The 144179-nt window shown below is 40.6% G+C and overlaps 4 protein-coding genes across 7 annotated transcripts in view; 2 read left to right on the top strand and 2 right to left on the bottom strand.

Moving 5' to 3' along the window:
* LOC144498817 (lysosomal membrane ascorbate-dependent ferrireductase CYB561A3-like) overlaps positions 1-4191 on the top strand; it is a 19472-nt gene extending 15281 nt beyond the window's left edge. For all 3 annotated transcript variants that reach the window (XM_078220525.1, XM_078220523.1, XM_078220524.1), the window contains 2 exons: positions 404-575; positions 3203-4191. In XM_078220525.1, the coding sequence (XP_078076651.1) occupies positions 404-575; positions 3203-3223 (193 nt within the window). In that variant the 3' untranslated portion in view covers positions 3224-4191. The remainder of the gene's footprint in view (positions 1-403; positions 576-3202) is intronic.
* Positions 4192-24516: 20325 nt separating this feature from the next.
* Positions 24517-97660, top strand: ddb1 (damage-specific DNA binding protein 1). Its single transcript, XM_078220521.1, has 27 exons — positions 24517-24660; positions 28006-28154; positions 28920-29036; positions 31268-31489; positions 35573-35687; positions 36831-36928; positions 48555-48713; positions 49252-49335; positions 50264-50380; positions 51342-51444; positions 52627-52702; positions 53915-54023; positions 55103-55281; positions 57804-57967; positions 58942-59049; positions 60488-60695; positions 60932-61027; positions 64488-64599; positions 69750-69873; positions 72158-72322; positions 73082-73176; positions 73592-73762; positions 76574-76683; positions 78286-78455; positions 87652-87754; positions 89945-90068; positions 95211-97660. The coding sequence occupies exons 1-27, from the start codon at positions 24600-24602 to the stop codon at positions 95292-95294; spliced, it is 3423 nt and encodes a 1140-aa protein (XP_078076647.1). The 5' UTR covers positions 24517-24599; the 3' UTR covers positions 95295-97660.
* Positions 97661-107409: 9749 nt separating this feature from the next.
* LOC144499262 (cytochrome c oxidase subunit 6A1, mitochondrial-like) lies at positions 107410-122823 on the bottom strand. Its single transcript, XM_078221376.1, has 3 exons — positions 122742-122823; positions 114381-114514; positions 107410-107490 (listed from the first exon to the last, which is right to left on the bottom strand). The coding sequence occupies exons 1-3, from the start codon at positions 122821-122823 to the stop codon at positions 107410-107412; spliced, it is 297 nt and encodes a 98-aa protein (XP_078077502.1).
* An 8497-nt stretch (positions 122824-131320) lies between these two features.
* gal (galanin/GMAP prepropeptide) lies at positions 131321-138136 on the bottom strand. Of its 2 annotated transcripts, none has more exons than XM_078221254.1 (6): positions 138009-138136; positions 137806-137886; positions 135963-136020; positions 134185-134271; positions 133617-133694; positions 131321-131492 (listed from the first exon to the last, which is right to left on the bottom strand). In XM_078221254.1, exons 2-6 carry the CDS (start codon positions 137884-137886, stop codon positions 131434-131436), a joined length of 363 nt encoding a protein of 120 aa, XP_078077380.1. In that variant the 5' UTR covers positions 138009-138136; the 3' UTR covers positions 131321-131433. The 2 variants fall into 2 exon arrangements, with proteins under 2 accessions (XP_078077380.1, XP_078077381.1); XM_078221255.1 differs by having other exon boundaries at positions 135963-136017.
* Positions 138137-144179: the final 6043 nt, after the last annotated feature.

Here is a 144179-nt window from a genome sequence, read left to right as displayed (position 1 = left end):
GTTACTTGATCAAATTGCATTTGACCAGAACTTGTTTTAGTCATGATAAATAGAGCATATTCTATTATGCTCATCAGGTGAGAGATCCAAATCTTGGAATACTGGTGCTGAGCAACTTTTTTAAGTTTTGCATTATGTATCTTTTATTTGTAGAACTCTTGTACAGTGTTATAGGTCTGAATTTTTATGAAAAGTTGTGTATCCCTTGAGGGGGGGAAAACATTGAATCCCTATTTTTTGAACATAAAACAAACACTTATTTTTGTACAGTCTACCTCAAGAGCATCATTACCTGAGAATTGACTAATCATTGGTAGGGGGGGGGCAAACAAAGTAAAAATTAAAAATAGAATTTTGAACTGCAGGTAAAACAGTGTCGTCTTGTACTCCTGTTTTCCTTTAGTGGTGGTCCAAATTCAACAGCTTCCTATAAGAATCTTCCACCTGAGGCATATTTGGCCAACACTTTGGGAGTGTTGCTGTTGTGTTTTTCATTGACCGTAGCCTGGATGCTCCTTAAACGTGAATGGCAGCGACCAAATACACGTGCATTTTCACTCAGTGATGCCACAGAGGTAACTTTTAAACAGATTCCATACATTGCAGTTTGTCTTTATTCAATTTGTTTATTGTGCAATGATTGGTAGATTTTTAAGAACCAATTCTAATGTTTCCTTCCTTCTCCACACCTACTGTCCTATGTACTCATCCTTTACTGGATGCAAATCTATTTATATTTCTGCCAATGCTCACCTTGACCACTAGGTACATGAGCTATTGTACAGCGAGTGGGGCTGACTGCTTTTGATGACCTACCTGGGAAAATGACAAAGCTCTGCCCCTCTACTTGTTTGTTTTCCTGTAAGAAGTTTAACAACACCAGGTTAAAGTCCAACAGGTTTATTTGGTAGCAAATGCCATTAGCTTTCAGAGCGCTGCTCCTTCGTCAGATGGAATGGATATCTGCTCTCAAACAGGGCATACAGAGACACAAAATCAAGTTACAGAATACTGATTAGAATGCAAATCTTTACAGCTAATCAGGTCTTAAAGATACAGACAATGTGAGTGGAGGGAGCATTAGGCACAGGTTAAAGAGCTGTGTATTGTCTCCAGACAGGACAGCCAGTGAGATTCTGCAAGTCCAGGAGGCAAGCTGTGGGGGTTACAGATAGTGTGACATGAACCCAAGATCCCGGTTTAGACTGTCCTTGTGTGCAGAACTTGGCTATCAGTTTCTGTTCAGCGACTCTGTGCTGTCATGTGTCATGAAGGCTGTTGAGCAGAAACTGATAGCCAAGTTCCACACACATGAGGGCGGCCTAAACCGGGATCTTGGGTTTATGTCACACTATCTGTAACCCCCACAGCTTGCCTCCTGGACTTGCAGAATCTCACTGGCTGTCCTGTCTGGAGACAATACACATCTCTTTTAACCTGTGCTTAATGCTCTCTCCACTCTCATTGTTTGTACCTTTAAGACTTGATGATCTGTAAAGATTGCATTCCAATCATTATTCTGTAAATTGAGTTTGTCTCTGTATGCCCTGTTTGTGAGCAGATCTCCACTCCACCTGACAAAGGGGCAGTGCTCAAAGCTAGTGGCATTTGCTACCAAATAAACCTGTTGGACTTTAACCTGGTGTTGTTAAAACTTACTGTATTTACCCCAGTCTAACACTGGCATCTCCATGTTTATTTCCTGACAGATTATATGGGCACAGTAGTGTGGTTGGTTTGGTCCATTTCCCTAACTTTTTGAAGATTTCCATGATGGGAATAGATAATACATAGCAACATTCTCAACCATATGGAAATGCATAGAAGTGATTTCTGTACTAATAGTTCTATTTTCACTGCATGTCATTCTTGAACATACAAATGTTGTTCTGGAACATTTACCTGTAAATTCACCTAGCATATTTTCATGTTAAACTAGTGGAACAAAGCAAGCATGCATAAAAATAAAACTCTCAACTGGGAGTCTGTTTGTTTTGCCCCAATAGTCAGACATATGTTTTTGTAAAATCCATTCTGTGATCTGTCCCCACTGACATCTCACATCATTGACAACACATTCTGCCCCTGGGGTCACATTCTAAATGAAGAGCCTTAGTCACTCAGTTAAAGAAGTGCAGGTGAAATCTGCTAATAGCTTTTCAGGCTGTATGTCAGAACCCACACTTATTTAGTATTTAACAACATTGACTCTTATTCTATTGGTATTTATCTAGTTCCAAATGTTTTAACCTTGTATGATACAGAAATGTGACAAACTTGTACATTACTGTTCCTCATAATATACTGCTGCTGTGTCTGGGATCTACAGTATAGATGTAGCAGCTTAAACTATACTGATTTTTTTTTTTAATGGGGTGCTGATGAGTCTGCTGGTTCTTTCAAAAGAATAATATTTAAGCCAAAGGCACTATATCCAAACATTCTTGATAAAATCATTTCCTGATGGTTTAGTGGGGGAGACATGCCCTGCAGTACCAGAAGGTACAGTAACCTGGTGTTGAGACTACTTAAAGTCCAACAGGTTAATTTGGTAGCAAATACCATAAGCTTTCGGAGCACAGCTCCTTTGTCAGATGGAGTCGAGGGTGACAGGTTTGATCCATTTGTGCCTGTTGTTAATCTGGATTATGCATGCACATATCCTGCTGGCATTCATTATAGTTTGAGTGCCTAACTGGGTGAGTCTCAAAGACTGCCAGCTTCTGTGGAACAAAACAAAATTTTAAGCAGAAGTTCTGTTTTTTTTTAAAATGGAGGATAAAAGCAAAATACATTTATGCTTTTATGTTTGTTAGATTCCAGCTGGAATCTAACAAACAAAATGCTGGCAAATCTCAGCAGGTCTGTGGAGAGAATAGTGAGCCAATGTTTTGAATCTGGGTGACCCTGTCAACAGAGCCCCACAAAGCATTGATTTCAAAGATTGAGGATAAATTGTTTCATTCCAACACTAAACTGGGTTTTGGCCATTAAATCAAGGGTTTTTAGTGTTTGGGATGAAGAACAATTAATTTTCGGAACATTGACTGACTGTCACTAGATGTCTTCAGTGAATTTAATAAATGGTACACTAAGTATTTGTGACCATGCATTTTGCAGCAATTGGGTTAATACCACCTAATTATGTAGAGCAATTGCACTAACTCATTTGACATTCATGTATATTGTAATTTTTTTTTAGCCACTTCTGACTGAAAGCTAAATGAGGAAATCGGTGATGCTTGTGGATACAGTTGAAGAAGCCAGTAGATTTGCATTGCTGAATTACCAACAACTCGTTGTGATGATCTTGTCCCCAAAGCACTGATTTTTCAAAGTAGCTTTGGTGCTAACCACATCTGGCAGGATAAAGATTTGATTGAGCCAAGTTGATATTTTCTCTGCAAAATGAATTTAAACTCCACAAATCTCAAGAAGGAAGAGGAGTAGAATGGCTTTCTATCTACATTGCAGTTTAGATTTCTGATCTGCTTGTTCCAAAAACTGGGCTTTACAAGTAACCAACTTAATTAAACTGAGCTACACTTTGCATTTGAAGGCAGCAACTCTAATTCAAGCATGAAAGTAAGAAACTTGAACCCTTAGCTCCTGTTTGCTGGAAAAATTGAATCAAGTCTTAACTGGTCACCACTTGAAGCAGCTGCACTGATGTACTTTTCAAGTCTGCACTTCATTTGTGGAAAGAGTTGTGATGGATGTGGCTGGTGGAATAGAATAACACAAGATTGTAACCTTGAGCTTTTTAAAGTTCTGCACCACAATACAGTGAATTATTTAGCATGCCTTTTGGACTAGGCTGGAGTCATGCTTGTGCATTTGTAGTCTCTACTGTCTAATGTTGTGGTATGACCACAGTTCAAAAGTTTTAATGATCAATATTCTGCTAAAGCTCAGTTAGCTGCACAATAACGGCCGCAACACTTGCACTTTGCCTAACTTCTTTCAATCTCAGCCTTTTAATGTGCACATGGAAGCTAACTTTGAGAACCAAAAATTAATTAATGTTTTTCTGATTGGTTTTAAATATAAGCACTTAATTGTAAGAATCACTCATTGTATACAACCATAAAGGGTTCCTGATTTATCACTTGTGTATATTTACTGTTAATGAGCAACATTATGTAAGTCTAATAAATAGGTTCAATCTTTTTGCCTTGGGCACCAACATCAAAAAATTTGCATCCTGTCTTATTTAAGTGGACTAAGATGTTAAGACTTGTGGTACCAGATTCAAGTAAAGTGCTCCATTTTGGAAAAGGGCGTCTTGCAGAAATTAACAAACTGACTTGGATTGAGTTGAAACTGCCAAGGATTGATAGAAAACTATAGCCATTTTTAATTAACAATGTTCAGGACTGGGACATTTCAAATGCTTTACTCAAATTCAAATTTGTAAAATGTATACAAAATAGCAAGGTCTGAATTTTGTTTGAGGGTTAACCATTGAGCAGAGAACTCCTCTTCACAATATTACTCGGGCAGATTGGTGTTTACATTGGGTCATGGTCAGCAGCAGGAGCAATGAGCTCTGCTTATTTTTTTGATTTTATTATTGTCACAAGTACTAGAATACAGTGAAAAGTATTGCTTCTTGCATGCTATACAGACAGCATATTGTACATGGGAAAGGAGTGTGCAGGATGTGTCAGTCATAGCTAGGGTGTAGAGAATAATCAACTTGACAAGGTAGGTCCATTCAAAAATCTGATGGCAGCAGGGAAGAAGCTGTTTTTGGGTGGTTTGGTACATGATCTCAGACTTTTGTATCTTTTTCCCAACGGAAGAAGGGACCATATTTAGGGTGCATAGGGTCCTTGATTCTGCTGGCTGCTTTTCCAAGGTAACGAAGTGTAGACAGTCAATGAATGGGAAACTGGCTTGTGTGATGGACAGGGCTTTGTCCATTACCCTTTTGTCGTTGTCCATTACCCTTTTGTCATTTCTTGCAGTCTTGGGCAGAGCAGGAGCCATACAAAGTTGTGATACAACCAGAAAGAAAGCTTTCTATGGGGCATCTGTAGAAGTTGAGTCATAGCAGACATGCCAAATTTCCTTTGCCTCCTGAGAAAGTAGAGGCATTGTGGGCTTTCTTAACTATAGCATTGGCAGAGGGACCAGGACAGGTTTTTGTGATCTGGACACTGAGAAACTTGAAGCACTCAACCATTTCCACTTCATCCTTGTTGATATAGATGGGGGCATATTCTCCACTATGCTTCCTGAAGTTGACTATCTGTCATTTTGCTGACACTGAACAGTCATAAGTGTATAAAGGAGTATAGTAAGGGGCTGAGGGCATAGCTTCATGGGGCACTGGTGTTGATTGTAGATGGTGTTGCCTATCCTTACTGATTGTGGACTGTGGGTTAGGAAATCTAGGATCCAGTCAGAGGGAGGAGCTGAGCCCCAGGCCAGAGTTTGGAGCTGTTTTGTAGGAATAATAGTGTTGAAGGCTGAGCTGAATCAATGCAAAATGTTTAACATTTTATATTGGCAAAGGAACACAAACCATGGTCTGGATGAAGACCTTGGATGTCTGGGTTAATCAAGCAGAGGGGTGAGCAGCAGCCAGAAGGATGTCAGAAAATTAGATGTAATTGCCTGTTAGTGGCAGTGATGGAAACCCCTTTATTTGGGTTTATGTGTAGTATGATTACTGGAGATTAATTTAATTCTGAAAGTGAGTCATCACTAGCTGGTCCAGTTAAATGTGGGCACTGTTGGATCCCTTTTGAAGTAACTTTTTAAAGTAAACATTTTGCTGCTTCTCAGACAATTTGTTGACATCCCAAGTGCAAACAGGAAAGTCAGGAGCATGCAACAAAACACAAATTGCAGAAGACCAATTTGTGGAGGAGATTAAAGTAGAGAACCACATGAATAGTGAAGTAATATTTGGAACTTGTGGTTGAGTATAAATGTACAATTGCCATTCCCAAAAAAATTTTGTTTGGAATTCTAATAGCAACTTATCAACTGTCATGTTGCTGTTAAACAGAACCAATGGCAAAGAACAGTTGGGTTAATAAATTAGAGCATCTAATCATTCCAGAACACTCGAAAGTGGAGCTAAAGCTACAATCAGATCAGTCATGGGCCAGGATTCTCTAATCCTGTACACCCTGCCACTGCTGCCAGTGAGAATGGAGAATTTGTTGCTCAGTCAAAACTCCATTCATTGCAACAGGATTGGAGAATCCCAGCAGTGGGCAAGGTCAGAATCCCAGCCACAATCTTGGAGCAGCTTCAAAGCTACTATTTCTTGTATTCTCATATTTCACAGGAGAAAATATGCTTGACTTTGTGATATTTCCCTGAATATGCATCCTTCAAAATCTGGATGAACTAGCAATATTGGATTTTTTAAAGTTTGTTCTTGGAATGTGAGCAATGGTGGTAAGGTTAGTATATATTGACATTCCTAATTGCCCTTGTGATGGCCGAGCAAGCCGGTCAGATAAAGAAGCTCACCATTTCAGAAGGCAATTAAGACCACATTTGTGTTGTCTGGCAGGCTAGGCAGATTTCTTCTTGAAGGAAATTAGTGAACTAGATGGGTTTTATGACCATCCAATAGTTTAAAATTTCTGAAACCTGCTTATTCCAAATTTAAATTCCCCCAGCTGCTCTGGTGAAATATGAACTCCCTTTCAGAGCATTAGTCCAAGGCTCTGGAATACTAGTCCAATAATGTTACCATTATGCTATTTACCTCCATTAAGTAAATATTCTTTTACTACCAATAGCTTGTCTATGTAGTGTCTTTAATGACAAACCCACTAAATTGGAGCAGCAGTAGACCATTCACCCCTTCAAGCCTGCTCCACCATCAAATGTGATTATGGCTGATTTTCAATTTCGGCACCGTATCCATTTTTTAAGTTTCTGGTCTGAGTTTTAAGTCTTTTGTGAAGTTAGTCTTGGCCCTAAGTTTTGCATTTGATTTTGGCATTGGTGAGCATAAGGTGTTTTCTCGCCTGGTATGATTCAAATGACTCACTAAGAAGCTTTTATCAAACTGGTTTAAATTTAAGAACACTAGAATATAACAAAAGAATTAGCATAACTTTTACCAATTACAAGACTTAAACATGACAGTATAACTCCAAACAGCCAGCTATTTCTGTTCCAAGTTAAAGCAACATCCCACAGACATACTTCCTCCAGACTGAGTTAGCAGTGTTCAGCTTTGTAACACCTATGGACAGAAACCCAAGCCAGCAGTTTTCAGACGGATATATCCTTTAACCTGCCAACATCAGAGGTAAACTTTATCTCTGGCAGCTTTCAACACAGATGCATTCCAGAAAGTATAGGGTCCCTATCTCAAATATATGAAACGTTGTGCACCACTTTGCCATGTTTCCATTGTTTTATCCTCTTCCATTCTGTTACAAACAAAGCAAAAAATGAATGTGGAACCACTGGGTATACTGAACCAACTGCATTGATTTCCTCCTGACTTTATGTATGGAGAAATAACCAAGCCGTTTGAGGCTGTGTTGCATTATTTGTAAGAATGGGAAAAACTAAAATGACTCTATCCCAATTTCGTGCATTTGGCCCATAAAACCCCAATTTTCCATCGTTTGCCCATAGCTGTAGAGGTTGTAACAGCACAAGTGAATATGTAAAAACTACCAATGTTAAAAGCATCTCTGACTCGACCACCCTTTCAGGCAATGGGCTCCAGACTCCCACATTGTTTCTTCTCAACATCTCCTGCTTTCTACTTCATCTTGAAATCTATGCTCCCTGGTTTTGTATTAATAGAAAAAGTTCCTATCCACCCTATTGATGCCCTTATCTATAATCTTGTCCACCTTGCAAGCCCCCCCCCCAAAAATAGCCTTTGCTGCTCAAACAGCCCCAGCCTATCCAATCGTAGCTCATAGTTCAGACCTTCCAACTGAGCCAGCACCCTAGGAAATCTCTTGCACCCTCCAGTGCAATCACATCCTTCCTATAATGTGGTGACCAGAACTGTGTGCAGTACTCTAGTTGTGGTCTAATTAGTGTTTTATGCAGTTCCAATTTTTCACTCTGCTAATAAAGGCAAGTGTGCAGTTCTGGGTCCCTATGATCCTTCAGCACTTCCCACCATTCATAGTGCACCCCTTTTCCTTGATAGACCTCCAGGGGAATTTCACAGTAACTTCATTGCAATGTTAATGTAAGCCATACTTGTGACAAACTAAGTGCATGCATAACTTCACACTTTTTTCCAGGTTGAATTCCATTTGCCATTGCTCTGCCCAAACTGTTATCCTCCTGCAACTAAGGCTGTCCTTGTATTCAGCACCCTCCCAATTTTTGTCATCTGCAAATTTCTTGATCATGCCCCCTACATTGAGTCCAAATCATGTATGTACACCACAAATAGCAAGGGCCCCATCACTGGGCCCTGCAGACTTTGTCATGGAAACATCCCTCTGCTTCTTGCCTCTCAGCCAATTTTCGATTCCGTGGGCCCTTACTTTCTTGACTAGTCCATAAGATGTAGGCCGAGTGGTCTAATTCTGCCCCTATCAAATCTGCTCCACCATTCAATCATGCTGATACTTTTCTTGTCCCCCATTCCCCACAACCCCTGATCCCCTTATTAATCCAGAACCTCTATCTCTGTCTTAAAGATACTCAATGACTTGGCCTCTACAGCCTTTTGCATAGGGAGAGTCTGCCTTGGGGGACTTTTCAGAAGCCCTGCTAAATTCCATAGACCACATGAAATGCAGTACTGTCATCACTCCAGTTATCTCAATGTGATTAAATTTGTCAAACAAAACCTTCACACAACAAATCCATGCTGACTATCCCTGATTAAACCATGTCTGTCCAAGTGCAGATATATTCTATCCCTCAGAATTATTTTTAGTAACTTCCCAACCATCAAGGTTAGACTGCCTTATAACTTGTTTTTAATAATGGGACAACATTAGCAGTCCTCCAGACCTCATCTGTGACCAGAGGATTTGGAAAATTACTGCTGGTGCCCCCGATATCTCCTACCTTGCCTCCCTCAACAGCCTGGCATAAATCTTATCTGGGCCTACTGATTTAACCAATTTAAGACTGCTAAACCTGTTGCACCTCCTCTCTGTTCATTTCCTCTAATTTCAGTTCTCCATCTGTCATCCTTTTTGCATTATGAAGATAAGTATTCATTGAGGACTGTACCCTTGTTTCTGGGTCTACACAGATTACATATATGGTCCCTACTTGGCTGTACTTCCATAGTTATTCTCTTGCTTTATATACATTTAAAAAGCCCCTTTGGATCTTTTTATTCTACCCACCAAAGCCTTTTCATGCATTCTTAGACTTCCCTAATTTCCCTTTAGTTTCCCCCTCCACGTTTTCTACTCCTCTGGACTGCCATTTTGAGCACTCCGTATCTGCTGTAGGCTTTTTTTCTTAATTCTGACGTTTGGCTTTTGATATCCAAGGTTCTGTGGTCTTGGTCCCACCCTTCATCTTTACAGGAGGAACACATTTGCTCTGTTCTTTTGCTACCACCTCCTTGAAAGCCTGTCATGAAAACAAAGGTCGTGGGTGTTTTGTTTTCAATTCAAACTGCTTTTATTGTACTTAGAGGTTACAGCATGTGGAGTGAATGAAAGCTGGCAGAAGAACATTGTTGCTTAGCAACAGGTGCCCTTTTAAGGTAGGTAGGCCTTTCGTTCTTTTAACTGCAAACCACAGCAGTTGGAGTTGGGGCAACAGGGAGTGAACATCTTTCAGCTCTGCCAGAAGAAAAGCTGGTTAGGACAAGGAAGCTGCAATAAAAAAAAGGCAGACTTCCCAAAGAACCAGGGAATTGGGACAGAATGAAGTTGAGGGTGCTGAGACCAAGAAATTGAGCAAGGTACTGTTCAGAAGAATTCAAGGGAAAAGCAGATAGTGTTCTGAATTGAACAGGCAGCTCAATAACCAGATTTAAAATGGGGAAAGAAGACTTGGAGGTAAATCAGATGTTTGGCACCATCTTAAATGGTCTGGGAATTGTATTAAAGTAGTGGTGAAGAGTTTGTGCAATGGTCAAGACAAAAATCCTAATGGAACCTGGCTGCTCAATTCCTGGTTAAAAGTGGATTGGCAGTGTCATTTGAAAAAATAGTTTGGAAAATCTGGAGTGAATTTTTATACAGACTGAGGGAAAGCGCTGTCCAAAAGAAGATTTGGAAGCCAGAGTTCAGTGAGTCAAAGTGGCTTACAGTACAACATCAACAGAGATTCAATTGGATTCCGTGAAGGGTGGTCTTGCCACAGCTAGCTTGTGTTCAGCAGGATTGGGTGTTGAGATCACTACACCTTAAGATATACTTTGTAACCCATGTTAACCTTGTTTGTGAAATGAAGCTGAGGGGATAGTAGAGGAGTACAGTATCATAATCAAACTTCTCATTTTTTGTTCTTAAAACTACTTGTCCTGTGACTCTTAAGATTTATGGTCTTTTGAGCCAGGATTCTATCCTGGGATCCTTGAGTTAGAACTCCCACTCGCCTGATGAAGGAGCAGTGCTCTGAAAATGTGTGGCTTGTGCTACCAAATAAACCTGTTGAACTTTAATCTGGTGTTGAGACTTCTGAATTATAACATCACAGGCCTTCCACTCTGACACCATTTTATCTGCAAGTAACTATTCCCAAATCACTTGCGCCAAATCCTATCTTGGTAAAATTTGCCTTTCCCGTTACAACTGACTGCTAATAGCAAGGTCATTGAGAAACTTGTGCTATTAGAGCAACAAATCAGTGCTCATGCTATTGAACTACTGCAGAATACTGGTAAAAGGCTTGACTAAGCTGAGGAGAGAACTTTTGCTGAGGGAAATGCAACTTCCTTAGTAGAAACCCACTTGCAATCCATGGAAAAGCAACTGTTCAATTCCAACAGAGTACCATCAGTGGAAAATCATGTCAAAAGGAGCTCCCAGTAAATTTGTTTTGCAAGCTGGCTACTATGCTTTCTCAACATATTGTATTTAAGAATGGAAAGGACTCGTACATGTCTTTAATGTTCTTCAGTGTGTTCTTTCTAGTTAAAGAATACACTTTGCCAGTTGTATGATCCTTATCTTTAAATGCTCCCATTTCTAAAGGAAGTATTATCTGCATTGAGGGATCTTCAGTCTTTTCAGGCTCTGGGAACTGATGGTTTTGGAAGTGGCTTTTTGAGGAATTCCAAGACTGTCTGGTAAGTGTATATCCACTTGTTTGAAGCAGGACAGTTGCCTCAGTTATAATTAGTGATATTTGCTTTTCTTTGAAGACTGACAAGACTCCTGAAGAATGGTCTATATGTACAGTCTCACTTTTAGATAACTTAATTTGCATTTAAAACACTGGCATTGCATCTAGTAAAAGAAATTCCCTTGATTATCCAAGATGATCTGGTTTATAAGATGTCAAAATTCATGCAACAATGTCAGATGATTAAATATCATTCCGTTTTCTCAAAAACAAGTGATAGCTTCAGATTTCACTGGATGAAGAGTTCCATTCCATCCAATCAAATTCTATTGATATGACGCAGAAGTTTAAGAGAATACAAATGCTTTATTTTAATTTTAAAAACACTTGCCGTTCTCACCAATTATAGATAGGACCAGGCAGTGTTGCCTGCTATCCCTGTTTGCAATAGCTATTGAACCCTTAGTATTTTGCTTGTCTAGTGGTGGAAAGCAGCATAAGATTACTTACACTGTTACTATTTTTGTCTAGACCAAAAATCTCTTCCTGACATGGGTTGGTTTGGCTCCTTTTTTTAGTGATAAAATTTTTGCAAAGTCTGAGGCCATGTTGGGAAGGTTTAGAGGGTAGTCCCCTTCAGGGTTTAATTATTAGGGTACTTCAATTACCCCTTCATTCTGTCAGTTATACAAGGCAAACTATACTCATCTATACAGCATGATCTGTAGTACTGGTCCTCTCTACCTAACATCATGGTTGGGCAGGAGATGAAAGTACTTAAGATGAAGTATTACCGCTGCTTTCTGCTGAGGTCCTGAAGGGAATTATGGGGGAGTGGCATTAAGCTCCTTGATACAGAACAAAAAGAGACCTTACTTAAAACTGGCCAAATTACACCTCCCAAGTTCAAAAGAGGACCTTGGCGTGACGAAATTGTATTTGTTAGTTTCTTTATACAAAATTTGTTAGTTTCTTTATACAAAATTTGTTAGTTTCTTTATACAAAATTTGTTAGTTTCTTTATACAAAATTTGTTAGTTTCTTTATACAAAATTTGTTAGTTTCTTTATACAAAATTTGTTAGTTTCTTTATACAAAATTTGTTAGTTTCTTTATACAAAATTTGTTAGTTTCTTTATACAAAATTTGTTAGTTTCTTTATACAAAATAAGAAAGAGGGGATTCCATTCCATTTGGCTCAATATTGAAGCTGATCAATCTGAATACTCCTTGCAAACTCCAGACAAATGTGAGAATCCAATAATCTCTAATTCTGAGTGTAGAAGCTGGTCTGTGATCTGATTTCTCTCTCCCATAAAGGGTAACACAGACTTTTCCTCCAGGTCTCATGATCATGGTTCTGACACTTGGAGGAATGGGAAACTCAAGAATGAGGAGAGTCCTTGTTATCTTTTATCCAACTGTCAACACAGTTGTCACATCAATATGATATCCCAAGACAACTTTTTTCTTGAAACATCCCTGCCTCTCAATGCCAGTGTTCTCCCAATGGAAAACGCCTTACTGTCCATAGAACCCAAAGTGATTGTGCTGTAGATCCAATACGAATATGCAAGTAGTTCTGTGGATTTGGGGAAAGGACCTTGCAGTGAATATTGATGAAGGGATCTAGGAGAAAATTTTGGTCTGCAAAAGAACAGGAGAATCCACTTAAATTCCACACCATCTGCATATCACACCAAACTTGAGATTTGTGGTAACATGACCGCTTTAAGAGGCAGTCCTTTTGCAGGCCATGTGATTGGGCTGCACCCTTTGGAGCAACCACCTGGGAAACCAGGCCAATCAGGAGTGAGGGCATCTTGCAAAGGGGAGGACTGTCAGTTGGAGCCAAGGAGAAGAGTAGACTGGTGCTTATGTTCTGTCAGAGGGTAATCTTGTATGTACAACATTAATTAAGAATCCATATATTGTTGGAGCCACATCAAGTCGCCTCCTGGTGATGAGGGAAAAACTACAATTATCAGGGCCTCAGTGTGCAGTTAGAAAGGGAGGAAAGTGATTGTCGAAGCTAAGAAGGAACAGGCATGGACAGCCTTAAGATGCCTTTAATGGAGAAAATGGAGCCATTTGACCCAGAAGTTGAGAGCTGGCATCAATATATTCAAAAAGTAGAATCCTACAGTGCAGAAGGAAGCTATTTGGCCCATCAAGTCTGTACCGACCACAATTCCATGCAGGCCCCATCCCCAGAACCTCATGCATTTACCTTAGCTAGTCCCTCTGACACTAAGGGGCAATTTAGCATAGCCAATCCACCTAACTCGCACATCTTTGGACTGTGGGAGGAAACCAGAGCACCCAGAGGAATCCCACAGACACAGGGAGAACATGCTAACTCCACACAGACAGTGACCCAAGCCAGGAATCGCACCCAGGTCCTTGGCGCTGTGAGGCAGCAGTACAGGCCACTGTGCGGCAGGTATGTTATTTCTTCACGGCTAATGAGATCACTGGAGGAAAAACCAAAAGGTGATGGTAACCAGTGGCACAAAATATTAAACAGCCTAGGGAGGAGCCTAACAACTGCTTCTCCAGATACAAAGGCTTTTGAACAGATTGTGGGATTCGTTTTTTAGCCCCTAACCATCAATCATGTTTTGGTATAAGTCTCATTCTGCCGTGAGGGAACCAATGGAAATGGTCGCTGGATTTAGTCTAGCTTTAGAGGGGATGTTAGCATCCATTTGGCCTGTTGGATCAATAGTCTCGCAATATGCAGCACTGTGGGTTGAGACTAAAATCTCTGGAAAAAGCTGCAGAGGTGGCCCAGGTGATTGAATATGGTAAGCAGGGTGTAAGTGAATTAGAAGGCATGCTCAACAAGGTGTGGTGGGAAACAGCTGCTGTGAGGAACAACCCAAGTGATGGTGCAACAGAGCCCAGGAGGGGTCATACAGCACAAGGGATAGAAGTGTGTTTTTGGTGTGGGGAGAGCAGTCCCAGGACATGTGCTGGTGAAAACTTTATACATGTTTTCTTTGCAAGAAGAGTCATTTGCAGGCTTGGGGTAGAGGAAAGCAGGCAGGACAGAACACACACCCAAAAAAATGATGGTTAAGGCAACACTGTTAAAGCAACTGGCTGAGGGACGCTTCAAGCAAGGTCCAGTTCAACAAGGTGCCACCTATTGAGATAGTCCTGATGGTCAATGGCAGATCTCTAAAGATGGAGGTCAACACTAGAACCACAGCTACAGTCAAGTATTTGGATACCTCCATAAAGGTTTGCAACCCTTAAGGTTGAGTCATTCAAAAGCTATTTTATCATCCTATACCAGAGAGATGTTAAGGACCGTTGTAGAAACAATATCTTAAAGGAGCAAAATAGCACAGTTAACAGTTTTGCTGTTTGAGAGTCACAGACCTTGTTTTGTGGTTTGAGGCTGGTTGGAACAGAAAATTGGACTGGCTGGAGATATTGAACATTCTGGAATGGAGGTTTTCAAGAGTTCCTCTGCAAAAGGAGCTGGGTGCCTTATACACTTCATCATAAAGTAGAGTTAAAAAGATTGGAAAACTTGGTGTCATAAAATCAGTAGCTTTTTGAATAGGCTGCATCCATAGTCCCTGTTTTGAAGTCAGATTGCACTGAGAATCTGTGGAGACTAAGTTAACTGTAAACCAAGGAGCCCAGATAGATTGATACTTCATTCCAAGGATCGAGGACCTCTATGCTAAATTAGCAGGGGTCTTATCCTAGTCATGCATACCAGCAGCTGGAACTGGATGAGGTCTCCCAAAAGTTGTTCATCTTTAACACTCAATGTTATATCAGTACACTCTCCTGCTATTGGGGTTTCTTCAGCATCCTGCCATCTTCCAGCATACAATGGAAAACTTGTTGCAAGGCATCCCCAAAGTGGAGTACTTGGGTGATGTCCTAATTACTGGAGTATCCCCAAAGGAACACGGGGCAAACCTAGAAGAGGTATTAAAAAGATTTTAAGTAGTGTGCACCCACTTAAGACGAGAAATGCACTTTCCAGGCAGACGAGTTTACATATCTTGACTTCAAGGTAAGATATGTAAAGAGCAGCACTCTTCAAACTTTTTTTTTTCTGGTGCCCCACTTTTACCAAATGACTGACCCTCGCGACCCACATCACATGGGATGTGTAATGATATGTGATCTTTCCTCTTTTTTTTATTGGGGAGTCAATTCCAGTTCCATTTTCCAAATTATTCAGGTCAAATTCCAGCAGAAAAGAAATTGGAAATTTACCACGTTCAAAATGTCTGAAATTAGACAATACGCTTACTGTGCATCAGCCTTCCACAGAAAATTGACTACCATTTATTTGTGACAGATTTCTCGATGCACCTTTGGAATGCAGAGCTCACCTGATCAATGTCCTGCTTTGAGGTGGAAACTTTATAGGGCAGTCGTTACTTGTCTCTGTCTGTTCCCACCCCATCAATTAACTTCTTTGGTAGGTGGGATATCTCCCATCAATAGCTACATTTTGCTGCATCAATAACTACATTTTCCATTGAAATCTGTGGCTCATGTATTGATTATCCTTTGTCACATAGAGCTGTAATTTTAAAAAAATAAACACCTCAATGGTTTTCCTGTTTTTCCATATTTTTATGCATATGAGATAGAGTTGGATTGTGAGATAATCATATTCTGAACTCCTAGCTGGTGTTCATGACAGGAAATTTGAGACTCGGGCAGAGGCCACTGATCAGGCAAGCTGCAGTACTGCTGCTACAGTTGCAATCTAAATAGGATTTCCTGTACATTTTAAAAATACACCTCCTAATTACTGTTTTCCTTTCATAAAGTGCATGTGATTTGAATTGTATCATACAACACTAAGCTTTTCCTCCATCAAAAGTCTTCATTGCTGGCTATATCATTGTCTGAGAGGATTGTTATTTACCTACCATTGTCATACTGCCTTCTACAAAATGTGCACTATAAACAGAACATCCTTTTTTTTTTTGACCAGGATCACAGAAAATCCCACGTATTTCTTTTAACAGGATCACAGAATATCTGTCAATCTCGACTTCTGAGTTTGACTTTAACACAAACACACGTTAACATAAGATACTTGACCAACAGATTGTCTTTATTTTACTTTATCGCAAGGGGGTAGGGTTTTGACACAATGGGTCAGAGATACCACTCCACCGGACAAAAAATCATTCTGGTTTATACAATTCTGCAGCTCAGTCAGTTGGATACAATACAATCAGAAGTGTTACAAATCACATACTTTGCATATTGATCCAATAGAAAAAATACTGAACAACCTGATCTGAGATCATACCTCGTGCGATACCCCAATAGATCATCCCTAAACCTGTCCTCTAGTCTTATTTAGACATCATGTCTCTATTTTGATAGCAGCCTCACAAAGCATCTTCACTAAAACAGTCTCACATGGGCATCCTTTAATTGATAAAGGGGGTCTACAAAAGCCATTAGTATTTTATGGCCTTGTCAGTGAAGTTAACTGAATCTCTAAGGGATGTGGTCAACTCATCATGTCTTCAGGATATTCCCTGGTAAGTTTGTTTATTGCCAACATAATGAAACGCATGGATATTGCTTTTTTTTTATCACTACCTACAATTTCAAGGGGTATCATGTTACCATTAATTCTTGTCAGTTTCCACTAAGTCCCTACCATAACTCTTTTATTAGCTGAGACACTAATGTCTTTCTGTTTTGATTAGAAACTGTGAACACGACTTCATTAAAACTCTCTCTTGTATCAGTTGTTTCTGATAAGGTGTCTGAGGCAATTAAGCCTCCTTTATGGCCTTGTGGTTGGGTGCTTTAAAGGACTGTATCTAGCATATGTTTAGTATCAAAGGGCACTCTATGCATTTAAGTTTCTTTGTTTAACTTCTAAAAATGTATAGAAATATTTATATTTGTGGACTAATTAAAGGTATTACATGTACCTTTAAAACTACAAAGTATTTAAAACACCTAATTACAATTACTAACAAACTTGCTCCCCATTGATAGTGAATTCTACATCTAACTTGATTAAACAAAAACCCTAGCAGAGTCTAGCAATTTAATAGTAGCTCTTTTCTATCTTTCTGCACATCCCACATTTTGTTAACAGGATCTGTTGATCCTGTGTTTTCATAGAAACTAGAAGCCGGAGTAGGCCATTTGGCCCTTCAAGCCTACTCTGCCATTCATTTTGCTCATGGCTGGTCATCGAATTCGATATCCTGATCTCCTCTTTCCTTGTCCTCCATATTCCTTTAGCCCCAAGAGTTGTATCTAATTTCTTCTTGAAATCAGACAATATTTTGGCCTCAACTACATTCTGTGGTAGTGAATTCCACACATTCACCACCACCGCCTGGCTGAAGAAATTTCTCCACCTTTCTAAAGGGTTTACCCCTTATCCTCAAACTATGGCCCCCTAGTTCTGGACTCCCCCAGCATTGGGAACATTCTTTCTGAATCTAACCCTGTTAGAATTTTAAATTTCTATGAGATCCACCTCTTCCCCCTCCCCACTTAACTCTAGTCCTAACTCCTAACTGACTTAGTCTGTCCCCATATGACAAACCTGCCACCTTGGAATCAGCCTGGTAAACCTTTGTTGCACTCCCTCTATAGCAAGGACGTTCTTCCTCAGATCAGGACACTAAAACTGTATGCAATACTCTAGGTGTGGCCTCACCAATGCCCTACACAATTGCAGCAAAACATCCCTATACTCAAATCCTCTTGCTATGAAGGCCAACATACCATTTACCACCTTAACTGCGTGCTTAGTTGTAGCGACTGATGCATGAGAGCTCCAAGATCTTGAGTATCCACCTCTCTCAATTTGCACCCATTTAAGTAATTCTATTATTGCTACCAAAGTGGATAACCACATTTATCCACATCATACTGCATCTGCCATGCACATGTCCACTGCATCTGCCATGCACATGCCCACACACTCAGCTTGTCAAAATCACACTGAAGCATCTCTGCATCCTCCTCACAGCTCACCCTCCCACCCAACTTTGTATCATCTGCAAATTTGGGGGTAATACACTCAGTTTCCTCTTCCAAATCATTAATATGTAATGTGAACAGTTGGGGTCCTCACACAGATCCCTGTGGAATGCCACTAGTCACTGACTGCCCATCAGAAAAATACCCATTTATGCCAACTTTTTGCTTCCTATCTGCTAATCAGCTTTTTGTCCAATTCAATACATTATTGCAATTCCATGTGTTTTAACTTTACATAGTCTGTTATGTGAGACCTTGTCCAAAGCCTTCTGAAAGTCTAAATAAACCACATCCACTGGTTCTTCTCAGTCAATTCTACTAGTTACATCCTCAAAAAATTCCAGTAGATGTGTCAAGCACATTTCACTTTTGTAAATCCATGCTGACATTGTCTGATCATACCACTGCCTTCCAAATGCTGAATTATGAAATCCTTGATCTTGGACTCTAGCAACTTCCCCAGTACCGACGTTAGGCTCACTGGTCCATTGTACCCTGTTTTCTCTCTGCCTCCCTTTTTGAATAGCAGGCTTACATTAGCTACTCTAATCTATAGGGACTATTTCAGAGTCCAAAGAATTTTGGAAAATAACCACCAATGGATCTATTATTTCCAAGGTCACTTCCTTAAGTACTCTAGGATGAAGATTATCAGGACCTGAAGATTTATCCACCTTCAATCCCATCAATTTGCCCAAAACCATTTCTCCACTAATGCTGATTTCCTTCAGCTCCTCACTAAAACATGTTTCTGTCAGTACTTCTGGTACATTGGTTCAGTCTTCACAAAGGAAGACATGAATAAAGTATGAATTTAATTCCTCAGCCATTTCTTTATTCCCTTTTAGGAAATCTCCCATTTCTGATTGTAAGAATTCTACATTCAATTTTGTCAATCTTTTTTTCTTTACATACCTATAGAAACTTTTAAAGTCAGTTTTTATGTTCCCCGATAGCTTACTTTCCTACTCTATTTTCCCCTTCTTAATCAATCCATTGGTCCTCCTTTGCTGAATTTTAAACTGCTCCCAATCCTCAAGCCTATTGCTTTTTCTTGCCAATTGAATATTTCTTCCTTGAATCTGATACTATCTCTAATTTCCCTTGTAATCCATGGTTTGGCCACAATTCCTTTACCACTCTTGTACTAAACAGGAATAAACAATTTCTGGAGTTCACCTATTTGTTCTTTAAATGCCTGCCATTGCCTGTCCACTGTCTTTCCTTTCAGTAATATGGCCAATTCATGCCTCATACCATCTGTAGTAGGGCTCCCAGGGAGCTTGGGCTGCAGCAAGATAGGAAAGGGTTAACCAGGCAGCCTGGCTGTAGTATCAAAACTCTGCTGGTAGACAATTGACACGTTACAAAAAACCATCTCCCAGACTGCCTAGACAGTCACACCCCAGGTGATACTCCTTGGAGATTATAGCAACAATAAAGAATCAATACCGGTTATGACTCCACAACGTCTCGAGAAGATGTGTAAGTTCCATTGTGCCTCTGGAAAACTAATCCAGTATCGGGGAGATGGTGACAATTGACGTACACAGTTGAAATTTGCATTCTAGAAGGAAACTGCAGGGCTTTGCTGGTCATAGAATCCTATAGTGCAGAAGGAGGCCATTCGGCCCATCAAGTCTACAACCACAATCCCACCAGGCCCTATCCCCATAACCCCATGCATTTATCCTAGATTGTCCCCTGACACTAAGGGACAATTTAGCATTGCCAATCCACCTAACCTGCACATCTTTGGACTGTTGGAGGAAATCCACATAGACACAGGGAGACTGTGCAAACTCCACACAGACAGTGACTCAAGCTGGGAATTGAACCTGGTACCTGGCGTTGTGAGGGAGCAATGCTAACCACTGTGCCACCATACTACCCCAACTAGGCATTACAACCAGGTAGACAGGATATGTGCAAAATAATGATTAAAGATAAAAGCACACAGATCAATGGAGCAACAATGTGACAAGTTTAAAGTAGCTAGATGATGACCTAATCGAAATCTCGCATGTAACATGAAAAAGTATAAGAATATGTAAGAACCTATGATTAGCAGAGTAGTTCGGAAACAAGTTGGAATTACAGCTCCGGTGCTGCTCTCCCTCATGCATGTTGAATAAAGCCATTTTTGTTGAACCTTTAAACTGTCTCGTGGACTGTTCGTTCAATTCCTCCAACACCATCATAGTTACCTTTATTGAGATTCAGGATCCTGAACAGGATCAGTTTATTGGGCAGCGAGAATTTACCCGGTGACCCCATTTTCAACATCCTGTGACTTCCCCCACTTTAATAAACACTGCTCTAGAGGACAAAGCTAAAACCATCAGTACCATAGCCTAAGAATGTGATGGACTTAAAATAATTTCTAGGAATGTTAAATTATTATGGAAGGTTCCTGCAGAATGTGTCCACGACTTTGGCCCCATTACACCAGCTGCTGAAGAAACATCAACAATGGAAATGGGGAGAGATGCAAAAATAGGCATTTGCTGAAGTAAAGCAAGCCTCACAGTCATCAACACGACTTGTACATTTTGATCCAACTAGACTGTTTGGTAGTTACCTGTGCTGCATCACCAAATGAAATGGGAGCTGTCCTTTCCCACAAAATTTCAGATGGAATAGAGAGGCCAATTGTATTTGCATCAAGAACCTTATCAGATGCTGAGGAAAGATATTCTCAATTGACAAAGAGAGTCTTGCTGTAATCTATGTGGTGAAGTTTCAGCAAAATATATGAAGGCACTTCACCATTGTGCCAGATCTTAAGTCCTTGGTAGGATTATTTCAAGAGGATAAACCGGTGCCACCAATTACCTCTGGGAGGGTACAGAGATGGACCTTGTTGTGAGCTGCATACAGCTACTCTTTCCAGCATAGACCAGGGTCACAAATATTGAACACATTCATTCAGATGCCTCCCTCTTCCACAGATAGTACCATCACTACTTGTGCCACAAGAAGTAGTGTTGGCTTTGCACCTGTTGGAGACATTGCCTGTTTCAGCTGCCCATATAAAGTCCTCGACCTAGAGGGATCCATTTCTCACCAAAGTTAAGAAGATGGTGCTTCAAGACTGGCACTATGAGAAGTCAGAGCAGATCAGAGCCTATCTATAGTGTCGGATGGAGATACCGTGGGCTTGGCATGTTACTGTGGCAGGGCTCATGTTATAGTGCCACTCCAGGGGTGACGGCTTTTACTACAGGGGCTGCATGATGCGCTCCCTGGACAGAGCAGGATGAAGGCACTGGCCCGAAGCTATGTTTGGTGACCTGGCATCAACAAAGGGATTGAAAGAATGGTCAGCCAGTGCCTGAGTTGTCAAACCCATCAGTTATTACCGCCATCAGCAAATATGCATCTGTGGAGTGGCCGGGCCAGCCATGGTCACGATTGCACATAGACTTCACTGGACCATTTGTGGGACATATGTGCCTCATCCTGGTTGATGCACATTCAAAATGGTTCGATGTCCAGTTAATGAAGTCTACAACGGACATAGCCATCTTGACCATTTCCTCATCCCCATTGCTGTAGACAGGGGCATGTCCTCCACTATGCTTCCTGAAGTCGATGACTGTCCCCTTTGTTTTGTTGACATAGAGAGAGAAATTATTGCTGTTGCACCAGTTCACCAGATTCTCTATCTCTTTCCTGTATTGTGTCTTGTCATTGTTTGAGATCCGACCAACAGAGTGGTGTCATCAGCAAACTTGAAAATCGAGTTGGAGGGGAATCTCTAAAATGCTCACCTACTGATATGCCTTTCACCTGCCTGGGCTCATTTCTTAATATTGGGTTCAGAATTGCCCCCTCCCTTGTTGGGTTTTCTACATAATGACTAAAAAAGTTCTTCTGGGTGCAATTTAAGAATTGCTCACTCCCTACCTTGCAGATTGAAACTATCCCAGTTAATGTTTGGATAGTTAAAATCCCCTAATATTACTGCCTTATAAATACTTCTGAAATGTATTTACATATTTGATCCTCCATCTTTCCCTAACTGTTTGGGGGCCTATAGTACACACTCAACAAACAGCGTGTTTGTTCCTGTCGTGTTTTTTAACTTCTACCCATCTGGTCTCATTTGATGATCCTTCCACAATATCATCCCTCCTCACTGCTATAATTGATTTCTTGATCAATATGGTTATCCCCCTCTCTATCTCATCTGAATACCCTCTAACCAGGAATGTTGAGCTGCCAATTTTGTCCATCTTTCAGCCAAGTCTCGGTCATAGCTATAATATTGTATTCCCATATGCCTATCTGTGCCTTCAGCTCATCTGTCTTATTCCTTAGGCTCCTTGCTTAAAATACATTTTATTTAGCCTTGCTAGACTGATTTCTTTCTTATTAAACCTATGTTTCCTCTATCTTTCTGACTCACTGAGTCACAGAGCCATAGAGGTTTACAGCATGGGAACAGGCCCTTTGGCCCAACTTGTCCGTTCCACCCAGTTTTTACATTAAGCTAGTCCCAATTTCCTGCATTTGGCCCATATTCTTCTATACCAATCTTACCCATGTAACTGTCTAAATGCTTTTTAAAAGACAAAATTGTATCCGCCTCTACTACTATCTCTGGCAACTCGTTCCAGATACTCACCACCTTCTGCGTGAAAAAATTTCCCCTCTGGATCCTTTTGTATCTCTCTCCTTTCACCTTAAATCTATGTCCTCTAGTTTTAGACTCCCCTACCATTGGGAAAAGATGTTTACTATCTACCTTATCTATGCCCTTCATTATTTTATGGACCTGTATAAGATCACCCCTAAGCCTCCTACACTCCAGGGAAAAACGTCCCAGTCTATTCAGCCTCTCCTTATAACTAAAACCATCATGCAAATGTTGCCCATTTCCTTCTAGGTGGTAGTGGTCGTGGATTTGGAAGCTGCTGTCAAGGAGTTTTGATAAGTTGTGGCCTTATTTTGTAGCCTTGGTTCATCCATGCTGCAACTTGGGACGTCCTGTTAAAGTTGTACAAGACATTGGTAAGGCCACACTTGGAATACTGTGTGCAATTCTGGTCACCCTATTATAGAAAGGATATTATTAAACTAGAAAGAGTGCAGTAAAGATTTACTAGGATGCTACCGGGACTTGATGGATTGAGTTATAAGGAGAGACTGAATAGACTGGGACTTTTTTCTCTGGAGTGTTGGAGGCTGAGACCTTATAGAGGTCTATAAAATAATGAGGGGCATAGACAAGGTAGATAGTCAATATCTTTTCCCAAAGGTAGGGGAGTCTAAATCTAGAGGGCATAGGTTTAAGGTGAGAGGGGAGAGATACAAAAGTGTCCAGAGGGGCAATTTTTTCACTCAGAGGGTGGTGAGTGTCTGGAACAAGCTGCCAGAGGTAGTAGTAGAGGCGGGTACAATTTTATCTTTTATAAAACATTTAGATAGTTACATGGGTACGATGGGTATAGAGGGATATGGGCCAAATGCGGGCAATTGGGATTAGTTTAAGGGTTTTTAAAAAAAGGGTGGCATGGACAAGTTGGGCCGAAGGGCCTGTTTCCATGCTGTAAACCTCTATGACCCTAACTCACAAATCCTGGACTCCTGCTCATTGCTGAGCCCTTGCTCCCCCCCATCAGCCTCAGACTCTGACCCTGAGCCTGCCAATTATTATTATTATACCTGGGTCCATCAATTCTCCTGCTTGGGTGCTCTCCCCCACCATCATCGCCTGATGGCCGAGGTCCCATTGCAAAAAGGTGATAAAGTTGAGGTTGTGGAGGACTGGAAATTAATGTAGTGTATTGAAGAGGGGTGTCATGGTACATGCAGGATACTGGCTGCTGAGTATTGGATGTATGCCAACTGTAAGTTGATAGGTTGGCCAGGAATGTCATTGGGATCAGCAGTGAGGGTGGCATGAATGGGAAATGGATATATTGAGCAATTTGTGCAGTCTTTCCTGAGATGCTGAGTTACTCTTTAACAGTCATGATGTGGAGATGCCGGCGTTGGACTGGGGTGAACACAGTAAGAGTTTTAACAACACCAGGTTAAAGTCCAACAGGTTTATTTGGTAGCAAATACCATTAGCTTTCCGATTCGTCAGATGGAGTGGAAATGTCACATTTCCACTCCATCTGACGAAGGAGCAGCGCTCCGAAAGCTAATGGTATTTGCTACCAAATAAACCTGTTGGACTTTAACCTGGTGTTGTTAAAACTCTTACTGTATTTACTCTTTAACATAGGAGAGGTTGCCCCGATCAAAGATGGCCGCCGGCAGCGACTGTTGATGAGGCTGTGATCACGTGACAGGGACGGCGGGAGCGCGAGGCTGGCGAGCGAGCGAAGAGCTGGTGTCGCCGGAGAGCGCGGGCCGCCACCATGTCTTACAATTATGTGGTGACAGCGCAGAAACCGACCGCCGTGAATGCCTGCGTTACCGGTAAATATCGTTAGTGCGGAAAGAAGCGCCAGCTCCTCTTGTGCTTACTTTCCCCTGCCCGGCAAAGAAGCTTGGGTTTTGGGGAAGGAAGAGCGGTGGGTTCGGGCTGGTAAGGTCAGGCTTTGAGTAAGGCCTAGTCACAACATTCAACACAGTGAGTGAGTGAGCAGCAGGTAGACGCTGCAGTGATCTTTGGAGCAGTTAGGGAATGCACAATTGCTTCAGCTCTTGATATTTATACAGCCTAATGGTTAAAGTAGGACGTTAATGTTAAAGGGACATTCACTACGTTGAAAAGTGTGTGTCAAGCCTTTGTGTTTTACTTATTAATATCTTCTAAATAACTGAAAATCTTGGCACGGAGAACAGCTTTGAGAAAACCCCTCCCCAAGACAAAAGGTGAAAAGGGCCAAACAGTTTCTTCTTGAAAGATATTGCTTCCTTAAATTTTCCTTGCCTGTAAAATTGAATAAATGTATTTGTATAGATAGGCAGCTTCCTGTTATTTATTAGACACTTTTTCAGATGTAGGTCAAAATAGTGTGTACAGTTCAGCGGTTAATTGTACCAATAGGGCAGTGAAGGGCTGAATTCAGACAATTTAGATCACACACTTCTTCCCTGCTAAATGTACTGAGGTGGATGGATGCTGTCCTTTGGATGCCAATGCTTGTTTATGGCTTATATTTAAAGGCACCCTGTCTGAGCCTGTACAGTAAATGTTGGAGGGTGTTGCACTGTGTTTTATCACAACCAGATTCAATTCTCTACACACTTAATATCTGCACATGTGTGCTTCTAAACGGGACACTGTATACTGGTGGAACATAAGAACAGACGTTTGTCTTACTATTGGGTGCTGACTATATTTATTCCTGCATTGCACCATTTTCACCTCTGAGGTACTTTGGGACATGAAGGTGCTGGTTGTAGGGTCAATAACATATCATTTATCTACAGAGTAAGCAGAAATTTATTTTTAATACTTGAATTTTATTAATGTGAGCTTCACTATATTTGTTTGGCAACTCGAGCCATATCTTTATGATGCTCATCTCTCAAAAACATTCATGGTTTTCTGTGCCTTTTGCCATTTCTCCAAATTAAATGGGTTTGCTGAAAATTTTCGTGAGGATGTTGCCCTTCTGCTGAACTAGTTTAGCATACTGCTCACATTAATTTTTATAATTCCTGTTGAGATGCTCAACAGGATAGCATTTTTAGAATGCAGTCTGCACACCTGCTGTATCTTTCAGCTCCCATTTTAATCCCTCATTTCATCCAATACATTCCTTTTACCTCAAAAGAAAAAGCACAGTCTCAAACACTCTTCATTGAATTCCTCAAGAACTTGGCACTTTGGAAACTGCAGCTGGAACCAAATACAATAAAATACACAATATACATTCATTCTCCAGTGCTGACTTCCTGCACCTTGGTATGGTTTGAAGAAGGATGCTACTAACTGAAGAGAGAGCGTGTTATCATGGAAAATAACAATATTAATGAAACATGTGCCAAACTGATTCTTCCAAAAAGCAATATCATCCTTTAACCGGCCAGTTTTAGGTTGGATGAATGGCATTCACACGATTATTGCTGGGTCAAAATTGTAGGAGTTAAGTTCACCACATGCACTCAAGAAGACCTGCCATCCCCTGGAGAGCAAGTAGGAATGAGCAATAAATGTTGATGTTGCCAGTAATACCCATTTCCTGACAATGAATTAAAAAAAACAAAGCAGTCATATATTGTTTTTGAAGTTTTTTTAAAGTTTAAAGGGGCGGCATTGTGGCACAGTGGTTAGTTAACACTGCTGCCTCACAGTACCAGGGACTTGGGTTCAATTCCGGCCTCGGACGATTGTGTGGCATTTGCACGTTCTCCCTGTGTCTGCGTAGGTTTCCTCTGGGTGCTCTGGTTTTCTCCCACCGTCCAAAGATGTTTAGGTTCGGTGGATTGGCTAAATGCTAATCGGTGTCAGGGGGATTAGCAGTGTAAATAAGCGGGGTTATGGGGATAAGGCCTGGGTGGGATTGTTGTTGGTGCAGACTCCTTGGGCTGAACGGCCTACTTCTGCACTCTAGGGATTCTATGATATGATTCTATGAAATGCAGAAGGAGACATGAAATAAAATAACTGCTGAGTTTTTCGAGCACTTTATGATAGCATCTGTGCAGAGAGAAATATAATTGAATGTTTCAAGTCCAATACCATTCCTCATCTGAAGTGGGGAGTGGGCCAGTGGTATGGTTACCCAGAAGTTAGAGCTGGTTTTAATCCTGTAACTTTTTCCTGGGTAACTATTTTGTATGTCAGATTCAATCAAAAGTTTTGGAGGGTTCCAGACGTAGGGTAATTGACCAATGGAAGTTGAAACTTACTGTGCAATTCTTATGCAGTCCTTGTTCGGGGATGCTCCTATATGGGGACCTCTCAGAGTTTGCCCAGCACATCATCTGGGGTACCTCTGGGGTATGACACCCAGTCGCCAATCTGAAACTGTCTACCACAAGCAGTGGTTGAGGTAGATAACAGCAAGATTTAATGGTAAACTGGATAACCACACAAGGGAGAAAGGACTAAAAGGGTCTGGTGATAGTGTCAGATGATGAAGGGTGGGATGGGGCTCACACAAAGCATGAATGCTATCAGGCTGAAGATCCTGTTTATGTGCTTCAGATTCAATGTTAAATCTGGTCATCACCTCAACAACTACAGGTGGCAGCGAATTCTACTCTGAGTAAATACATTTCTTTTTAATTTTTCTAAATTGGATTTATTAGTGAATACTTTATTTTGGTGCCTTGTTTTGGACTTCCTCACAGGTGGAAGATATTTTCTATGTCTACTCATTCAAATCCCTTCATAATCTTGGAAATCTCTTATCAGGTCATCCCTCAGTCTTGCCTTTTCCAGAGAAAATGTCTAGACGGTGCACTTGTTCATTAAGACAGCAAAGCTCCTAAAACTTGTGATACTCAGCATTTTTGTTGCGGATATTCCTCTATTGGGGTTCTGAAAACTGATTTCTTGGTTGTTCCTTATCTTCTCCAGTGCTTTTTAGTTGTTTAGGTTCCATGAATCAACTCTTGTCTTCTCTTTCTTCTGAGTTCAGATTATGCTTCAAGTTTCGATTATGCTTCATCTAATAAATGGGATGTGAAGGAAGTAATGCATATTTGTTTATAACATTTTCATTTTATTTGTTTGGACTATAAATGAGGAAGATTTAAAAAAAAAGTATGGATGGTTATTTGATACCTGTTGTGACTTTCTCATCAGGTTTACATGGTGTGATTTCATGTCTGAAAACATTGATTTAAATTTGTGTTTTGTTTTAGGTCACTTCACCTCGGCAGATGATCTGAATTTACTGATTGCCAAGAACACAAGGTTGGAGATCTATGTGGTTACACCAGAGGGTTTGCGCCCTGTCAAGGAAGTGGGCATGTACGGCAAGATTGCTGTAATGGAGCTCTTCCGACCAAAAGTAAGATATGCAAATATGTGTTAGACTTTGGCAGTAAGTTGGTCAGATGCAATTTCTATATATTCTGCCAATTCTCTCCTTTTCTTGAGGCACGCCCTTTGGTATTATAAATTAGCATTTTACATGAGATTCCAGACAGTGAATGTTTTGTTATTCAATGGTTGGTTTGGTTTACGTTACGACTAGAGTCCTATCTTGTGTTCACCGCTGTCCCAATGCCCAAGTTTAGCCTGGAATCACCAAATAGTGACCAAGAAAGGGATCACCAGCTGATATTTCTTCATTCCTCCCTACTAGCTCCTGGTGCTGCAACTACTTGCATTGCTCCATTAAAATTTCCATAGAAGTCGACTAATTCAGCACATGAAGGGAAGTAACTTTGGGGAGCCCAAATTGTTCTTTTAAGTAGGATATTTATTTGAACTGAGGGTGGAGGAACCCCCCCCACCCTTTCATTTCTCCTGAATAGTTCAATGGTAGCACAGAACTTGAATGTCTCTTTACAGAAATATTCAAGTTCTGTGCTACCATACAATAGTTTAAATAGCATCTTGGCTTTGTTTATAAAATTTTGTTTTCACCCTTTATGGCACACTGTGAAAGGAAATCCATTGTGTCCAATATATCTTCCTGTGCTGTGAATCATTGGTAGATAATTTCAAATGTACTATTAATGGAGAGTTTTTTTGGGATGGATTTGAAGAATGCTTGATGGGAAATCTATCCATGAAAAGACTGATAAGTGTTGCACCTGTTTTGAAACAGGGAGAAGGCAAGGACCTGCTTTTCATTCTGACTGCAAAATACAATGCCTGCATTCTGGAATATAAACAGAACGGAGAAAACATTGATATCATCACACGAGCCCACGGAAACGTACAGGTAAAATTAAGTTATGCTTCTGCATCCTGATCTCCATGAATTTGGTATTGGAGTATTTAAAAAAAACTTAAATGCCTCTTGGTGGGATTAGAATTTGTTTGAGCATTTAGAGTTAATGCAGGATGAGCACTATAGCTGCAGTGGATAAAATCTGAAATGTTTGGATGAGAGTTCATGCCTGTAGTTCTTAAAGCAGAACAAATTTAGCACTCCACCTTAAGTCCCCTTTATGCACCATCTATATGTTGCCCTTCTGTACCATCATCTGCAAGTGCATTTCAGCTTCTATGTGTACAGTAATGACACCCAACTGATTCTCTTGAGTGCCAACCTCAAGTTCAGGGCTGTAATCATACTATTGAACTATCTGCTTGAGTTGAATTTTATAACAGCCGAATACCAGCTAAACTGAGACCATGTTGATTGGATTTGCTGATACCCAAAGGCGCCTGATTTTGAGTGGATTGACATCCCTGCCTAACTATTCAGACTGAATCAGTGGCACATCATCTTGGGGTTTTATTCTGGTATTCTAACCCTGAACTGATTTTCCTAATCCGAATTTAAACGTGCTTTGTTGAAAAATTTGCTTTGTAAAATTAGGTACTCCGTTTGAAGCTTTTGAAGAGAAATAGGTAATCAACAAAATGAACTACCATGCAAGGCTATTTATGTTCGCAGCTCGGCCATGATTATTTTCTAACAGCTCAAGGAGAGTTAAAAATAATACTGTAAAATCCAAGGTGTGTCTCTGCTGTTCACTTATTGTTTAATAAATCTGTTTGGCAGTTACAACCTTATCCGCAACCAAGTGAAGTGTATATTCCACTGCTTTTATAAATAAAGATCACGTGAGTATAGGGAGGGAAGTGATGGCCTAGTGGTATTATCGCTGAACTGTTAATCTAGAAACTCAGCTAATGTTCTGGGAACCTGAGTTCAAACAGAGGATATGATGGCAGATGGTGGAATTTGAATTTAATTTAAAAAAAATCTGGAGTTAATCTACTGATGATTATGAAACCATTGTTGATTGTCGGAAAAACCCACCTGGTTCACTAATGTCCTTTAGGGAAGGAAATTTGTCGTCCTTGCCTGGTCTGGCCTACATGTGACTCCAGAGCCACAGCAATGTGGTTGACTCTCAACTGCCCTTGGGCAACTAGGGGTGGGCAATAAATGCTGGCCAGCCAGCAATGCCCATGTCCCATGAATGCTTAAAAAAAAACATTGTGTAACCAATAAGTTGAAATGCATTCAGAAGTGCTTTCTGTTTAATCTTGGAAAGCCTACAAACAACCTAGATATTGGGAAGGCCAGACCATGTGCACTTATTGTTCATATGTTGAATCCAATTTTAAAAATAAAAATATAGACGAGAGATCCAAAAAATGAGCATTTTTATGTCTCACTCTAAACTCTCGAACACGTCCTGATTCTGCTTTGATGCTTATATCATATCTGTTCAGCCACCAAAGTTGATCTTTTAGCCATTCTGCACCCACACTCAAGAATGCCTTCCAAAACAATTTTTCCTTGAAGTTCAATTCTCGACTTGAAAAGTCACCTAAAAGCCTATCTTAGGGTGGCACAGTGGTTAGAACCGCTGCCTCACACTGCCAGGGACCCGGGTTCGATTCTGGCCTCGGGTGACTGTCTGTGTGGAGTTTGCATGTTCTCCCCATGGGTTTTCTCCGGGTGCTCCGGTTTCCTCCCACAGTCCAAAGATGTGCAGGTTAGGTAGATTGGTCATACTAAATTGCCTGTTATGGTCCAAAGATGAGTAGCTTAGAGGGATTAGTGGGTAAATGTGTGGGGTTATGGGGTTAGGGCCTGGGTGGGATGCTCTGTTGGAGAGTCGGTGCAGACTCGATGGGCCGAATGGCCTCCTGCACTGTAAGGATGCTGAGATTCTTATTTAACCTTGCTTCTGCTCAGTAGCCCTCTCCTGCTGGGCTTTCACCTCTGTAACGAGTTGTTTTATGTAATATTATTTATGTAATATTTATCTAACACACAAGTATTCAATGAAAACCAAAAATGTTGAAGATCACTTAGCAGGCCAGAAAGCATACATGGAAATAGAAAGTTAAATTTTCAGGTTGATGACGTTTCATCAGAACATTGACAAACATTTAATAATATTCATCCTCTTCAGCTTCACGTAGGCACCTGAACACCTGGTTGTCATTCTGTAAACAATGCTAATATCTCTTTGATGTTTTTTTCAGGATCGTATTGGCCGCCCCTCTGAGACTGGAATCATAGGTATTGTGGACCCTGAGTGTCGCATGATAGGCCTCAGGCTGTATGATGGGCTCTTTAAAGTGATTCCACTGGACAGAGACAACAAAGAGCTGAAGGCATTTAACATCCGTCTGGAAGAGCTGCATGTAATTGATGTGAAGTTTCTGTATGGCTGTCAGGTTCCAACTATTTGCTTTGTCTATCAGGTAAGAAGTCAGATTTTGTGGGTGGGGGGTGGGGTGGGTGGGGGGGGGGGGGGGGGGGGGGGGGGTGGGGTGGGTGGGGGGGGGGGGGGGGGGGGGGGGTGGGGTGGGTGGGGGGGGGGGGGGGGGGTGGGTGGGGGGGTGGGTGGGGGGTGTGACTGAGAGATGCAGTGGGTAAGACACTAACCATTTCTCGCTATCCCAGAGCATTAAGTGTAACACAAAAGGGATACATGCAGATGTGAAAATATTTAGATGCAAGACAAAAGAAAGCTACAAAACAAGAATACTTGAGCAAAATGGGAATGATTGCTTAATGGTAATATTACTGGATTAATAATGCTGCAGAGACAGGAGTTCAAATCATACCATGACAACTGTAGAGAATAAAATGTTAGCCTCATTAATATGAATGATGAAACTTCCGATTGTCATAAACTAATGCCTTGCAATTCTTACCTGGTCTGTCTTGCATGTGACTTCAGACTCATGCCATTGCGTTTGGCTCTTAGTTGTCTTCTGAAATGGCCGAGTGAACCTGTCAATTGTAGACAGCTGACTAATACCTATTCAGGGGCAACTTGGGGATGGGCAATAAATGCTGATCTTGCCATTGACACTTCCCAAGAACAAAAAAATAACAAACGGGATACACAGCGCAAACCATTCAGTCCAACCAGTTCATGGCAGCTTCTATGTTCCACTCGAACCTCTTCCCACTATTCCTAATCAAACTATCAACAATACCTGAATAGGTATTAGTCAGCTGTCTACAATTAACAGGTTCACTTGGCCATTTCAGAAGGCAATTAAGAGCCAAACGCAATGGCATGAGTCTGAAGTCACATGCAAGACAGTCCGGGTAAGAATTGCAGGGCATTAGTTTATGACAATCGGAAGTTTCATCATCCATATTAATGAGGATAACATTTTATTCTCAATTCCCTTCTCCCTTGTGTGCTTACATTGCCTCAAATACATCTGTATTATTTGTTTCAACACTCCCTCTAATGTGGGTTCCAGGTATTCACCACCCTCCTGGGTTAAAAAAGTTTCTAACTTCCCTATTTAATTTAGAATCATAGAATCCCTATTGTGCAGAAGGAAGTCATTTGTCCCACCAAGTCTGCACTGAACCTCTGACAGTGCCCACTGTCCTATCCCCATAACCCCACGTATTTACCCCACTAATCCCCCTAACCTACACATCTAGAAATACTAAGAGACAATTTAACATGGCCAATCCACCTACCTTGCACATCTTTCCGCTGTGGGGAGGAAACTGAGCCACCTGCAGAAAACTCATGCCGATACGGGGAGAACGTGCAAATTCCCCACGGGCAATCACTCAAGGTTGGAATTGAACCCGGGTCCCTGGTGCTCTGAGGCAATAGTGCTAACTCCTGTGCCACCGTGCTGCCCATTTGTTAGTGATTATTTTATATTGATGGCCTTTAGGTTTTGCTCTCCCCTATGCCTACTCTATGTCAAAACCTTTAAGATCTTGATTGCTCCTTGGCCTTATCTTGTCAAGAAGGAAATAGATACAGCATTCATTCCTTCCTGCTAGGCATACCGCCACGTTACTGGTATCATCCTTAAATCTTGTACTATCTAGTACTTCTATTTACACCAAGTTTTAACATGACTTTTTCAATTGTATTCCGTCAGAAATGAAGTCTAGCATTTGATTTGCTTTTTTGTGGCTTTGTTAACCTGTGTGTTGCTACTTTTAGTGGGTTGTGCACTTGTGCTCCAAGATCCTTTGTTCCTTTACTACATATAGAAAATAAGAAATTAAGTAATATGCAACCTGATTGTTTTTCTTGCCAAAATGTAATATCTCACTTTTATCTATGTTGAAATCATTTGTCAATTATGTATAAGTTTTACAAGTTTATTAATATTGTCTTGTACTTTGCTGCAGTCTTCCTCAGTACCAAGTTTCCCCTTCCCACCCCAAAATTTGGTGTCATCTGAAAATTCAGAAATTGTTTTTGATTCTAAAATCCTAACCATTAATAAAAATGTTGATTAACAGTGATCCCAACACTGATCTTTGTGAAAAATCACTTCCCATTTTCTGCCAGTCTAAATAACTTTTCATTGCCCCTGCTCTGTTTTCTGTCTTGAACAGTAAGAAGTCTCACCACACCAGGTTGTGAAACTTCTTATTGTGCTTACCCGAGTCCAACACCGGCATCTCCACATTCTGTCTTGAAGCCAGCTACCTATCCATTCTGCTGCTTTCCTTAACTTTGCATTCTGGGACCTAATTCATTAGTATATTATTGAAGCCCTTTTGAAAGTCTTGATAAATTACTGCCTGCTCTGTTACTACTTCAAAAAAATGTAATGAGGTTGGCAAAGCAAGACCTTCCCTTTTGAAATTCATGTTGACGACTCGTTATATTTTGGTTTCTAGATGTTCCTTTAAGGATTCCATTATTTTTTCTACTGCCAATAATAAGCTGACAGCTTTGTGGTTACCTGAGCATGTTCTGTCTCCTTAAATATAGGTATAATGTTAGCTATTCGCCAATCTTCTTGGACTATACCTTTCTTTAATGAATTGTTAAATTGTGATAATGCCCCTGCTATCTCTTCCCTAGATTCTTCTAAAATGTTATCCATCTGGACAATGGTTTTATTCACTTTGATTAGTTTATTTGTTTCAGCTCTTGCTTTAAATGCAGTTGTTCATTTCTAATCTCATCATCCAATGTCATGTCAACCTTTTCATTCTCTATGGTAAATACTGAAGCAAAGTAACTATTTAATACTTGCTATTTCCCTACCATTACCTGTGATATTATACTGTTCATCATTGATTGGCCTTATTCTGATCACAACTTTCCTTTTATTAGTTTATGCGTCTGCAATATATTTTCACTATTTTGTTTTATGTTCCTTTGTTATGGTTTACCTGCCTGATTATTTTTTCACTTTCTCCTTTATCATGCTCTCCCCTGCTGTCCAGGTACTCAAAACAAAGGGTGATTAAAAACATACCCATATTAAGCGGATAGTCAGATAGTGGCAAAGTACAGATTTGCACTTAACATTTGATGGCGGTCTTATTCAGAGATTACATACATACAGTGCAGAAGGAGGCCATTCAGCACATCAAGCCTGCACCGACGACAATCCCACCCAGGCCCTATCCCTGTATTTACCCTGTGAGTCCCCCTGACATCAAGGGGCAATTTAGCATGGCCAATCAACCTAACCTGGGACGCAATCTGAGCACCTGGAAGAAACCCATGCAGACACGGGAGGACATGCAAACTACACACAGTGACCTGAGGCTGGAATTGAGCCCGGGTCCCTAGTGCTGTGAGGCAGCAATGCTAACCACTGTGCCACCCTTCTTCCCCAGAGAACAGTGGAAGCCAGGGTCACTGAATGCATTCAAGGCTGAGTTACTTCACAGATTCTTGATCTGTGAAGTACTTGTACTTCATTGTAGTGATGTACTGGATGGGAAATGAAAAAACCGTCTTTGTAGTTGGAGCTGCTGTGTTGAGCTTGAGGTGAAGGCACATTAATACCACAGAATATATAGACCTTTGCTTTTCATCAAACCTGTGCTGTACATGACATTGAATACTTGGAAAAGCTAGATATCTAGTACCTAGAGCATAAAATTTACTAAAAGCAAAGTTATAAAGTGTTGAAGTTTGCAATGACTTGTTTTCACAATTTGTAGTTTTCTTCATTTCACTGATACAGTAATTTGGTTTTTTGTCAGCATTCTAAGTTGGAGGGGGCACACAACATTCTCATCCTTTCCATGGATCTCAGCCCTGCAGGTTCAGTTTTATTTGCTGAGCTTCCCTGTTTCACTGTATACATTTTTTATGGATGTCATGCATTTTTAGCAAGTAGGCGAAATCATCCTGAGGCATGTGGTTCTCCATAACTCACTGCGGTAATGGGTGGAAAAGCAGTTTTATGTTCTTTTTTCCCCCCTTGTTTTTAGAGCTGGATAGGTTATGACCAAGATCAGGAACTTGCCTCACATGGAATTGCCAACTTATTGATATATTTTTAAGATTCCTTTTGAAATTTTTTATGCTCTTTTAGGATCCCCAGGGACGTCATGTAAAGACTTATGAAGTATCTTTGCGAGAGAAAGAATTTAACAAGGGACCCTGGAAACAGGAAAATATGGAAGCTGAGGCATCAATGGTCATTGCAGGTTGGCATCTTACCTTTTATAAATAAAAATCCTTGGAACTATTCTACTTTATCAATTTATGCTCGGAGGGTTTGTTGAGTGAAGGCACTGAAGCTGAGATAGCAGTCATTTTCCTCAAGTTACAATAAGAAGAGTACACAAAGATGCACTATCCAAATTAACTGCACTAAAACAGCTTTTGATTTAAGATACCTGTGCAGCTACACAGTAAAGTTTAAAGTACCACACATCAAAATATTCAGGCTGCTCATGACAGAAAAATTTAGAGGAATCATTGATTGTGAGGTTAGTCAGCATGAATAGCAGACAACAAAGCCTGATTATATTCTGAACTGCTTTTCTTCATTCATTCAAGGGATGTGGGCTTCGGTGACAAGGCCTGCATTCATTGCCCATCCCTAATTGCCCTTTTGAAGGTGGTGTGAGCTGCCTTGTTGAACCATTGTAGTTGATATAGTGTAAGTACACCCACACTGGGAGTTCGATTCAATGACAGTGAAGGAATGGCAATATATTTCCAAGTCAGTATGGTGAGTGGCTTGCAGGGGAACTGCTAAATGGGGTGTTCCCCTGTAGCTGATGCTCTTGTACTCCGAAATGGTAGTGGTTGTTGGTCTGGAAGGTGCTGTCTCAGAGTCTTGGTGATTTCCTGCACTTTCTAGCAGAGGTCACTAAATAGAAATCAGGATTAGCAATCCTGATTAATTTTCATTTACCCTTTGTTAGTCAATTGCAACATCCCTGTTATTGTCAGGCTGAGATCAGTTAACTCACTGGAGACTAGGAATTGAACATGAGACCCTGTTGATCAGTATACTTTGGTATCAAATCAGACAGTGAATTTAGCCACTATTGTTGACACTTTTAACGATCTGTTTAAGTAGAGTACTTATAAAGTTTTATTCCACCCTGATCCTAGAGCTTCTCTGTATTTCAGTGGTTGGTAGCTAATGCTTTATTTTATAGTCGTTGTGTTGCCATACAAAATATCACCCATATGCTGCTTAATTTTCTTTTAAAAGTTGATTAGCCTTGCTCCCTGACATATCTAAGTATCAAATTAAATCAGATTGTCTTGATTAAAAGTTGAATGCAAAGAATAGTTGCATTGTAGTAATGATTGATGTACATGTGTTTTGTCAGTTCCAGAGCCATTTGGAGGAGCACTGATCATAGGACAAGAGTCCATTACATATCACAATGGAGACAAGTACCTCGCAATTGCGCCACCAGCTATCAAGGTATGAAATATCAGCAGAACTCAACAATAATTCTGAGCAAAATAATGGAAAACCTTTGAAACTTTAATTTGTAATGTGTGCAGATTCCTTGGTCACTTGAGCATGACATGAGCTAACTTGTCTCTTGTTTCTAATCTTATGCAGTATAGTCCTTTGCTGTTCTTTCAGGTTTTTGCATATAAAGTCATTGTTGGCAGGAAACAGGACAGTGTTTCTGGCTGATATTTTATTGTGGCAATGTAAACAATGAACTACCCAGTACTTGAAAAGTATGGCAGAATTTTTTTTTGCTACCTTTTAGAACGCATCCTCGCAAGTCTCAACAGATCTGCGATGTTGGGTCTTCATTATGTTCTGTCCTTTCAAGACTGACATTATGAAGAAAGACCAGATGCTTCCAGAACTTGCACTGATGTAGAAGGTTATATAGAGATACCAGACTTCTCTTATGCATAGTTTAGTCTCATTCTCCTGCTCCCCATCCCCCCAACCCCTGCAAAATAAGATCCTGGCTGCGTGATATTGCATACCCTGCTAATAGGGAGTTTTCCAATGCTTTATCATTCTGGATTGCTTCTTAGTTTTATACTCTCTATGGTAGTAGTGTTGCTACTGAGTCAGATGGTTATGGGTTCAACCCTCATAAATAAAAGTTGAACATGTAAACTAGGCTGATATTTCTGAGAGCTATTAAGTGTGTGCTGCATTGTTCAAGATGCTGTTTTCCAGATAAAATTTTAAGCTGAGACTTTATTCAAGGGATGTAGAAGAACCCATGATGTGTCCTGATCATGATTTATGCTTCACCAAGACCACTGAAACTGATTGACTGGTCATTATCTCATAGTGTTTATGTGCACAGATTCGCTGCCGCATAATAATAACAGTGCTGAGTTATTCATTGACTAAGACATTTTGGGACTTTCTGAGCATGAGAAAGGTGCTATATTAAATATACGTTCTGTTTTTTCTATATGTGGATTAGGAGATTTGGGGTAGAAGGTTTTATTGCTTAAAGGGTAATGCAGTTAATAGCAAAGGACATCAAAAACATTGAAATACTTCAGAGAATTGTGCTGTCAAGGAACCTTGCACAACTGCCATACTTCACCTTCAGCTGTGCTGGAGACAGGTGTTTTGAGCATAATTGCGTCATTGGCCTAGATTTTGCAGTCAGCAGTGAAATAAGGGCCCTCACCATTGACTTTAAAGCAAGGTTTGCTGATTAATTTAACAATCTCTGTGGTGAGAGCTTGAGCTGTCTTGACACAGTTAGTTGTAGCTTTGTTTAGTGAGGATTCTCTCAAACGGCAGTGATGCCATCAAGCTGTGCAAATAGCCAATCACATCAGAGTTCTCGAGGATGGCTAACCGGGAAATGAAAAGCACTAATAATCCAATCACTTTTTAACAACTTTACAGGGAGCAAAATAAAGATTGGAGCATCATACTCATGGGGTTCAGGTAAAAGCTAAATATGAATAATGTTAAAGTTACTTAATTCTAATGGAGGGATTTAAAAACATTCCACAGGTATAATTTTTCAGGGTCAGATTGGTTGTTCAGCAATAGTTATTACTCAAGTGGGCATTAAAAACCACATTGTATTTTGACAGCGGGGAGGTTTTTGCCAAATATTTGGATTTCACTGATTGCAGACGTTGTGGGAGGTCCACAGTGCAGTTTGTGGCAGTGCAATGAGGTAACAGACTGTAATTTCAGGACATCCATATTAATTTTTATAGTGTTCTTCGTGCCCACTGGGCATCTCAAAGGGCTTTAAAACCAATGATATACTTTCAAGTATAGTTGTAATCTGTTGTAATCTAGGAAATGCAACAGCCAAATTGCACACAGCAAACACCTACAAACAGCAATGTGATAATGAGCAGATCATCTATTTTTCTGATATTGATTAAACGATAAACATTGGTCAGGGCACCAGGGATAATTTCCATGCTCTCCTTCAAAAATGGGGCCATGTGATTTTTTTGACATTGGGCTTGGGCAAACATTTAGCCTGAGGAACACCTTTGGATATGGAAGTTGTATTGGAAGGGTGGTGGTTGTGGCCATCAACACTGAATAAATGAAGAATTATAATAAAGGTACATTTTGGTACAAATAAACATAAAAGCTTAATTATTAAGATAAGGTGGCTCACCACAGCCTTTTTAAGGCCAATTAGGGATAGGCACGTTTGTTGGCCTAGACACCCTGGCCCACACCCTGTGAAAGAGTAAAAAAAAGTCATTGTAATAATGTATTACATACAATAACAAACCAGACATACCCACTTGTTCACTCATTCTTGGCTTAATCCAGTTAGGAACCATTGAAATTTAAAAGTAAATCCGAATACTTTATTTTACCACAATTATACCACAAGATTTCACTTTTAAACAAAACAAACTTTATTACATATTTGGAACAAATTCAACAAAGCAAATATGATTAACCTAACAATATGGTTTCTAATTTCACATGTTTCTTCTTCTTCTTCCAAGAATTGTCTTATAAGACACATGAATCTTAAAAGTTATTTACTTCTGTAGGGACCATCCATAAGAATGTTACAGTCTTCCGGAGAATTCTCCTTGGCTCTAGTTATTCTTAGAGATAAAATTTTATTTTACCATCTCTTGAAAAGATCCCCCAGTCCCTTACTCTTGGTTACTCTTCAATACTTTCAAGCTAATTCAGCTGAGTATTTTCTTTTGCAAAATACACTGTGAGGCCTAGATTCTCCCACTAGCTTCAAAATGAGCAATCTTCTCGCTTCTGTTCCCTCAAACTGAGGTTAAGCTTGACCTGCATTCTACATGGCCAGTGATGACTTAGTTCTTTATTCTGCTTATGGTGCAGGTCTATCCAATAATTGTCATTTACTTTGGCTAACCTCTCAGTCAGCTGCAAATTGCTTCAGTTCCAAATTAAACCAAACTCAGTAAACACCCAGACAGGCGGACTTGCAATGAAACGCACCATGTCTAGGCACAGGGTCCTGACCATTGGGGGGTTGTGTGTGTCCTGTGATAGCTGCTGTCTGTGGCAGTTCTTGGACACTAATCGGAGCCTGATGTCACTCTGCATTGCCCGTTGATAGGCTCATTTGTATTTGTTGTGCCTATTGACAGGCAATGGAGAGCGACATCAAGCTCTGATTGATCTCCCCATAGAGCTGGAAAACATTGATCCAATGTCCCTGAGGTGACTAGGAGGTAGCGAGGCCACAGTCAAGGTGAAAATATCTTGTGTTTTTGCAAAAAAAAGCATCTGGTTTCTCGATCTTGATCCAGGGTTGAGGAGGGCAGGCAGCCAGCAGTGAGGCAAGGTTGAGTTGAAATGCGAGGCACAGTCATTGATGGGAGCAGGGGCAACTCGAGGAGTACTGGCAGGCCACAGCCAGCAGCCAGGCAAGCTGGTCGTCGTGAAGATAAGGTGTGAGATGTCAGTAATCGAGAGCCCAGACCAGGGCTAAGGAGGGTTGGGCAGGCCATAGCCAGGCAGCCAGCAGCAAGGGCAATGTTGTCGATCAAGGTGAGGTGTGGGTCATTGAGTGGAGCACCCCCAGGCCAGGGCTGAAGAGGGCTGGACAGGCAAGGCCGCAGCTAGGCAGCCAGTAGCAAGGCAGGGTCATCAAGTGGGATGAGGTGCAAGGTGCCGGTCGTCGAGGGGAACTACAGGACAACCTGACCCCCAGGCTGAGAAGGTCAAAAAAAGCCTGCTCTTCGAGGAAATTCATTTTCTTTAAAATCAAGATCAATATGAATTGACTACCAATCTGGCAGTCAAAAATGCAGAAAATTGAAGGCGAGGCAAGAGAACGAAGCTAGGCGAAAAGACAATTGTCATTTTACTTCAAAAAGTTTGAAGTATTGAACAGTGCACAAACTGCATATTCATCCTCATCTGCCAAAAGTATGGGTGAATTATCTTATGATCTAGACTTGCCGGTTTCCAGAGAAGCCACATTGCCTGAAAAAGTTGAACAAGAAGTGGAATTTGAAATGGCAATGGAATGACAAGCTATTTCTTCTGTTGAAGTGAGGGAAGAAATCTACCATGAAGATGTTGCCTTCGGGCCAAAATCTGTTCCACTGGGCATGTTAAATATTTTGTACTCGCAAATTTGAGAAAAAAGATTGATATTGGAGGCTGAAAGCAGTTTAGAAGTCTTCATATGTCCCATTTTCTGGGGGTGAAGTCGACTATATGTTTGCAAATTATTCCCTTACTTGAGTAAAAGGAAACAAACCTTCGTTGACGTGTTGGAAGAGATATTGCTGATTATGAAACTTCCAAAGCTTGTATTAAAGCTATGTGTGCGTTCGTTCAAAGATGCAAATTATCTGGAAGAATATGCGTTATGGGCTCAGTTTGAAAAGGAGTGCTCTTACTAGAGGAAAACACTGAATGTGGTATTGTCATAGTCAAACTGCTGTCTTCTTTGTGACTCTTAAGAAGACATGATGAGTCGTCATTATCAACTTGAAGAGGTAATATTTTGGCCTGCTTTGAACATCTCAGTGAATTTCATGAGCTTCGATAAGAGCATTTGAAAAGTTATATTGTGGCTTCGGGAAGACCCAACTTTTTAACGCACAGAACCTACAATGACTTTATCACTATAAAGGTAGAGTGGCTCAATAATTCAGTAATGATATAAAAGATGCCAAATACTATTCCATAACAGTTGATTCAACACCAGATGTGAGTCATATGGACCAATTAATATTAACATATGTGACTAGCGACAAAGTTGTAGAGTGATTTATTTGGTTTGTCCAGTTACAATCCCACTCTTCTGAGCATCTGGAGACAACTGTTTTGGAAATCATTACAAATTTAGGTTTAGACATCAAAAAATATTGTTGATAATGCCAGAAATATGGCAGCAAAATATTCAGGTCTATAAGCAAGACTGAATAATGCAAATGTGCATTATTCATCCCATGTTCCAGTCACTCCTTGAATTTAATCTGCAATTTTGCAGCTGAATCCTGTGAGGGGGCTGTACACTTTCTTGACTTTGTTCAAAACTTGTTTTTTTTTTGTTTCCACATATCAGTGGGATACGTTGCAATTACAGTTGAAGCAGGCATATGGAAAAAATATGACGGTCAAATTTGACATCAGGTGGTCCACTTGTGCAGATGCTGTTTGGGCTTTGAAAATGAACTTTGTTGATGCAAAGGAAACCTTATCAGACACAGCCCCATCAAATTCAGAAAACCATGTTTGAAAGTTGGAGCAAAATCCTTAGAGAAGTTTGAGAAGTGTGATATTGTTGTTTTTACTGTTTTGTGGCACCGTCTACATCAAATGCAGTCAACAAATTTCTGCAAACTGTTGATACAGCTTAATTAAATGCTGCACAGTTGTTAGCCTCAGTTAAAAGGTTTGTCATGGAAATTCGAAATGACTATAGCTCGGTGGAAGTAGAACACTAACATTAACAACAAATACATGTCCCTTTGAGATGTGTACAAAACAGGAAGTTATTTTTCAATGAAACTAGAGACAATGAAATCACTTTAAAAGGAAAGAGAAGGTAATCGTTGAGACTGTTGATGTTATTTATGACAATGATGGTAAAATTGCAGAGTAAAAGGGAATCTCTGAAGAAATCTTTATTTTATCTGCTTTTCGACAGAACATAGAACATAGAACAGTACAGCACAGAACAGGCCCTTCGGCCCATGATGTTGTGCCGAGCTTTATCTGAAACCAAGATCAAGCTATCCCACTCCCTATCATCCTGGTGTGCCCCATGTGTCTATCCAATAACCGCTTAAATGTTCCTAAAGTGTCTGACTCTACTATCACTGCAGGCAGTCCATTCCACACCCCAACCACTCTCTGCGTAAAGAACCTACCTCTGATATCCTTCCTATATCTCCCACCATGAACCCTATAGTTATGTCCCCTTGTAATAGCTCCATCCACCCGAGGAAATAGTCTTTGAACGCTCACTCTATCCCCTTCATCATTTTATAAACCTCTATTAAGTCTCCCCTCCGCCTCCTCCGCTCCAGAGAGAACAGCCCTAGCTCCCTCAACCTTTCCTCATAAGACCTACCCTCCAAACCAGGCAGCATCCTGGTAAATCTCCTCTGCACTCTTTCCAGCGCTTCCACATCCTTCTTATAGTGAGGTGACCAGAACTGCACACAGTATTCCAAATGTGGTCTCACCAAGGTCCTGTACAGTTGCAGCATAACCCCACGGCTCTTAAACTCCAACCCCCTGTTAATAAAAGCTAACACACTATAGGCCTTCTTCACAGCTCTATCCACTTGAGTGGCAACCTTTAGAGATCTGTGGATATGGACCCCAAGATCTCTCTGTTCCTCCACAGTCTTCAGAACCCTACCTTTGACCCTGTAATCCACATTTAAATTTGTCCTACCAAAATGAATCACCTCACATTTATCAGGGTTAAACTCCATTTGCCATTTTTCAGCCCAGCTTTGCATCCTATCTATGTCTCTTTGCAGCCTACAACAGCCCTCCACCTCATCCACTACTCCACCAATCTTGGTGTCATCAGCAAATTTACTGATCCGCCCTTCAGCCCCCTCCTCTAAGTCATTAATAAAAATCACAAAGAGCAGAGGACTAAGCACTGATCCCTGTGGCACTCCGCTAGCAGCCTGCCTCCAGTCCGAAAATTTTCCATCCACCACCACCCTCTGTCTTCGATCAGATAGCCAGTTACCTATCCAATCGGCCAACTTTCCCTCTATCCCACACCTCCTTACTTTTATCATAAGCCGACCATGGGGGACCTTATCAAACGCCTTACTAAAATCCATGTATATGACATCAACTGCCCTACCTTCATCAACACACTTAGTTACCTCCTCAAAAAATTCAATCAAATTTGTGAGGCACGACTTGCCCTTCACGAATCCGTGCTGACTATCCCAGATTAATCCGCATCTTTCTAAATGTCCGTAAATCCCATCCCTAAGGACCTTTTCCATCAATTTCCCAACCACCGAAGTAAGACTAACCGGTCTATAATTACCAGGGTCATTTCTATTCCCTTTCTTAAACAGAAGAACAACATTCGCCACTCTCCAGTCCTCTGGCACATTCCCCGTGAAGTTTGGATGAGAATGTTAAAGTCACTAATAAGAAATTAAGTGAATTCTACTGGGAGGACATAGACACAAAAACAATTCATTCATTTCATTGGTAGTAGAATCCCTACAGTGCAGAAGGAGGCTATTTGGCCCATCGAGTCAGCACTGACTCTCTGACTGTGTCTTACCCAGACCCTCTCTCCCGCCCTATCCCCGTAACTCCGCACATTTACCAAGGTTAATCCCCCAACCCTATCTTGGGGCATTAAGGGGCAACTTTGCATGACCAATCCATCTAACCTGCACATCTTTGGACTTTGGGAGCAAACCGGAGCACCCAGAGAGAACCCACACAGACAAGGGGAGCACGTGCAAACTCCAAACAGATAGTCGCCCAAGGCTGGAATTGAACCGGGGTCCCTGGCAGCAGTGCTAATCACTGTGCCACCCCAATGATGAGCTCTGTACTTTGAGATCACTAGCTGATTTGTATAGACTTGTGCATGGTTTGCGGGACAGCTTTTCCAAATGTGGAAACCATTCCAAACTTTTTTTGAACAATACCTGTCACAAATGCTTCGGTGAATGTTCTTTTTCTGTATTGAAAAGAGTTGACAATTATAATAACGATAACGTAATTGATGATTTTGTGAAGAAAACGTATAGAAGAAAAGCTATCTAAATTGCCATGCCAACAAGGATGAAACAAGAAAATCTTAATCTGCCCCTCTTCCATGTTCTCTTGTTTAAATTCTGTTTTTCAAAATGGACCATTTCTAGTCTGATATAATGGCTGCAGCTGGCCACATGCTGATAGTTCTAACCACCATCGCTCTCAAGACTGGCCTTCAGAAAGTCTCTTCTAGGACAAAGAATGGAATCCTGCCAGACAAACCCACTGATATTGGACTTGGACTCACTGGACACTCCATTCACGTGAATTTACGGCAATAACCTCTGATTCTGTGAGAGGACGGAAGGAAGTTGACTTTTCAAACTGAAAGAGACTCAAATATACAGAATGGCAGTGAATGCATCTTGTTAATTAGAATATTTGTTCCTACACTAAACTGGCTCATTCTATCCCACGCTGGTCTGTGCTGCAGTGATGTCATTGGCTCATTTTTCCATCTCATTGCTCATCAAGTTCCATGTTTGCTCGCCTCAAAACTCATATTATTGACCATTTTTATTGTCATTCTGACAAGAGGTAAGTTTGGATTTCAATTCAGTAATTACTCGTATAGGCGTGTTTTTGCAAGTTAAAAAGCAGTTAAGTAGAGATTAATTTGTATTTTTGCGGCTTGGGCCTTTGCGTTTTGTGGGATGAGATTAAGTAGGCATGAAGTTATTGGGGGAGGGAAATTAGGTAATTGGGGGGCTACAGAAAAGGAGAGCGTGGGGCCCCTCAAAGTACAAGTCTGCCACTGCACCCAGATAAATTGAAATCAGAGAACTTAACCCAAGTTCCACCCATATCCATGATAAGATGGCCTGCTTTGGGCTGTCCTCAAACCGATCTTTTAATCATCCTTCATTTGCAACTTTTTTGATCTGATTACATGTTTTTTTTACAGCTTTTCAGGACTTACTGAATGCTTTTAAGCTAACTTAGCTCAAAGCCCCAAATCAAAAACATCTTCTGGATTGAATTTTTCTGGTAATCTCGAAAGCCCCTTACTTCAACTACCTTTCTAGCTGTTAACCTCTTTTTGATTTCATTTGATTTATTTTATTGTCACGTGTAATGTTATACAGTGAAAAGTATTGTTTCTTGTACGCTATACAGATAATGCATAACGAACGTAGAGAAGGAAAGGAGAAAGTGCAGAATGTAGTGTTACAGTCATAGCTAGGATGTAGAGAAAGATCAACTTAATGTGAGGTAGGTCCATTCAAAAGTCTGATGGCAACAGGCAAGATGCTGTTCTTGAGTCAGTTGGTAAGTATCCTCAGACTTTTGTACCTTTTTCCCGATGGAAACGATTGAAGGGAGTATATCTGGGGTGCGTGGGGTCCTTAATTATGCTGGCTGCTTTTCCGAGGCAGTGGGAAGTGCAGACAGTGTCAATGGGTGGGAAGCTGGTTTGAATGATGGACTGGGCTTTGTTCACGATCCTTTTTAGTTTCTTGCGGTCTTGGACAGAGCAGGAGTCGTACCAGTCTGTGATACAAACCGAAAGAATGCTTTCTATGTTGTATCTATAAAAGTTGGTGGGAGTCGTAGCTGACATGCCAAATTTCCTTAGTCTTCTGAGAAAGTAGAGGCGCTGGTGAGCTTTCTTGACTATAGTGTCAGCATGGAGGGGGGACCAAGACAAGTTGTTGGTGATCTGGACACCTAGAAAACTTGAAGCTCTCGGCCATTTCCACTTTGTCCCCATTAATGTAGACATGGGCAAGTCCTCCACTATGCTTCCTGAAGTCGATGACTATCCTTCATTTTGTTGACATTGAGGGAGAGATTATTGTCGTTGCACCAATTCATCAGATTCTCTATCTCTTTCCTGTGCTCTGTCTCATTGTTTGAGATCCGACCCACTACGGTGATGTCATCAGCAAACTTGAAAATCAAGTTGGAGGAGAATTTGGCCATACAGTCAGAGGTCTAGAAGGAGTATAGTAAGGGGTTGAGGACACAGCCTTGTGGGGCACCGGTGTTGAGGATGACCGTTGAGTCTGTGGGTTCGGAAGTTCAGGATCCAGTCGCTGAGGGAAGAACCGAGCCCCATGTCATGGAATTTAGAGATGAGTTTCGTAGGAATAATGGCGTTGAACCTAAAAGTGTAATAGACTCCTTGTTCTAATTGCATTTATCCCATAAGTTAAACGTTAATTTTGAAAATTAAAATTTGCCTCTAATATATTAACATGAACCATGAACTAGGTATTCATAATAGCAGTTGGCCACCTGGGGCTGATTGATGTGTTCCCCTTGAAAGTTGTTTGGAATAAACATTACCTGGCCAAAGTAACAAGAGGACTTCAACTTTTGTGTTTAATTGTCTGATCCCAACAGACGCGGTGGCAGTTGGCATCATCAGTTACAGTGCCATTTTCTAATCACTGTCAACATTCAGCAAGTTGCACATGAAAATGACCAGTTCAGTGATAGATATGTTGGAGTTCACTACCATGGGTCAGATAAAGAAACAGAAAATTGGAAGCAAAATGAATTGCTTAAAAAAGGCTTGCATTTAAATAGCACCTTTTTACAACCACAGGTGTTCTCAGAGTGCTTTACAGCTGATTACGAGTGAAATGCAGTCACTGTTTACCAATTTGCACATAGCTAGGTGCCACAAACAAATAAATGGTCAGAAATCTTTTTGAATGACACAACAGCAAAATATATTGATTTGAGGGATAAATATCGGCCAGGACACCGCGAGCTTCCTTGCTCTTTCTTCTTCAATAAGTGCCATGTGATATTTTATGTCCATCTTGGTGGCAAGATAGAATCTCAGTTTAAATTCTCATCTGAAAGATGGTGCCTCAGACAATGCAGCATTCCTTTAGCACTGCATTCGGAGTTTTAATATGCTTCCGAAAAGTAATCAGTTCATAGGGGCGGCACGGTAGCACAGTGGTTAGCACTGCTGCTTCACAGCTCCAGGGTCCTGGGTTCGATTCCCGGCTCAGGTCACTGTCTGTGTGGAGTTTGCACATTCTCCTCGTGTCTGCGTGGGTTTCCTCCGGGTGCTCCGGTTTCCTCCCACAGTCCAAAGATGTGCGGGTTAGGTTGATTGGCCAGGTTAAAAATTGCCCCTTAGAGTCCTGAGATGCGTAGGTTAGAGGGATTAGTGGGTAAATATGCGGGGTAGGGCCTGGGTGGGATTGTGGTCGGTGCAGACTCGATGGGCCGAATGGCCTCCTTCTGCACTGTAGGGTTTCTATGATTTCATAGGGAATACATTTAGATGGGATAAACTGCTTGAAGACATACTGAGTTGTCGAATGTGAAAAAACTGTCAATAATATGGATTACAAAGATGCTTGTTCATCTTGTAGAAGAGACTATCTGTGCCTCATAAGTGGATGTGGTGAGGCACAGATATGCTGAGTGGTGCAGAATTAAAGACAAACTATTGATTAACAGAATTGCATGGTTGAACTGCAACCAAATGCAAAAATGCCAAATAGGGAGGTATACTGATCTTGTTGACAACAGGAAAGTTTGTTAGTGAGCCACTCAGCTCACTTAAATTTATTGCAAAGGGACCTTTAACTTTTAGTTTAATCATATCATGTAAAGACATTGACTGTCATGAAATAAGGATGGCAAAAGGTATAAAGGTACTGAACTATACTGTGAATTACTGTGAATTATTGAGGTTTAATTAACCTGTGTACTGACAAAACATCGTTGCTTCTCATCATTTCCTTTAATTTGATAAGGTGCTCATTCAGTTATAATTGGAAGTTAATTACTGTTGAAAAATCTCTGGATTGTTTAGGAAGTGAATGGTCTTCAAGTGTTGTTATTTTGAATGTGAAAGGGCTCTTAATTGTCTTTTTTTTCTCCTTTCTGCCAGCAAAGCACGATTGTTTGCCACAACCGTGTGGATCCCAATGGTTCCCGGTACCTACTGGGAGATATGGAAGGTCGTCTGTTTATGTTGTTATTGGAGAGAGAGGAGCAAATGGATGGGAACATCACTGTCAAAGACCTCCGTGTAGAACTGCTCGGAGAGGTCAGGACTGCAACATTACCCTTTTAGTGAACTTGTGTTGACATGTGGCTATTTGTCTGAGATAATAGCCAAGGATAGTAGCAATTTAATGTGCTCAAATGACATTTACTTTGCCATTATAGCAAAAAATTGGCACATTTAAAATAAATGAGTTAACATTGCATTAAATGGTGCATGAAAAAGTGTGGTATGAACATTGTAAGCATTCATCTGCCAATATTAATTCCTAATAATTTTTTGAGGGAAATCATAGATCATGTTCTTGCACTAGTTATTGTGTTATCATACTGCAATGACTGAATTATTTTTGCCATTGACTATAGTTAGAGGAACTATAAACACAGATTTGATGGTGGCTCTTTCACCCATCAGTAACTTTATGGGTTTGTTATGCTGCAGCATGTAAAACCTTTCATCTTTCTGTGTAATTCTCAGGAGCATTATATGCTTTTAGAATGAATAACTTGGATTCAGCAATGAGCTATAAACACAATGTTAATGTCATACTATTATGTTAAATCTCACTTGTCCTTCATAGACAAGTATTGCTGAATGCTTGACCTATTTGGATAATGGCGTTGTATTTGTTGGATCTCGTCTTGGAGATTCTCAGCTTGTCAAGGTACGTAATTTAACCATAATAGCTCTCTTTACCTGCCAAAGTTTCACAAGTTTTATATATATATAGTCTTATTAACTTGGTGCAGCATGTTACTGGACTAATAACTGTGGCATTGAGTGGATGTTTCAATCTAATGAGTTTGTGGCCTTTCATCTCATACAGAGTTAAGAGGTGCTACCTTTATATTCTCCTTGTATCCACTATCTGGGAATTATTTGACATTGGGTGGGGGATGTGGGTGGAGGAGCATTACATGATCAGTAAAATTATATTCATAGATAGAAAAGCATATGTAACAAACCAAGATATTGTTGATATTTTTCTACATCTGAGTTATCATGTGAAACATTCTGTTCCCCTGATAGGTATTTTGTTATTTCTGACCTCTGTTGACTTTCCCTGCTGAGTTCACTGGCTCCTATTCCTCTTCTACTGAGAGATGTGTGACATTGACCCTGGGCGATTGACCGTCTAATTTTAAGTTTCCTCCCTATGAATGGACTGTTCGTGGGTCTTTCCCATTTGCTGATGGGACAATTGAAATTGGAGACAATGATGTGGAATTCAAACATTTCATTCACTAATTTGGTGTGATGGAATATTTCACACATGGTTTATGGAATACTACGGCTTCAAGGGGGCTCGTTGATTTGCAATGGATTTAAACATATTCAGCTGATTCGTAGAGAGCCTGTGATCAAGACCATATGACAAAATTAAACGAGTACTAAAACACGAGTAATTGGGGTTTTTGAGATCACACAAACATTCATTTTCTCCACCTTAACTAAGTACATTTCGGAAGTACAAACTCAAGCCAAACGTATGTTTACTCAGGATACTTGCTCAGCATCAGAAACATGCAAATTAAAGTGGCATAAAACATCTTGGCTAAAAATATTCAGTTTTAAATCTGTCTTTGTTATAGCTAAACGTGGACAGCAATGACCAAGGATCCTATGTTGCTGGCATGGAAACCTTCACCAATTTAGGCCCTATTGTGGACATGTGTGTAGTAGATCTGGAAAGACAAGGACAGGGCCAGGTAAGGTGGAGCGTTTCAACCTACAGGCAAGTTTTATTGTAATTATAGTGTGTTGGTGAGGCCTCACCTGGAATACTGCATACAGTTTTGGTTTCCTTACCTTAAAAAGGATATGGTAACATTGAAGGGACTCCAAAGGAGATTCACCAGGCTAACTCCTGGGATGAGGGACTAAATGGTCTGGGTCTGTATTCCTTGGAGTTTAGAAGAGTGAGAAGTGACTTTATTGAAACATATAAGATCCTAAGGGGGCTTGACAGAGTAGATGTGAGATGTTTTCACTAGTAGGAAAGTCTTGAATAAGCTTACAAGATAAAGGGTCGGTCATTTAAAACTGAGGTGTGCAGAAAGTTCTTCTAGCAGAGGGTGGTGAATCTCTGGAATTCTCGTCTCAAAGTATTTAAAGTGAAGGTGGATCAATATTAGAAAGATGAAGGAATAGAGAACAATGGGAAAATGGCACAGCAAAGAAGCTGAGGCCGGCATATATCAGCCATGATCATATTAAATGGCGGGGCAGGCTTGAAGGGCCCGGTGGCCTACTTCTGCTTCTTGTATTCTTGTGTACTTTATGTTAACTGAGAGAAAACTAGCCTATATTTCTGACCCGTGCATACCAATAAGGACATTGGATTTGGTTTGCTTGTGAAGTCCTTCATGGTCAAGTAGCTTACCAATAGTCACTGTCTGGGCTCAACCACAACAGTGGTCACTTTCAGATACAGGAATGCAACAAATATCCAATTGATTGCACCTTAGAGTTGAGAAAGTTAATTGAATGTTTTCACACTCAAGATTTGTTAATTAGGAAAAGAAAATACAAAGTCTTGGCAATTTCAAACTTTGAGCAGTGAAAATGCACCTGGTGACACACCTTTCTGATAGCATGGTTATAAAATTCTGGGTTTTGCAAGAATGTTGTATGTGTATGTGACTGATCATATCATCTTTCTCAATAAAGCTGGTTACTTGTTCAGGAGCGTTTAAAGAAGGTTCTTTGAGAATAATTCGGAATGGAATTGGGATCCATGAGCACGCTAGCATCGATCTTCCTGGAATTAAGGGTATGTACTCAAAATCCACCAAATAAAAGGCACCAGCTTTGCTGTGATTGAACGTGTTTTATAAACAGTTCAGTGACCTATTAAGATTTGTTTATGTGTTTGATAGTTTTGAAATAATTTTGATTCAGTCTTGCTTGCTTTGCTGTTCCCTATACCCAACCAAAATGGATAAAATGATATTTGACTTCAGTGTTCTGCCTCTGATGTCTTAATTAATTTTGTGATTCCAATTCTATCCAAGGTATGAATGTAACAGAAGCTCTTCAGATTTTTTCCTTTGGCAGATGCAGACTCTGATTGGGTTGTGGCTCCACATTCACTGGCATACCTGTGATTGCTTGTTTAGGCAATCATTTGTGTGAACAATCAATCAGTCTGGATCAGTAACCTTGATTGTTTCTTTCCATCACTATCCTAGGCATTTTGAGGCCAGTCATTTTGGCCCAACTGCTGCTCCTGCTGTGATCAACTCATTCTGGCAGATTGCAGGGATCAAAACTGGGTGCAATCTTTTGCTCTGTGTGGGGGTAGTAACACAACATGTGATGTACTTGCTTGAACCATTTGTGGGGGAGATGGATTAAATAGAAAATCTGTAGACATGTAATTAGCTTGAGTGACCAGCTGGTGAAATACTGTTACTGAGTTTTTCAAAAAAAGCTTTTGCAATGTGCACCCCAACATTTTTATAATTCCTACAACCAATTGTAAATTTATCCCTTGCAGCTGAGGTTCTCGCATGAAGAAGGGGCACTTACTGATATACCAGAATGAACCAGCTAGTCAATAACGAGAGAAAGGGGGATAATTAGGAAAAGTGAATATGTGCCCTCTTGTTTTTCTGACTGCATAATGTTAACAATTTTTACTTTTTTTGATGCTGGGGATCACTGAGGGAGTGCTGCCTTATTGGAAGCGCTAGCTGTTGGAATGGATGTTGAATCAGAGCTTGGTCTGCTTATTTTTGTTGTTCAGTGGGCATTAAAGATCCGGCAGCATTTTTTCAAGACGATCCAAGAGCTCTCCTCTGATGGCCTTACTCAGCCAGTTCCTTACTCAGCAGTTGCACCAAAAAACAGATTAAGCTGTGTGCAAAATGAGTATTCTGTTTGCATTTTGAGATATATTTTTGCCACAAATTGTAAGTTTTTCTTTACTTCCTGATTATTCTGTCCTTCTCAGGTCTATGGCCACTGCGTTCTGATTCCACTCGTGATACAGATGATATGTTGGTACTGTCATTTGTTGGACAGACTCGGTAAGGAGTGTGTTAACATTTTTACTTTATTGTTCTGTGCATTGGCTTCTGCTTTCTAATTTTCAGCTGATGAATAATATCAAATTTGTGACATGGGTTAGTTGGAAAAGTGACAAGATGTGCAGGGGGTGGGATGTGGGGAGGGGTGGGGGAACCTGCAGAGGGGGCAGGCCATGCAGCTGAGGGAGAGGTGGGAGTGGGACGTGCGGGGTGGGGTTTGGAACGGAAAATGCTGGAATGGACATTACTGCTGGTAGATTGTTCAGGAAATTTTCAAAATCTCGACATAACCACTGGCACACCATGGAGCCATGAACTGTTGGGAGTTAGCAGCAACTGTGTTCTGTGAAGAGCATGCCAGAAAATATACATGCAACGTTTGTTTACCAGTGTGTTAAAACAGTAATGAGAGTTATCTTGCCTTTAACTTAAAGCACTAGTTTCGTACGAAGCAATGTTTATTATTTTTGTTACTTTTGGTTTGTTTGTTACAGTAAAAGTCTTAAAGGAATTGCACAAGATTTCAAGTTTTAAGAGTGGTCATTGGGGATTCAAATATCTCTAAGTTATTGGTCTCTATGGGGATTGTTACAATTTTCAATTTGAACATATAGTTACCCTTTTATTGAGTTCTCATATAATTGCCTTTCTATTTTGTTCCCTCTTTTGTCCATTTTGTTTTTCATGGTATGGTAAATGGCATTTGACTTGTTGCCCGGTTTTATGCCAAAGGCAAACTAATGGTTGCTGGAAGTCACAACTAAACTAGATTAATTCCTTTTTTGTCCTGCTGCTTCACTTTGCCTACCTTCTTCTGTGCATGTGATTTCTTGAAATAGTGCAGATGGAATCAGAAACTTGAGTGTAATTGAAACACAAAGCTAAAAATTGACTGAGTTCAATCATTTTTTTGGAAGAAATAAACTGTTTTCACTGGCATCTTGCATTCTCACTAACCTGGTGTGAGCAGTCAATAAATGTTTTGTTTTCATGACCTGCGATGAGTGACCTGCAGGGGTGGGGATAGGTCCCTAATCTGCCTCTTCCAAACTCAAATCACCAGCTGTAACTCACTGTTCTAGTGTTTTCCTTGAACAGAGGAATCCACCAATTTGGGTTCCAGTTAACCCAGGAATCTGATGAGGAAAACTTGGAGAGAGAGAAATTTTATTGAAAAGACTGACTTTGAGCATGTATTTTCACTACCTGCAGTGTGCTGATGCTTAACGGGGAGGAGGTGGAAGAGACTGAAATGCCAGGCTTTGTTGATGACCAACAGACCTTCTACTGTGGAAATGTGGCCCATCATCAACTCATTCAGGTGTGAAAGATTCGGGATACAACATTTATTTGTCAAGTAGAAGCATATTATATCTTGGTACCATAGAATCCCGACAGTGCAGAAAGAGGCCAACTGGCCCATTGAGTCTGTACCGACTCAAAAGAGCACCCTACCCATGTCCTGTCCTTCCAACCTATTCCTGCGAATTTATCATGACCAATCCACCTAACCTGTACATCTTTGGACTGTGGTAGGAAACAGGAGCACCCGGAGGAAACCTGTGCAGACACGGGGAGAATGTGCAAATTCCACAGAGTCACCCAAGGCCAGAATCGAACCCGAATCTCTGGCACTGAGAGGCAGCAGTGCTGACCACTCTGCCATTGTGCCGCGCCATAAATCTGTGGCCCCCATCTGCCAACTTGTAATGGGGTAGTATCAGTCATTCAAAGGAAAAAGTGCTGCTGTTGTAGCATTTGTAATTTTAAAATTAGTATATGGCACAAAATGTGAGAACAAATGTAGCTTAACAGAAATGTACTACCATCGGGTTTGAAATTCTATGCCTTAAGTTTTTCTGTTACCAGAAAACAATAATTGCATAATAACCATCCCATAACAACTACTTTCATCATCATAATTTATTTTTTTCTAATCTGAGTTAAGCCCTGTTCACATAAATCGGATAAATCTAAACCAACCAGTAGCTGCCCTATCTGTGTACTCCCAACAATCAGCAAAGTGATGAAACACTGTCAACAATGCCACCACGTGTGACTTGGTCACCAGTAATGTACTAACTGCTCAGTTTATTTTCCACCATATCGCTCGACGATAGACCTTATTAGCCTTTGTCCAAATACGGACATAAGACCTCATTTAAGAAGGTGAGATATCCTACATTATGCAAATATTATCTCCAGTGCTTTAGTGACTTGTGTCCAAATTTGGGACTTTTCCTCTTCCTAAAAGTTTTTGTATTATCCATGCTAGTTTGTGTGTCTTAGGATGAGTAATTAACTTGTATCCCTTATATACTATTCATTGCCAAGATTCAGTTGTAGCAGTTATGTGGTGTTTAGTGCCTTTCAAGTGCTAATGAGTGTTTCATCGTGCAGATAACGTCTGGTTCGGTGCGACTGGTCAGCCAAGAGCCCAAATCACTGGTTAGTGAGTGGAAGGAACCAAATGGAAAGAATATCAGTGTTGCATCCTGTAATAACAGCCAGGTAGTTGTGGCAGTGGGCCGTGTATTATATTATCTGGAGATTCACCCTAAAGAACTCAAGCAAATCAGGTAATTGACCCATATAATGGTGACCTAATGGTAAAGGAATTGTAATTACAATAGTCATGGGACTTGCTTCTCCATTTCACATCAGCCACCCTGTTATCCATCAATGTAAATATGCCACTTTGTGGAGGAGGTGCAGGGCAGTTTTGTGCTATTACCCATACCAGTTAAAGCAAGAATTTACACTTGTATCGCCCTTTCTTGGTCTGAGGCTGTCCTAAAATGCTTTACAGACAATTAATTACTTTTGTATTGCAGTGACAAGGCAAACATAGTTTCACAGCAAGGTGGAGAAGGCTTGAGGGATTGTGTGATCTACCACCTGTTACGATCCCAGCTATTTTTTATTTTGGACAGTCCAGTGCCAGAATGGAACACTGGCTCAATAGACCGTAACTTTTATTTTTTAGAGACACGGATGAAAGGAATCACAGGACTGCCAAATAACTTTTAACAAAAGAAAATACATTTATTAAACATAAAACGATTGACTGTGATACAATACTCCTTCACTCCACCTATATCTTGACAGATGTACATGCATTTTTAAGGATAACATAAATTACAAATATATTTTATACTATAATGTTCTCAGTAAGTACACGGTCCATGTAAATCAACAATCAAAATGTAGTCAGACGCACCACACTCTGAAACCAAATCTTCCCTAGATGCTTTTTACAGAGCCAGCTGGTCTAATTGGAACTCTTGATTTCCACACGAGTGTTTCCACTCTTGAAAACCATGTCTTAGAATCTTCTCCCAAACGATGGTTCTTCTTGGATGCCTTCACCAAGGATCCACTTCCAGGATTTCAATCTTTTTTTCAGTATTCCTCTGCCTTGGATTGTCACGTGCATTCAAGCTTCCATGCAATCTCTCAATTACCCAACCACACCAATAGAACACCACTGTATCACAGGCTGTATTAAGGTGTTGCCAACCATAAGTCAGATGTCTGGCTTCGTGCCTGCTGGCTTTACCAAGTCTGACCGTTCAGTTATGTTTTTACTGGGGGCCTACATCTGCCCTTTAACTTCAATGAACAGTACCCTATTCAGATTCAATTTCTTTGCCCCTTTGACTTCAGTCTTCCTGGGATTCTCTTTCATTCCCTGGTTTCTGGAACTATCTTCTTACATTCTGGGACTTGCTTTGTATCCCTTACACCAATGTCCTGTCTCTCTGCTGGCAATTTCTGTGGTAGCTTTTTTTCCCCCCCCTCAAACCTGGTTCCAACTGAACCAAAAGTATTTATGCTTTTCAGGTGGGCCACTGGTTGCTAAGCAACAGCTTAGTCTTTCTTTACACCTTGTTTTGTTTTCACATTTAAACACTAGATTGTGCCTGAATTGTAATTAAAGTGACCAAAAGCCACAGACATGCAGGCTCCTTTGATAAACATGAAGCTAACAAAAGTTTTAACCTTTTCATATACTGAAATACAAAATTAAACTTACTGAAAATGATATCTTGTTTCTAATACCTACAAATATAGATTACTTTAAACTTCCTTTCTTTCCTGACAGACCCCTATTTCTTATGATTAGATTCCACAAACACCTGATTGATTAAAAAATGTGTTGTCAGGGGTATGTTAGAAGCTCTCTTTCTTCAAGTAGTGCTATTGAATTTTTTCCTTTCGTTTGAGCAGGCAGATAGGGCCTTAGTTTAATAACAGAAAATGTTGGGAGAACTCAGCAGGTCTGGCCGCATCTATAGAGTGAGAAATAGAGTTAACATTTCAAGTCCAGTATAACTCTTCTCTGGAATGGTTGACAATGCACCAAAATCAACATCTGTGACTGTAATATTCCATCTGTATGGGGTTGAGATTTTAATATATGTCATGTACTCAAAGCTTGGAGTGGAACTTGAACTTGTGACTTTCTGGTCAAGAACTTGATGACTAAATTTGAATTGTGGAAACTTGCATCTTGAATAAATCCACTTGCAATAAACAAGGACTTACATTTTATCATTCTAAGATGAATTTGAAACAACACCTCGTGTTGCAAACTAATAACACCCAGCAGCTCAATTCCAGTCCTCCTTCCAAACCCAATAATACTTCACTTGTAAATCCATAATATTTGATGACAATTGCATTGATCTTAAAGGTGTAACTTCAAAGAAAACAAAACTTCATAACATGCTGACAGAGTATATCTAAAAGGAAAATGTGAACCTAGGACTTTGGAGGAGTGAATGTTCCTATTTTTTGCTCTTCCAAAGCTTACTGTAGTTATGGGCAAATTGGGTAGTCAATTTTGCTTTGTAATTTGCAACCTAATCTGCTTTACTGATGTCCCGTGTTAATGTCAGAGAAGATAAATCTATTGTGAGGGAGGACAAATGGATTTCTGATGTGAGAATCCTTTATTTGTAAAACAAAAACCCCATAACCGTCAGTATAAAGTTTTTTTTGAATGAAGATAAATCAATATTCTAATCATAAAACTTGAGTTTGGAGACAGACAGCAGTGGAAATTGACCAAATATCATTTAAAACAAATTTCCGCCAGCTTTATAGAGATGGAACATGAAGTGGCTTGCCTAGACATCACTCCATTGGCTGAGGGTAGCAGTATGTCACCCTTATGTTCCGTCGGGCTTTGGACAGATATTTCCGCTCGGATCCTCAAACTACCATCATTTGAAACGCTGCATAAAGAAATGCTTGGAGGAGGTAAGAGAGAAGCAACATTACTATGGGATTTATTGAGTTTTTACTTGGGGCATATTTCATATTTTCTAATTTTAAACACATTGTCCTTTGTTTATCATGGACCAGGATTTGATGAAGGGAATTATAATCTCTTCAATTGTATTTTAAACTCCTTGCCATGAAGGAAGTCAAGGAAAAATGTTAATAAATTAAACAAATGGTTTAAAATTTTTAACAGAACATTAAGACTAGTAATTTGGCTTTTATGCATCACAGGTCAGCTAAGTATTTGGCAACAATGGATTAGTTTTGATAAAACAATTTCTGTGGTTGAGCAAAAGTATTTTGTTTTAATCATATTCATGTGCATAATTATGAGTGTGAGAGCAAGGGAGACAACAGCAAAACCTCTGATTCACCATGTAGAAAAACCCATTAGTTTTTTGATGAATGTGACGATTGCAGTTTCAAGCTTAAGAGAAGTTATAAAGTTTCTTGTGATAACTACACAGTACTTCTAAAGTGCACATGTTTAAGACTAATTGCAGCAATAATGCATGATACGTTACATTGTGGATAAAATCTTATGGTATGTTAGATCATAAAATGGACTTTTATTCTTAGATTTCTGACTTTAGAACAGTCAAATAAAAATTTTATATTCTAGCTTGGCATTTGCACATAAAGCAAGAGAAGTATACTGTCTTTCCATTCCAGAACGCTAGTCATGTCATTGCTGTACTGCTAATCTGCCTTCTTTCATATTCAGATGTGTATATTGCTGTTTCAAAGTTGAAATGAGCTAAAGATAAAAGTGGAGACTTTAGAGAGGGGCTGGGACCTGTACTTTAAAAAAAATCGCACAATATTTCTATTGGTTTAATATCAACATGTACGTTTATTTCTGTTAACCAGTCCTTGATGATTATTATTGATTGTCTCTGAAACATAGCCACTTCCCTCCTTTGTTTCCTGCCATTCCTTTGTTTTCACAGAGATCATTCCACGATCCATTTTGATGACAACATTTGAAGGCAGCCATTACTTGCTGTGTGCTTTGGGTGATGGTGCTCTCTTTTACTTTGGACTTGAAATAGAAACAGGTAAAGAAGTAATCAGGGAAATGTGGCTGCCCCAGATGTATATGTAGGCTGTTAACAATAGAAAGGTTAATATCAAAGTGCTCAGTGTTATTGCTTTATACAGTCTTACTGCATAAAAGTGCTATGAAAATATTTATTATTTAAGAAAGGATTTACATTTATTTGCGATTTTGTTATCTGGAGGATTCCTGATTCTTTGGGTAACAAGGAGTGAAAATATTGTGCAAAAAACATTCTAGCAAAATTGAATCTAATGGATGAAAGGGGCTGTGACTGTGTGGATATGACATTGGCTGCAGACCAGATAGAAGGGAATTATGGTGAACAGTTGATTTTTGGACTGGGAAAAAAACATGCAGTGGTGTTAGGACTATTATTTCTTTTGAATTTGGTTATGCAGGGCACGACTTCAAAGTTTGCAAATAATATGAAATACAGAAATGTATAAACAGTGAGGAGAATAGTAACAGGTTTATTGAACTTATCAGATAGAACTGGAGTGGAAGCAAGTCACCCTTGATCTTGAGGGACTGTCCAAGAAGAGTAACTGGTTAGGACATTGACAACATTTTCAGGGTTTTGAGGGGGAAACAAAGCAGGGGTACGGGACTAATTGAATTTCTCTGTCCAAGAGGCAACATGTGTACGATGAGCCATATGGCCTCCTCCTGTGCTATAAGATTCTGAGGAAGGAAAATTAAAGGGCTATCCAATAGTAAATTGTGTTTGACAGATTGATGTGTGCATGCTCAGTTTTTGTTTCACTGGGTTGCAACATTTCCCCCCTCCCTTCCAATGGACTCATCAGTAGCTCAGTCACTCTGCTGTCTGACATCTGGTCCTTATGGTCACCTCTCAAGTGCTTCAGCCCACTTGTCAGGCAAGGCCTGTGATCACAAATTTGCTGCCTGTATTACTCTTCTCTCTTGGGCAAACCCCCTAAGCCAGGAATGATGTGCTTTTACAATAAAAATGAGTTCTCAGGTGACTGAGGAGTACAATATGTGGTCTACAGTCTTAGTCATTGGTGGGGCAGAATGTAGTTGGAAGAGTGGGTGGGTCGGGTGCCCAGTGAACTAGCTGAGTTGAGTTTAGAGTATGATGAGCACACTAAATTAAATTCTGTCTGGATTAATGAGAAAAAATGCGCAGATATCCTTTTTCTGATCACGAGCCACTGCTAAAAAGCGATTGTGTGGATGTGATCAGACTCAACCATAGTCACACCATGGACAAGTAGTCCGCCAATGCTGAAGAAGAGTCATTTGTGTAAAATACAAGAGGGTAACAGGTGCCTATGGAACTGTACTGAAACACGAGTCATGCAGTTTAGCAGAGGAAAGAAAATTGGAACAGGGAAAAAGAGACAAATTAATTCTGATTTTGATTATGACTCATAGCAATAACCTAATGCTTTTAAATTGTATTTTTAAATTAGGTTTGCTGAGTGACCGAAAGAAAGTCACACTGGGGACCCAGCCAACAGTGCTGCGAACCTTCAGATCTTTATCCACCACAAATGTTTTTGCCTGTTCTGACCGCCCCACTGTCATTTACAGCAGCAATCACAAGCTTGTTTTCTCGAATGTTAACCTCAAGGAAGTAAACTACATGTGTCCCCTTAACTCCGAGGGATACCCTGATAGGTTAGTGGTGAATTAACAAGTTCCAGTGGGTGGAGACACTCAAAAGATTGATTCCTTTACCAGAAACAATTTTCTAATTGCACATAGAGTTTGCTGTATAGATTTGGGTTGATCTTTTATTTGCTAAAAATCATTCATGTTTTGTCACTGTCCATCTTGATTTCTTCACTGAAATTTCTCACCACCTAATCTTCTGTGATTGCTTTCTGATTTTCTTTTGTTCCTCTGTCTGACAGCTTGGCCTTGGCCAATAACAGCACTTTAACCATAGGAACCATTGATGAGATTCAGAAACTTCACATCCGTACAGTTCCCCTTAATGAGTCTCCAAAGTAAGTGTTCCTCATCATTGTTCTTGTCACCACAATCACATATAAATAGTTTCAAGATGTTGGCTTTGTTGTTAGTATTAAATATTGTAACTGTTAAATGCATTAAGCTTTCTTTATATTGTGTGCAGTCATGGATGACTTGGCTCTGGGATTGCACTCTGATGTATCCTGTTGCAGCACCAGCCAGCTTGTTGAACTATGTTGAAAGCTGTTTTAAAAAATATGTTGTTCTGTTTAATTCTAGTGAATTCATTAGAGTATTCCTAACTGTGAGGAACTTCTTGGTCTCAAATGATGACAAATCATATATTGAAAATCCCTATCACAGAACAGTTTAATTAGGGGTGAATGGGGTAAAGTACAATCCCTAAATCATACAATCTTTTCCATGGAGCTGGTTTGACATTTTGATTCTATGATTTGTGGTTTGGGAATGACTGTTTGAAACAAAGCTAGATTGTGGATTTCCAACATTTGTACCTTTATATTGAACTATGGATTATGTGGTCTGGAACTCAATGATGTATGTGACATGTCATTGTGCACAACAGCTTTGTTGACGAAGCTAGATACTGTTTTCAATAGGATCATGCATTCCTTAAACATGTTTTTCTGCTTTGAGATCTCCAATATGTTATCTGTACATAATGTCATAAATTTTTTTCATACAAATTAAAAAGGTTTATTTACAATGCCTTTCTGCTTACCTATTTGCTTTTGAGACCCAAAGTAGTTATGCAAACTGCCAATGATCTTGCTACGGATTTAATGTACAAATTTGAAGGTTGCAGATGGTTCCATGCATTTTAATTGGAAAATGGTAGTTATTTCACTTACCTTCCTCTGTTTAGTCAATAATGACACTCAGGAAGGCAATTCAGGATGTTTCACAAAGGTCAAATATTAATTTTTTTGACGGCCGAGGTCATAATATTTTGATGGTGATCTCATATCTATGCTTCAATTTTGTTGTAACTGATAACTCATCTGAAAGGATGCCAAATCATTTCTTTGCACTTGAATCTCAGTGTTGTAGGAAAACCTACCCACATGTAGCAACCTGGACAGTGTTGAAACATATAGTCAGGATGCTCCTGGATTGATCGGGACACAATTGAGCATCAGGGATCACCAATGAAGCTTGGTGAATGTGATTCTGTTATTCATGTGGTCAATCTGCTAAAACGAAATGACACCCACTTGTATTCTTAGCTGCTGTCCAGGCTAAGTACTGGTGCTATAAATTGTTTAGTTACCAGAAGGTCAGTTGTAGACCTTGAAGTGTTCTCATTCAATGTGTTACTGAGTTCATCCATTTTTAGATTATTGGCTCTGTATTTTTTTACAGTAGTTGTGTATCTATATGGTTTCAATACATAAGTCACTTATTAAAGTTATTTGAAGATAACTTTTATGCAATCCATGGGAGGATCAAATATGACCTTTGCTTTGAAGCATTTGCTTCAAGAGATTGGAACAGGTTTGAAGTGATTAAAAGCCCCAGTAACAAATGAGCACATCATTGTAGAGGTCAACAATTTCCTTTTGATAAATAAATTGCATCGTGTAATATACAAGTATTTAGTATAGAAAATATGAAAATCTCAATCAGCACTTTTTGGTGACTGCTGTTCATTCGGAGAGGGTTATCCCCTTCACCAGACCCACCTGGACCTCAATTTCCACAATGTGTTTCCAAGAAAGTAGTAGTTTAAATTGTGCTTGCAGTCCACACAAATTAGAAGGTTTTAGCTTAATTTATTACAGACCAGGAATATTAATTGATTATGTCTGAGCAGCACTTGGGGCACTACTACACTTAGTCTTAGCGTGCAACAGTTGGCCTGAACATCTTGAGCTAGAGAAATAAAATTCAACCAGGATTTCATTTCCTATTTGCTATTCAATGGCTCCTGTGGGACAGATTTGAACTCAATTTCAATCTCAATCCTATGTTGGAATGGCCTGCTTATACATGCACACTTTGATGGAATGTCCTGTTACCCCATACATGAAAGGTCATTTAAGGTGTAGTTTGGTGCAAGTGATACCTGTGGTACTACACTCAGCAAAAGCCAACAAAGACAATGGCAGAAGAGAGAAAGCTGGCACAAAAAAATGCAGGTGCTGAACCCAAAAAAAGGTATCAACATATTGTCTGTGTTGACAGCCTTTGTAAACATTTGATTTGAGTTTTATTTTTTAAAAAAGCTTCAGCATTTATAAAAGATTCTTCAGATTTACGAGAACAGAATTTTATTTTAACAATTATGTGTTGAAACCATTTTGATGCACAATGCAAATGCCAGTGATGTGCAATAAAAACAAATAATGGTCGTCAGCAGGTCAGTCAGCAATTAAGAGAAAGGCAGGTTAACATTTTGGCTGAGATTTCTCAAATGTTTTATTGGAATTTTTTTTCCAAACGCCCGCACATGTTCGTTAATTTTTGTTTTTATGTCGGGTATGGTGACAGTTCGGAGGCTGCCTGTCTAATCAGGAAAATAAGCAAGGTAATAGTTTTGTTGCTTGTGTTGACACAGAGTAACAAATAGTTGACAACAAGTTACACGGCAATAATTCAGTCGAGCACTTCTATGCAATCTGTCAGAACACAATTGAGTGTTTGTGATGCAGCGAGAGATGCGCAAACTCATTGCTGGACTTAATTTGTTTTTTTGAGTTGAGAATAATATTTTGTGATGTTTTGTGCTCATCAGGATGGTTTTAGTGCTTGGAACAGAATACTTCAATTTCAGGGACAGTTTCAACACATCGCACCTGGGTCAGGTGCAATACATTTCCTATGCTGTGCTACAACAACCTGGTTGATCCAAACTGTGACCAATCTAAATGATATAACCATGATAATACCAAATAAGGATAAGTTTTATGTCACTGATGGCAACTACATTTAGATTGCCCTTTCTTCAGTGTCTAGTTTTTTGTTCCTGCGATTTTAAAAAAAGTGAACTGAATTTCATATTAATTATGCTTTGGGCATACTGAGCATAGTGGAGAAGTGTAAAATAAAGGATAATAAAGATAGGATTTATAGAAAAAGACAGTGGAGTTGGTATGTTTTATTAACTGAATTTAAAGGGTGTCTTATGCATGATATTCTATTGATTCAGTAAGAAGTCTCACAACACCAGGTTAAAGTCCAACAGGTTTATTTGGAAAGAAGAGCTTTCGGAGCGCTGCTCCTTCCTCAGGTGAGGGAGCAGCACTCCAAAAGCTCGTGATTCCAAATAAACCTGTGGGACTTTAACCTGGTGTGAGACTTCTTACTGTGTCCACCCGAGTCCAACACCGGCATTGCCACATCATGCTGTTGATTGAAATACTTATGCAAAAGTATAAAATATTCTTTGTAAAGCCTGCAGCAAAATTTGCTCATCCTAATTTCCTTTACTTTATTTTGTGCTTTCTCTTACATTTTCCTTTGCTTGTTGCGCAGGAGAATTTGTTACCAAGAGGCATCACAGTGCTTTGGTCTGGTAAGCAGCAGAGTGGAAGTGTTGGACTCAAGTGGAGCTATCACTGTACTGAGACCAAGTGCTAGCACTCAGGTAAATGCTTACTTAGAGAAGATGCTTTAAACTTTTAGACATTAAAATCTTTTAAAAACAGACATGCATTGAAAAGTGGACCACAACTGTTCAGAAGGAATAAAGGTGATGGCCTAGTGGTATTATTGCTAGACTATAAATCCAGAAACTCAGCTGGGGCCCTGGGTTCGAATCCCGTCACGGCAGGTGGTGGAATTTGAATTCAGTGAAAAATATCTGAAACTAAGAATCTACTGATGACCATGAAACCATAGTTAATTGTCGGAAAAAACCATCTGGTTCACTAATGTTCTTTAGGGAAGGAGATTTGCTGTCCTTACCTGGTCTGGCCTACATGTGACTCCAGAGCCACAGCAATGTGGTTGACTCTCACCTGCCCCCTGAACAAGGGCAATGAGGGATGGGCAATAAATGCTGGCCAACTAGCACCATCCATGTCCCACAAACTAATATTAAAAAAACTCCAGACCCTCATGTATCCTTTGCTGTAGAGAGGATTTTTGGACAAGGTCAAGATCTGTTGGAGCTTAGTAAGGATTAGGATGATGGTTGATTGGGGCTTAGTACAGGACAGGATACAGTAGCAAGGTTTTGGGTGGTTAGCAGTTTGGAAGGATGTCGGAGGAATCCAGTCTAGAGGTTAAAAAGATTTTGTCAAATGTTTATGTGATCATGGGCATAAAGTAGGTCATAGGGCAATATAATGCTGCAGGGCTGGAGGTAAGTGTTCTTAGCAATTTATAGGGCATAAGGTTTAACGCTCAATTCAAGGTCAGAGAGAATGCTGTGATTTATGTTTGGTTCAACCAGAACATGCAGAAAGAGTGATGGAGGCAAAGACGGGTGTGAAATTAAAGTGTTGATCTTCCCTGATGTTCAGCTCTTGAACATTATGCCTCATTCACAACTTGGTGCCCAAGTGGCAGTCCAACAGCATGGAAATGATCTAGGCGAGAGATGGAACTTTTGTTTGGATGTGCAACTGAAGTATGTCATGTTTCGAGAAAGAGAAAGGAACCATGCATGAATCTAAAAGTAATAAAGGAAAACAATTGCTGTCTGTCAGTGGTTTCATGATGGCAGTTAAAGGATTTCCTTGGTGCCCTTGACCACAAAATGGTGCCCTTGACCAGGAAGGTCTCGCTGGTTTGGGCTAAATTGAAAGCAGGCTGAAGGAAACTTTGAGCAAGCTTCGGTTAAAAGTCAGGATTATGATAGAAAATACATGAGAATTGGTTAAAAGTTAATACAGGAGGAAAGGAGAGATTGCAAAAACATTGGCAAGCAAAATGAATCCTAAACATATTTTAGTTGTATAATGTGTAAGAAGTTAACTTGGGCAAAAATTGGACCTATTAAGACCCAAGAGGCAGAGGACCTGGTTAAAGTATTAAATGATTACTCTGCACTTGCCTTTTGAAAGGATGTTGTTGAGATTACTCTAAAAGAGGAGAGGGAAGTTATGATCAGGACAGTAATAGATGGAAACGAGGTACTAAAAGGATCATTGAAGTTGGTGAGTCACCTGGTCCAGGTGAAAAACATCCTCGGTTGTTGTAGGAAGCACAACAAAAATAGAGGTATTGGTCGTAATCTTTAATACCTCATTGGAAGCAAGGAGTAGTACTAGAAGACGAGTGTGTTGCTAATGTTATACCATTACTCAAGAAACAGATTGAGGATAAACCAAGAAACTACAACCAGTGAACCTAACATCGGTGGTGGGGCAGTTATTGAAATGGAAAAATAAACTTCCATTTAGAGAGGCATGGGCAAATCAAATAGAGCCAAAATGGATATTTTAATGGTAATATTGATTTTCTTATTTGAGTGGAGTGGACTTGATGCGACAAAATGCAATGCAGGAGACTTATTAAGAAGTTAGAAGCTCATGGAATTGAGAGGAGAGTGGTGATGTGGATGTTTGCTTACTGACAGAAAGCAAAGAGTGGTGGATGGATGTTTTCAGACTGGGAATTGGTTTGGAGTGGTTTCTTGGAGTTAGTCTTTTTATCCATTACTTTTTGTAACTTTTATTAATGATTTAGGTAGAAGGAGCAGCATTTTAAAGTTGCAGATGATGCAAAACAAGACAACTAATGGGTATTGAAGAGGACAGTTATAGACCTCAGGATGACTCGGGCAGGATGGTAACATGGGCAGAAGATTGGCATCTGAAGTTCAGTGTATTTAAGTGTGAATTGGTACGCTTTCCAAGGCATGATTTTGAATAGATGAGTAAAGTTAGCTTCGTCGACTTGAATCTTGGAAGGCATACTTTTTCAGAGATTACCTTTATTTAACCATTAATATACAGATTAAATAAGAAAAGACAACTCAACCTCTCCTGGAGACTTAAGTGCCTTGTTTTTTTAAAAGTATTTGTTCGCGATGGCTAGGCCAGCAATTATTGCCCATCCCTCTTTGTCCTTGAGAAGGTGGTGGCGCTGCCTTAAACCGCTGCAGTCCATGTGTTGTAAAAACACCCACTATGCAGTTAGGAAAGGAGTTCTAGGATTTTGACCCAGCAATAGTGAAGGAACGGTAATATAGCACAATGTCAGGATGGTGTGTGGCTTGCAGGGAAACTTTGAGGTGATACTGTTCCCATGCATCTGCTGCCCTAACGTTCTAAGTGTAGAGGTTTGGAAGGCACTGTCGAAAGAGCCTTGGTGAGTTGCTGCAATGCATCTTGTATACAATTGGCCAATTTACCAGATGGATGATTACTCATAATCTATTGAATCTTTAATGCCCTTTTTTCCATTAAACTAGGACTGATATGTTCCAGCTGACAGTCGTGCGGATGCTTTGGTTCTTGTATTATTTGTATCTACATTCACATCTCAGTGATTCCTTCAGGCATGCTCCAACCTCTTTTCAAGATTATTCAGAGTTTAGTGGGGTTACCTCATAATACATGTTACCTGCTGATGCTCTGGGCTTTATTATCTCAAAACGTTTCTGATTCCATGGCAACTCAAGATTTGTTCGTGATTACTGACTGCCTTTGACAGATAATGCTTGTTGAAGTGCCTTGATGTTCCTGTTTCACAGTTTGCAGTTAATGTAATCCAACCATCATTAAAGTTCACCTTCCTGTTTGAGATGTTTAACATAGTTTTCCCCTTCAGCAGAGACACATTGGTGTTCATATCCATAAATCCTTTAAGGTGACCAGGCAAATTGATTAGGTGGTTACAAATTACTTGGGTTTATAAATGCAGAGACTATAAAAGCAAAGGCACCCTTGAACTTTATAAATCATATATTTTAAAATAGTCTGGAGAAGATGTAGCAGAAGCATTATTACAGATATATTATTTGTTTTAAAAATGGTGTTAAGCCAGAGCATTGGTGAGGAGCTAATTTTATAGTTATTCTTGTGGGAGATTAGACTTATCCAGTAAATTAAACAATCAGCTTAACGTGATTAGTTGAAAAAGTAATACAATCTTTACTAAAAGGGAAAATGGAACCAAAATTGTAATAATGAATAGAAATCAAAAACATAATAACTAGTCAACATTAATTTCAAGAGGGAAAGTCTCATTAAATTTTTTGAATAGTAACAGATAAAACAAAGGTAACACAGTCAATGTAATAACTCTAGATTTACTAATGTCTTTGATATGGTACTGTGCCTCATCAATAAGGTCAGTGTTGGGTGACAACTAATGGTGAACATCAGTTCTGGTCTCTATTATTAACAAATTTTAAAATTTATTTCTTGGGATGGAAAAGTTGCTGCACGTGTTGCCCATTCTACAGAGGTGGTGGTGGTGAGGAGGGATGGGATGAGGAACAAGTGGAGGATAATATTGGCATGAACTGGTTGTGCTGGATGGCCTTTTTTTCCTTTATATTCTATGTCATTCTATAGTTAGGCTCCAGCTAACACACACTGGACAGTTTTGGGCTCCACACTAAGGAAAGATATAAAGGCATTGGAAAAGGTAGAGAAAAGACTTTCCAAGATGTTACCAGGGTTGATGGACTTCAGTTAGAGGAGAGGTTGGAGAAGGTCAATAGCTCTCCTTGGCATAGAGGATGGTTAAGAGGCAACCAAAAATAAGTGCTCAAGATGGTGAGATATTTTGATGCGAGTAGATAGTGAAAATTGATTCCCTCTGACCAGATGTTGTAGAATTAAAATTAACAAAAGATGTAGAAGAAATATTACAATAAATGTTGTCACCAAGTTGTTGGGATCTGAAATACCGTACTTGGAAAGGTGGTGGAAGTTGGTTTGATAAATAATTTTAAAAGGGAGTTGGACAGGTCCTTGCGAAAGTGGAACTGTCCTTCACAGAACTAGAACAACAAACATTGACCTAAATGTGCAATATGTTTCTGAAATTCTGAACATTTTGATGCTTCAGTGAGCTGCCAGAATGCCAGTTGATTCCAACCAGAGGATGCAGTTGGCCTGCGATACCGATAAAAACAAAGCAACTAAAATAATTCATTGGATATATTTAAATTGTTAGTACCCTTGTTGACACACAAATAATTAATCGTAGGCAGTGATGCTGTGCTATCTGCAATTTGTGAAGAGTGCAAAGTGCTTTGATGGCGCTTTGATACCCCTTAACATTTCTTCCCCAAGGCCTCTAACCCAACCTATATCTTACCCAATGCATATCTTGTTCAAAGAACACTCAGCAATGCTGCAAGATGTATATCAAGGAATGATAACATATAAATCTGATTGTATAGTTCTCTAAAATGAGAGCACCTATTTAAACCATGTAACCATTGTCAAGTGGAGACCAGTTATTTCTCTGGGGGAAGAGGGGAAAATGAAAATGTAGGACATGGTTGCATTACACACTTATATTTAAATAGAGTACTTTCTCTTAATAGAATCTGAGATGACCATCATCTGTTGGTAACATTCCCTTATTGTAATTAATTGTAGAGCAAGTAAAAGAAAAATAACAGCACTGAAGGCATGTTTGTAGCAAATCTCTCAAAGGTCACAAACTGGGGAGGCAAGCTGCAATGATCACAAAGCTGTAATGAGGACCAATGTTTAAAAGTATTATGTATGCACACTGATTTGTTAAAAGTAGCAAGGCTCTCTGGCTATGAATGTCCTGTATTCTTCATTTCTTGCCTTGTTGAACTATGCCTTGTTCTCCCCTCAGGCTCTTTCTACCAGTGTTAGCTCTAGTAAGCTGTTCCCAAGTAGTACTTCACAACACGAGAGCTCATTTGGGGATGAAGTGGAAGTCCACAATCTACTAATCATAGACCAACATACTTTTGAAGGTAAATAGAGTCAGTTTTTTGAAGTTTCACCAAGCATCTTTCTATTTCACCTAACTGCTGCCAGAATGCCAGTTAATTCCAGCCAGAGGGAGCAGTTGGTCTGCAATACTGATAAAAACAAAGCAACTTAAAAGCAACCAAAATAATTCGCTGGTATTTAAATTGTTAGTACCCTTATTGACACAAATAATTAATAGTAGGTAGTGATGCTGTGCTATCTGCAATTTGTGAAGAGTGCAAAGTGCTGCCAGCATACCGATTTGTTTTTTAAAGTTTAGTTCTCTGTCAAATACTTGTGGCTATAGCTATTTTAGGGATTATTCTTCTTTAACTATAATATTTTACAGAACTAATTATTTCTCATGTTGCGTTTGTTATGCTCCTGCTTTTAGAATTAGAACAGTACAGCACAGAACAGGCCCTTCGGCCCTCGATGTTGTGCCGAGCTTTGTCCGAAACCAAGATCAAGCTATCCCACTCCCTATCATTCTGGTGTGCTCCATGTGCCTACCAATAACCGTTTGAAAGTTCCTAAAGTATCCGACTCCACTATCACAGCAGGCAGTCCATTCCACACCCCAACCACTCTCTGCGTAAAGAACCTACCTCGGACATCCCTCCTATATATCCCACCATGAACCTTGTAGTTATGCCCCATAGTAACAGCTACATCCACCCGAGGAAATAGTCTCTGAACGTCCACTCTATCTATCCCCCTCATCATCTTATAACCCTCTATTAAGTCGCCTCTCATCCTCCTCTGCTCTAAAGAGAAAAGCCCTAGCTCCCTCAACCTTTCCTCCATAAGACCTACCCTCCAAACCAGGCAGCATCCTGGTAAATCTCCTCTGCACTCTCTCCAATGCTTCCACATCCTTCTTATAGTGAGGTGACCAGAACTGCACACAATATTCCAAATGTGGTCTCACCAAGGTCCTGTACAGTTGCAGCATAACTCCACGGCACTTAAACTCAAACCCCCGCTAATAAACGCTAACACACTATAGGCCTTCTTCACGGCTCTATCCACTTGAGTGGCAACCTTCAGAGATCTGTGGATATGAACCCCAAGATCTCTCTGTTCCTCCACATTCCTCAGAACCCTGCCGTTGACCCTGTAATCTGCATTCAAATTTGTCCCGCCGAAATGAATCACCTCGCACTTATCAGGGTTAAACTCCATCTGCCATTTTTTGGCCCAGCTCTGCATCCTGTCAATGTCTCTCTGCAGCCTACAACAGCCCTCCACCTCATCCACTACTCCACCAATCTTGATGTCATCAGCAAATTTACTGACCCACCCTTCAGCCCCCTCCTCCAAGTCATTGATAAAAATCACAAATAGCAGAGGACCCAGCACTGATCCTTGTGGTACACCGCTGGTAACTGGTCTCCAGTCTGAAAATTTTCCATCCACCACCACCCTCTGTCTTCTATGAGATAGCCAGTTATTTATCCAATCAGCCAAATTTCCCTCTATCCCACACCTCCTTACTTTCTTCATGAGCCGACCATGGGGAACTTTATCAAACGCCTTACTCAAATCCATGTATACGACATCATCTGCTCTACCTTCATCTACACACTTAGTTACCTCCTCAAAGAATTCAATCAAATTTGTGAGGCAAGACTTACCCTTCACGAATCCGTGTTGACTATCCCGGATTCAGCTGCATCTTTCCAAATAGTCATAAATCCTATCCCTCAGGACCTTTTCCATTAACTTACCAACCACCGAAGTAAGACTAACCGGCCTATAATTACCAGGGTCATTCCTATTTCCTTTCTTGAACAGAGGAACAACATTCGCCACTCTCCAGTCCTCTGGCACTATCCCCGTGATTTGGCGATGCCGGCGTGGACTATCCCCGTGGACAGTGAGGACCCAAAGATCAAAGCCAAAGGCTCTGCAATCTCATCCCTTGCCTCCCAAAGAATCCTAGGATATATCCTAGGATTGGCAGGAAAAATGCATTTGCCAGACGTAAGAGGCACTCATGATTTGAAATACAAGCAGAAAATACTGGAAATACTCAGAAGATTAGGGAGCTTCTGTGGAGAGAAAAAGACTTACTGTGATCAGGAGTATGACTTTTGATTGAATTTTGTTCCTTTTCTCTAGTGGTAATAATGCCAATTATAGTATTACAACTGCTGACCTTGTTGCGCACAAACAGCGTTATGGATCTCTATTGATGTTTTATTCTGTGTAGACCAGTTATGTAACCAGGTTGTTTGTTCAAATCCTTTTAATTTTAACAAGACCATTGTTTCCCGTTTTCAGTTCTTCATGCTCACCAGTTCCTTCAGAACGAGTATGCACTAAGTATCGTGTCCTGCAAATTAGGCAAAGATCCGAATACATACTTTATTGTAGGCACAGCAATGGTATATCCTGAAGAAGCAGAACCAAAACAAGGGCGAATCATTGTGTTTCAGTACTGTGACGGTAGGTCATGTGCTCAGCTTATATTTGTTGTAAACCAATTTCTAGAAAGTCCAATTAGTTTTATTTTCCTCTCGGTCCCCAAACCCAATCACCTCAACGTGGTGCAGACTGTGGCGCTAAACTGTTGCTTCTGTCCTGCAGAGTTCTTGCTGCACCATCACTGAGCAGTCCTGACCCAAATATATGTTTACTGAAGGCTTCCGGACCATTACATTTCGCTTGTACTATGACTGAAGTTCTGATCCATAGAATTCTCCATGTACCAATACTGAAAAATACCGACTGTCCATTCTCCTACAGTACAGTTGGAGTATATGGGCGGCACGGTAGCACAGTGGTGCTACCACTGCTCTGGGACCTGGATTCAATTCCGGCCTTGGGTTCTCCCCGTGGGTTTCCTCCGGGTGCTCCGGTTTCCTCCCACAGTCCAAAGATATGTGGGTTAGGTGGATTAGTCATGCTCAATTGCCCCTTAATGTTAGGGAAATTAGCAGGGTAACTATGTGAAGTTACAGGGATAGAGGCTGGGTGGGATTGTTGTAGGTGCAAGCTCGATGGGCCAAATGGTCTCTTTCTGCACTGTAGGGATTCTATCCCATACCAGAAGCACAGATAAAGTTACAGGATTCGTTCAGACCTATTTTTGAAAACTCTTATCAACCAGTGTTCTTCCTCTAGTTTACCCACACACTTCTCAATGGACTTTGTTTTAAAGTACAAGAATTGATATTTTAACTAACATATTGTTTCATTAAACAGGTAAACTTCAAACAGTAGCAGAAAAAGAAGTAAAAGGTGCTGTATATTCCATGGTAGAGTTCAATGGCAAGTTGCTGGCAAGCATCAATAGCACGGTACTTAAGCCTATAAGATTTTGAGCTTTTCTTTGCTGGGGGACCTTTCTTTTTATAGAGTCTGCCTGCTTAAAATTGTCTTTTGGTGAATGTAAATTGTTCGTGGTGCCATGCAACTACAAAATATTCATTCCAAGTAGAACCTAATTTTGGAAAAGATGTACTTTATAATTGTACCACCATGTCGTCTTCACAGTTTAACTGGATGCTTTCAATTCAAGTGGACATAGAGTAAACATTCCTATTCCCATCACTTGCAGTTCACTGAAATCCTACTGACAACTTCATTTTCTTTTTCACTTACGCCATTACTGAGTGTATTTTTTTCAGGTGGTGAGGACAAAATCTTAATGTATTTACTGTGTTTTTTATACTGGACATGATGAGATAACAAATATGATTTTTCACTTTTTAGGTGCGATTATATGAATGGACTGCTGAGAAAGAGCTACGCACTGAGTGCAACCACTACAATAATATCATGGCCCTCTACTTGAAAACAAAAGGAGACTTCATCCTGGTGGGAGATTTGATGCGCTCAGTGTTGCTTCTTGCATATAAACCAATGGAAGGGAATTTTGAAGAGGTACAATGCAACTTGAGTTTATACTACATTTTTCCTCCTCCTAGTTTTCTGCCGCTTAGAAAGAGCTAACTCATGTTGGCCCATCATGTGTGGGGTATAGAAATTAGTTTGGAGAATGTTCACCCATGAAAAACATTACAACACAGTGTGGTCGTATCTTCACCTAAATTCTATGTACATTTTTATGTAAGAGGTCACTGATGAGAAGTGGGGAATTTGGCTAAATTATTTTTCCCACCTTCCCTTACCTGGAGACATCGAGACCAGCTTTGACATCCCAGCTGTGATTTGATCTCGACCAGCTAACTGGGCTCAATGCCAAAGTCATAGCTGATTTGAATGTCCCAGTGTAATGTTGGCCACCAATGAAAAAGTTGCATCTTGAAACTAGATGTTCAACAAATCCAGATGAAATGAGAAGCAAGGGAATAAATAGTGGAGGCTCTGACGATCATTTTGCAATCCTTTTTGGCTACAGGCATGTTGTGAGATGACTGCTAATGTTGTACTACTTTTTGTAAAAAAAACCAGAAAGGACAAAGTGATTGGTTTGTTGTTACTTGATCAATCAGTCTAACTTCAGTGGTGGGCAAATTATTGGGGGAAAAAAATTGAACATTACTTAGGCACAGATTAATTGAGGACAATTGGCATGGATTTGTTAAGAGAAGGTCATGTCTGACTCACAATTGAATTTTTTTGAAGAGCTAACCAGGATAGTCAAAGATAGTGCTTTTGATGGAGTCTACATAGATTTTAGCAAGGCTTTAGATGTCGCAGACTGGTTAAAAAAGTATAAGCTCATGGAATTCAAGAGAAAGTTGCAAGTTGGATCCAAATTTGGCCCAGTGGCAGGAAGCAAAGGACAAAAGTATATTTGTGATTAGATGACTGTTTGCATTGTGGTTTTGCCATTGCAGGGTCCGGTATTAGATCCCTTCTTGTGTATATGACAAATTACACGTGGTAGGAGGCATGATGTGGAACTTTGCAGATATAAATGGGCTGAGAGGTTGATGATGAGAAAGAAGGCTGTCGGAACAAATCATTGGACTCGTCAGGTAGGCAGAAAAGTGACAACTGGAATTCAATCCAGAGAAGTCCATGGTAATGCATTTGGGGAGAGCAAACAAGCTAAGCGATACACAAATAAATGAATAGTGGGAAGTGTAACGGAATAAAGGAAACTTGGTATGCATGTCCATAGATCCCTGAAAGTACCAGATCAGGTAGAGAAGATGATTAAAAAGGCATACAAGATACTTCATTTTATTGGCTAAGGCACAGAATGTAGGAAAAGGAAGGTTATAGTCTAAAACACTAATTGGGATGAAGCTAGAGTACTGTGTACAGTTTGGTCACCACATTACAGAAAGGATCTGATTGCCCTATAGTGCAGTCAGAGGAATTTATTGAGGATATTGAGGGATGGAAAATTGTAGCTGTGAGGAAGGATTAAACAGGGTTGGTTGTTTTCCTTGAAACAGAGGAGGCTGAGGGAAGATTTAATTGAGGTATATAAAATAAAATACTCTAGCTTCATCCCAATCAGTGTTTTAGACTATAACCTTCCTTCTCCTACATTCTGTGCCTTAGCCAATAAAATAAAGTATCTTGTATGCCTTTTTAATCATCATCTCTACCTGATCTGGTACTTTCAGGGATCTATGGACATGCATACCACGTTTCCTTTATTCCGTTACACTTCCCACTATTCATTTATTTGTGTATCGCTTAGCTTGTTTGCTCTCCCCAAATGCATTACCATGGACTTCTCTGGATTGAATTCCAGTTGTCACTTTTCTGCCTACCTGACGAGTCCAATGATTGGGCCGAGAGAATGGATAGGAAGGATCTATTTCCCATGCTTTTTGCTAGTTTCTGTAATCTGCTGTAGGTGGATTATTTCAATCCGTTTAAATCAATTTTATTCCATTTTGGTGGATTGTTTTAAGTCTTACACCCACAATTATTGCTCATAATCTCTGACTGACTGAACCTCTTATGATTGCAAGACTTTGGCGGAGACTGAACGTGCGCCTTGTCTGCATAGACATTGTGGTTTGTATTCTTTCCTCCATCCTCCCTACTGTAAAGCAAATTGTTGTCTTTAAAAGTGGAAAAATATAATTTCTGTATGCGAGGATCATAGTTGCACTGAATACATAGGTATTGCACTGGTATTTAATTATAGGTCTATTCGGAGAGTCCGAACACCTTTGCTTTCAATAAAAGAAATTTCCCAAACATGCCTTCACCATTGCAAGAGAGAGAACTTTTTAGAGCATAAAATAAAAACAATAACTGCAAATGCTGGATATCTGAAATAAAGACAAGTATTTGATAGACTCAGCAGGTCTGCTGGCATCTGTGGAGAAACAGAATTAATGCTTTGAGTCTATCATGTGGATTCAACATTAACCAGATCTGCTGAGTCTATTCAGGAATTTCCACTTTTTATGGCTTGTCCTTTTACCAATTTCCAAATGTACTTCAAATGTGAAATGCTTTGAAGTGTACCACGTTTGGTTTGTAGGTAATAATGTCAACCAATTTGTGCACCAGGAAAGTCCCATTAAAAATACCAAAATGGTAAATGTTACTGTCTTAAAATTAGTGAAATTGGTTTTGAGATAAATGTTGACCAGGCTATTGGAAGGATTCCAGTCTTTTCAAATAGTGAATTGGGACCAAGTAGATAATGCCTCAGTTTAGTGTCTCATTAATATACATCACAAGCCTCTGTCTGCTTTTTGTATTGTTATATTAATGAAAAGATTTAATTATTTTGTTCCTTTACTTTTACATAAGATTGCCCGAGACTTCAACCCTAATTGGATGAGTGCTGTTGAAATACTGGATGATGATAATTTCCTGGGTGCAGAAAACTCCTTCAACTTATTTGTGTGTCAGAAAGACAGGTGAGCAGGTTCTGTGAAAATCACTCCACTCTTGCACGCATTCCATGTGCATGTTCCCTTTAAACCTTTCAACCCAGTATATGATGAATAGGCTCTGGCTTTAGGTATGAAGTGAAAGATCACAGAGGAATTATAAAAGAATGCTCTTATAAGATGAATACTCAGCCAGCTCTGAAACGCACAGATCAGTTTGAAGTGTGACTTTGGTTTCTTTATGCTTTGGAAGTCAAATCTAAAAAATGTAGTTTCTGCTGCTTAATTTTAAGAAGGTTGTACAGATTTGTTTTGCATTCAGGTTGTAAAAGCTGACAACTTTGCACGTGTGCACGATGACATGTTAAATTTACAAGTGCTTGAATTCTAACATTACTTCTCTGAATTTTGTACCCAACCTCACTGATATCAAGTGAGACTTCACAGGGTTAGAACACAGCAACGTTTCCAATCACTTCCTCAATTCCATCACATTGATCTCTCTCTCTCTCTTTGTCTCTCTCTGCTGGTGTTTAGCTTTGGGACGAGAGGATGAGCCATCTGACTGTCGTCCTTTAAAACCACAGCATCATTTCCGTTCCTGAAAGCAGTTATTTATTCCATATTTAATTTCTTAGTCATTAAAAAAAATTTTTCATACATTTTATTCTGAACTACATATTTTTGTTGGGTACATTTTTTGTTTCTATAATATCTTTTTGTATTTTCACCTTGCTGTCAGTACAGCTGCACAGGAGATTAAGATTTTATTTTGAAGAATCATGGATGCAAATTCACATCCTGCCAACTTGTGAAAAGAACAGCAGTTTTTGCATGCTCCATTGGGTTACCAGGATCAATTGTTCCACCAAAATCACTGTTCCTCACTTGTGTTAATGATATAAATTAAGGTTAAGTATATACAAGTGGTGGGCACTCATTGGGTGATGACGAGCTGATCTAAAGACACTACCTGACACTGGTGGTTGGGTTGTAGAATTAGGAGCTAAACATCTGTAATGTTGCACTTTGAATAAATCTATAAGTAAAGATTAACTTCTGGCCATGTCCTTCACCAACTGGGTGTTAGAAGTTTAAAAAATACAATACTTTTAATATGAGCTTGCATCATCTTGAAATTCAACTTTATCAACACATTTTTCCAGCCAGTCTTCTATCCTTCCCTCAGATAACAGCATATTTACAGCATCATCAACACAGTTGCTTCCCTTCATCTCTGTCATTGCAAAGCTCCATTAGCTTCCCATCTCCAGGCAAATTGGCTCAGTGACCATTTTTATTGACCCGCTGTTCTTCAGAAACCAGGGAATATTTCCCCCTGCTCTTCGTTGCACATTAGTCACCATTCTTTCTGCCACTATATCCCAGCCTTCAATAATGTATTTATTTTGGTTCTAACCTAAAATTACTCATCATCCATGCTTTAGGCACTTTCCTTTTTTATTTTTCCTCCAGCTCAAATGTTGAATGTTTTCCTAATTGGGCAAATGTTCTGGGATATCTTTTTCTGTGAGGAGCACAGGAGTACAACTTAAATATTCAATCTTTGACCATAAAATGAAAGGTGTTGGAATTGTACATGCAATAGTTCTGTGTTTTTGTTTTCAGTGCGGCTACAACAGATGAAGAAAGGCAACACCTCCAAGAAGTAGGGTTGTTCCATCTTGGCGAATTTGTTAATGTGTTCTGTCATGGATCTCTGGTAATGCAGAATCTTGGTGAGACCTCCACACCTACGCTAGGTTCAGTATTGTTTGGCACAGTCAACGGCATGATTGGTGAGTTTGCACAGTTGAAGATTAAGCAGAACAAGAGCTTATGAAGAATGCTTATTCCAGCAGCAACAGCAATATCTTGCATTTAGTCGTAATTTTTTTCTTTAATGTGGTAAAATGTCCCAAGTTGTTTCACTGGAGATTTATCAAAGTTCACGTTGGACCACGCAAGAAATTATTAGGACTGATAACCAAAAGCTTGGTTAAAGAGGCAAGTTTTAAGGGGCATCTTAAAGGAGGAAGGAGAGATGGAGTTGTTTAAGGAAGGAATTCCAGAGTTTAGGCCTAGGTGTCTGAAAACATGGCTGCCACTGGTGAAGCACTTAAAATAGCTAATGTGCAAGAGACCAGATTTGGAGGAACACAGATTTTAGCACCAAAGCGAAGTCTAGTGGAGTAATGGTTTTAACTAAGATTTTGAGAGGGGGGGGACACAGGATGCATTTTAGAGAATTAACCTTTAAAATCGTTTGCATCTGCTGCCTAAATTTGTAATGGTTAAGGATTGATGCAAAAAATGGTAGTGTTGATGTCCTGATTTTCCTGGATCATATCAGTTATGGTCATTCACTCTTGTAAATAAGATTTGGGTATTTGTAGAGAAATAACTAACAGCAGGATTAGAAAATTGCAATTTAGGTGACATTCCTGGAATGCTGACTAATTATGTATTAATTATATGTAGATAGTAGGCATTACCTGGTGATTCACTTGATTCTCTATAAATAAGACAAAGACTGAAAGTGTGGTTGTTGGGTTTGGAGGTGTATGTTTGTAATGTCAAACTCTAAATGTGTGTAAAAAATTGATTCCAGTTTCAACTGGATTTCTGGATTTTAACATGGTAGCAGAAGATGGTATCTAAAAGAGAAGACTAGAAGTAGAGGGAAAAAATAATTTAGACACAAAATTACAATCCCAGTCGACAAAGTGGAAAATGTAGAAAGCATGTGCAAATTATCGGGGCACGTGTTCTCAGATTCTAAGCTATATGGCCAATGGAAGAATGAAATGGATATGTAGACACAGTTACATCACTACCGAAGAGTAAAAAAAGTGTATGGCCTTGGCTACCAGAATTAAATTAGTTTGAGAGCTAGATGTACGTCAGTTGGTGGTGATGATGGTTTTCACCTTCAATTAGAGTTCTTGGGTGAAATTTACAAAAAGGTGATCTGCTACGTGTAAATGGGGTAGAATTTGGAAAACAGATGGACATTTAATGGAAGGATATATAAATGGACTTGAACAGATTGTATGAAAGATTGATGAAATTCAATTTGGGGATCAGGAGCAGTGTTTAATTTGCTAAATTGTGATAAGGTCCCTCTAGCTCTAACTGTTGCTCAGTTCTTGGAGACAAAGACTCTGTTGGATCAGGCGCCTGCTGCCTTGAAAACTTCCTGAGGAAGCTATCATTCCTTCCAGCCTTAATGGGACAAGTGGGCCATTCCACGGTGGCAAAGAATAGACGACTAAATGATTCCCAAACTTTGGAATGGTCCAGATATGGGATGCAGGTACCAATACTATGACATAGGCAGAACGAGGATAAAACCACCGCCCCTTGATATTCAGTGATGTTACCATTACTGAATCCCCCACTGTTAACATCTTTGGAGTTACCATTGACCAGAAACTCAACTGGACTCGCCACATAAACACAGTGACTACAAGAGCAGGTCAGAGGTTAGAAATACTGCGGTGAGTAACTCTCCACCTGACTCCCCAAAGCCCATCCACCATCTACAAGGCATAAGTCAGGAGTGTGATGGAATACTCCCCACTTGTCTGGATGGGTGCAGCTCCCAACAACACTCAAGAAGCTTGACACGATTCAGGACAAAGCAGCCCGCTTGATTGGCACCACATCTACAAACATCCGCTCCCTCCACCACCAACGCTCAGTAGCAGCAGTATGTACTATCTACAAGATGCACTGCAGCAATTCACCAAAGATCCTTAGATAGCACCTTCCAAACCCATGAGACCATAAGACATAGGAGCAGAATTAGGCCATTTGGTCCATCGAGTCTGCTCTGCCATTCAATCATGGCTGATATTTTTCTCATTTCATTCTCCTGCCTTTTTCCCCATAACCCCTGATCCCCTTATTAATCAAGAACCTATCTATCTCTGTCTTAAAGATGCTCAATGACCTGGCCTCCACAGCCTTCTGCGGCAAAGAGTTCCACAGATTCACCACTCTGGCTGAAGAAATTCCTCCTCATCTCTGTTTTAAAGGATTGTCCCTTTAGCCTGAGGTTGTGCCCTCTGGTTCTAGTTTTTCCTACTAGTGGAAACATCCTCTCCACGTCCACGCTATCCAGGCCTCTCAGTTTCCTGTTTCAATAAGATCCCCCCATATCCTTCTAAACTCCAACAAGTACAGACCCGGAGTCCTCAACCGTTCCCCATACAACAAGCTCTCATTCCAGGAATCATTCTTGTGAACCTCCTCTGGACCCTTTCCAAGGCCAGCATATCCTTCCTTAGATACGGGGTCCAAAACTGCTCACAATACCCCAAATGGGGTCTGACCAGAACCGTATACAGCCTCAGAAGTACATCCCTGCTCTTGTATTCTAGCCCTCTCGACATGAATGCTAACATTGCATTTGCCTTCCTAACTGTTGACTGAACCTGCACGTTAACCAAGAGAACCTTGAACAAGGATTCCCAAATCCCTTTGTGTTTCTGATTTCCTAATCATTTCCCAATTTAGAAAATAGTCTATGCCTCCATTCCTCTGTCCAAAGTGCATAACCTCACAATTTTCCACATTGTATTCCATCTGCCACTTCTTTGCCCATTCTCCTAACCTGTCCAAGTTCTTCTGCAGCCCCCCTGCTTCCTCAATACTACCTGTCCCTCTACATATCTTTGTATCATCTGCAAAGTTACCAAGAGTGCCTTCAGTTCCTTCTTCCAAGTTGTTAATGTATATTGTGAAAAGTTGTGGTCCCAACACAGCACGGTAGCACAGTGGTTAGCACTGCTGCTTCACAGCTCCAGGGACCTGGGTTCGATTCCTGGCTTGGGTCACTGTCTGTGTGGAGTTTGCACATTCTCCTCGTGTCTGCGTGGGTTTCCTCAGGGTGCTCCGGTTTCCTCCCACTGTCCAAAGATGTGCGGGTTAGGTTGATTGGCCATGCTAAAAATTGTCCCTTAGAGTCCTGAGCTGCATAGGTTAGAGGGATTAGCGGGTAAATATGTAGGGATATGGGGGTAGGGCCTGGGTGGGATTGTGGTCGGTGCAGACTCGATGGGCCAGATGGCCTCTTTCTGCACTGTAGGGTTTCTATGAACACCGATCCCTGAGGCACATCACTAGTCACCAGCTGCCATCCTGAAAAATACCCCTTTATCCCCACTCTGCCTTCTGCCAGTCAGGCAATCCTCTATCCGTGTCAGGATCTTACCCTTAACACCATGGGCTCTTAATTTATTTAACAGTCTTCTATGGCACCTTGTTAAAGGCCTTTTGGAAATCTAAATAAATCACATCCACTGGTTCTCCTTTATCTAACTTCCTTTTACCTCCTCAAAGAACTCTTAACAGATTTGCCAGACATGAGCTCCCCTTGACGAAGCCGCGCTGACTCAGTCCTATCTTATGCGCTTCCAAGTACTCCGCGATCTCATCTTTAATAATGGACCCTAAAATCTTGCCAATGACCAAAGTCAGGCTAACCAGCCTATAATTTCCCATCTGCTCCCTCCCTCCCTTCTTAAACAGTGGTGTTACATTAGCTACTTTCCAGTCCTCTGGGACCTTCCCTACCTCCAGTGACTCCTGAATGATCACCACCAATGCCTCCACAATTTCCTCAGCTATTTCTTTTAGAACCCTGGGGTGTAGTCCATCCGGTCCAGGTGATTTATCCACCTTCAGACCTTTCAGTTTCTCCAGAACTTTCTCCTTAGTGATGGCCACTACACTCAACTGTGCCCCCTGATTCTCCTGGAGCTCTGGCATCCCACTGGTATCTTCCACCGTGAAGACTGATGCAAAGTAACTATTCAGTTTCTCGGCCATTTCTTTGTTTCCTACTATTACTTCTCCAGCCTCATTTTCCAGTGGTTCAATGTCTATTTTTTGTGTCTCTCTCACCTTTTATATATTGAAAAAAACTCTTCCTATCTTCTTTTATATTGCTATTTAGCTTATATTCATATTTCGTCTTCTCCCCCCTAATTGCTTTTTTAGTTGTCCTCTGCTCGCTTTTAAAGGCTTTCCATTCACCACTTTGCGTGTTTTTTCTTTTGCTTTTATGCTGTCCTTGACTTCCCTCGACAGCCATGGATGCCTTGTCCTCCCCTTAGCATGTTTCCTCCTCCTTGGGATGAATTTCTGTTGTGCCTCCCGAATAATCCCCAAAAACTCCTGCCATTGCTGTTCCACTGTCTTTCCTTCTCGGCTCCCTTTCTAATCAACTCTGGCCAGCTCCTCCCTCATGTCTTTGTAGTTACCTTTATTTAATTGTAATACCGTTACATCTCATTCCAGCTTCTCCCTCTCAAACTGCAGGGTAAATTCTATCATATTGTGGTCACTGCTCCCTAAGGGTTCCTTCATCTTAAGTTCCCTAATCAAGTTTGGCTCATTGCACATCACCAAATCCAGAATTGCCTGTTCCGTGGTAGGCTCTGTCACAAGCTGATCCAAAAAAACCATCTCTTAGACATTCCACAAATTCCTTTTCTTGGGATCCACTAACTACCTGATTTTTCCAGTCCACCTGCATATTGAATTTCCCCATGATGATTGTAATATTGCCTTTTTTATATGCTTTTTCTATCGCCTGATTTATTTTCTGCCTCACATCCTGACTACTGCTAGGGGGCCTGTACATAACTCCCATCAGGGTCTTTTAACCTTTGCGATTCCTCAACTCTACCCAGAGAGATTCTGTGCCTTTTGATCCTATATCACTTCTTGCTATCGATTTAACTTCATTCCTTACTAACAATGCAATCCCTTCCCCTTTGCCCATCTGCCTGTCCTTTCGATAGGACACATATCCTCGGATATTTAGATCCCAGCGCTGATCTCCTTGCAGCCACGTTTCTATGATGCCCACAACATTGTACTGGCCAATTTCAATGTGCACAACAAACTCATTTACTTTGTTCCGTATATTGCGCACATTTAGGTACAACACTGTCCTGCATTGACCACCTCCCTTCTCATACTTGTTGCCTTTTTTGCTCTGTCAGAATTAGATTCCTGCTATACTCTGTTCTATTACATGGTCTTGAAACTTTACTAACTTCTCCTGAGTCCTTGGCTCTACAGCCCTAGTTATACGATTCGCCAGGACTCTGGTTCCAGCATGATTCAGATGAAGACTGTCCCATCGGAACAGGTTCCCTCTTCCCCAATACTCGTGCCAATGTCTCATGAATTCAAACCCATTCCTCCCACACCAATCTTTGAGCCACGCATTTACCTCCTTAATCTTATTGACCCTGTGCCAATTAGCTTGTGGCTCAGGTAGTAATCCAGAGATTATTACCTTTTTGGTTCTGCTTTTTAATTTTGCTCCTAGCTGTTCATACTCCCTTAGCAGAAGCTTTGTTCCTGTTCTACCTATGTCATTGATACCTACATGGACCACGACAACTGGATCTTTACCCTCCCACTCCAAGTTCCTCTGCAGCCCAGATGAGATATCCCGAACCCGGGTACCAGGCAGGCAACACAAACCTTCAGGATTCTCGATCTTAGTCACTGAGAACAGTGTCAATGCCCCTAACTATACTATCCCCAATTACGACTACATTTCCTTTTTCTTCCCCCCACTTGAATGGCTCCCTGTACCATGGTGCCGTGGTCAGTTTGCTCATCCTCCCTGCAGTTCCCGTTTTCGTCCCACACGGAGCAAGAATCTCAAATCTGTTGGACAAGTTCAGAGACTGAGGCTCCTGCAACCCTACCTCCTGGATCCCTCTACCTGCCTCACTTGCAGCCACATCCTCCTATCCTCACCACTGACTGAATTCAAGGTATTTAATCTAAGGGGTGTGACTGCCTCCTGGAACACAGTGTCCAGGTATCTCTCTCCCTCCCTGATGTGTTGCAGCGTCCGAAGCTCAGAATCCAGCTCATCCACTCTGAGCCGGAGTTCCTCAAGCAACCAACACTTACTACAAACGTGCTCACTGGGAACCACAATGAGGTCCACCAGCTCCCACATCATGCATGGACAACACATCACCTTGACCCTCCATCTCTATTTTATTTAATTAGTTTTTAATTTGGGTTTTAACTTTTTTATTGATTTAAACTTTTTTATTATATATCTCCTTATTACCTCAGTCTCAACGCAATTTCTAACCAGTAATTTAAATGGATTTTCAAATTTAGCACAGCTCCCTGTCAGCCAATCAAATCACAGCCCTCCTATGATGTCACTTTTATTTTTTAGTCCGAACTCTTGTCAGTTTCAGAGAACCCACGACCACTTCCATCTAGAAGGACAAAGGCAGCAGGTAATGGGAACACCACCACCTGCAAGTTCCCCTCCAAGCCACTCACCATCCTGACTTGGAAATATATCACCGTTCCTTCGCAGTCACTGGTCAAAATCCTGGAACTGCCCCCCCCCCAATGGCATTGTGGGTGAATCTACTCCACGTGGACTGCAGCAATTCAAGAAGGCAGCTCACCACCACCTTCCCAAGCGCAACTAGGGATGGGCAATAAATGCTGGCCAGCCAGTGACGCCCATGTCCCTTGAATGAATGAAGAAAATTAATCATCTTGGCAGAACTGGCTGTTATGGAAAACAGAATTGGAACAGTAATATTAGGCAGCTGAATCCTAGGAATAGCTAAAGAACAGTTCATTGGTGCTTCAGATGTGACTCAACAGATTTCTGAGAAAGAAAATTAAATTGGTGATGAATCTGAACATATACCGGTCTTGGGAAATTAGTTGTAGAATTATTTAACTCCGCAGTGTTAGATAGTGTTTTCATTTCAACGTATGTGGAACAGATTAGTTGAACTATTATCTTGATTCACTAATTGGTGAGGATTGACACAAGGTTAAGGAATATAAAAGTACTACTTTATGTTTGGTGATGACAAAATACATTGAGGTCACTAAAGTGAGTTGGCATTCCACATTAGATATTTGAGGTAAGAAGCCATTTTATCAGTACAGGTGTCGTCTGCAGTGAGATACCAATGCTGTGACTTAAACCTACTAAAGACACAAATTAACCTTGATTTGAGCATGATAAAGCAATTTGTTTTGGAAAGATCCTATGACCCAACCACAACTTAAACTTGTTTTTTAGACGAGTTTTAATGGCATTGGGTGATGAGAACCAGAAACACAAAAAATCTGTTTTAAAGTTATATGGATGATTTGCTCACCTTGTCAACAATTAAAAATCCTGATAACGGTTGCAGAAGTGATTGATGAGTATACGTGCTAATAGAGAATATATTAGTGAGAAACTGGAAAGAGTGCAGAGAATATTCATGAGGATGTTGCCAGGACTAGTGGGCCTGAGTTATAGGGAGAGGGTGGCCAGGCGAGGACTTTATTCCTTGGAGCGTTGGAGAATGAGGGGTGGTCTTATTGAGGTGTCTAAAATCCTGAGGGCATAGATAGGATAAACGCACATAGTCTTTTTCCCAGGGAAGGGGAATTGAAAATGAGAGGGGAAAGATTTAAAAAGGACCTGAGGGGCAACTTCTTCACACACAGGGTGGTGCGTATATGGAATGAGCTGCCAGAGAAAGTGGCTGAGGCAGGTTCAATAGCATTGAACATTTAAAAAGCATTTGGATAAGTACATGGATGGAAAAAGATTAGAGGGATATGAGCCAAACGCAGGCAGTTGGGACTAGCTGGGAGGGCACATGGTCAGCATGGACTGGTTGGGCCTAACGGCCTGTTTCCTTGCTGTATTACTCTCTTTCTACTCCCAACACCCGTCAGTAGTGATTCCAGGTTGTGTTATTTAGGTAACTGTTCACTGTGGGATAATGTCCTTTACAAAAAATGTGAACAAGAAAAGGTTGCAGATTGAACTTGCTGACTTGAAACAAATGTTGGAGCGAAATGAAATCTCAGATTAATTGTGTGGATGCAAGTTACCTATTTTACAAAAATCAAGTTGTATGCAAAGAAATTTTTAGTGGTTTCGAGGAGTGGCAGGCAATTGATAATGTAATGTTTTATACAGAGTTATTTTTCCTTTGATTTGATTCTATGTGGATACCAATCAGATTGTTTCAAGTCAGCAAGTTCAATCTGCAACCTTTTCTTGTTCACATTTTGTAAAGTACATTATCCCACAGTGAACAGTTACCTACATAACAACAGCATCACTGCCTCTTTGGTGGCAGACCTAATCCACTCCGTTTCAATTGTTCGGGATGCTGTGGAATCATAAATTGGTTACAACACAGAGAGGAGGCTATTCAGTTCATCATGTCTGTGACTGCTCTCTGTAAAACAACTCTGCTCTCTCCCTTGTCTTTTGCACAACCCTGCACATCTTTTCTGTTCAGATTTCCCAACTCTGCTTTGGAAGCCATGAGTCGTTTGGTTTTAAAAACCCTGCACATCGTGTAACAAGCTGTCTATCTCTGAAACAGAATTTATTAGAGTTAATATTTGCCCTGTGATTCCAGTGACAAGTCACGCACAACTGCGTACAAGAAGGCTTCGTGCACTTAAGCAGTTAAGAGTAATACTGTCCACATAGTCAGTGTTTTGAAATAATTTAGTACTTGCTTCTGGTGACAAGCACAGTAGATGAGGAACTTTTACTTTGGAGACTTATTAAGGGGAGCTGTCCAGATGTGGAGTTTCTGACCTCCTCAATGCTTCCTAAGGTTGACCTTGGCCTCATCCAATCAGGGTATTATAGGAACAGTCCTCATATACTGAAAAAATAAGCTGCCTGGTATTCTCAGTAAAACTGGACAAAAGGGAATTCCCAAACAGAAACTTGTGCTCAAAGCTGCAGGGGCATAATGACATTGCCAAAACAATTGGGACAAAGTCTCTGAAAAATCTCAGTGGGAATGGACAAATCAAACTCAGAAAAGATCGTAAAGAATAATCCTTCTGTCTCAGCGGTATCAATAATGCAATCTCATCACTTTTTTTAGAAAAATATTTTAATGCAAGTCTTGTTTCACTGGTTTAATTATCTCATTGACTGTTTTACAGGTTTGGTTACCTCATTGTCAGAGAGCTGGTATAACTTCCTATTAGAAGTTCAAAATCGACTGAATAAAGTTATCAAGAGCGTGGGCAAGATTGAACATTCATTATATCCTTTCCATGATTTCAGATGTTTGGATTAGTTTGATGGTTTTATCAAAGAGGTAAAGAATGCCAAGCCAAGCTCCTTCCCATTTCTTCCCAGAATCTGGTGTTCAGTGGGTCTAGGTTCACTCTAGGGACAATCTTCAACCATGGAAATCAATGGACTGCTTTAGAATACCACTTTTTAAAATGAACCCCCCCCCCCCCACTCGGCCAAAATAAATGTTGATTGTGGGTGCACGGTGGTGGTAATGCCATTGAATATCATGGAAATGTGGTTCAATTTTCCTTTGTTGGGGTTGGTCATTGGTTGGCACTTGTGTGACATGAATGTTACTTGCCACTTACCATGCTTTACTGTTGTCCAGTTCTTGCCGTATGCGGTCATGGACTGCTTCATTATCTGATCAAATAAATTATCGGATTCAATAAAACTGAACTCTGCAATCACCAGCAAACACCTCCATTTCTGATATGATAAAAGGTAGCTAAAAGGAAAGATGAAGGGAATGGAGTTGCTTGGGCCTGAGGAACTCTTGCGGTGATGTCATGGGGCCGAAATGATTCATCGCCAACAGCCACAGTGTTTTTCCTTGTGCTAATCAGCCTGTGAAAGATTTATCTGCTGATTCCCTTTGACTACAACTATACCAGGGATCCTTAATGCCACACTTCGTCAAATGCTGTCAAGGATAATCATTCTTACCTCACCTCTGGAATTCCGCTCTTTTATCCATGTTTCGACCAAGGACATGATAAGTTCTGGAGCCAAGTGGTCCTTGTGAATCCCAAACTGAGCATCAGTGAACAGGTTAATGGGGAGTATGTGTTGCTGGGTAATAGGGTCCACAATATTTTCCACACTTATTGATGATCAAGAATAGACAGGATTGGATTTCTGTAATGTGGAAATGCCGGCGTTGGACTGGGGTAAACACAGAAGTCTCACAACAGCAGGTTAAAGTCCAGCAGGTTTATTTGGTAGCCCAAGCCACTAGCTTTTGGAGCGCTGCCCCTTCATCAGGTGAGTGGGAATTCTATTCACAAACGGCATATAAAGACACAAACTCAATTTACAAAATAATGGTTGGAATGCGAGTCTCTACAGGTGATTAAGTCTTAAAGGTACAGACAATGAGAGTGGAGAGAGCGTTAAGCACAGGTTAAAGAGATGTGTATTGTCTCCAGCCAGAACAGTTAGTGAGATTTTGCAAGCCCAGGCAAGTTGTGGGGGTTACAGATAGTGTGACATGAACCCAAGATCCCGTTTGAGGCCGTCCTCATGTATGTGGAACTTGGCTATCAGTCTCTGCTCAGCAACTCTGCGTTGTCGTGTGTTGTGAATTGTTTGTAAATTGAGTTTGTCTTTATATGTCCTGTTAGTGAATAGAACTCCCACTTACCTGATGAAGGGGCAGCGCGCCAAAAGCTAATGGCTTGTGCTACCAAATAAACCTGTTGGACTCTAACCTGGTGTTGTGAGACTTCTTATTGGATTTCTATACACAGGATATGCTTGAGTAACTTTCTACTTTATTAGATGGCAGTTACCATAGTAACCAACCAATAAAGAGACCTGACCTGGGGAGGTAAAAACTTAACCTTGTTAAAGAACTTTTTCAGACAATGCAGAGTAGGGGAGTAATTTGTAAAAATGTACACATCCTTTCTCTGTTCCTTAAATATCTCTTAGAAGTCATTAAGCATAGATACAACCCTAATCATGTGTATGGTCAAAGCCTTAACTAGAAAGCCTTATTTGGAAAGTCCATTAACCACAAATTTCCAGTGCTTTTAGTGTTTTTGTAACTGTATTTTCACTCTGGTCTTTTTTTTTAAACCTTTATGGTCAGATTTGGAGAATAAATTCCACATTATGTCCAAAACAAAAACACAATGAACAAGGAGTGTTATAGTGATGTCGGACTGTGAACTCTGCATAAAACATTAATTGCCTATGCAATTGTTCTGTGATGTTTATAAAGTAATCCACAGCATCATGGTTCTTGCACTTTCACTGCTCTTTATTCAGAATCTCTATGAAATAGTGCACCAAGGAGTATCAGTATTGAGGGATATGGTGACATGAGATGGATGGGGATTTGTGTGTAAAGCTGCCCTAATGTGGACTGTCTTTGCTGTTTCGTGCTAATAAATTGTTGTTCAAAAGAATTCTTCCATGACTACTCTTTACCTGGAGATCGTTTCACTCCGAGCGAAAAACTGAACCTGCTGCAGGATTTATAGATGGAGACCTTATTGAGAGTTTCTTGGATCTGAGCCGACCTAAAATGCAGGAGGTGGCTGCAGGCCTACAGGTAATGTGTGACTGTGTAACTAATTAATCAAGATACCTTTTCAGATGATGTGAATTATTAAAAGCTGTTTTAGTGCATTGATTATTTTTCAATTGGCCAAAAATGTCACTTCATCATATGCTTTAGACCCATCATAGCTCTGCATGAAAAGCCAATCACCAAATATAACATTCTCAAGAATCCAGTCTTTGAATGTACTTGCTTGTAACGTGGAATTTTCCACACATGTACAAAGGAGAATCACTATTAAAAATAGAAAATGCTGGAAATACTCAGCAGATCAGGGAGCATCTGGACAGAAGACAGATTGATGTGAAGAACAGTTTCTCTCCACAGATGCTGTCTGACCTGTTCAGCATTTCCAACATTTACTGTTGTTTTTTGATTTCCAGCATTTGCAGTATTTTACTTTTGAGACATTGTTACTACATTTAACTTTTTCCAAGTATAACAGGATTATTCTACAACATATGAACGTGCAGATGGTGTTACATGGGATAAACTAGGTGTTCCTTTTCCACTTGATAGCACAAACACAACAGCAACATACAAAGGCAAGAAAAGTCATAGTCATGGGACTTGCTTGTTTCATACCAAGTTCTGAGGACTAGCACGTTCATTTTATCCACCTCCAGAAGACTGTTTATCTTTCCATTTCCTAGAATAGCAATATTATTTATTAATTGAAGCAGATTCATATTGGAAAGTGCCTATATAAACTTGTTACACTAAACACCTTCACTGGCACTAGGATGTGTTGCAGTAACCCCACCTTCCCCCATATCCTTTGATCTCCAAGAGCTATATCTAACTCCTTCATGAGAACAAGCAATGTTTTGGCCCCAACTACTTTCTGTAGTAGTGAATTTTACAGGCTTACCACCATCTGGGTGAAGAAATTCCTCCTCCTCTCAATCCAGAAAGGTTTACCACTTAGACTATGATCCCCTGCTTCTGGACACCTAGAAACAACTTTCCCACATCCACACTGTCTAATCCTGTTATAATTGTATAGGTCTCTATGAGATCCTTCCCCCTCATTCTTCTGAACCCCAACTTCTGAAACCCAAGAGAAAGAGGAAGAAGGTATAGAATTCAGGGAGAGAGACTCTGAGGTTTTTGAGCAAATTGACATAGGGAAGGACAAGGTATTGGAGGCGTTGGCAGGCTTAAAAGTGGATAAGTCTCCAGGTCCGGATTAATTGTGCACCCAGGCTGCTGTGGGAGACAAAGGAGAAGATTGCAAGGGCTCTGACCCAAATTTTAATTCCTCTCTTGCCATGGGGTAGGTGCTAGATGACTGAAGAACAGTTCATGACATTCTGCTATTTAAGAAGGGTTGTAGAGATAAACCAGGGAACTGCAGACCAGTGAGTCTCATGTCAGTGGTAGGGCAACTATTGGAGAAACTTCTGAAGGACAGCATCTATCTCCACTTGGAGAGGCAAAGCTTGATCAGGCATTGTCAAGCATGGCTTTGTCAGAGGGAGGTCATGCCTAACAAATTTGATTGAATTTTTTGAGGTGGTGATCAGTTGTGAAGATAACGGTAGTGCAGTTGATGTAGTTTATATGGATTTCAGCAAAGTCTTTGACAAGGTCCCACATGGAAACTTGTAAAGAAGGTAAATGCACATTCAATACAGATTAATTGATAAAGTGGATTTAAAATTGGCTCAGTTGTAAGAGACAAGGTGATGATAGAAGGTTGCTTTAGTGACTGGAAGCCAGTGTCCAGTAGCATACCAGGGATCTCTGTTGGGTCCCCTATTGTCCAGTGGCGTACCACAGGGATCTTTGTTGGGTCCCCTATTATTCGTCATTTATATAAACGACATAGATGACTATGTTGGGGGTAGGATTAGTAAGTTTGTGGATGACACAAAGATTGGCCAGGTGGTTATTAGTGAGGCTGACATCTTGGGCTACAAGAAGATGTAATGGATTGGTCAAATGAGCAGGTAAGTGGCAGATGGAATTTAACCCTGAAAAGGTATACACTTTGGAAGGAGTAATTTGACAAGGAAGTATTCAATGAACGGCATGACACTAGGAAGTTCTGTGGAACAAAGGGACATTGGCATGTTTGTCCATAGATCTCTGAAGATGGAAAGGCGTGTTAGTGGGGTGGTGAAAAAGGCATATGGGACACTTTTTTTTCTTTATCAATCGACGCATAGATTACAAAAACAGGAAAGTCATGTTGGAGTTGCATAGAAGTGTGGTGAGGCCACAGCTAGAGTACTGTGTGCTACTGGTCACCTCATTATAGGAAGGATGTGAGTGCACTGGAGAAGTTCCAGAGGAGATTCACCAGGAAGAAGAGAGGTTAGGTAGGCTTGGGCTGTATACGTTGGAGGAGAGAAGACTGAGGCGCAACCTGATTGACGTGTACAAGATTATGAGGGGCATGGACAGAGTGGATAAGGAGCAGCTGTTCCCCTTAGTTGAAGGATCAGTCACGAAGTGACATAGGTTCAAGATGAGGGGCAGGAGGTTTAGGGCGGATGTGAGGAAAAACATTTTTACGCAGAGGGTGGTGATGGTCTGGAATGTGCTGCTTGGGAAGGTGGTAGAGGTGGGTTGCCTCACATCCTTTAAACAGGAGCTGGATGAGCACTTGGTATGTCATAACATTTAAGGCTATGGGCCAAGTGCTGATAAATGGGATTAGGTGGGAGTTCAGGTGTTTCTCGCGTGTCAGTGCAGACTCGAAGGGCCTCTTCTGCACTATATGATGAATATAATCCTAACCACCTCAATCTCTTCTCATATGTCAGTCTCACCATCCCAGGAATCAATCTGCCACACTTTCACTGCACTCCCTCAATAGCAAGAACATCCTTACACAGATAAGGAGACCATAACTGCAGACAATATTCCAAGTGTGGCCTCACCAAGGCCCTGTATAATTGGAGCAAGACGTCCCGGCTCCTGTACTCAAATCCACTTGCTATGAAGGCCAGCATACCATTTGTCATCTTTACCGCCTGCTGCACCTACATGCTTACCTTCAGCAACTGGTATACGAGGACACCCAGGGGCGCATTCCCCTCTCTCAATCTATAGCCATTCAGATAATCTGTCTTCCTATTTTTGCTACCAAAGTGGATAACCACAGTTATTCACATTATACTGCACCTGCCATGCATTTGCCCATTCACTCAGCTTGTCCAAATTGCACTGAATCATCTTTGCATCTCACAGTTCACCCACACAGCTTGTATCAGTTGCAAATTTGGAGATATTATATTTAGTTCCCTCATCTAAGTTATTAACATATATTGTGAATAGCTGTGTCCTAGCACCGATCCCTGCGATATCCCACTGCCTGCCATTTGGAAAAAGAGCCCTTTATTCCTTCTCTTTGTTTCCCGTCTGCCAATCAGTTTTCCATCGATCTTAATACACTACCCCCATTCTTATGTGCTTTCATTTTACATGCTAATCTCTTATGGGACATTGTCGAAAGCCTTGAGAAAGGCCAAATAAACCAAATCCAGTGTCTTCCCTTTATCATCTCTACCAGTTACATATTCAAAGAATTCCAGTAGATTTGTCAAGCATAATTTCCCTTTTGTAAACCCATGCTGACTCTGTCTAATTATACGATAAAGGCAAAATACTGTGGATGCTGGAATCTGAAACAAAAACAGAAAATGCTGGAAAATCCCAGCAGCTCTGACAGCATCTGTGGGGAGAGAATAGAGCCAGCGTTTTGAGTCTGAATGACCCTTTGTCAGATAAAGGGGAACCTGTAGATTTGTACTGAGATTTCAAAAAAGATATTTGATAAGGTGTTAACATCAAAGATTACTATACAAAATAAGATCTCATGGTGTATGGGGATAACATATTGGCATGGATAAAAATTGGTTAGCTAACGGGAGCAGAACATAGGGATAAATGGGTAATTTTCGAGTTGGCAGGATGTAACCAGTGGAGTGCCACAGGAATCCGTGCTTGGGCCTTATCTATCTACAATCTATATCAATGACTTGGATTAAGGGATCTAATGTATGGTTGTTAAATTTGCTGCTGACACAAAAATAGGAAAATAAGCCGTGTAAAGGACAAAATAAGTTTGCAAAGTGATATATATATACATCATATATATAGGTTAAGTGAGTGAGCAAAGATTTGGCAGATGGGATCTAAATGAGGGAAATGGGAATTTGTCAATTGGCAGAAAGAACTGCAGCATTTTATTTAAATGGGAAGAGATTATAGAACTCTGTGGAACAGAGGGCTCTATCTGGTTATCCTGGTACATGAATCACAAAAGAATAGTATGCAGGTACAGCAAGTGATTAGGAAAGTAAATAGAGTGTTGTTACTTATTGAAAAGGGAATGGAATATAAAAGTAGAGAAGTTTTGCTATGATTGTACTGGGTGAGACGACATCTGGAGTACTGAATAGTTTTTGTCTCCTTATCAGAAGCAGTTCCGAGAAAATCCACAGGACTGATACCTGGGATAAAGGAGTTGTTTTATGAGGAAAGGCTGGACAGGCTGGGCTTGTATCTATTGGAATTTTGAAGAATGAGAGCTGATCCTGTTGAAACATACAAGATCCTGCAGGGATTTGACAGGGTGGATGCTGAAAGGATGTTTTCTACTTATGGGAGAGACTAGAATTAGGGGGCACAGTTTAAAAATCGGGTATTTCCCATTTAAGATAGATATTTTTCTTCCAAATATCATTAGTCTTTGGAATTTTCTTCCCCACAGAACAGTGGATGCAGGATTACTGAATATTTTTTAAGGCTGATTTGGATTCTTGACTAACAAGGGTGTTGAAGGGGATAGACAGGGACATAGAGTTCAGGCTATCGTCAGATCAGCTATAATCTTATCAAATGGCAGAGTAGGCTCGAGAGGCCAAATGGCCTTCTCCTGCTCCTAATGCATATGTTTGTATGCACCCAAGCAGAAATCTCTTCCCAGCCAGATATTTAGCTCATTCCTTCTTGAAGAACCTTCTGCAAGGTGGCACACCTGCTTTTGCTGAGGATCAGCTCTGATTGTTTAAGATCTTTTGCTGATTAGGAGTTTGAGAGTGTTCAACTAGTAGGCAAGTCCTTTGCTGTGTAATTGGCACTTTTTTTTCTTGACACTTACATGACTGATTTCATTTTCAGATTGATGACGGAAGTGGGATGAAGAGAGAAGCAACTGTAGATGACCTGATAAAAATTGTTGAAGAGTTGACTAGAATACATTAGCTTGAGCGCGGGCTGTGCTGTCAGTAAATCAGTGGTATTGCTGGTATTATCAGAGGGTTGCAGTGAATCCTTTATAAACAATAAGAACAGCTACAGAGCAACCATGAAATGAACGAATAATGCCTGGGACGCAAAGCCTCTTCACTCATAGCTGCGTTTCATCACTCTGTTCTGAGCTGCTGAGTTAGGAAACCTTTGTTCATGTGGAAGGCAATTTCAGGGCAGGCTGACAAAAATGACATTTTCCCTAGTGTCTGACATTAGACAAGGCCAAAAATTAAATGTAAAATTACCTACGGAAGATATTAATTCTCCAGCTATTGTATTTAGCGGGATGAATGTGATGCTCTATAGTTTTTGGAGCAATGGAATAGGCAGAAGTGATAATAATGTGGGACTATTGGGATTCAAGTTGAAGGCTGCTCAACTTTAATCCTTAGCTAAGTGCTCAGTGCAAACAAATTTATGTATTAAGAGTCTGCTGTGCTCCCAGTGATTGTTTTTTGAAACTTTGTGATGAAAAGTGTAAAGATAGTTTCTGCAAGGAGAGCAGTAGGTGTTACAATTTTACCAACTAGAACATTGAGGTTAGCACACTAACTCAACTGGGGCTTAAGTTTGAATCCAGTTCACATTGAAAATTTTTCTCTTTCTTGGCTGTAAGTTTCATGCTAGAATTGAATTTGAGCTAGACTGAAGCCAGTCTTTTATGCTGTTCTTGTTGACCTGTGGATAGTTTAATGCTGAAACCTTGTGGTCACCAAGCTGAATAGTCTCACTGATGTGAGAAATTTTAAAAATCCAATGCAGTTGGAAGCAATTCTCTGAAATTAAGGTTAGTAAGGCACATTAGTAGGACAGTGTAGAAGTAGCATTACTTTTAACTTGTGCTATACTTGACCAAGGAGTATTTGTTGTTGACATTGAATGCTTAAAATAGAAAATAGTTCAGTTCTTGTGCATTAACCAACAAGATAATAGGTTAAAAATAAAGTACATGAATAAAAAAGGTTATTTGCACACATGCAGCACTCGAATTGAATATTGCTGGACTGTGTGCCCAGGACTCATGAATTAGCATGTCACTTTTTGGTGCTGTGATACTGTAAAATGAGCCTGGGATAGTTGTTCAGAAAAAAAATTATTAGCATCCTGGGGTTCTTAAGCACCTTCTATTTGTGTTTTATCTGTAACCGAACACCAAGAACAGCATTGAGTGTTATAACTGTAACTTAGTATGCCTTAAAATAACAGCATAATTACAGGCCTCAAAATAAATAGCAAAACTTGGCAAATTTGCACTGTAGAATTGAGCATAATATCTTTTTTCCCAGTGCCCACCCCTCTCCCCCCCCCCCCCCCCCCCGCAAAATCCTGGCACACTTGGGTTTGGACATGAGTGTTGGTATGCAACCTCCAGTGAGTGTCTGAAAACAGTTTTGGTCAATTATATATATATATAAAAAAACCAAATTCCATTAGCTGCCTAATGGGTCTTACTTATGCATTGTAGTAATGCTAATGAGAGAACTTGCATTTCATTGATGCTAATCGATTTTGAGCTGTGCCATTCTTAAGAATTGGAACGTGGAAATTAGTTTACTGTAGTTTAACTTCAGAATTTGGATTTAGGCAGTTGACTATATTGTCCATCTTACATGTATATCCTTTATGGTCAGAAAGAAGACAAAACTTGATACTAAAAATTCTGAAATGAAAATAATAAAAATGCTACAGATACACAACAGATTTGTCAACGTCTTGAAGAACAAAAGTTGATTAACAGATCAAGTGGAATTCTGTTAGGCCCTAATTTGAGTTTTGAGGTTCTCTTCTTACCCCGAGAGGCTGTGCTTATCAAAGAACCTGCTTTAGGACTTAATTTCTAAATGTTAAGAAAAGGGTTAAGCAGAAATACATGCCTCCCCCACTCAACAAAAGCACTGGCTGAAAGGTGGCAGCATTAAACAGAGCATATCCTTACACGTGGGCTAATATTTTGGTCAAAATAAAGAGTGGTTGGACATTAAACTAGGAAATAATCGAATGGTTGCTTCTATTTGCAGCTGTTTCTAAGGTCTGTTGTGAACTTGGGCCTCATATCCCTTGACAGAGAATCACTGTGAAGATGGTATACGGACAGTGCATAGTACAGTGTTGTGTGCCTATTTCCTTTGGTTTATAGGTAGAGCCCCCTTCATATTGGAAGAAATTTTAGTTCTTCCCATTGTGGCTGTTTGAACAAAATGTGTCCTTTTTGTAGGCTGAAAATAAAACTGCTTTATAAATAATGAACAGATGTGCACTGTGCTCGAACCTTTTAATGAATATTTGTTATTTTCTTCAATAAATTTCAGTTTCAAAGTGTATAAAGTAGTTTCAGTTTATGTCCATGGGTGAACTTGATAGATCTATGCGGTTAGATACTTGAACCGGAGTTCAATTCTGACTGGGATGAAGGATTCCTTCCTCTGACATCAAGGATCCTGTATGCCATGACATGACATTCTTCCATGTCCCCCCCCGTCCGTCCGTCCCCCGTCCCCGTCTGAATACTCCTGGGCAAATCCTGACGAGGCATGAAAACTCGAGGCGTGGGGGTTGGGGGCGGGGGGGGGGAAATGTCAAATTCAACAACAGATCTTATTTTGTGAAGTTGTAAAACTCAGGGTCTGTGAGGGCTTTTGATGAAAGTATTAAATGCAATGGCACTACTTTGAAGAGAAACAGGTGAGTTTTCCCACTGTCATGGCCGATATTTATCCCTCAACCCATGTCACTAACAGAATTTCTGGCCATTTATCCAATTGCTGTTTGTGGGATTTTGCTGTATGCATGTTGGCTGCCATGTTTCTTATGTTACAACAGTGACTGCACTTCAAAAAGTGCAGCTTTTTGGGACCTTCTGAGGTTGTGAAACGCACTGTGCAAATATGAGGTATGTCTTCAAGAGCTTGCTTTGGTGTCTCTCTGATGGATATACTGTATATTAGGCTACTAATTTTGGCCGACAAATTAGGTTTAATTACAAGTAAGATTAAACAAGGACAAACAGAAAATTTCATTTTTAATACCTTATTTTGGGGCCCAACACAAACTTTTAGTCTTTACTTGTGGAACATTAAACAATTTGTAAAACTTATCAAGAACATGAGAAACAAAGTTCTCTTTGCTGCTTACAATTCAGTGTAGGGAATTAAAGAACCGTATTATTCAATATAAAAAAAACAAAGCGCAGTAAAAGACTGAGCAGATTAGATAATATCCGTAGAGAGAAATAGTTGACGTTTCAGGTCTGATGTTTCATCAGAATTAGGAAAGTTCAAGATATAATAGGCTTTTAGCAAAGGGTAGGTAGGACAAGCACAAAAGGAAGGTCTGTGATTGGGTGGAGGATGGGAGATTGAATGATGGTTGATTCTTGGCAACTTGGTACATAGCTGTTCAGTTGTGGAAAAATTAGAATAGCTGGATTTTCTTTGAACAGATAAAGGCGACCAAAATAATGAGGAATTTTGATTGGCTAAATAGAGAAACTGTCCACTGGCAGGAAGATCAGTAATCTGTTACAACCCCAGTTGATATCGTTGTACGGGAAGATCCCAGAATCCCTAGCTGACCGTAACTTTTATTTTTTGTTTCATCCAACATGGAGGAACAGAGTTACAGGACTGCTAATTAGATAAAAATTAAACATGAAAAATGGATCATAGTACAATACAGGGCAGCACCGTGGCAGTGGTTAGCACTGCTGTCACACTACATCAAGGACCCGGGTTCAATTCCAGCTTTGGGTGACTGACTGAAGTTTGCACATCTTTATGTCTGTGGGTTTCCTTTGGGTGCTCCGGTTTCCTTCCACAGTTCAAAGATGTGCAGGTTAGGGGGATTGGCCATGCTAAATTTTGCCTCTGTATCCCAAGATGTGTCAATTAGGGAGATTAGCGGGGTAAATATGTGGATTTACGGGGATAGGGTGTGATTGGTATTCTCTGTCAGCGAGTCGGTGCAGACTTGATGGCCGAATGGCCGCCTCCTTCACTGTAGAATTCTACAAAAAGGGCGAAAGGGAATGATGATAGGGCAAGAAAAGAAACCAAAGATATGTTGCTAACAAAGAAAAAACTGAAACAATCAAAAAGAAGACAAAATGTCTATGGCCTGAAAGTGTTGAACTCAATGTTGAATCCAGAGGGCTGTAAAATGCCTTATTGAAAGATGAAGTGCTTTTTCCTGGAGCATACATTTAGTTTCACTGAAACACCGCAAAAGGCCAAAGACATAAATGTCAGAGAGAGAGAGCAAGGTGGAGAATTAAAATGAAGCTTGGGATCATGCTTATGGACAATGGAGGTGTTCCACAAAGCTGTCGCCCAAATACTGGGTTGTACGTTATATGTAAGAGACAGAGGAACTAGGAGGAGGGTGCAAAGTGTGAGCAACTGTACTTAAGGTAGTTGTGGGAGTCAGTGGGATTATCATGACTATTTTTGATAACCTATCGTCAGAAACGGAGACCGAGAATTCAAGGAAGGGAATAGGTGGTGGTGGACCATGTGAAATGGAAGGGTACAAATTGTAAACAAAATTGATCAAGTTTTCCAATTCAGGGCATGAGATGTGGCACTAATACAGTCATCAACGTACCTGAAAAAGAGTTGAGGGAGGGTCCCAAGTAGGCCTGGAACAAAAAATATTTGGCATATCCTGTAAAAAGGTAGGTATAGCTAAGTTCTGGGACATGGGGATACACATGGTGCTATTCGTCAGGCCCTGTGTTCTCCGGGGTCCTGGGCTCATTGGCGCCTGTCTATCTGTTAAACTATCCACACATCAGACCAGGAGAGGAGGAAAATCTAGGCTGAAAGGCAGCCTGCTTCTGACCCCTATTTACATGTGAACTCCACTAAGTAAGAAGTTTAACAACACCAGGTTAAAGTCCAACAGGTTTATTTGGTAGCAAAAGCCACACAAGCTTTCGGAGCTCCAAGCCCCTTCAGGTGAGTGGGAATTCTGTTCACAAACAGGGCATATAAAGACACAGACTCAATTTACATGAATAATGGTTGGAATGCGAATACTTACAGCTAATCAAGTCTTTAAGAAACAAAACAACGTGAGTGGAGAGAGCATCAAGACAGGCTAAAAAGATGTGTATTGTCTCCAGACAAGACAGCCAGTGAAACTCTGCAGGTCCAGGCAACTGTGGGGGTTACAGATAGTGTAACATGAACCCAATATCCCGGTTGAGGCCGTCCTCGTGTGTGCGGAACTTGGCTATCAGTTTCTGCTCAGCGACTCTGCGCCGTCGTGTGTCGCGAAGGCCGCCTTGGAGAACGCTTACCCGAATATCAGAGGCCGAATGCCCGTGACCGCTGAAGTGCTCCCCAACAGGAAGAGAACAGTCTTGCCTGGTGATTGTCGAGCGGTGTTCATTCATCCATTGTCGCAGCGTCTGCATAGTTACCCCAATGTACCATGCCTCGGGACATCCTTTCCTGCAGCGTATCAGGTAGACAACGTTGGCCGAGTTGCAAGAGTATATACCTGGTGGATGGTGTTCTCACGTGAGATGATGGCATCTGTGTCAATGATCCGGCAAGTCTTGCAGAGGTTGCTCTGGCAGGGTTGTGTGGTGTTGTGGTCACTGTTCTCCTGAAGGCTGGGTAGTTTGCTGTGGACAATGGTCTGTTTGAGGTTGTGCGGTTGAAGGCAAGAAGTGGGGGTGTGGGGATGGCCTTGGCGAGATGTTCGTTTTCATCAATGGCATGTTGAAGGCTCCGGAGGAGATGCCGTAGCTTCTCCGCTCCGGGCAAGTACTGGACGACGTAGGTATCCACCAGGTACACGGTACATACTCTTGCAACTCAGCCAACGTTGTCTACCTGATACGCTGCAGGAAAGGATGTCCCGAGGCATGGTACATTGGGGAAATTATGCAGATGCTGCAACAACGGATGAATGAACACTGCTTGACAGTCACCAGGCAAGACTGTTCTCTTCCTGTTGGGGAGCACTTCAGCGGTCACGGGCATTCGGCCTCTGATATTCGGGTAAGCGTTCTCCAAGGCGGCCTTCGCGACACACGACGGCGCAGAGTCGCTGAGCAGAAACTAATAGCCAAGTTCTGCACACACGAGGACGGCCTCAACCGGGATATTGGGTTCATGTCACACTATCTGTAACCCCCACAGTTGCCTGGACCTGCAGAGTTTCACTGGCTGTCTTGTCTGGAGACAATACACATCTTTTTAGCCTGTCTTGATGCTCTCTCCACTCACGTTGTTTTGTTTCTTAAAGACTTGATTAGCTGTAAGTATTCGCATTCCAACCATTATTCATGTAAATTGAGTTTGTGTCTTTATATGCTCTGTTTGTGAACAGAATTCCCACTCACCTGAAGGGGCTTGGAGCTCCGAAAGCTTGTGTGGCTTTTGCTACCAAATAAACCTGTTGGACTTTAACCTGGTGTTGTTAAACTTCTTACTGTGTTTACCCCAGTCCAACGCCGGCATCTCCACATCAGAACTCCACTAAGGCCAGCTCAGAGTGTGCACCACTAGAGACAAATGCAAGATAGGTGTTAGTTAAACCCAACTCGGGTCCCCTCTTTCCAAGGTCCTGATCTTGTGTTTGTAGAGAACATGCGGGAAAAGTCTGGATTTCTCTCTTCACCAGACCCAGGTTAATGACCACCATCTTTATTAGGGCAATGTGCAGCAGGGTGCATGTGTTGTCATCCTGCTCCAGGCAGAAGAGGAAAGAACTGAATTTCTATCCTGACTGACACTGATGGATTTTGGAAACTACTTTTACAGGGACTTAAAAGAGAAGGATTTATACACACAGTCGGCCAAAATTTGGCAGATGGAAATTAACATGGCAACTTATTATCTAAATGGAGAGAAACTTCAAAATGCTTTGGTGCAGAGGGATCTGGGTGTCTTTGTGTATGAATCGCAGAAAGTTAGTATGCAGGTATGTAAGGTAATAAGGACAGCACATAGAACTTTGGTGTTCATTGCTAATGGAATAGAGTATAGGGAAAGGTAGGGAAATGCTGTTGCAACTGTACAGGGCATTGATGAGACTGCATCTGGAGTACAGCACAGTTTTGATCTCCTTGCTTGACGAAGGATGTAAATGCATTTAAGATGGTTCCGAGAATGTTCACTAGATCGATTCCCAGGATGAAGGACTTGTCTCATGAAGATAGATTGAGCAACTTAGGCTTGTACTTGCCAAGGTTTAGACAAATGAGAGATCTATTTGCGGTATACAAGATGCTAAAGCAGATTGACAGGATAGATATAGAGTGGATGTTTCACCTTACTGGACATTCTAGGAGAGGCCATAGTTTTTGATTAAGGGGTGACAGATTTGAAACCGAATTGAGGAGGAATTACATCACTCAAATGGTCGTGAATCTGTGGAATTCTCTACCCCAGAGTACAGTGAATGCCAGAACACTAAACAAATTTAACAGGAGATAGATGGCTTTTGAATTGGTAGTGGGATGAAGGGTTATGGGGGGGGGGGGGGGTGGAATGGCAGGAAGATGGAGATGAGGTCAGCCATTGTATTGAATGGCAGAGCAGGCTTGAGGGGCTGAATTGACTACTCTTGCTCCTAGTTCTTATGTCCTTCTGAATAAGATTTAATATGTGCTGAATATTTTCTGACAAGTTATAGAAAATGCTTAATCATTCATATATTAATAGACTGTCATCAATTTAAAATGGTAAAAACAAATATTTGCACTTTGAAGACTAGGAAGTGCCTTCATAGCTCTAGCAGTCAATATTGTGTTGAATCAGCATGTATCTCACATGTCACCAACTTAGCTGATGTTATCGGCGAGGGTGTCCCAACCTGGAACACTGGTTCATGATGGTGTATCATTTAGTTCACAGGAATAGTGTGAGGAGTCACGTGCAAGACTCAGTGAGAACAGTAACTAGCCCAGTCATAGTATAATACCTATTAAAGACTATTTATTACAAGGCACATATACATGAACAGGACTATAATGATCAAAGACAGCTATGTAAAAGAACAACTAAACACACCCACACAGTTTATGTAGAAATTAACCTTTTTGATCCAAAATACATTTGCGATCTTAATTCTTTCAGGACATCCCTCTTCCCATACAACTTCGAATTCAACAGATCTATAAACATAGCTACCACACTGTATAAGATTGAGTAGGGGGAGTGTCTCTTGGTTCAGCGAAGATATGGCTTTAACGGACCCCAAAGGTTTCTGCACTTTTGCTTCTGGTCTGCTAGCCACTACAGGCTTACAGGTTGTTAGATGAAAACTGCCGCCTTGTTTCCACAAAAGGTTGGCAATTATCCTATTTTTTTCCCTTTGATTGTTCTCTGTGTATTTGCTGTCTGTCCCCTCAGAAGATTAATATGTATGTATGCCTCCCCGATGGTTTCAATCGTCTGTCTAAGGTGTTTCTTATTAGCAGGATGATATTTTCTTCCGTTCTGTTTACAACTGCTAATCTTGCTACTGGGACTCACATCATGTGAAATATCTTTTGAAATGCTGGTGGCTTCTAAACTGTTATTGTATCACATTCTTGTTATGAGGTGCAGTCATGACACACTTCACCTGTTCTTGTTGTATGTGCTATCACTTCAGTTGTACCAAGAGGGTAAAAGCTGCGTGGACAGATTTCAGTGGAAAGTGGCAGCCCTGCGTGTGCGCAGTAGCCACCAAAAATGTCTTGTGGGCTGCACTCAGCATCCAGATGGGCCGCATGTGAATCCCGGGTTGCAGGTTGCCCACCACTGCCTTAATATCTACCCCCTTTCCCTTACAATGACCAGGATCTCATTCTGGTTATCCTCCCTGTCAAAGTACATTTTAAGCACATTTGCGTGACACACACACATTCTTCTATCTTGGATATCTCCCAAATAATTTATCTCACTCAGTCTCTTTTTAATCTGATAAGGTCCACAAAATCTTGCTTTTAATGGATCGTCTGACACTGACAATACTAACATCTTCTGCCCAGCCACAAAACTACGATCCTTTGCCCTTTTATTCTCATTTACTATGATATCTTTAAAGGTTCCCTATCTAACTTTCATGTACTTCTCAATCTTTCTCTGCATTTTGTCACATAATTCAGAAGAGCAGTTTCAGAACTTTGACTAATTTCTCCCAAATTATCTTGAGTAGTCCCCTTACTGCGTGACCATAGATTAACTTGAAAGGAATCAATCCTGTTAACTCATTACGGGCATCCCTAATAACAAACACCAAGAATAGAATTCCTCGATCCCAATCCTGTGAGAGTCTTGACTATAAGCTCTCATCATCGTCTTCACAGTCTAATGCTGTCACGGCATGGTGGCATAGTGGTTAGCACTGCTGCCTCACAGTGCCAGGGACTCAGGTTCAATTCTGGCTTCACGGAATTCAATTCCATCCTCTATCTCTAATTTCTGTCTGACCCTTTTCCTACACAACTATTTGTGTGAAATATTGCATGTATCGGCTAAAACAGCAGCTTTCCTGATGTTTTTACTTTGTCTTTCATCTAAATACATCTTAACTAGAATGCTATTACTAAATTCTTCCATAATCATAACCTCTCTTACATTTTCAAAAGTCTTGTATAATTTTAATGTCCTAAACCATTGATCCCAGAGGTTTTCTCATTTCTCTTTTTTCCAATTCAAATCTTTATTTGATCTCTTTCTATGTCGAGCTGTTTTATTTGTAACTGATTACTACCTCTAGCTGTGACATATTAACTTGAGACGTCTTCCAGCTTTAAATGCTGGGCAAGTACTGTAACCATAGCAGCCTTGTGAAACTATGCTTTTATTTCCACCTGCAACAAATCTGCTAACAATCATAGCTTAGTGCTTTTCAGAGATTTCAAATACTCCATTGTCACATCTTCCACTGTCAGAAAAGTCTTAGCAATTGCCAAAGCCATTTTGCAGGCTTTTAAATCCCTTGACAAAAAAAGCTCCTGAGCTCGGTGTTCTTCTCGTACTCATAGACTCCAAGCCAATCAATGAATTCTTAATAATCTTTCTAAGAACCCCCAAATTCATTATGATCCTGTAGATGTTAATTGCTATGCAAAATAAATCCTGAAGGGAAACTTGGCCCAGGTATCACAACCTTTTCTTTGTTTTCCAACAAGAGAAGTTCACTGAATTCGGAAGCCACAAATTCACAGATTTTAAACATTAAATTAAAACATTTATTGACAAAGGAAAAATAAAACTTAAGCACACAAAGTTTTAGTTGCACAGAGAAAATTCACTTCGCAGAACGTTCCTCAAATGAATCTCACTTGGTTAGACACACCCTAGGCAACACTCTCTGATCGATATTTAACTCAAATTCTGAAATATTACCACAAAGCAAACCCACTGCAGAGGTAGGAAAGGCATGTCACAAGATTTTTCAAACTCCCTTCCACTCTGCTGCAAAAATTCAAAACTTCAGACACAAGACTGCTTTCGCAGCCTCTAAACATTTCTGGCTTAACTCAATGGCTGATTTAAACTGCACATCTTCCAGCCCAGAGCTGTTGCTAGCAGGTGTTTCGCACACAGCTTATCTCTTAATGCAAATGTCCACCCACTGCTTGCTTACTTATAGAAAATTCACTTGACCATACCTACTTTTAATGCATGCTTTTAATACTAACACTCCTTCCTTGTTTCCAACCATACCAGACAATCATGCCTCCTTACTAAGTGGACCAGAAAATATTGATCAAGAAAGTTCTTCCGCACACACTTTACCTCCTCTCATCCCAGTCTATATTATGAGAATTAAAGTCCCGTTATTACTATTATTGCATCGCTCCCTGCTACTGTTCAGCCAATACGTAGTAAGAACCTTCTGTTGCAGAATACATTGTACTGCAAGATTCTTCCAGAAAATCTCAAGACTTCATCAATTGACGATTTATGTTTCCTTGTGTGAGAAAGTGTCAACTCGTGAATTTAGAAGGTGGAGTAATTTTCTCTATTGTGTATCAGTGTCCTTATAAATTGTGATAGGCCCTAGTATTGATTGTGAAATGTATGTTCAGATAATCCCAAAGCAAATACTAGTTTGAACACACTATCTTTGACATTCAGTTCTAACATAATGACAGTTGAAACAACATAATTTAATTGTGAGGTTGAATGCATTTGTGACTAGTGTAGAAGGTTGTGCATCCTTTACTACCCAACTGTATATGTGAATTAGGCCCAGGGCCATTGCTTTGTACCCTTCAACATGTGGCACAGAACGATTGTTGTATATCGAACACCTGCTGCAAGGTTATTTCTTACACTCAACTCATTATTAGAAAAACTCAATACATGGCATATGATTATTTATTTATTTATCTAAATACAAGATCTAGCTCCATTGTTGTGCAGCTATATGTGACGCAAAATCCCTGCATAACCACGGCAGCACATTGGTTAACACCGCTGCCTCACAGCGCCAGGGACCTGGGTTTGATTCCCGGCTTAGGTCACTGTTTGTGTGGATTCTGCACGTTCTCCCTGCGTCTGTGTGCTTTTCTTCCGGGGTGCTCTGGTTTCCTCCCACAGTCCAAAAGACATGCTGGTTAGGTGCATCGGCCATACTAAATTCTCCCTCAGTGAACCCGAACAGGCGCTGGAGTGTGGCGACTCGGGGATTTTCACAGTAACCTCATTGCAGTGTTAATGTAAGCCTACTTGTGACAATAATAAACTTTCAAACTTCATGGTGCAAGGTCATTTCTGCATATTGTTTATTATGTGACTGCATAGGAGTTATGATTACATTATATTCGATGTATTGAATTTATGAATCAAGGTAAATGCAGGTTTTTTGTTATTATCTAACCCCCCATTCTGAAATGTTATCCAACTGATTTGCATGATGACTGAACTAAAAGTGAAGTTTTGCCTTATTGTTCAAGAAAATACTGCTTTTAAGAATTAGAGACAGCTCAATGCTGAGAGTTTATTGGTCATGTAAAGCCTTTTATTGTATATTTTGAATACTACATGTGGATCGTAACAAATATGAATTTTGTACGATAATGTATTGTGGGACTGGAATTCCCACCAATGAACATAATTTATTTCTCATAACCAGTGGGTAATGGGTTGACATGCAAGTTGTGGAAAAGTGTGTGATTTCCATCGCCCCACGGAAAAGGCTGTAAAAGAGAAACAAAGTTTCACCTGTACTGCTGTGTAACAATAAAATAATCTACATACAACTACTCGAGGAATGTTCTCATTTATCTGCAAGCTGCATGGATACTGCGTGAAACAGGTTTGGGAGAGTCTCTTGTACGCATAGGACCAGCACATAAAATTTCTTTTAATCTCCACTCATGGTTCTAAATGCATCATATCTCTACTCATTGGCAGTAGGTTAGTTATTTCAGTTCGAGATGGTGGGCTTGATTTTCTCGCCAGCGTAGCGGGGTGGGAAATATTAGCGGGAGGCTAATAACACACCGGTCACGATCTTCCCAGGCCACTTTTTTATGACGTGATTGGCTGGGCTCTCAGGTTTCTGACCTGGCCACTGAAGGTCCACACCAGCTGGGATCACAGATGATCCCCAGCAAATGATACCTGACATGATGGTCTCGCTGGTGGGATCGAAGGCCATTGAGGCCCCCAGGAGGTTGGGGGCAGATGGAAGCAATGCCCCTTGTGCAGTGCCAGCCTGGCACCCTGGTGGGCGCAGAGCCAGAATGGGGGAGGGGTAAGGGGAACTCTGCATCGGGGGGGAGCTGATCTGGGGCTGGCCATTGGAGGCTGGGGCCAGCAATCTGGAGGCTGGCAGTTGTGGGGGGGGGGGCTGCCGATGTCTAGAAGTGTAGCCAGTGACCACCCAATTTCCTGCCCATTGGGCACTTAGAATTTTTGGGGGAAAATCGTGTCCATTATAGGAAATGGAAAAAAATGTCACATTTACTTGAGAAAGACTTAGTTATGCTGGTGCTAACATAGTTCTCACACATCCCAAAGTGCTTTATATGTCATAAATTGAGACTGAATGTTATGTACTGACAAACAAGGCAGCTGGTATAATACAAACAAAATTGCATGAATAACCGTGAAATAGCCATTTCACCTTTTCACTGAATGCTGCCCTTTAACAATGACGTAAACAATCTTTCTCAGCATATAACGATAGAGTATTAACATTTCATGCGAAGAATTGCCCCTCCAATTTCTCATTATTGCACAGGAGTGAGTCGGAGGTACAGTGAGAGCTGTGACAAATGTCCTAAAATGTGTGTTCCTTGGAATTTGTTTTCAGTTTATTTTCGTTGTTGGGGGTAGAATTCACGTTCCTTATGAATGAAAACTGCAATTGCAAAGAACAGTTTACATATCGATTGCATTTTTCATATGTCAATATATTTTGATTGTAAAGCCATGTATAATCCACTTGACACAGATTTCTTTCTTTGCCTTAAAATAATTTATAGTAAAAGGGTTTTGTAAAGTACAATTTGATATGTATCTTGCATTTAGTAGGCACTGTTTATTAATCCATTTGAAATAACATGGAGTAGCAGAAGGTACAGATAAAAACTCTGGCTCAGGCATGAGAATTTTGGATTTTCTGAGCCCAATTAAATGGAGTCTGGTGATTTCCTATTAATAAGGAAAAACGCCCTTATAGATCACGCAGGTTACTGGGGGGGATTCTGAGGGACAGGATCTACCAACATTTGGATAGTCAAGGTCTGATAGCACGGTTTTGTGCATGGGAAGTCCTATCTGACGAATCTTTTAGAGTTTTTCGAAGAGGTAACTAAGAGGATGGATGAGGGTAGGCCAGTAGATGTTGTCTATATGGACTTTAGTAAGGCCTTTGACAAGGTCCCGCAAGGCACGCTAGTCTGGAAGGTACGTCATATGGGATCCAGGGAGAGCTAGCAAATTGGATTCAAAATTGGCTCGATGGTAGGAAGCAGAGGGTAATGGTCTAAGGTTGTTTCTTGGACTGGAGGCCTGTGACTAGAGGCGTGACTCGGGTCGGTGTTGCGACCCTTGTTGTTCGCTATTTATAGAAATGATTTGGATATGAATGTACAAGGTATGGTAAGTAAGTTTGCGTATGATACTAAATTAGAAGGTATCATTGATAACGAAGAAGGTGATCAAAAATTACAGAGGGATCTTGATCAGTTAGGGAAGTGGGCTGAGGATTGGCAAATGATTTCAAAACAGACAAGTGTGAGGTATTACATTTTGGAAAGTCAAACCAGGGTAGGACTTATACAGTGAATGGTAGGGCCTTGGGGAGTGTTGAGCAACAGAGGGACCTAGGAGTACAAGTACATAGTTCGTTGAAAGTAGCATCACAGGTAGACAGAATGGTGAAGAAGGCGTTTACACACTGGCCTTCATCAGGGCACTGAGTATAGGAGTTGGGACATTTTGGTGCAGTTGTATAAGTCATTGATGAGGCTGCACTTGGAGCATTGTGTACATTTTTGGTCATACTATTATAGGAAAGACATTGATAAACTGGAAAGAGTGGAGAGAAGATTTACGAGGATGTTGCCAGGACTAGTGGGCCTGAGTTATAGGGAGCGGTTGGTCAGGCTAGGGCTTTATTCCTTGGAACGTAGGAGAATGAGGGGGTGACCTTATTGAGGTGTATAAAATCATGAGGGGCATAGATAGGATGAGAACACAGTCTTTTTCCCAGGGTAGAGGAACTAAAAATTAGAGGGCATGGGTTTAAGGTGAAAGGGGAAAGATTTAAAAGGGACTTGAGGGGAACATCTTCATGCACAGGGTGGTGTGTATATGGAATGAGCTGCCAGAGAAAGTGGTTGAGGTAGGTTCAATAGCAACATTTAAAAAGCATTTGGATAAGTACATGAATGAGAAAGGATGAGAGGGATATGGGCCAAACGCAAGCAATTGGGACTAACTGGGAGGGCACCATGGTCAGCATGGACCGGTTGAGCCTGTTTCCGTGTTGTATTACTTCATAGAATTATAGAATCCCTACAGTGCAGAAGGAGGCTACTCAGCCCATCGTGTCTGCACTGACTCCAACAGAGCATCCCACCCAGGCCCTATTCCCGTAACCTCACGCATTTACCCCACTAATCCCCCTAACCTACACACCTTTGGACCATAAGAGGCAATTTAGCATGACCAATCTACCTAACCTGTACATCTTTGGACCGTGGGAGGAAACTGGAGCACCAGGAGGAAACCCACGCAGATGGGGAGAACGTGCAAACTCCAGTCACCTAAGGCCGGAATCGAACCCGGGTCCTTGGCGATGTGAGGCAGTGCTAACTGCGGTGCCATCGTGCTGTCCTATTGCTCTATGAGTTTGTGATTCCCTTCCTGTCACAGGATCAAGGATGTCACCTGAGTGGTTATAAAGCATTGAGAGGAGAGGCCAATGTCATAGTTTTTATCAGTACCAATTACATAGGTAGAAAGAGGAATGAGGTTCTGTAGGCAAATTTAGGGTGCCAGGAAGTAGCCTAGCAAGCTTAAGTATGGAATTGGATAAACACCTGAAGATATTGGGGAAAAAGCAAAGGAGTGGCACTAATTGAGCTGCTCTTATGCAATATAGGTAGATACAGACATAACAGCTAATTATCTGCTATAACAATTCATGTTTTTATTAATAATGCTGATACTATTCTTCAGGGGATTAATAAAGTTGCATGCTCAAATTATTTTTTATGTATCCTTATCCTTTTTTAAAATTCATTCGTGGGACATGGGCGTCGCTGGCTGGCCAGCATTTATTGCCCATTCCTAGTTGCCCTTGAGAAGGTGGTGGTGAGCTGCCTTTTTGAGTCGTTGCAGTCCATGTTCTGTGGGTTGACCCACAATGCCATTAGGGAGGGAATTCCAGGATTTTGACCAGCGACTGCGAAAGAACGACGATATATTTCCAAGTCAGGATGGTGAATGGTTTGGAGGGGAACTTGCAGGTGGTGGTGTTCCCATTTTTCTGCTGCCCTTGTCCTTCTAAATGGAAGTGGTCATGGGTTTGGAAGATGCTGTCTAAGGATCTTTGGTGAATTACTACAGTGCATCTTGTAGATAGTACACACTGCTGCTACTGAACGTTGGTGGTGGAGGAATTGAATGTTTGTGGATGTGGTGCCAATCAAGCTTTGTCCCGGATGGTGTCAAGCTTCTTGAGTGTTGTTGGAGCTGCACCCATCCAGGCAAGTGGGGAGTATTCCATCAAACTCCTTGTAGATGGTGGATAGGCTCTAGGGTGTTCGGAGGTGAGTTACTCGCCGTAGTATTCCTAGCCTCTGATCTGCTCTTGTCGCCACTGTGTTTATGTGGTGAGTCTAATTGAGTTTCTGGTCAATGGTAACCCCAAGGATATTGACAGTGAGGGATTCAGTGATGGTTACACCATTCAATGTTAAGAGGCAGTGGTTAGAGTGTCTCTTATTGGTGATGGTCATTACCTGGCATTTGTGTAGTGTGAATGTTATTTGCCACTTGTCAGCCCAAGCCTGGATATTGTCCAGATTTTTAAGACCCGAGAAAGCTCATGGAATAATAGAATGACAATAGAATGATGGGCCATCCAGCCCTATCTACAGGCCCTGTAGCCATAGCCCTGCAACATTTTTTCTTTGGAGTACTTACCCAATGCCACTTTGAAAGTTATTATTGAATCTGCTTTCACCATCTTTTCAGGCAGAGCGTTTCACATTATAACTCTTGTATAAAAATGTTTTCCTCATGTCACCTGCAGGTGTTTTCCCAATTACCTTCAACCTGTATCCTCTGGTTACTGACCCTTCTGCCATTTGGATGTTTCTCCTTATTTACGCGATCAAAGCCGTTCATGATAAGCTGTCAGTAAATGGTCTATAAGCAAAATCTTCCACCTTAATTTTTCACTGCTGTGTATTTTTAACAAACCTGATTTGGTCTGTTTTGCTTATAAAGTGTTTATTCTTCTATAATCTAATCAACTTGGAAAATACAAGAAAACTGTGTCAATTTGGTCAATTAATCTTAATACAGTAATAGATGGAGTGGAAATCTGCTCTTAAACAGGGCACAGAGACACCTATGTGTCTCTGTGCCCTGTTTGAGAGCAGATTTCCACTCCATCTGACGAAGGAGCAGCGCTCCAAAAGCTAATGGCATTTGCTACCAAATAAACCTGTTGGACTTTAACCTGGCATTGTTAAAACTCTTACTGTGTTTACCCCAGTCCAACGCCGGCATCTCCACATCTAGGTTCCACAAACAGGGAAAACATCCTTCCTGCATCTAGTCTATTCAGCTCTGTTAGAATTTTATACATTTCAATCAGATCTCCTCTCAACCTTCTAAACTCTAGTAAATACAGGCCAGTCAAACCAATCTCTCCACATAGGACAGTACTGCCAATCCCAGTATCAGCTAGTGAACATCTGCTGCACTCTGTCTATGGCAAGTATATTAGATAGGAAACCAAAACTGCTTGCAGTACTCCAGGTGTGGTCTCACCAAGGCCCTGTACAACTGAGTTAGACACCTCTACTTTTGAACTCAAATCCTCTTGCAATGAAGGTCAATATACCATTTGCCTTCCTAATTGCTTTCTGCACTTGCCTCTCCACTTTCATTGACTGGTGTATAAGGACACCTAGTTCCCTTTGTACATTCACACTCCCCAGTATATCACCATTAAGTGTCCCCCAGTGAAGATCAGCAACATTCCACCAGTCATGCCATAGCTCCTCAGGTAACATTGCATAGGAGCATAAAGCCAGGTAGGGATACTGTAAGACAGGCACTATGGAGATACATTTAGAAGATTTTTTTTGTATAATAGATGCATCATGGATAAAATTGTTGTGAGGGTTTGTTGGCCTCTATTGAGTGATGTTGACCGAAGGAGCCTTTAAGATGGGGAGTTTTAAATTAATGTACAAATGGTGGGTCCATGCTGACAGCAAAGCCGAGCAATCTGGTCCCTTCTGCTCCATTTGGTTACCTGGTGCCCTTTAGGTCTCAGAAGGTCATGGCTGGGCCATCATTATTAGAAGATCATGGAGAACACAGCACAAAACCAAAAACATGGAGATCCTGTTGCTTGTACAATAGAGGTTTTCCCCTTACCCCCAAGCAACTTGAGCAACACAATCTCTGCTTCAGGATCCCAATGGCTTGCTCCACAGTGTTTTTTGCCTGTGGCACACTGAAGGCCCTCTAGCCCTCTAGTCATGCAGTGTCACTGGTCAGCCATCATATTGTCTGCCCTTGCAATTCTGCTCCCTGCTTTGATGTTGAGGGCCCAAAGAGCCACATGTGTGCTGTCGCAGGTACTCTGCACCATCAGGAAGCCAGTCACCCTGGAAAACCCAAGCATGCTTTCATCCTGGTCTTCCTTCCTCGGGAAGGAGAATGATATCCCATCCCTGCTAACAAACAGTTTTAAGCAAGGAATGGTATGAATTTGGAATGTACTGCCTGAAAGGGTGATGTAGATACAGATTCAATAATAGCCACCAAAAAGGAATTGGATAAATATTTGGATGAGGAAATAATTGTAGAAATATGGGGACAAAGTGGAGATAAACTAGATTATTCTCCAAAGAGCTGATGCAGTCTCAATTTCATGATTTCATGAAACTCTAAAAGTAGATTTTTGAAAATACCTTAGGTCTAGTTCTATTTCTTGTACTATTTATTGCTTGGCTTCTGTGAACACTCCTAGGATAAACTACATTAAAGATGCAGTATGAATGTGAATTGTTGTAATTTAAGGTTGCAGCTGCTAATGAATGGTCGCAACATATTTCAATCTGTGTAGGTGAAGACATGGAAAATGCCTACAGTATAACACTTGTGGCTTGTTGCACCTGGCATGACTTTTTTTTATAATTCAGTTTTCTCTCCACTGAAGGCATTCACTTTTGCTGAAGTGTAATTCCATGAATGCCAATCACCCTTTGCTAGAATGCAAACCTCTGGTGTATATTTTCTATTTTGTTTGCCAGATTTTGTTACAATTAGGATATTCTTGTAATGTTTACTGGAATATCACTTACAGATCATTTATTTAATCTTATACCTTGCTGCGGATGCGGAGATGGTCATATGGCACAAATTCAGGACGTTCATTCGCACTCTTTAGAACAACATTCAGCATACAAACAGCAACTGCTGGTAAAGCAACTACAAAACTCAGTAATTTCCAAGTACGACCTGAAAAACAAACAAGAAAAATCAGTTGTAGATCAAACAGAATACATGTATAGCACTGGCCATGTGCAATACTGGCCGCACAGCTAAAAGCATTTACAATTTAGATTATTTTAAAAATTAGAAAATATAAGAAGCTATTATTAAAGACACTATAGCAGGGCAACTTCAAGGTAATTCGTCAGTCAGCATAGTTTTGAGAAAGGGAAATAATTTTTAACCAATTTATTGAAATTCTTTGAAGAAGTAACATGTGCTGTGGATAAAGGATGGAAGACACAAGCTTAGTATGTAGATACATCAAGTAATTAGGAAAGCTAATAGAATATTATCATTTATTGCGAGGGTCATTTAATACAAAAGTAGGGAAGTTCTGCTTCAGCTAAACAGGATATTGGTGGGATCACATCGAAAGTACTGTGTCCAGTATTGGTCTCGTTATTTAAGAAGGAAACACTTCAGAGAAGGTCATAGAGGTTTACAGCATGGAAACAGGCCCTTTGGCCCAACTTGTCCATGCTGCCCTTTTTTTTTAAAACCCCTAAACTAATCCCAAATGCCCGCACTTGGCCTATATCCCTCTATACCCATCGTACCCATGTAACTAAATGCTTTTTAAAAGACAAAATTGTACCTGCCTCTACTACTACTTCTGGCAGCTTGTTCCAGACACTCACCTCCCTCTGTGTGAAAAAATTGCCCCTCTGGACACTTTTGTATCTCTCCCCTTAAACCTATGCCCTCTAGTTTTAGGCTCCCCTACCTTTGGGAAAAGATAATGACTATCTATCTGATCTATGCCCCTCATTATTTTATAGATCTCTATAAGAGCACCTCTCAGCCTCCTACGCTCCAGAGAAAAAAATCCCAGTCTATCCAGTCTCTCCTTCTAACTCAATCCATCAAGTCCCGGTAGCATCCTAGTAAATCTTTTCTGCACTCTTTCTCGTTTAATAATATCCTTTCTATAATAGATTGCCCAGAATTGCACACAGTATTCCAAGTGTGGCCTTACCAATGTCTTGTACAACTTCAACAAGACATTCCAACTCCTGTATTCAATGTTCTGACCGACGAAACCAAGCATGCCGAATGCCGCCTTCACCACTCTGTCCACCTGTGACTCCACTTTCAAGGAGCTATAAACATGTACCCCTCGATCTCTTTGTTCTGTAACTCTCCCCAGCGCCCTACCATTAACTGAGTAAGTCCTGCCCTGGTTCAATCCACCAAAATGTATCACCTCGCATTTGTCTAAATTAAACTCCATCTGCCATTCGTCAGCCCACTGGCCCAATTGATCAAGATCCCATTGCAATTGGAGATAACTTTCTTCACTGTCCACTATGCCACCAATCTTAGTGTCATCTGCAAACTTACTAACCATGCCTCCTATATTCTCATCCAAATCATTAATATGAATGACAAATAACAGTGGACACAGCACTGATCCCTGAGGCACACTGCTGGTCACAGGCCTCCAGTTTGAAAAACAATTCTCTACAATCACCCTCTGGCTTCTGTCAAGAAGCAAATTTTGTACCCATTTAGATACCTCACCCTGGATCCCGTGAGATTTAACCTTATGCAACAACTTACCATGCGGTACCTTGTCAAAGGCCTTGCTAAAGTCCATGTAGACAACATCAACTGCACTGCCCTCATCTACCTTCTTGGTTACCCCTTCAAAAAACTCAATCAAATTTGTGAGACATGATTTTCCACTCACAAAGCCATGCTGACTGTCCCTAATCAGTACTTGCGTCACTAAATGCCTGTAGATCCTGTCTCTCAAAATACCTTCCAACAATTTACCCACCACAGATGTGAGGCTCACTGGCCTGTAGTTCCTAGGCTTTTCCCTGCAGCCCTTTTTAAACAAAGGCACAACATTTGCCACTCTCCACTCTTCAGGCACCTCACCCGTGACAATCGATGATTCAAATATCTCGGCTAGGGGACCCGCAATTTCCTCCCTAGCCTCCCACAATGTCCTGGGATACACTTAATCAGGTCCTGGGGATTTATCTATCTTGATGCGCTTTAAGACTTCCAGCACCTCCTCCTCTGTAATATGGACACTCCTCAAGACATCACTATTTATTTCCCCAAGTTCCCTAACATCCATACTTTTCTCAACAGTAAATACTGATGAGAAATATTCATTTAGGATCTCACCCATCTCTTGTGGATCCACACATAGATTACCTTGTTGATCCTTAAGAGGCCCTACTCTCTCCTTTGTTACTCTTTTGCCCTTTATGTATTTGTAGAAGCTCTTTGGATTCTCTTTTGCCTTATCTGCCAAAACAGTCTCGTGTCCCCCTTTTGCCCTCCTGATTTCTCTCTTAACTCTACTCCGACACTTCCTATACTTTTCAAGGGATTCACTTGATCCCAGCTGCCTATGCATGTCACGTGCCTCTTTCTTCTTCTTGACCAGGGCCTCAATATCCCGAGGCATCCAGGGTTGCCTATTTCTGCCAGTCTTGCCCTTCACTCTAAGAGGAATGTGTTTACCCTGAACCCTGGTTAACACACTTTTGAAAGCGTGCCACTTACCAGACGTCCCTTTGCCTTTTTACAGACTCCCCCAATTAACTTTTGAAAGTTTCCGCCTGATACCATCAAAATTGGCCTTGCCCCAATGTAGAATTTTAACTTTTGGGCCAGACCTATCATTCTCCATAGCTATCTTAAAACCAATAGAATTATGGTCACTGGTCCCAAAGTGATCCCTCACTAACACTTCTGTCACCTGTCCTTCCTTATTTCCCAAGAGGAGGTCAAGGTTTACCAGACTAATACCTGCAACTGGTGGGTTGCCTTATGAGGAAAAGTTGAACAGGCTAGGCTTGTATCTGCTAGAGTTTAAAAGAGTAAGAGATGACTTAATTTAAACATATAAGATCCTGAGGGGTCTTGACAAGGTGGATGTGGGAAGGATACAGAGGAATCTAGAACTAGGGGGTCACAGTTTAATAATAAGGAATCGTTCAATTAAAACAGGGCCAAGGACAATTATTTTCTCTCAGAGGATCGTGAGTCTTTGGAATTGTCTTCAATGGCAGTGAAAGAGAATATTGAATATTTTTAAGGCAGAGGTAGATAGATTCTAGATAAGCAAGGAGATAAAATGTTATTGGGAGTAAGTAAAAATGAGGAGTTGTGGTTACAATTATTGAATAGTAGAACAGGCTTGAGGAGCTGAGTGGTCTACTCCTGCTGCTAATTTGTATGAAACTTACTGCACACAAAATTAATCAATTGTAAACTGTATGCTTGCTGTTTATTTTCAGCATACAAATACAAAACAAAGATACATCCACTTCAAACCCATGCAGTTGGGAACTTGCTTAAAAAACAATTCAGGCTGTCTGCCATTTAAGTTTTCCATCAGTTTTTATGAATTACTAAAAATCTTATAATCCGTGTTCAACTGAATTTATATGCAAATGAAGCTCTGATTTCAAGCACTCCAAGTGCTTCCAACATGCATCCAACATGCTTCACACTTGCATCACTGCACAAATGCAGTTGGTACATCATCATGTAGCTTTAATGTAGTCACAATAGGACTCTTGAGTGGGAATGGTACATGGTAAGCATTTTCAAGTGTGACATTGAGATGAACAGAAAGTGTAGTTACTGACGTTGGAAGTGACGACCAGCAGAAGTTTTGATCATAAAATCACTTTTTTTTAAACAGATAAGCTAAACTGTTAAATTAATGTCAGTGACTATTTGCTATCAATTTTTATTCAGTTATACTTAACATGAAAACTAATACTTCAATCCATTAAATATCTCATTGTCTTTTAACAAATGCCTTCTGTGCCATACCTTTCCTTTCTTTAGAAAACAAATACAAACTACCTTATCTCAAGCACCCCACAAAAAAACCTGCTAATCTATAATGTATTGAAATTCTAACATGGGTTAATACATTGTTGATATTTGCTACATAACATATATTCAGAATTCTGGTGTTAAAATTGGCTTAGCTCAAGCTTGGTTTGGACTTAATGTTTTAGCCCAGACCTGTTATGCTGAAAGAATTTTTTTTAGTCTGAGAATGGCAGTTTATTTGATTTCCCAACTCCATTTAATCAGCTTTTAGCAATTGCTGCTCAGTTATTTTACAAAATTATTTGAAGCCGGTCGACAAATTTCAAAGGATTATTCGGATAAAGTTTATTTGAATATTTTCTTAATCAGATAACTTTTTTTTGTGTGGGTAGCACTGATCATTCATTTGTTGCAGTTTTCATTACATGTTCAATAAAGTTCAGAATGTACATCAAGTAGAGTAGGAGGAAAAAATGAGTTTCCTTGTGCTTAATTTAGTTTTTTTGTAAAGTTAAAGTTTGTCACAGTAAGAAGTCTCACAACACCAGGTTAAACTCCAACAGGTTTATTTGGTATCGCGAGTTTCAGAGCGCTGGTCCTTCAACAGGTGAGTGGAGAGGTGGGTTCACCCTACCTTCTGAAAGAATTGTTTTTTAGTATAACTATTTACAAATCCAAGAGTTAATGGAGCGGTGGAGAAGGGGGTGGTGGCAGAGATTCTGATATCTCTGTAGATGTTAATCAATAACTAAAACTTTCATATTGCACACTATTGATGCTTTCTTTATAATATTATAAACATCTTGTCACGATTTAAAATTAAACTCTAAATTTGAACGGCTTGTACCTTGGAGGAGGGGCTAAATTCACTTTACGTCAAATGCTTTCGATAAAGGAATGAAAGTCTTTCATTACATGAACCACATGTGTGCTGGGAAATTCAGCCGCTTTGAGCAAAGTAAAGGACTTTCACTTATATAGTGCCTTTCACAAGCTTAATACACCACACAGAGCCTTACAATCATTGAAGTATTTTTGAAATGTTGATAATTTACTCACAGCCAACTCCCATAAATAACAGCGTGATAACAACCAGAGATCGATATTAGTGATGTTGAATCCATAGAACCCCTACCGTGCAGGAGACCGTTCAGCCCATTGAGTCTGCACCGACTCTCTAAAAGAACATCCCACCCTTCCATCCCATCCCTGTAACCCTGGCATTTACCATGGCAAATTGACTTCACCTACACATCCTGAATACTAAGGGGCAATTTAGCTAGTGAGATTCACAGACAGATGTCGTCTTTTTAGAAGACTGGATAGTGAGAAAGGGTAAAATGATTCTTTATAACAAGTTAATATGGACAGTTTGCTCATATATGAATGCAATAACAGTATTAAAACAAAATGAATATGATTTTAAAGTATATATATATCAAAATATTGAATGTATTTTAATATATAAAATCTATTGTTCGTCTCAGTCAAAAAGAGCAAATACTGCAAGTTTAATGGTACGGTCAGAAGGTTAGAACTATAAGCTGGGAATCCATTAGTTAGCAAAAGTAGATATTAGAAAGTTTCAAGTTTTTGAGACAAATGTTGTAACTTTATAGCAACATATATTGTCCAGACATAAGATGGTGCATTTCTGGGGCCCAGAAATCACATACTTCTCTGTCTTGGCAATGTGCCTGTGGGAAAGGTTCGTCTATGGAAAGTGTCCATAGTTACATAGCAATCAGGAAATTAGTTTAGCCAAAATGGGAGGATGTCCAGATTGACTGGACTAATGAGATATCATTGTACTGAGTGGCAGATTGCAACTGACTGAGATACTTTATCAAAAACTGGACTGACATGTGAACACTAAATTAAATTTAAGTTTAAGCTAATGAAGAGGCGTATCTTAGATAACAAAAGGTATAATCATTCGGTATTTTGGCTGAGTGTCTCAGATCTTTGGAGAGGTTTTACAACTCTGAACCTGAGCTGTTTAACCCTTTGGAGACCTCCGAACAGCTGTACATTTGTGTATTGTTTGTCCTGTTTGATCTTTTGTGTTTTAAATAAATTTTAAAGCTCGAACAGTCTTTGCCTTCTGCAAGTTTTTGAATAGAGTCTAAATTTTTAGACATAAATTGGCCACCTTTTAAAAGTTTCCTACGACACCACCTAACCTGCTCATCTTTGGACTGTGGGAGGAAACCAGAGCACCTGGAGGAAACCCACACAAAGAGAGAACGTACAAACTCCACACAGTTGCCCAAGGCCAGAATCAAACCCGGGTCCACTGGCGCTGTGAGGCAGCAGTGCTAACCACTGTGTTGAATGAAGCATTAATTTTGATACTATAGATTTTGTGCTCAAGTCTATGCAGTGCAAATGAACCCATGATCTTCTGACTCAGAGGCAAGATCAGGTGAAGGATAGGGATCAGTTAATAACATGTAGTATAATGTAAGGAAGATGTTACATTTAGTAAACCTCAATAATTCAAGTTGAAAGAAACAAAAAGGAAAATTGAATCACATCAGGTACAGTCAGGTCATTTCTTCCCCCTAATGTGTTCACTTTGTGCATCTGTGTATCATACATAGAGACAGCACGGTGGCACAATGCGTTAGCACTGCTGCCTCACATTCTCCAGCTCAGGTCACTGTCTGTGTGGAGTTTGCACGTTCTCCGTGTCTGCGTGAGTTTCCTATGGGTGCACCGGTTTCCTCCCACAGTCCAAAGACGTGCTGGTTAGGTGAATTGGCCATGTTAAATTCTCCCTCAGTGTACCCAAACAGGTACCAGAGTGTGGCAACTAGGGGATTTTCACATTAACTTCATTGCAGTGTTAATGTAATCCTACATGCGACTAATAAAATAAACTTATAAATATTATTCCACCATGTGTCTGTCTTCTTGGCAGTCAATGTCAAGATCTTGCAAATTTTATAATGTTGTTTTAATAAGAACGTCTTGCAAATTTTAATCAAAATTAAAAGATAGAAAAGCTAGGGGTGTGTGTGTTTGTGTGGAGTCTAAATTTTCGTGTTTGTGTGGAAACCATTTTCATTAGGGCAGCATGGTGGTTGCCTCACAGAACCAGGGACCTGCGTTTGATACTGTGAGGGGTTTGCACATTTTTCCCATATCTGCATGGATTTCCTCCAGGTGCTCCAGTTTCCTCCGACAGTCCAAAAATATGCAGGTTAGTGTAAGGAATAATCATTAAGACAACATATATTGGAAGGAATAATTATTAGGACAAGTAGGAGATAATAATTAACATAGAAGAGATAATCACTACTTAAGAAGCTCTCATATATAATCACATATCTTATTAAGCATACACTTGTACCCTTTTAAGTGCACAATACCTTACCAGGTCAGTACACATGGATACTCACATAAATGAACATAAAGGCTAAAAGAAGTCAAGCAAACACACAGAAGCTGAAAGTAATTTCTTAAATAAACGTGAGAAAGTAAAAAAGACTTGGATGCCCTACAATGGTTGAACAAACAACAACCTTGGCTGATTAGACAATAAACTTCAGATAAGAAGGCAAGATGTAACCACAATGATATCATAGCACATTCATTAGTGACCAATCAGAAAGAAGGCAGATAACGTAGGTCTAGTAAACCATGGTGGCTAACGAAAAGTGGCCTTGGGGTCTGCAACAAAAAAAACCTTGACTGTAAGATAAGAATGATGAAATATGAAGCTAAATGTGGATAAAAAGGACTGTGAGAGCACTGGTTTTTTGGATTCATCTGGAAATCCCGGCTTTATTGAAATGTATTAGCTAATAAAGCCTTGCTGCCTGGAAGATCAAGACTCAGACTCTCTATTCTGATTGATGAACTCTTCTTGCCGTCCACGGGGAACCACGGCATTAGCTGGATTTGCTATGCTAAATTGACCTTGTGTCCCAAGATATACAGCGTTAATGGGGTAAATACGTGGGGTCACGGGGATGGGGCAGGAGTGGGCCTTGGCATTATGCTCTGTCCGGAATGAGTGCAGACTCGATTTACCAAATAGCCTCCTTCTACACTGTAGGGATGCTATGATTCAGATGCAGGATCCAAAGCATGTAAACGAGATTGGAAGTCCTGATCTTAGGTGTCAACCCCAACAGTTTCCCCATCCGCCCAGGATGCCCCTGCCTTTCACCTAGCAGCCGTTTTATTTAAATCTTGGCCCGAGGCATTCCCGCTAACGGTCACTTTTCAAATGCCGCTGCATTTTCAAGCGCGTGCCTCCCTCGCGTTCTGCGATGTTCAGTGCCCGCTCCCTTCCCTGTACCTCCACCTCGGATCATTTTAATTTTAGTGTGGTGATTATTCATCGCTTGGCGTGTGTTTTTTAAAATTGTACCTGCATGCTGCCCGTGTGCCTGGCTGGCTGCCGCCAAGACCCTGCTAACTTTCATCCCGCTTGCTCCCAATCTTCGTGCCATCTTCACCGGGAGCGATGACTGAACTGTTGGAGCGATGAGCAGGTGGCCAATGGGAAACCAGCTAGGACAGAATGGGGGCGGTATAGGCAATGAGGCGGTATAAGGAGGAAAGGGAAGAACTGTAAGAAGCCTGAGAGGTGGAGGAAACTAGGGTGAGGAAACAAATGGACCGATAAGGATACTAAGGAAGATATAATGTGGAGAAACCGGCGTTGGACTGGGATGGGCACAGTAAGAAGCCTCACAACACCAGGTTAAAGTGCAACAGGGTTATTTGGAATCACCCATCAGGTGAGTGGCCAATGACCTGACCCACTCACCTGCTGAAGGAGCAACACTTCGAAAGCTCATGATTCCAAATATATCTGTTGGACTTTAATCTGATGTTGTGAGACTTCTTAAAATGAAAATATAGTACAGGGGGCAAGGGAGAAGATTGGGTAGAGCCAATAAGTTGAAAATAGATTACATTCACTGGAGAGGATCTCATAGAAACTTATAAAATTCTAACAGGGTCAGACAGGGTAGATTCAGAAAGAATGTTACCAATGGTGGGGGATTCCAGAACTAGGGGTCATAGTTTGTGGATAAGGATAATGTGTGGAATTCACTACCACAGAAAGTAGTTGAGACCAAAACGTCTGATTTCAAGAAGAAATTGGACATAGCTCTTGGGGCTGAAGGATCAAAGGATATGGGGGGAAAGGGGGATCAGAATATTGAACTGGATGATCAAAATGAATGGCAGAGAAGGGCCAAATGGCCTACTCCTGCTTCTAGTTTTTATGAAATGTCTAAATTGAACAGAAGAGTTGCATTGATATAGCACTTTTCACCACCACTGGACTTCTCAAAGTGTTTAACAGCCAATTGTACTTTTGAAGTGTAATTACAGTTATAATGTAGGCAACAGGGCAGCCAATTCTGCACACAGCAAACTTCCACAAACTGCAATGTGATAATGACCAGATATCTGTTTTGTGATGTTGCTTGAGGGATCAATATTGGTCAGGACACCGGGGATAATACCACAGCTCTTCTTCTGAAAGTGTCATGGGATCTTTTGTATCCACCCAAATAGTTAGATGGGACCTCCGCTTAATGCCTCGCCCAAAATATAGCACAGACGCCTCCAACAGTAGAGTACTTCCTCAAAATGTCAGCCTCATTTTTGTGCCTAAACCCTTTAAGTCAGACTTGAACCTAGATCCTTATGACTCAGGTAACTGGACATGTGTGCAATAGCTAGAAGGAAAAGGAGAATATAGATAGAGGGAAGTTATTGGAATAGGAAAAAGATTGAACAAAATGAACAAATGATGATGTGAAGAAAGAAGATTTAAAAAAAAAAATTATTCATGGCCCACAGGCACAGTCCACTTTGTGTCATAAACTTCTATCTTTTCAGTTTCTGAACAACTGATCATTGTGTTGCATAAAGTATCCTTTTATTCTCGTGAATTGATGTGTATGATATACAACTTGCTTAATTATTTCCTATGAAAGTATTAGTAGTATGCCTACCTCTCAGCCAGGAGCTCCAGGATCAAGTCCAACTTCAGCACTTGATGGCTATAGAAGGTGCGTTCATAGTGTGGCAAAACAGGCTGAGTATCAGTCTGTAGATCTTTTTAATATGTCTGACAATGGGGGAGTTTCCTGGTCTGCCATACCACAGAAGGCAACAATAAACCACTGCAGTATTTTGCCAAGTATAATCATGGACCAATCCAATGGTAGTCCATGGTCACCAATGCTCTCTTAGGCCAGGATGCTTAAAGAATGAAGAACCATTCCCCAGTTTCCAGAATAGCTTATCAAAGTTCACTTAGCAACTTAACAAAGTTTAAAAAAAACTTTATGCTTTAAAGACCATGTGACCATAAAATCCACCTTGTGATAGTCCTAGATGTTATGCTATGTAGATGACCTAGTCAGAATAACCAAATTTATTTCACAACCTCAACTTGATACAGGATTATGAACATATGAACAAAGAGCAGGAGTAGGCCATGCAGCCCCTCGAGCCTTCTCTGCCATTTAATAAGATCATGGCTGACCTGATAGTAACCTCAAATCTGCATCCTCCAATAACCTATCACCCCCTTGCTTACCAAGAATCTATCTGCCTTTGCCTTAAGAATATTTAAAGATTCTGCTTTTGCCACCTTTCAGGAAGAGAATTCCAAAGACTCACCACCCACTGAGAGAAAACATTTCACCTCATCACTGTTTTAAATAGGTGACCCCTTATCTTTAAACTGTGAACCCTAATTCTAGATTCTTGAACAAGAGGAAACATCCTCTCCACATCCAGCCTGTCAAGACCCCTCAGAATCTTATACATTTCAACCAAATCACCCCTTACTCTTCTAAACTCCAGTGGATGCAAGCCTAGCTTGTCCAACCTTTCTTCATAAGACAACTCACCCATTCCATGTATTATTATGATAAACTTTCTCTGAACTGCTTCCTATGCATTTACATCCTTCTATAAATAAGGTGACCAACACTGTACACAGTACTCCAAATGTGGCCTCACTGGTGCCCTGTACAACTGAAGCATAATCTCCCTACTTTTGTATTCAATTTCCCTCGCAATAAATGCTAAAGTTTTATTAGCTTTACTTGCTGTATCTGCAAACTAGTCTTTTGTGATTCATGCATTAGGACACCCAGATCCTTTTTGCACTTCAGAGATCTCTTCATTTAGATAATATACTTTTTTATTCTTCCTGCTAAAGTGGACAATTTCACATTTTCCCACATTATACTTCACTTGCTGTTCCTTGCCCATTCACTTAACCTATCTATTTCTTTTTGTAATCTCCTCATGTTTCTTCACAACTTACTTTTCTACCTATTTTTGTGTCATTAACAAATTTGGCAGACATCCCATCAATCCCTTCATCCAAGTCATTTATATAAACTTGTAAACAGTTGAGGCCCCAGCACTGATCCCTGTGGCACACCACTCGTTACAACCTGAAAAATACTCATTTATGCTTAGTCCCTGCCTACCTGTTAGCCAACCAAACTTATATCCATGCCAACATGTTTATCCATGGTACATATTACTTCCTCAAAAAACTCCAATAAGTTGGTTAAGCATGATTTCCCTTTCACAAAACCACATTGACTCTGCCTGATTATATTGAGCTTCTCCAAATACCCTGTTATAACATCTTTAATAATAGCTTATAACATTTTTCCTATGACAGATGTTAAGCTAACTGGCCTATAGTTTCCTTCATTTTGTCCCTCTTCATTTTGAATAATGGAATTACATTTGCTATCTTCCAATTTTATAGGAGCTTCCCTAAATCTAGGGAGTTATGGAAAATTAGAACCAATGCATCGACTATCTCTCTAGCCACTTCTTTTAACACCCAGGATGAATCCATCTAGACCTGGGCTCTTGTCAGCCCACAGCTCCAACAATTTACTCAGTGCTCCTTCTCTGGTTACTGTAATTTTCCTGACTTCCTTCCTCCTTTCCATTTCCTGATGTATAGCTACTTCTAGGATGTTACTTTTATCCTCTTATAGTGAAGACTGATGCAAAATAACTGTTCAATTAATCTGCCATTTAATTCATTGTTTTTCATTATCAATTCCCCAGACTCACTTTCCATCAGAAAAATATTCTTTTTTAACACTTCTTTTAAAAATATTTATGAAAACTCTTACTCTTATCTGTTTTAATATTTCTGGTTAGCTTTCTCTCATACTCTAATTTTTATCTCTTTATTAATCTTTTAGTCATCCTTTGCTGTGCCTAATGCTATTCAGACTTCTGACCTGCCACCTGCCTTTGCACTGTTATATGCTTTTTTTTAAGTTCATGCTATATTTAACCTTTCTAGTTAACCATGGATGGTGAATCCATCCCTTGAGCTTTTCCTTACTCACTGAATGTACTTATTCTGTGCATTCTGAAATATCCTGTTATACAACAGCATCTATTATAACATCCCTATATCTCTGTCTATATGCACCGTTTTATATTTTAATATATTTAAATCGTACATTTAATTCACCCAATCATTCTGTATCACAGATTTAGAATTCCATGGGGTGTGGGCGTCACTGGATAGGTCAGCATTTATTGCTCATCCCAGTTTGCTCTTGAGAAGGTGGTGGTGAGCTGTCTTCTTGAACCGCTGCAGGCCATGTGGTATAGGTACTCTAACAGTGTTGTTCGGAAGGGAGTTCCAGGATTTTGACCCAGTGACAGTGAAGGAACAGCAATATGCTTCTGAATTAGCATGGTGAGTGGTTTGGAGGGAAACTGGCAGGTTGTGGAGTTGCCATGCATTTGCTCCCCTTGTCTTTTGAGGTAGTAGAGGTCATAGGTTTGGAAGGTGCTGTTGAAGGAGCCTTGATGAATTGCTGCAGTGCATCTTGTACATGGTACACACAGCTGCCCTGGTGATGAAGGGAGTGAATGTTTAAGGTGGTGGATTGGATGCCAAATAAGTGGGCTGATTTGTCCTGAATGGTGTCAAGCTTCTTGAATGTTGCTGGAGATGCACTCACGCAGGCAAGTAGAGAGTTTTTCACCACACTCCAGACTTGTACCTTGTAAATGTTGAATAGGCCTTGGGGGAGGCACGAGATGAGTTATTCACCAGAGAATTCCCAGCTCCTAATCTGTTTTTGTAGCCAGAGTATTTATGTGGCTGCTCTAGTTCAGTTACTGGTAAATTAAAAGCCCCAGGAGGTTGAGGGATTCAGTGATGGTAATGGCATTGAATGTCAAGGAGAGATGGTTGGATTTAACCTTTCAATCAAAACCCATTTCTGACCTTATGATGGAGGGGGGATTATTGATGAAGCAGCTGAAGATGGTTGGGCCTAGGACTGTTGCAAAGTTAGGTAGAGTAATTGTAGATTGGGAGGTAGGAAGTTAGAATTTGGTGTTTGTAAATTGTATATTAAAAGGTGGTGCTTTTTTTGTGCTTAGAGATTTTTAAAAATGTGAGTACATAGAGAGCCCAAACTGAAACATTTGTATCAAAAGGCCAAGCAGCAGTTTTTACCAAGACAGCAGGCTTTTGAATTTAACCAATCAATTTGAATCAGACACTTAGATACCAAAAACCTATTAAATTTAAATTTGATGGTTTTGACAACTTAAAACCAATCTGATTGTGGGAAATATTGATACGTCATCACAGGTATAAAAAAGGGCAGTGGAACAAAGAGGAGAGCAACTGACACCTGCCAGAGCTAACAGCTCACTGCTCTTGTTTCTCAACTCTCTCTCTTTCTCTTTTTCTCGAGGGAGAGAATCACTGGCTCTCATAGCTTCATCTTGTCTCAGAAAAAGCAGCATCTAGATAGCAAAGGTACCAAAGAAGAAAGAAGTTCCAGACAGAAGAATCACCAGAGAAAGCCCAGAATATTCCGGAAGACACAAAACCTGGTTGTGATTTAGAGAGTGACTAAATTCTATTTTGTTAATGAGTGGGAATTGTATTTATTTGAACATCATACCATCAAAATATTGTTTTATTCGGGAATAGTTAATAGAAGGGATTTATTCGGTTTGTTAACAGTTTAGTTAATTTGCTCACTGTTAGTTAGATAAATAAATTGTTATGTGTTGATTTTAGAGAGAGCGTCAGGGATTTATTTTGTATTTAACCACTAGAAGTTGCTGAAGAGCAGGTCACATCACTTCACACACACTTTTTACAGATTATAAGGCGAGGTACTCCTCTTTGGGTGTTTCGGTGTTATCACTCAGAGGGGGATCAACCTCTACTTTATAACACTGCCCAGAGGAACTCCTGCAGCAATGTTCCAGGACTGAAATAATCGACCTCCAATTATCACAGTCACCTTCCTTTGTGTCAGGTTTGACTCCAACTCGTGGAAAGTTTTCCCTCTGATTCCCATTGACTTCAATTTTGCCAACTTGATGCCACATTGGGTCAAATTCTGTCTTTATATCAAGGACAATCATTCTCCCCTTGTCTCTTGAGCTCAGCTGTTCTGTCCGTGTTTGAACCAAGACATGAGGTCAGCAACTGGGTTGCACTGGTAGAACCCATATCAAACGTCAGTGAGTAAGTTATTGCTGAGTAAGTTCTACTTGATAGCACTGTCACACCTCTTCTATCACTTTGCTGATGATCAAGAATAGAATGATGGAATCATAATTTGAGCTCTGAAAAAGAGTCATACAGACTTGGAACATTAACGCTGTTTCTCTCTTCACAAATGCTGCCAGACTTGCTGAGTTTGTTCAGCATTTTTGTTTTTATTGATTTGATGTGATTTATTATTGTCACATGTATTTATATACAGTGAAAAATATTGTTTCTTGTGCACTACACAGACAAAGCATACTGTCCATAGAGAAGGAAAGAAGAGAGTGCAGAATGTAGTGTTACAGTCATAGCTAGGGTGTAGAGAAAGATCAACTTAGTGCAAGGTAGGCCCATTCAAAAGTTCAAATTTCCAGCATCCACAGCTTTTTGCTTTGATTTTAGGATAATTGGCCGTGCTGGATTTGTCTGGCTCATTGTGGATAAGACATAACCTGAGCAATTTTCCACATTGCTGTGAGGTTGCCAGTGTTGTAGCTGTACTGGAACAGTTTGGCTAGGGTCATGTCACGTTTAACAGCACAAATGTTTGGTACTATTGCCAGAACATTATTAGGGCTCAGTCTTTTCAGCATCCAGTGCCTTCAATGGAGTGAATCAGATAGACTGAAGACTAGCATCTGTGATGCTAGGGATTTCAGGAGGAGACAGAGATGGATCAGTCACTGGGTACTACTGGTTGAATATGGCTGGTTGCAAATGCTTCAGCCTTGTCTTTTGTACGGACATGCTGGGGTCTCCCATCATTGAGGATGGGGATATTTGTGGAGCTTCCTCCTTCGGTTAGTTGCTTAATTGTCCACTACCATTCATGACTAAATGAAAACAAACTTAAAATACTGAATACTTCTGAATTGCAACATTAAACTGACCAATTTTTCCAGTGTATGATGTTTCCTGATCAAATAGCTATTGAACCCAGGTTGACATCAGATTGTGCCTACTTTTGCCTATTAGATTGTGCAATGACCCATATCCTTAATAATCCAGTCCTTCAAACAAAAGCATGTAGTCCTTGTTGTGCACAGATTTCTTAATTAATGGTTTGTTTGATTAGAATTTTTTGGGCCTAGAGATTTGGGACGAATTATCATTAGCAATATTATTTATATCTCAAGTTTAGTATTTATCCATATGTGCATCAGTGGAGATACATCTCGTTGGAGAGCCATTACAATGAGGCCCTTGAGGCACCCTGGATACACCCAAGTGGTTTGTGGAGATGAGAAGCTTGGACAATCCAAAATTACAGGGTCAATTTGAGCACAACTCCATCTTAGCAGCTGAAGAAAGCAATGTTCAACTCATCATTTGGGTAGTGGGCGAGTGGAATCAGCTGCCATCAGTGGTGATGGAGGCAAACTCAATAGGGTCTTTTAAGAGACTCCTGGATGAGTACATGGGACTTAATAGGATGGAGGGTTATAGGTAGGCCTAAAAAGGTAGGGATATGTTCGGCACACCTTGTGGGGCCGAAGGGCCTGTTTTGTGCTGTAGTTTTTCTATGTTTCTATCATAAAATAGTACATCTTCTGATTTGTTCTGAGAAATATTCTCTCCCCTTTCTGGCAGTCCTCAAAAATCTATCCAGCACTGTCAGGCCTTCAATTTGCTCTGAAATGTTATATGGTTTCTCTCATATTACCAGAAATGAACTCTGCTCCAACCTCCAACAAGTTCCCCTTCATAGTCCTGTTAAATCCAAGGAATTCTCCTCTGGATGCTCCAATGGTCATTATTTGGTCTTTCTCCAATCCCCCTGCAGGTGTTGCAAAACTACTGGATGCTACTCCAATAATGCCACATGCCAGACTTTCCTCCTACTTGCTACCAAATGCTAGGTGATGAGTGATTTGGTTGCACTACTCAAAGATATTAATACACGAAAACAGCTTTAGAGAAGAGTAGTCAGAATTATTCCAGCTTTCAAGGAATTAAGTTAAGCAAGTCTCAAATGACTTGCTTTCTTCTTACATGATAAACACAATTGAAAGGGACATGACACAGGCCTTTAAAATTATACAGATATGCAAATAAGGAAGCATGGAAGGTTAAGAAATATTTAAATACACCGTTATGGATGTTGTTGATTTTTGGAAAAGAGCCAGCTGGTAGTTCTTAGGGCTAGAGCTACACTTATGGACTCACTACTGTAAGAATAATAGCTTGATGCTGATGGACTCCTCAGTTACTTCAGTAGTATTGTTGCAGAGGAAAATTAATCTTGTGAAAAGAAATTCCAAGCTGTGAAATACAATTGTTGCAGCTGCTAATTTTATTTGTTTACAGATTTTCTTCCATGTTGGAATGCAAAGAATTTTACAAAGTATTGATCTCCATTCTAAGATAAAGATACTGAAAGTTGATCAAAATATTCAGAAGCCGAATTGTAATTTATCATATATGTCAATAATCTTTGATTTGTTCAGTGTAGAGGTTAGTTGCAGTCAATAATCCTGTGGTTTATACCTTTGAAAAAGGTTGCTGTGAGAGATCATGGCTGGGGAACTTCAGACGATAACAGTGATGGCAGGTTGTCAAGTGCACCAATCTCTGAAACAAATAATGTTCAGTCATATTAAGTTCGGCACATGAAACAAAATTTTATAAGCATAGCAAAGAGAACACACAATGCAATCAAAGCCGTTTTACTTGTAGTTTCCACTTCGTGTGCTAATTGTAAAACAAGTGACAGTACTCTTCTGGGACCATTGTATCTCTATTTATAGTTTAAATAGCAGCCAAGATCCCACTGAAAAGAGCAATCTCCAGAAAAATGTTTACATTTCTCTACCCCACATGACATTCATGCACAATTCTAAGGTGCTGTGAGATTGCCCCCAAAATTCACAAGGAGAATTGTTAGGGAAAACAAAGATAGTTTTAAGGGGTTTATGTTTGTATCGGTAAACAAACAAGATTTTGTTTTAAGTGGGTTTAATTTAAGGTTTCTTCTTAAGGAAGAAAAAAAAACTTAGTTAGATTCATGCTTGTTTGTATGTGTGCGGGTTGGTTTCAATTCCAACTGTGATTCTATTGTGCTTAGAGATGGCCACAACGTGAAGAATAAATGGGCCAGCAGAAGTATGCAGGCATTGCTTAGCAAATGGAGGCTCTTTTAAGGGTAGAAAAGGTTTTAAGTTTTCATTTTAGCTGGATATATTGCAGTTGGAGACAGGAGAGTGGGGAGTGAACATCTCTCAACTCTGCCAGGAGAAGGATGCAGGCTTCCCAAGGTAAATTTGCAGTCCAGATAGTCGGGGAATTCGGACAGAAATAATGTCTTAAGACAAATGAAGTGAACAGAGACAAAAGATATTGTTCAGAAGATTTCAAGGAAGAGTAAATAAAGTGTTCTGAGTTAAAGAGACAATTGCAGCAACCAGATTTAAAGTGGGATAGTACCACTGTGCAACCATGGCACCCTTAACAGACTAGGAATTGAGCATTAAAAAGCAATTATGAACAGTTTGTACAACAGTCAAGACAAAGAAATCACGAAGAGGTTGGTTCAAATTCTGGACTGGATTTGCTGTTAAAAGTAGAGTGGAAGCTTTGTTTAAAAGTGTCATTTTGAAATCCCGGATTGGATTTTGGAATGCAAATTGCTCAGGGAAAGCATAATTATGAGAGAATGGGTGGGATTTTACGGCCTTGCTTGACCCAAGGCCAGAAAATCCTGCCCGAGGTCAATGAACCTTCCCATTATCTGCTTCTTGCCCACTCCCAATGCCATCAACTCTAGTAGATATTTGGTTACCTATTGTGGGTGGGATTGTGGTCGGTGCAGACTCGATGGGCCAAATGGCCTCCTTCTGCACTGTAGGGTTTCTATGATTTCTATGATTTCTATTGTGTAATCCAACACCATTCTTTTTTATATATAAAAACAAGATAGCCATTGTCTATCTCCCTTCAATTATTAAGGTTATCTGCAATTACCTTACTTATGTAATATCTAATAAAATTTCAATGCTATTACTGAACCTTAACATTCATTAATTGCCAAACTTGCCTATGTTCTTTGGACTCCAAATGCTTCCTGACCCGCCAGTCAGCTTTTTCCCTCAACTTCTGTTACATGCTTACACATGTACTCATTGAATATTATTTATTTACAAGAACTCAAAATAGGTATGAATAGTTAATAGGAACCTATTAAATATGATTAACTGAAAACTGTTTTAAATAGTTTGTATACTAATGATAATCTGTAAATACCTATCAGGTGAACTAGACCAGATTTTAAAAAAGCAAATCAGGAATAAAATGGTTTGTGTTGCTGGTGTATCATATTTTATGATGTGGAGATGCCAGCGTTGGACTGGGGTGGGCACAGTAAGAAGTCTCACAATACCAGTTTAAAGTCCAACAGGTTTATTTGGTAGCACAAACCTTCGGAGCGCTGTTTCTTCATCAGGCGAGTCACCGGATGAAGGAGCAGCGCTCTGAAAGCTCATGCTGTTGGACTTTAACCTGGTGTTGTGAGACTTCTTACTGTATCATATTTTAGTAATAGGTACTATTGATAGTAATAGAGCAGGAGGGGGAGACCATGAGCATGTACCACTATTCAATTATATCATGGCTGATCAGAAATAATTAATTCCATCTACCTGCCTTGGCTCCTTGTATCCTTGACATAGCAAGTGTGTTTTCAATATCAAATATTCTTACCTTTTAGGTGCAAGTACGTAAGAAATTCAATGGCTATTCGAGCAGCACTTTCATCAGCAAGGGTTTGCAGCAAGTTATCTAGAAAATGCACATTAAAGTTCATATTTAGTCTAGAAATGTTTTATTTCCCTTTTTCATATAGCAAATGCACAGAATATAAATTGCAAAACATGATCACAACCATTACATTGTGAGAAACAGATGCAATGTAGACAAACTCCACTCATTAAACATTGTATTTTAGAAAGGACAACATTGTTGTACAGTCAATTAATCACTCCAATCATTCCTACAATACTGAATTAGCAAATTGTTCAGACACTTTAACCAATCTCGAACATGCTATGTGCAGCCCTTTTCAATGATTTGTGAACAAATTATTCTGTTTGTTTGAGAAATCATCCAATGCAAACATTTTGTGGATGTGTTGATAGTAATTTATTTGTTCCTATTTGTTCCATCACTTCCATTCACATGGAATGCAAAACTGATAATTTGGATCAGTTCTATTTTGCTCCATAATTCAGGGAGAAATATATTATTAAAATAGTGGAATAACTTCTATTACCGTGTTTAATTTCATCTTCAAGTTGAAGTTCACGTTTGCCAGCAAGGCCATTCTTTTCATTTAAGGATCGGTGATTGTCCACAGCATCTATGAGGAAGACAATTACCAAATGTAACATTGAGATTTTCTCTTCATCTGCAACACAAACTGGTCAACACAACTACAGAAATCTAAACATCTTGGCTATTAAATTTTCCCAGAGAATTAGTGCTTTTGAATAAGCACATAAAATATATTTAATATTGTGAATGGCTCAAAATCTATCCAGCAAGTATATTTTGTATTATAGAATCATAAAATGATTACTGGAATGTGCAAGGAGTTTTTTGTCCAAGTTTTTCTGCTCTTATTTTAAGGCAGTGAATCATGCTGGAATGTGTTCCTTAAAGCACTTGTCCAAGTGCCCATTTTAAGTGGTTGAATATAGGTAATGCATTTTGGTAGGTTATTCAATTATGGAGGCCAAGCTCAGATATCGATCAATGTACAATTTCCAGCAGGAGTCTGGATAGCAACCTGTAGCAAGAATCCTAGCTGTTTTGTCCATTCTCTAATCCAGCAGTACCGAGCTAACTTTCAAATTAATTCTGAACACACAAGCAGTACATATTTTGGGAGGTGAGATTCTGTGACAGTTTGGCAATTGGCATGTCAACTAATTTGACTAAAGACTGAAAAAATAGTAAATCATAACATATGATCAACTCACATGATCACAATGATGTACGAAAATAATTTGTTTGTAAACTGTAATGAAATATTTATCATTTAATAACAAATCTTCCACCCATCACATGTTTAATATTTTGTTCCGTCCTCCCCTCATCTCAATACTTCTTTAAAGCCCATCACATCTAACTTTTTCCCCAGTCTGAAAGGTCATTGACCTAAATATTTTTTTTCCCTCCGCAGATGCTGTCTGACTTTCATTATTTTCTGTTTATCTTGGATGTTCAACATTTGCAATATTTTGTTTTGTTTTTCCTGACTTTTTCAGACAGCCATTAATGATTCCAACAGTATAACTACTATAACACTCTTATTAAAATCATAAATCCAGCTGCCTCAACAGCTGTTAGATATGCTGTTAAGAATGGAACTGAGCTATATAAAGGAGCAAACACCCAGGTTAAATCTAATGTTTGTACTGAATGAGATGATATCAGCCAGGATAGATGTGATCATTACAATTACTTTGGTCATGGAGCTAGAATAAAGTTTGAGGTATCCACGTCTGATTATTACTTAGTGCTTCCTGCTGGAAAGCACACAAATATGAATGTTGCGGAGGCAGTGGGGTTGTCACTGGTAGAACTATTTTTCATCATAAACAATAACATTCATAAGAGATAATAGTCTTATAAAAAGACAGCAATAAAAAGAAAGAATTGAGATATCTCAGATTTTTTTTCCAGGCAGGATCCCATTAAAAACCTCCCCTGCCCCCTGATACTACATCCAGACATAATTGGAGAACTGTTTTTTTTAGTTATACTGTCTCAGGATGTGCGTATGACTTAGAATGCTGACATTTATTGCCTACTCCTCATTGCCTTGGAGAAGGTGGTGGGTCATTTGCTTAAACCACAGCTGATCAACCAAGTGATAAAAGATGCTCTCATATTGCCATTAAATAGAGTGTACCACAAATTGAAATACTGATGAGATATTTAATTGACAGGAGGTATTACAATTTAGGAATAGGGATAAAGGATTGACATTTCTCAAACAGATATCACAAATTCAAAACATTTACCATTTGCACAAAGTATACTCACGTGGTCCTAGTAAGTACCCTGCACTGTTTAATGTCCAGCCCCTTTTTTCTTTTGCCTGCTGAAAAAATATCTCAATATTACCTTTCATACAACATGCAATGTACCAGAATAATAGTCACCAAATCTATTTCTATTTCAAAGCAAAACAAAAAGCAGGCATTGTAAGCAGGAAAGTTTCAAGCATTTCAGTTAACCTTTTGCAACGGATGTATATAATGCAGGGCACGCTCAGGACCAAACCACAATGTTTTGATGATGCACTATTCATCACAGAGTTGAAACTCAAGTTTGCTGGAACTCATTTATAATGAGGAACAAATTAAAGAATTCAGTCAGCCACATAAAAATGTTTTATTTATAAAATTGAGGACTGAAATAATTTCCAAATCTAATTTTGAATAAGAGAAAAGAATGGTTGGTGAGGAACTGTGGAGCATCTAGCAAGTTGCAATGTAAAATCCAAGTTGACACCATTTGGAAAGATGTGGCTCCAAATAAATAGATATATCAGCAGATATATGTTTCTATGATAAATGATGTATACAAAAAGAAAAGTTCACATTTGAAAAGTTACTGCAGGTTAACTAGTGCCCATAAAACTGCACCCCAGCAAGAGTCCTTACCTACCTGTTTTGTGTTAATCCTAATTTTAGTGTGCTGTTCTGAGCAGCTGAAACTGATGGGGTGCAATCATGTCATGGTTTACAGTTGTACTGTTAAACTCTAACCTGAGTGTAGAAATGCTAACCTGAGTGCAAAAACCGCTGCAACTTTCCTGGCAATGAGAAGGTGACCACTATTTTTTTTTAAACTTCCCTTATCAGTCCAGGAGGAGCAGGCGTGTTTTTCCAGGTCACACGTGGAAAGTTTAGATCACCCCTGATCTGGAATTGATCTCTTCCCTCACACCACTCACTCCCAAATGCTCATGATTTTCTTTCCGATTAATCCTTTCCTGTCCTAGATGGATATTCTCCTGTTGCCCAAAATTCCACTCATATAAATTGGCCAGCGGTCACTGTCACTTTTTGGGCAGACGGCGACTTAAGCCTATGGGAGTTAAGTTGCAGACTCACAATGCCACACGCATTTAGTGCTCAAATCCCTACCCAAATCCTTCTCTCCGTTAATTTTCCCTTATTTGATGATTGTATACATACTCCGCCCAAAGGCAGGTCTTGGCTCATCGCCTGCTGATTTCTTCGTCCTGAGCTGTACTCTTGGCAGTTTTTTTTTGTCGGTTTCCTTCCAGTTCAAGGACAGGCTGAGGAGGCACATCCCAAGTGTACCTCAGCCGGATTAGAAATCTAACTGCTGGTATTATTCTGAACCATGCATTAGCCATCTAGCTAAGAATTAAACAAGTAAGATATCAAATGCAAACATTTCATAGTAACATTCATTGTATAGTACAGCCATATACCCTATATTTATAGTTACAATACTCAAACGTCAGAAATAAATACACAAAATCAATAGCATTAAAAAGGGATAAATTAACATTTTGAATTGTGACATCTTAACACTAATAAAAGGTTGTTTTCAGCAAAGGTCCTTAATCAGACTCTTCAGAATCTTTTGAATACTAACCTTTATCTTAGAAGTTAAGAAATCTGCCAAGCGTTTGAAACATTGCTTTGGCATCACATTGTCAATATTACAGTAGTTTTGCGTGAGGTTATACTGTGTGACAGGTTTCTTTGTGTTTTTTAAGACAATCCTCAAATTCTAAGGAAAAGGGCTCTAAATGGGTAGCGCTAGGTACAAAATAACAGACATAATCGCCGAATTAAACGAGATAATAAAGCATTTAAAAGAAAATGTAGAAACTTCAAGAACTCACCGAGAGGACTAACCCAAAAGACTGGGAAACGGCGACACACAACACTAGAGACAGACCCAAGATACTGGCAAAGCGAGGCATCTGAAAGTGGGGGGGAGGAAGAAAAATAGAATTCGTAAACACCAGCTCAGAGAAAGAGAAAAAATCATTTCGAAGATAATAAATTTAACATAAAATTATTTATCTGACCATGGTTATCTTACCCTGTTTTCCTCGTGGAGTGTTTTCTTCTGAATTCGATTGTTTGATGTATTTAAGTGATCGAAGCCCCGAGAGTTGCTGAATTAACACGTTTGCCTCCTGACTGGAGCAATAGCTGCCATAACACAGAAGTTGTTGCAAAGACGGAGCAGACTGAGCACTTTTATATCAGCAGTCGACCGCACCACCAATCTCCCTCCCGCGTCACGAGCTCTATTTTCTCTGTATGTCACCCCCATTAGAACCAAAATTGCACCAATTAAATTAAATATACTTTTAGGTAATTTGGCTGCAGATAGACACGAAGCAGATAATTACATTTGACGAATGCGCTGTCCAAAGGCTGGCTGCCCAAAGAGTAAAATGCCTGGTGTACACTAGATTTGCCATCTCGCACTTCTAATCACACACTTTTGTATCTACAGGCACACATATTTAGAAAATATTTTCTATCCTCTTCAGAACTTTATTTTATATTTGTCGTGCGTGACAGGAATAGTTCCTAAATTTTACTAAAACGTTAACACCCCTTTTTCAGAAATAGATATTAAAAATATTTATTTTCTCCTACACATGGCGAGTGAACCGGTATTACAGATCAAAAGATCTGTGATTTCAATACGTTTAACCTTGAGTATAGATTGGATTTAAGAGCACTTTATTTCCTGACGTTGGTCGTTCCAGAGCTGAAGTACAAACCAACACCTTAAACTGATCATAATTTCGGCTTCAAATCAAGGTTTACAGACTTCAGAAACATATTTTGACTCGTTCATGAGATTAAGCATTTGTAAATTATTAAACGACTTATGTACAGACTGCAGATTCAGTTCCCGCGAAACATCTATTGAGGAATATCGAGCAGAGGTATTCATCATACATTTTTACATAGAAGTGGGGGGTGGGGGGGGGGGGCGGGTGATGGGGTGCCTGGAACTCGCTGCTGGGGAGGTAGTAGAAGAAGATACGATAGTGATTTTTAAGGGGCGTCTTGACAAATACATTAATAGGATGGGAATAAAAAGAACAAAGAAAATTACAGCACAGGAACAGGCCCTTCAGCCCTCCAAGCCTGCACCGACCATGCTGTCCAACTTAACTAAAACCTCCTACTCTTCCAGGGACCATATCCCCCTATTCCATCTCATTCATGTACTTGTCAAGACGCCCCTTAAAAGTCACAACCGTATCCGCTTCCACTACCTCCCCCGGCAATGAGTTCCAGGCACCCACCACTCTCTGTGTAAAACATCTGCCTCGTAGGTCCCGGTAAGGGTAAGGGGGTTTATCATAGAATCATAGAAACCCTACAGTGCAGAAGGAGGCCATTCGGCCCATCGAGTCTGCACCGACCACAATCCCACCCAGGCCCTACCCCCACATATTTCTACCCACTAATCCCTCTAAACTACGCATCTCAGGACTCTAAGGGGCAATTTTTAACCTGGCCAATCAACCTAACCCGCACATCTTTGGACTGTGGGAGGAAACCGGAGCACCCGGAGGAAACCCACGCAGACACGAGGAGAATGTGCAAACTCCACACAGACAGTGACCCGAGCCGGGAATTGAACCCAGGACCCTGGAGCTGTGAAGCAGCAGTGCTAACCACTGTGCTACCGTGTCAGTCAGGCAGCTTGGTCGGTGCAGGCTTGGAGGGCCGAAGGGCCTGTTCCTGTGCTGTAATTTTCTTTGTTCTTAATCTACAGTGCGGAAGGAGGCCCGTGGAGCCTGCACCTACAACAATCCAACCCATTTCCTCTCTCCATAACCCCACATATTTACTCTCCTTGTCCCCCTGACACTAAGGGGCAATTTATCATGACTAATCAACCTAACCTGCATATTTTTGGATGAGCCAATCTTGGGGATTAAAAACTGGCAGATTTTAGGTGGAAAGGAATGGAGGGGGGCGGAGGGGGGGATGAACTTTGAAGTTCTGGGGAAATAGAAAGTACTGACGCAAAGAATCTTGGTTTCAACATAGTAGGCATGTGATGGTGTGTTTACTCCGAGAGTCCACGTTGCTGTGACAACATACACGTTGCAGTCTGTGGCTATGGACAGTGATGGTAGAAGCTCTAGCTTTCTTCCCATCACATATCTGATCAGGGATCTCTCCCGTTCTTACTACCTGCCTGCCATTGGCATGTGTTGAAGTAATTCGCAGGTTGATATCAACTTGTTTGGCTGCATTATGAAATGGCTCACACCCCACAGCTTCTAACTCAGAGGTAGAATTCTATCCATTGCCCCACAGACTATCCTCTAGATTCATAGCGATGTGCGATTTATGAAGTTCAAAACAATGACTCTAAATAATTCTTTGTTACAGTAAAAGCCTGTTTATTATAGTATTTCAGTCCTCAGAATGCCTCCAAGCCCTGCACATCTAATCAGTTGTTTTTTTTGAATGGTATCATGTCAAAGCAAAGTATCATGCAATTTGTGTACAGCAAGGTTCCAAAATCAGCAAAAGAGAAACATGATTTTGGCTAAGTACACTGGGAGAACACTATTCGGGGACAGCGGGCAAAAACATGCGCATCGTGACGATAATTTAAAGAGGAGACATATAGAGAGAATTGCAGAGAATCGTGGAGTGAAATAGAAACAGAAAATTCGAGAGACGGGTAAGTCTGAGTGTTTCCAGATCAGACCGTATCTGTGGAAGGAAACGTTCTAAGTCCCTGTTGTCTGCAATATTTTGCTTTTGAACGAAGAGAACTGGTACACATGGGCCGGGGGGACAGAATGAAATAAAATACAACTATAGAAAAAAAGGGAGAATGGCGCAAAAACCCAAAGCGAGCCAGAAGACAGCTGCAGATATGGAGGAGAGAGGAGGACAGCAAGGCGACAGAGAGGCGTGAGGAGGATCCGCGAGGAAAATCCGCGAGGAAAATCACATGTGATGTTCGAGATCACGTGACAGGGAGACCAGGGCGCGTTGGGGTGCCCGAGCCGCATGCGCAGTTCTGTTCCTCGTTCAAACGTGTTTGGCGTTCGGAGCGCGTGCGGCTTGGCGAACTGCCGGACGGGGAGTCCATACCAAGGGGAAAATCATGGGCGCGCTGCTCAACGTAACGACGGGCCTGCCGTGGCACGCCGTTGGTGAAGGCGACGACCTGGTCAACATAACCAGTTCGGACTTGGGAGCATTTGAGAGCAACACATTGAAGATGAACGTACGTTTCAAAAGAACCGCCTTCAACGTCGTCGGTGAAGACCTTCCGAACGTCATTCTCTTCATCTTTGGAAGCTTTCTGTTCGGAGGTAAAGTCATGGCAGTCATGAGAATGGGGAGGACTCTGTTGTGAACCGGAGGCAGGTGTCAGGCTGATTCAAAGAGCCCCCACTGGTGAGGGTAGAAGTGTTTGTGACAGAGATGGATGGTATCCAACGGCTTCAGGGTTTAACTGGAAGAAATTGTGACTCATTTAAGACTGGATGTCACACAAACAAGTGTTTGTGAAAACAATGAACTAGGTAGATCTAAGTGTCATCAATGAACATTTGAAACCTGATGCCGTGTCTTTAGATGATGTTGAAGGGTAGTACAGAGTATGGGGCCAAGCTGAGATCTTTGTGGCCTTCGTAGGATCAGTGATCCATTGATGGAGATAGAAACATAGAAAACTACAGTGCAAAACAGGCCCTTCGGCCCCACAAGTTGTGTCGAACATATCCCTACCTTTTAGGCCTACCTATAACCCTCCATCCTATTAAGTCCCATGTACTCATCCAGGAGTCTCTTAAAAGACCCTATTGAGTTTGCCTCCACCACCACTGATGGCAGCCGATTCCACTCGCCCACCACCCTCTGTGCGAAAAACTTCCCCCTAACATTTCCCCTGTACCCACACCCCAGCACCTTAAACCTGTGTCCTCTCGTAGCAGCCATTTCCATCCTGGGAAAAAGCCTCTGAGAGTCCACCCGATCTATGCCTCTCAACATCTTATACACCTCTATTAGGTCTCCTCTCATCCTACGTCTCTCCAAGGAGAAAAGACCGAGCTCCCTCAGCCTATCCTCATAAGGCATGCCACTCAATCCAGGCAACATCCTTGTAAATCTCCTCTGCACCCTTTCAATCTTTTCCACATCCTTCCTGTAATGAGGCGACCAGAACTGAGCACAGTACTCCAAGTGGGGTCTGACGAGGGTCTTATATAGCTGCATCATTATCCCCGGACTCCTGAACTCAATCCCTCGATTGATAAAGGGCAGCACACCATACGCCTTCTTAACCACCTCCTCCACCTGCGGGGCCGATTTTAGAGTCCTATGGACCCAGACCCCAAGGTCCTTCTGATCCTCTACAGTACTAAGAGTCTTTCCCTTTATATTGTACTCCTTCATCCCATTTGACCTGCCAATATGGACCACTACGCATTTATCTGGGTTGAAATCCATCTGCCACTTCTCCGCCCAGTCTTGCAACCTATCAATGTCCCTCTGTAACTTCTGATATCCCTCCAGACTATCCACAACCCCACCAACCTTCGTGTCATCGGCAAACTTACCAACCCATCCCTCCACTTCCTCATCCAGGTCATTTATGAAAATGACAAACAGTAAGGGTCCCAGAACAGATCCCTGGGGCACACCACTGGTGACCGACCTCCATTTAGAAAAAGACCCATCTATACTCACTCTCTGCCTCCTTTGGGCAAGCCAGTTCTGGATCCACAGGGCAGCAGCCCCTTGCATCCCATGCCCTCTCACTTTTTCTAGAAGCCTTGCATGGGGGACCTTATCGAACGCCTTGCTAAAATCCATATAAACCACATCTACCGCTTTCCCTTCGTCAATATGTTTAGTCACATTTTCGAAGAACTCAACCTCTCTAAATGCTCATAAATCTTGTCCCTCAGGATCTTCTCCATCAGCTTACCAACCACTCATCGGTCGGTAATTTCCTGGGCTATCCCTATTCCCCTTCTTGAAAATAGGAACCACATCCGCAATCCTCCAATCCTCCGGCACCTCTCCTGTCTCCATCGACGACGCAAAGATCATCGCCAGAGGCTCTGCAATCTCTTCCCTCACCTCCCACAGTAACCTGGGGTACATCCCATCCGGTCCCGGCGACTTATCTATCTTGATGCCATTCAAAGATTCCAGCACAACCTCTTTCTTAAAGTCCACATACTCAATCTTTTCAGTCCACCGCAAGCCCACAGTACATCCACCCATGTCCTTCTCGTCTGTGAAAACCGAGGCAAAATACTCATTAAGCACCTCTGCCATTTCTACTGGTTGCGTACTGATTTTCCTGCCTTCACCTTTTATCGGCCCTATTCCTTCACGTCTCATCCTTTTACTCTTCACATATTTATAGAACGCCTTAGGGTTTTCCTTAATTCTACTTGCCAAGGCCTTCTCGTGACCCCTTCTGGCTCTCCTAATTTCCTTCTTTAGTTCCTTCCTACAAGCTGTATACTCATCTAGATCCCTATCTTCGCCAAGCTCTCTGAACCTTTTGTACGTTTTCCTTTTCTTCTCGACTCGGTCCCGCACAGCTTTCGTGCACCACGGTTCCTTTAACCTACCAACTCCTCCGTGTCTGCTCGGAACATTGTCCTGTAGAACCCTAGACAGACATTCCTTGAAAAACTGCCACCTCTCTTCAGCAGATTTCCCCGAGAATACCTCCTTCCAAGTTACTCCTCTAATTTGCTGCCTTATGTCTTCATATTTCCCCATACTCCATATAAACGCTTTCCTATCTTGCCTGATCCTTTCTTTTTCCAATGCAAGCATAAAGGAGATAGAGTTATGATCGCTATCCCCAAGATGCTCTCCCACTGAGAGATCTGACACCTGTCCAGGCTCATTGGTCAGTATCAGATCAAGTACAGCCTCTCCTCTTGTAGGCTTGTCCACATGCTGTGTCAGGAAACCCTCCTGAACACACCTAACGAACTCCTCCCCATCCAATCCCCTTACCCTAGGGATATTCCAATCTATGTTTGGGAAATTAAAGTCTCCCATCACAACAACTCTGCTATTATTGCAACTCTCCAGGATCTGTTTCCCTATCTGCTCCTCCACCTCCCTGTCACCATTGGGCGGCCTATAGAAAACTCCCAGCAAAGTGATTGACCCCTTCCCACTCCGAACTTCCACCCACAGAGACTCTGCGGACAATCCCTCTACAGCATACACC

This window comes from Mustelus asterias, chromosome 9 (assembly GCF_964213995.1).
Source record: "Mustelus asterias chromosome 9, sMusAst1.hap1.1, whole genome shotgun sequence".
NCBI classification, from domain to species: Eukaryota; Metazoa; Chordata; class Chondrichthyes; order Carcharhiniformes; family Triakidae; genus Mustelus; species Mustelus asterias.
Note: the sequence above shows the minus strand (reverse complement) of the source record. Positions and strands in the feature narration are given on the sequence as shown.

Excerpts from the sequence above, each read along its gene's own strand:
- ddb1 (XM_078220521.1), top strand. The coding sequence starts at position 24,600 with ATGTCTTACAATTATGTGGTGACAGCGCAGAAACCGACCGCCGTGAAT. Across the intron at positions 60,696-60,931 it reads TCCGAGGGATACCCTGATAG|CTTGGCCTTGGCCAATAACA; the intron begins GTTAGTGGTGAA and ends TCTGTCTGACAG. Across the intron at positions 72,323-73,081 it reads TGTGTTTCAGTACTGTGACG|GTAAACTTCAAACAGTAGCA; the intron begins GTAGGTCATGTG and ends TTCATTAAACAG.
- gal (XM_078221254.1), bottom strand. The coding sequence starts at position 137,886 with ATGCCTCGCTTTGCCAGTATCTTGGGTCTGTCTCTAGTGTTGTGTGTC. Across the intron at positions 136,021-137,805 it reads CTTTTGGGTTAGTCCTCTCG|CAGGCAAAAGAAAAAAGGGG; the intron begins GTGAGTTCTTGA and ends ATATTTTTTCAG. Across the intron at positions 134,272-135,962 it reads AGGGTACTTACTAGGACCAC|ATGCTGTGGACAATCACCGA; the intron begins GTGAGTATACTT and ends TCTTCCTCATAG.
- LOC144499262 (XM_078221376.1), bottom strand. The coding sequence starts at position 122,823 with ATGGCACGAAGATTGGGAGCAAGCGGGATGAAAGTTAGCAGGGTCTTG. Across the intron at positions 114,515-122,741 it reads GGCACACGGGCAGCATGCAG|GTCGTACTTGGAAATTACTG; the intron begins GTACAATTTTAA and ends TTTGTTTTTCAG. Across the intron at positions 107,491-114,380 it reads ATCTCCGCATCCGCAGCAAG|CCTTTTCCGTGGGGCGATGG; the intron begins GTATAAGATTAA and ends TCTCTTTTACAG.